We start from the raw sequence: 144179 nt of genomic DNA, 5'->3' as shown, positions 1-144179 counted from the left end.
AATACACCTGAGGGATTGTCCCAAACTCTGCTAGTCTACAGAGACTAGGAAAAATAGACTGTAACAGCACAGCCACTACGCATTCTATGACAGTCTATGTATTACCACCTTTTTTCTCCTTTCTGAATTCCCATGTTGTACTATAAGTTCCACACTAAGAGTTTCAGCAAGGATAGAGAGGATGTATGTGAATGCAACCCAAAATAGACATGATATTTTTACTACAATACACACGAAACAGGTTTGAAGCTGAAATTTAACAGCGCTCAAGCCTAGTTTTTTATACTAGGAGCACAGAAATAGGTACTTGTGAAGACTCTGATCAGGATACAGGAAAAATCATAACAATTTCTTTTAATTGGACATAGGGTTGCTAGTAACAGTATAAAATGCCGGAAAAAATTTTGAGCAGGGACCCAAGAAGCCTGAAATAAACAAATCTCTGCTACATAGTCACTAAATCCGTGAGGTATCTTTGCCAAGTTATAGTCTACTGTAAAATTTTACTGCTTTGTCCAGTTTTTAATGTCTTAAGAGTGAGAAACGTGCTACTTACCCACAAGTTTATTTATTATACAGCATACTAATTCTTAGTGTTATGGAAAATGTTTATGTGCATCTGATAAGACTTTCATTTATTGCAATACTTGATAAAACTTTTGAAGATACAATGTAACTCAGCCACTTCAATATGAATATGAGAAAAAGGTCTTTATAAAGCTTCACAGATTTGAAAGTCTTCAGAAGAAAACTTGGAGTTTGAAGAAATTCACATATAAAAGAAAAAATCAGAAGTAGCGTATATCATTAACTATGAGAATTCTACCATTTAACAAAATGACAGTGCATAAAGCTTAAAAGATTGATCCCAAATCCAACAAAACTAATATCAAAGTCATATCAATAGTTTATTATTATGAAAATGACTGACATGCTCAGTAGATTGACATTTAGCCCAGCAATAGCAGCACACTGGGTCACTTCTGTTTAGTAACAGCCTTGCTACTGTCTGCACTGGTTAATTACACAGAGAAGTCCTCAGCTTCACCAAGAAAACCCCTCCCATCTTCTGCAATGTTTCTGCAGAAGAAGCCAAGTCTTTCATATCTAAAGATAGGCATTTTGTTTGTAAAAGCACTGTTTATTTTCTGTCCCCGTTCTGGGTAAGTTTTGACCTACCACATCAAATATATAATAATTTCTATCATAGAAAGATGTATTAACTCCTTGTTTACCTCCTTAACTGTATGTACTAAAGCTTTTTCAATAACAGACTGTTTAATAAAAAAAATATGTTCATGTGATTAATTTGGCTGAAAGCATTCATATAGTACTCTTACTAAAAATACTAAAAGGTTTAGCTAATTGTAGAGCTGGCTTGAGATCCAGCACTCAAAAATTAGTCATAGATTTATGAAAATATTCCACCACCCTTAGGGAAAACACAGAAAAAGCACATGATCATCATTAAAAGATTTTCTGTCTCTGCCTTTTTCCTGCACAAAACTATACTGTTTTAAGATCCAGGACTAGTCTTCCTAGTTACTACACCTTTTATTTTTTACAGAATATCACTCCTTATTTTCCTTCCAACCATCTCTCTGAGTCTGACAGCTCCTGTTCTTGTTTAGTCCATCATTCATGTGCACATAAATCCACACAGTTCTTCAGTTTGTGACCTTCAGCTATGACCTTACAGGCAGACCACAATCAGCTTCAGTCCCCAAGATATTAACGTTTAAAAATATGTGCTCACATGTTAAATCCTTCAACCCTTTCTGGATATTTGACAGGAGAAAATTTGGAGAAGAGTGGCCACAGTAGATCTATCTGCTGCTACCAGTTACAGGGGCTGCCCCTTAGAAAAGTTGCCCCTTTCACTTGTGAATGCTACTTTTTGCTGCTGGGCAGAGAACTAGAGCCCAGCCTGGGGTCAGGAAGCCCTGCAGAGCTATTTGCACCACCTAGAGCATCAGGAGGATGTGGCTTCTCTTCATTTCCCAACAATGGCTTCCTCAATATCGTAAGGTTGAAAATGGTGGCTGTGGTGAGCCACTCCGTCACAAGGAGAGAGAGGGAGGAAAAAGATCTGCAGAACATATAGTAAACATTAATTTTAAAAAATCAAATACACACAGTATTTGTAAGTACGTAATTTTCAGAAGCACAACAAAATTGGGTGTTCTTCCACTTAGGCATCTAACAGGTTTCTGTTTATATGTATCAAATAAGGTAAGAAATTGTAGACTTACTTTCTTGAGAATAGTTGCCATAAGAAGTAATAATAAGGATCTGTTTTTACATCCTTCTCCATTCACAGCATCAGGTGAGACCAGAAGGCAATCATCTAGCCCAACCCCTTGCTCAAAACAGAGTCACATAGAGCAGGCTGCCAAGGGCCATGTCCAAGTCAGGTTTTGAGTACCTCCAAAGATGGAGACTCCACAACCTCGCTATATAACTTGTTGCAGTGTCTGACCACCTTCAGATTGAAAGAGCTGTTTTCCTGTGTTTAAATGGAATTTCCTCTATTTCAGTTAATGCCTATTGCCTCTTGTCCTTTCACAAGGCACCACCAAGGAGAGCTTGGCCATTCAGAGGTCAGTCTGAATGGAAGGATATAGATTTTATGTTATTAATTTGATTTTAACTATCACAGCTGCAGAAACTAACCATGTAAGCCCTAGGGCATCATTAGAAAATGAGTCAAAGGTTATGCCTCTCTGCCAAATACGGAAGGACAGGAGTGAGTTTGAGCGCTGGCAGTGTGATTGTCTACACTGATTAACTGATGGCTCATATGCTGGCTCTGCTCAGGGCTCCTCCAGCTGCCTCCAAAGCAGTACTTGAACATAAGCAGGGAGATGGCTGACTGCAAGGACCACTCCCAAAAGACAAGTTAACTGAAACAGTACTTGAGAGACACCAAGCAATTGTGTTAGATCTTCAGCAGAGGACTCTCAGGTTCAAGTGCCATTGGCACAATTCATAGTGCTGCTGGGATATTTGTTCACATCCAGTCTTTGCCAGTTTCAACTTGGCAGCAGAGGGGGAAACTCAAAACCAGCTAAAATGTTGTTACAAAATCTGATCTGGGCGATCAAACACACCTGACAGGGAAGGAGTAAAGTAACTCATCCTTCTGAGTTTAGCCTAGACACGATTAGCATGACTCACACCTAATTTCTTACCACCTACTCAAGGAAATTAAATTTTTGTTACTGATAACTAATTACTGTTTTATAACAGATCATGTTTGTTCTCAAAGGAAATTAGAAATGGCTGGAGCTATCATTATGCATTTTATATTCCTGTTCATTTACCCAGATGTCCAGGATAAAATGATCTAGACAGAAACTACTAGATATTTTTAGCACAATTTGTCCTAAGAATGTATGACAGGCGTGACATACAGCTTTTAAAAGATCCTGCACCCAGCTCTTTTTTTTCAAGGTGGTGTTTACTACTGAGAGGCTGGAATCAAAATAATGCTGCTGTAACTCCATCCACAAGAGACAAAATTTACAAATTCCATTTGTTAAATTTGTAGCTCAGTTCTGGTTACCAAGTCCCAAAGAAAACTATAGCTTTCTACCATTTAGAAAGGCTGGAAAAAATGTCAACAGCATCAAGACTCTGCAAAAGCAATAGGTGTGACCTAAATTAAACAGGAAACATTCTGGTGAACATGAATTTTGGTGGGGAAGGGAAAAGAGAAAGGAAGAGAAAACCTTTTCTGATCCCTGCAGGGACAGAGGTGATTTTTTTGTAACTAGAAAACACACATTCACAGAACCACCATTTCTTTTAAGCAGGCTGCTCTATGAGTCAGCAACCAAAGGCTCTAGTTTCCAACAGTACCAGCAAGCTCCTCATCCAAAGGAGTAGTGATTCTGAATCCTCAAAGAGTCATAAATACAGAGATACTTTCTGGTGGCATTTCAAAGTAAGTGTGGGATCTCACTGTGGTGTGAATGCATCTTCCATGTAGTGGAAACAGGAAGATCAGTGTGGCAGATTCGCAACATGATGGTTCTCAAAATAACACGTATGTTCTAAGCAGACATTTTCATTCACAAGCATTGTTTCTACATCTACAGAAGCAACTATTTACCACCCCAGCAGCCAGATTTAATCAATCTTTCTTTCTGTATTGTACCTCTTCCCTTTCACAGGAGACAGCAGGACACCATTCAGGGTTGCAGTATTTCTCTTTCCTTTATCCTGGTTTGCATTCCTGAACATAACTGCAAGCTCCTGTTTAAAACATGTTCAATACAAGGAGCAATCACTAAGGACACATCATTACCATGCTGTGGACTGGCTGCCAAAACAATTCACACATCAAATAACCCTCTCAGAACCATGGCAGTGTAATAATCTCCAGTCAAAGAGCCATGAAGATGGAGGCTTGGGCATCTGTCCAGCAAAGTGAAAGGTCACTCTATGGGACTGTGCCTGTTGCATCACTTGGACATCAAGGACTAAAAATGTGTGTGGGTCAGGATATCAGAAGTTCTGTTTGCATTCAGAAGGGAAATGCCCTGAATTGTTTACATTCATGAAAAACAGTATTTTAGAAATGGCCTAAAACCCAAGAAAGCTGTCAGGCCAGGATATGAAGATGAGCACTGCATGGTGTTATAAACGAACAGTTAGCTAGCTCTGGGAGCTGAGGAGATACTTACTTTTGCAGTGAGTCTTTGCACTAAATATACCCAGCCAGTAGAAAGGCTCTGATGATTTTCTGTGTCACAGGACACAGACACCCACAACCAGCACACTTGCAAAACTTAAGAAGTGGAGCCTCTGAAGAACAGCAAATGCCAAGGAAATGGAGAATTTGAGGCATATTTCTATGAACCAGCATTGCAGAAAAAGATCTATGCAACAGCAATAGGAAATGAAAAATAAAAATGAAGGGGCACAGTGAAAATGAGGAAAGTTTGCAAGAATGAGAGCTGAAAGCCTGCCTTTCCTGCAGGCCAGAGGACTTAGGTCATTGGCTTCAGCTGAGCCAAGGAGTTCACTGAAGGAGCACTGGAGCTGTTAGGAGTCCAGGCAAGATTACTTGGAGGAAGAAAAGATTTGAGGTAAAACTGAAAGGCTTAGTGTATTGAAAGCCCCAAGGAGAGCAAAGGCATTTTGAGACAGAGCAAAGTTCAGCTGTGATGAGGTTTTTAGGACTAAGAACACAAAAAACTATTACTGGCTTCATCTCTGCAATCTGCTGTCCTGCTGTCACACTAGAGTGAGCTGAGGAAGAGATCCCTGGAGCCTTTTGTTTTCCGGAGACCTAGATGCAACCAGTGTAGGCTAACACATTTCTACCTAGAATAAATACTTGTTAAAGGCTGTGATTTGAGAATATTTCTGAAGAGCAGGTTTGTGCAGTTGTGTCAGTGAAAGACAGCTTGGGAAACACCATAACTCTGGGAAATGGAGCAGTTGTGCCCAAGTGGCAGCTGGCTATGCACTGCTTTGGCACATTTGGACAAGCAGTTATGCAGAGGTGAACCAGGGTTCAGACTAAGGGGAAGGATGATGTATTGCCATTGTGAGTATCACCACTGACACTGCTGAAGCATAAGCATCATGCATACGAGTGGCTAATGCATTTGATTTCTGGGCAAAGAAGAGCACTGGCACATTTTTGAATAGTCACCAATCTTCACAGGAAGGAGAGAAATTTCAGAATAATTTTATACCAAGTTATAAATGTGTTTCATAGATTTATGGGCAACAACAAAAAAAAAATGAAACAAAATCACTGAGAAGCGTGGGTGCCTTGGCAGCCTTGAAAAGTTTCTCGTATGAGCATTTTAGACTATTTCAGCATGAAACACGATTTCAGCTGAATCTTTTCCCATTTCTTTGCTAGGCCAATTTCTCCAGAAAAGAGTAGGAGATTTCTCTCTCTTCTGCAAATCAGTCATTTTTCAGATTCTGAAAATATTTTTTAAATATTTTTTCCTTTTCTTTTTCCTCCTATTAGGGAGGAGGAAATACAAATATAACAACTATCTGCTTGGGTCTATGTGGAATGAATAGGAAAACATAAGAAGAAAGAGCTTGACCATTGATTATAATCCTACACTCCTAACAATATCAAAACAAGCAAAAAGGTCAATAACTTATAACAAGATGTCACTGACAAATGTAAGCTTGAGCTGAGCAAGAGGAAGATCTGACCAGAAAAAGATGGAAGTTCAAATCACTACACTGATGTTACAAGAACATAGTAATAGTAATAGCAATAACAATAGTAACAGCAATAGCAATAGCAATAGCAATAGTAATACTAATATTAATGGTAATAGTAATATAACTACTACAACAACAACTACAATAACAGAAAATACTCCCTGTGATAACATAAACTATTTACAAGATATGCATTAAATTTTTTGTTTGATTCACATACTATTTGTGGTACAGGCAATCTCAGTTTCTGCTTCAGAGATGTTATGACATAGTTTATGTACTAACACTTATGCTAATTATTAGACATAGATTACATTCATTCTTATTTCTTTTGTAACTCTCATGTCAGATTATTTTCCACTCTATTGATCACAATATCTCTGATGCATTATGGAAAATGAATTCATTCCACGACACGGCTGTGGTTTGGCCAAGAAAAAGAAAGTGGTTTTTATGACATCTATAAAACATTTTTCTCCTATTTAACAAGATTTACTGGAATTTGCACTGAAGGAAAAATGTGCCAACCTAAAAGATAGATGGTTGGCATAGCTCTCTATGCATTGATGTAGGAGGATTGTCTCTTATGTGAAGGGTGTAGTTCAAATAACAGGAAAAAAGAAAGGAGAAGGTAAAAGAAAAGAATCTAAGAGTCTGCTATAAACGTTTCCATGTTTGACATGACTAAAAATAGCATTTTGCTTTTGTTTTCCAAGCCTCCTCTGGACAGACCTTGTCAGAGCAACCAGTACAGTGGTACCCACAAGCTATCGCCAGACAGCAGTGGTGCAGCCCAAGAGCTCCGGCCAGGCTGGGAGTTGGGACAGACTTAGTTGGGATAGGGCTTGAAAGAAGGTTTGGGGCAGAAGGGAACTGAGTGTTGCAGCTTTACTCTTGGGGTGGGAAAGGTTGCAAAATAGGTGTCTGTAGGATCCGGGGACTAAAGGTCTGGGCCAAGTGAGAGAGTTAATCAAATGGCCTGATCAATGCACACTGGTGCTTATATAAACATCCTAGGAAATAAATCCCTTACTTAAAATGAAGGACTTAAGAGAGACATTAGACCTGTTAGGATCTTCCTGATTTTCCCTCCCTGCAGTACAAGGGTTAACAGCAATTCCTTCCCTGTAATGCCTAGAATGCAACTGCACATTTACTATTCAGTTAATGTAATTAAATATAAGTAAAAGAGGTCCTGTAAAGTCTGCATTTAGCCTGGATTTATGTACGGTGCAAAAGCCTTTCCTCATCTTTCTTGGCCATTTGAGTCTATGAGTCTGTGAGCAGCAGAGCTGATCTAGCAGGTTGCTCCTGTAAGAGAAGGACTTGCTTTGCTCTCCCTGCTCCTAGCTCAGGGCTTGGGCACAGAGCAGTGCTTTTTGGGCCAGTGAGTTTTTGGGTTGCCTTATACTGCTTCACAGTAAGCTACCATAAGCCTCCTGGTCATATGAGTGATACTGTCTCTCTACATAGACTTCAGAGGAGAGGTGAGGGTGGGTGACCAGCATGCTGTAAAAGACACTGTCAAGGTAAGTGTTGACCTGAAGTCCTCAGATCAAGTACCCTGAAGATGCTCCTTGGACAAACATATACTTAACACACAAAAATTGTGTGGTATGCAAGATGCCAAACTACGTGAGCTCAGGATCCCTTCTGGCCCTTTAAAAATGTAAGAAAAAAGGGTAAATTAGTAAATAACTTTAAAGCAGCCTATTGCTTGGATTCAGGATTTTGGTTTGGATTTAAAACTGATTTTAAAGTGTCCCTCCTCTCCCAAGTCACCAAGTCTTTAAGACGTGAAAGCACGGAAAAATTGATCCAGAAGTATGGGCTTTTCGAAGAAGAAAAAGAAGCCTTTACTCACCAACTTAGATGAGACAAACTGTCAAGTACCTTAAACTATGTTTCAGTCAGAAGTTACTGTACTAGCACTGCTTTTTTTCCCCTCCATCCTAAACAGATATTGGAAAGCTTTTGAGTCTAGATATTGCCTGAACAGTGGGTAAATAGAGCAGCTTTTTGGTCCTGGCATGGGACCAGGATGAGGTCAGATTTGCTACAATAACAAAAACTGACAGAATTTAGAAAATTATTTAACAGTGGCGACTGTCTAACCACCAATACTGTCTGAGTGCGTGTAAAGGCAGCTGTACCATAAGTCAGGGCGTTTATCTTCTTGCTGTTTGGTGTTCTCTTTCTTTGACTCTTTATGCACCACCATTTCTTTGGGAAATTATTTCAGAACAAGCACTCTGAGCTGGAACTAATCATGTGACTGGTGTTGCTCCATTCAGGACTTAACTGAAAAATACTTTGTACTGTAAAGTCTGAAGGAATCAGACTTCGTATTGTCTTCTACCCAGATACACACTGTGAAAAGGATTCTTCAGTGTTAAGCTCTTGCCTTCATTTTTCTCTGGGTGGTACTGCTGTAGCTACTTTCTAGGGCCCAGATCTATATACACTATTCACAGTTTCAATAAAAGCTCCAACTGTGGCTAGGAAAGAAGTCACTTGCATGCCTCTACCTCTGGTGGCCCAACAGGCAAGCACAGTGCTGACATTGCATTTGGCACTTCCTAGCAGCCTTGTGATTTCAGTTTTATTTTTCCTTTTTCTGTTTATTTTTCTGGGTGTTTGGGATGCTTCAATCCTTTCCATCTCCAATTTCTGTAGAAGCCAAGATGCACGTGCTGTTAGTAGGTATGTACAGGCCACCAGATGTTTTCAATCGATGTCCTAGCACAGAATCAAGCCTTGAAGCTGAAAGCAGGCAGAAGAGTGTGAGTCACTATGAAAGGACAGGAGCACGAGGGCAGTTTAAAATAGTTTCTTTCTCCCAAGAGTGGTTCTTTCCTGAGGCCAGCTGCTGCTTCAACCTGAAACAGGCTGCGAGCAGTTCTCTTTTGATTTGGGTTCTGTGTCTTAATACTCCATACTTATTTGTTGTTCCTCTCTGTCCCCCAATCTCTACACGTCACTATCCTTTTCCTGGATCTTCCCTTTTCCTATATTCTTCATTTCCTTATAGGCTTATGCTGCAGCAATGAGAGTGATTGTATGCCTGGAGGTGTGTCCCAGCTGCATCCCATGCCTGTACCTGTGTGAAAGGCAGCTGTGCTCTCCCTCTCCCCCCAGAACGGATCTATGCCATGCTCTCTCAAGTGAATCCCTGCAGACTCCAGCAAGGATGAGGACTGCGAGGTGTGCTGCATGAACCTCAGATTCTTGCTGGCCAAAATGTTTGCTGATTGCAGAAGAAAGTGTCTTCTGTTTGATTGATTGTGACTCCTTGTTCTGAAGCAATTTTTCACAGAGGCAATGGTTGGTAGCTTAGCTGTGCTTGAGTTAATGGTCAATTTACCTATTTAATTAGTTGGACATAACTGGAAAAAAGATCCACTGTAAATAATGTTGAGAAACAGCACCTTAAAGATTGTTACTGTATTTATGGAGGCCAGTCAAGCATACAGTGGCAAAATAATGACTGGGTTTGCTCAGTACACCATTTCCTTATTCTGGATTACGTCAGCTCTTGCCCACAAACAATTAACGAATCTGATACACCATGGCTAACATCCTGCCAAATGCTGAACCCACCCTGACTCAGATCTATGTGCTATACCAGGGCCATTCTCAGCATTTGTGTACATGGCACTTCATGATGGTTTAACTTCAAAACCTTCCAACTGCAGTGAGATCAGGATGAGTGCTGTCCATGCTGGCTGGGGTGAAACCAGCTTAATCTGCTGGCTAAGACACGCTTGGCTCAGACCCAGGAAGTTTCTTCAGGAATCACACCGTAAACTGTGGCATAAAGGCTAGCTTTCAGCAAAGGGGAGGGCTACAGGAAGGTGAAAGAAGGTCTTTGGAGAAGCAGAGGCTGTTAATCCACAACTAGCCCCTTGCATCTGGAGGCAGACCATGTCTGGTAATTAGCTAGAGCCTAGGCAGAGCAAAGTACTTGAGGCAGAGAGAGGATATGGTGTCTGGAGTTTTTAATCGTGGTTACACAGAGGCACTGAGTACAAAGCCATGTTCTCTCTGTGGGGCTAGTGAGGTGAAATGCCTGCCTGTATGTGTTGCTGTCTTTTGGGCAAAATGCAAAGGCTGGACATGCTCCTTTTCCACCTGCCTGCCTTGTTGCCTGGAGCATGGTCCTGCTGCGAGTAGTCATGCAGCTGGGCCTCAGACACCCCGATTTTCCTGAAAATCAACAATGCTAACAGAGGCAAATGGGAGACACATGTTTTTCACAGCACCAAGCACCCCTGCAATTGTCTGTAGATCAAGCAGCTGGTTCATTACTTCCAATGATGTGTTGCAGTGCTCTGCTCATCCTTCCCAGGGTTTGGCCTTAATATCTGACACCCTAACAAATTCTTGCTCCCCCTGTCCTGCAGGAAGGTGAATGCATGTGACCCTAGGCATTGGAGAGCCTGGGGATCCCTAGGAGAGACTGTGGTCTACGATACAGACCATGTGGGACCCAGTATGGAGAAAGAAAGAATAGGGTGTACACTGAGCCATGATGTGGGGAAAATGTGCTATGGAGGGTGTGGAGAGCATCCTGCAAGCAGGGAGAGAGGAAGCACAAGGAAAGAGCGGAACTGTACACAGTAGAGGGGAGGTACCACAGGAAGAGCAGTAGCAAGCATATACAGCTCTGCCTTAGAAGGGGCTGCAGAAGTGGGCCTGCCCATGTGGGTCAAGTGGGAATGAGATGAATTTAGAGATGCTAGGGCTGAAAGAAGCTTACCTGAAGATGTCTGGGATAGGTAAGGACAAACTTGGGCTTGCACAGCCCTCCCCTCAAACCACACCAGCAGCTCTTGCATTACAGGAGACTAGAGCAGAGCATGATGAACACCCCCAAGCCTGTCCAATGGTCTCTGGGTGAGTGGCCACAGAGCTGCAGGAGCTGAGGGGAAGTGGTCCTTGTGGACCTGTGCCCCAGCCATCTCTCAAGGCTTCTGCTTGGAAAAGTGCCACTGTGGGAGGGGAGATCCAAAGCAGCAGTAATATGTGCTGCGTTTTTTATAATTAAATCTCACATGCCGATGTGAGACTTCTCCCTGTGCAGGCTTAAGGCTGTGGTTCAGTTGCTCTGTGCTTATTCAGCCAAACATTCAAGCACGTGGTTAACTTTTGGGCACATGATTCAATCCCTGGGACTCTGGTGGGACTAAATCATGTGTTCAACTTTTAATTCATGCTGAAGCACTATGTTGAACAGGAAGGGGTAGCTGAAGTTAAGCACCGAAGGGCTTCGTTGAGACAGGGCTAACTCTGGAGTTAGTCCAGTGAAACCAGTACTTCCAGAATCACTAAAAACAGAGAGAAGAGAGAGAAGAACCAGGCCCACTCTTTTAATGGATCTTTTCCTTTTGGCTGAATCTGTTGATACCAGCAAAAGTTAGGATACTTCAAAAAACCAAAGCCACAGTTGTTTCAACATTATTTGTGGGATAACAGAAACCAGGATAGGAGACCACCATTAAGCAACTTCCTATCTTAAAAGACACTGCATAAAAAGGCAGGCTATGATATTGTCACTGTTTTAATTCTCTCAGCACTTCAAAATTGTTACACATGCTGACATTAGAGGTGCTGCTCCATGATGCCAAGAAAGGAGAATTAGGACTGACCTTTACGATCATCTACTTTGAGCAAATCACGTAGTTGATCACATGAGCATCCAAACATTTATGTTTTATTTATAAACAAGCCAAGCCTTTTCCAACTCACCTCCTGGTAAAAAGGCAGCATTCAAGACACAGAAATCTTTTGTGTCATGTGTAGTGCTCATTATTCTGGGAAACTGACTGATGCCTATTGTATACTGAATGCTTTGTTCCAAGTTTGCAGAGGTCGTTCTGGGATGCTTCCCCACAATGTTACTGTGGCTGTGTTTAACAAGCACTTAAAACTCAGAGCATGTATTTGTAGCAAAAATGAGAATATGCAGCTGAATGTCAAGTCCTATTGAAAATAGCAGCCTCCCCCGATGCTGGGGGGAGGGAATTTCTGCAATTATCAGCAGGAAACTTCTGAAAGCCTGAAATAATAAGAAGAATAACAGAAATCTAAGTATGATTTAGGAATGTACATACTTTCCAGTATTGGGTACCTGTAAAGAGTTTAATTTCAGACATTTCTTTACATGTTCCAAAATATTACCATATATATTTCAGAGCTGCTGGTAAGCGGTAGTCAAATACCTCTTGCTCTGATGTGATGCAAAATTCTTCCTGTTCATATATATTTAAAGATTATTAGCATGAAAGCCAAGCCAGCCAGCTTGAGAAAACCCCAGTTAGCAGCCCTTGTTACATTAATTTTGTGCCCTGTAAGAACAACAGGAATGCAGTGGTGTTTTCTAGAGGCCAAGTTTTATACAGACCCACTGCGTGCACCACCCACAGCAGTAAATTTGATCCGCATTCTAGCCTTCACTCAACAGCTGGCTTGGAGATCATTGAGCCTGGCTATATCCTTTCGCCGTCTTCAGAAAACATGTTCTCTGTGATGAACTCTAAGCAAAATTTCAGTATCCTTTCCTCTTTCGTGGCTATCTAGGAATCTCATCGTATAATTTGCTGGCATAGCCCCTCATCAGGTTTGGAAGAAAACACTAGATGACAGTATGTGATGATTACTGTGCCTGTTGCCTTTTACTGATTCATTTTAACAGCAGAAGTTGCACCATTTGTAGAAACAAGTCACTTCTCCCCCTCTCAGAATTCCCATTAAAATTTCAATGAGTTAGAGCTCACCACCTTCACTTTCATACTTTCTACAACTGCATTAACACTGACTTTATAATGTGTTGCACAGGGAAATTATAGGACTGTTTCTAGATTGGCAATGGAAACATTCAGTTGTCACAGAATAGCAATATTGACAATACTTTCCATATTGTCAGATACTGACAATAATTTCCAATAGCTGGAGTTGCACCCTTCCTGAGGTGAAATGGGAGGATGTTTGCAGCTATAACCCCAGAAACTTCAGCTGTAAGAGATGCAGCATTAAACTATCCTGATTCTGGACTCAATTACTTGAATAAAATTATGTCTGGTTTAAATCATTTTGGATCAAGTGGTCTTTCATATGGGACTGCAAATGTAACGTGCAATGGAGAGTGCTCTCTGCCTACTAGATAAATCCAAGCTTGTCAGTAATTGGATTCAGACTCTACCATCCCTGCTCCCATTCCTGTTGTACATACTAGACCTTGAGAAAGATAGGACCATTTGGGGCAAAACAACATGCAGGAAGAATAATCAAACAAAGCAAACTGCCGAATTCCCTCATGTAGCATATGGGTATGTGGAAAGTGAGAGTGTCTGCTTCATTAAAGTTATCCGGTTAAGAAACTTTTCAATGTAAACATGATAATATATAAAGCAGTCAGTGATAAACAAAGACAGAGATACAAACCTGAATGATGAGGGATAATGGAGATAATGCTAAATACCAAAAGTAGCCATCACTAATTTATGGGCCATTGAGAAACTATCTATCTGCACAGCGTTGGAGAGGGACAACCTGCAGTTTGTAATGGATAAGAAGGGGAAAACAGGAGCAACATGAGGATTTGGGATATTCGAGATGGTCCTATGGGACTATGCAAAATTTATTAAGGAATGTTTAGGGGAAGGGAATGGAGGAAGAAGGCAGTGGAGAGTGGACAGAAAGGAGTGCTAAGGGGTTGGTCACTTGTAAAACGAGGCTGCCGGTGTGCTTGTCTGAGCCCTGCTCCTGATCCTTGCAGTCCATCATGCCTTCTGAGTTAATCTTTTCCTAACACTCTCTCTGCATAATCTCATTCTCTACCCCAGGTGTGTAAGGTCTGCAAGGACTAGGTGCCAGCTACAGTGGCGACCAGCAGCAGTGGGTTTGGTGCCAGCCACTAGAGCCACAGCAGGGGTGCAGTTGCCCCAAGGTATCCGACACTGAGCCAGTGAGGGTCCCAGTGCCAGCTCATGAGCATACAGTGCACTTGTGAACCCAGAGAGCATCATGTGTGTCTGTGTCCATGTGTGCAGTTAAACTTTCACTGCCAATACTTGCCCCTGCATTGGAGCCCAGAGTTGGGGTGTCACTGTTAGGTGTAGGGCCTGACTGAGGTCCTTATCATTTGGGGACTGATCTGAAACATCCAGTCACATCAGCTTTGGCAAATCATCCACCTCAGCATCTTGCCAACATGCCCAAGCTCCTTGAGCCTGATTTCATCCAGTCTTGCCCTGCTTCATTGCTGTGATGTTTGCTTTTCTGGTGAGGTTCATGCACTGATGATACCATACTGCAATGCAATGACCAGATGCTCACATTTCTTCTTCTTTTGGTGGCGTGGCTATGTGAAGCAAAAAGCACTGAGTGTTTTCCAACACATTTCTTTGGGATTTAAATTCTACCATTGCAGAAACTAATAGAAGACTTTGCTAAAGAGCCTTGTGCTTTCCAAAATGCGTTCTGCAAGGATAGAGAATTGGGTAACAAGCAGCAGTAAACTCAAGTGAGGGGTGTTTATTTTCCTCCTGGATGAACTTAACAGCTGCTGTGTATTTTGGAGCATTAATAAAACATACACTATAAAGAGAGACTGATGGAATGTAGTTTGATTTATTGTATTTAGATGTATATTCTTTTTGTCTTTTACTTGTTGTCTATTGTCTGTTACTTCATAAAAACATCTTTTGCTCTGCAAGATCTACCCTCACACTTTGTACGACAGCATAGTGACCATCTTTCTACTAAAAATTTGTATTTTTACTGGCTGAATTTTTGATGGTTTAAGAATGAGGTAATGAGTTGGTTCAACTGTGTCAGCCATTATCAGAATGAAATAGTGGCTAGCAATATAATGCATAGCCAGTATTTGCATCCTAACTTTCCTTTCAATGGCATCCAAGAACATGGCTTCCAATTTGGATGCACTTCAGTTACAGACTTAATATTCTCTCTGAAGAACTACAGGCCTGTCCCTCTGAGAAAATGCTTAAGATCTCAGAGGAAAAGCTTTAAGATTATGATGGAGCTGACTGACTTCAAAAGGATTTTGTACAGAGGTAGGAAATAACTATAATCTGTCCTCTCCAAAATTCTGCGCATGTTTAGTGATTACTGTAAAATGGTTTTCCTGCAGTTTAAAGCTGAATAAAATTCCCAGTGAAGTGAGTCAATAAAGCACCACAGTGTTACATCCAAAGAAGTAAAAGTAAATATTATTTCTTCCTGCCCAGGTCCGAGTATTTTACTTTTAAGATAAGCTCTGTAGGACCTTCATTATTATTCATAAAATTCCCCAAGGAAAACCCTTCCAACCACACTTTTGGCTATTTAATTCAGAGGGAAACATCAGGCATAGCTTAGAGCTGATGCACATTTCCCTTGCTGGTTTCCTGCAAACCTCTCAGTTCCTTCAGGGATCACTCATGTTACAGCATATTCTATCCATCATTCATTAATCACACAAATAATAAGGAAGAATATTCTATTTGAATATATCTATATCTATCTGAATGTGAGTGTATCATCTGAAATATCTATCTGGAATGTGAATGTTTTATTGCAAATTCTAAGCAGTCATTGAAGTGTTTTGCTACCCAGCAAGGTGCTCAAGTGTATGCTAAGTGGAAAGGCTTTGTCAAACTGTGATTAACTGCTCAACTAAGGCCAGAAAGTCCTTCCCTGGAAAGGTGGTGGTACCAATGCATTCAAATGTCAAAACTGACACCTGTCTAAATGGGTGCCTGTCATCACTTCCAGATTTTCTGGCTTTTAAACTGAATTCTTAGAGCACTGCCAGTGCACCACAGCAAGTCGTGTTTGAAAGGAGTCAAATTTAGCTTTGAGCATAACAAAGGTGGGAAGCAGTGAACATAGGCACCATATATTCCTAAGCCTGCTGAAACATGCTTCTATAGATGTGTTGGTGAACAGTGAGGGAGTATTGCCAAAAAAATTGGTAAGTGACCTTTAAGGGGAAAGTCAGTGTTGTTTGTAACAGGTGCTAAACCCCTTCCTTTTAAAATATGAATCATTACCATGAATTTAACCAGTTACTTTTGTAGGCATGTTTTGAGGCTCCATTTGTGTTTTGCATCCCATCACTAAAATATTCTCTCTTCGCATTCCTGGTATGTAAATGGAATCTGCTTCACTGCTTTTGCTGATTAGATAACAAAACAGACTGTAATGAAAATTATGAAGCTGAAGGCTATTTGTAAGAGCTGGTTGAAATCTTTCCAATGAATATTTCAACAGGATTTCATCTAAGATCCGCTTTCATAAAATATTCACAAGCAATATAATTCTTCAAAAGGATTTATCGTGTAAAGATCCTAGAAAAAAACCCACAACATTCAAGATTAGAGAAAAAAATCTCATCTCTCCTTTTTTTTTTCTCTTTCCAACTCAATTTCCTTCCTATTTCTGCTAGAAAATGTGTTTAAAATATACAACAACAAACTGTTTATTATTAAAGGTAAAAAAAGCATACAAAGCAGTCTCAGAATTGAAACTGACAAAGAGTGAAAATTGTTCTGCCATATAGTTTGCCTTTTTTTCTCATTTCTTTGTCTCTCAGAGGCAAGAAATTATTTTAAATGAAAGTTGCTTTTTCTCCTTACAACAGTATCACTAAGATAGTGTAAAAATAATTAATTTTCTCATCAAGAATTACAATAGTCACAGGGTTTTGAAGAAAAAACTATCTTCCTGTTAAACATGAAATTCTCATGCAGAAGAAGACATTTCTGGTGTTGGCCACCTCTGCTGTTCACTGCAACTCAAAAGCTCCCTACAACACAGAGAAGGCTTTGTGTACTTTTCAAAAAAGACATGAGTTCCAAACTCCCAAACTTTCTATCATGCTGGCCATTTCACTGAACCTCTGTGCCTTCACCTCCACCCATAAACCGAAAATTGTCACACTTCCTCACCACACACTGCTATAGCATGGAAGCATTTTTGATGTTTCCTGGAACCTCAGGTATTGAAATAACATTGGAAAGGAACAACAAGAGAAAGGAAAAGATATGACTCTTCCCTTTCTATGCCAGAAATAGCAGGAGTAATTCTACTTCATTCTAAGGCAGATGAGCTTCTGAGTTTCTTGTGTTTACCAGGTTTGCTCATGTATTTTCATGGCTACTTGATTATGTCCTAGAAATAAGAAATAGCCAAAGATGCCGGTGTGCTATGTTTGCTTGGCCAAAGGCTGGTTCTATCTGAGGATATTGTTGAACCATGAGACTTGTCTGAGCATTCTGAGCATTCACAAATTCACATCCAGTGTCAGTCTTTAAATTTATGCCTAAACCTTATCTCTGAGAGCTGAAAAAGCTATGCCAATGTTTCAACCATTCTAAATATCAACATGGGGGTGGGGGGGGAGGAGGGGAGGGAAAGACGAATTACTTCTAATGCTCAGGATTGAGAACAGAATAGTTGAAACAGACTTCAAGTGCTGTGGTTGAGAATTACTAAGATATTAAGGTAAATTGGTACATTATATGTGTTATTGAAAAGATTACTTCACATCTTAAATGTAAATGCATTTTATTGAAGTTCTGTTGATTAATGGTTCTGAAACTTTCTCTGCTAATGACTCATCAGGATATACTCTGAGGGAAAGTGATGTTGTGGCTGGAAAGGTGAAGGCAAGTTACTGAGAGGGATGAAGGCAATTGGGAGGGCACATTTATCTGTTGGTGACAGGGTGATCTTTACTCAGGATGCACTCAGTGTGCAGGAAAGGATGTGGTGCCTCTGCTCCACCAGGGTATCTTAGAAATATTCTGGGCAATATTGGCAACCAACCAAACAGTGGAGTATTTTTCCTCCTGAGTGGGATGATCTTTTACGTAAGTAAATCCATAATTATTCTGACACACCTGCGGAACTATAGTTTTAGGCAGCAACTAGGTAAGACTCGTCTCTGACTGCTGAGCTGAGCTCACTCTTGTCTCCCTTGTCCTATCTGTGAGAGACTAATTGCTCCACTGGGAGATCAGGCAAGTGCCAGAACTAGGACAAGGAAAGGGACAGAAGCAGTCACCAGCCACACCAGAGAGAGACGAGGGGAGCGTGATTTCCCCTCGGACAGGGATTAGATGTTAGATCTGTACACCTCATTTTACGAAACCACACCTTCCGTCTGCTCTTCGCCATAGAATCTAAGTGTGTGCTTCAGTGTTTAAACTAAACCCATGACACCTTGAGTGTGAGGGGAGAGATTTGGTGTCCTCAGTTGCTGTTTTCAACACATTACATTTCTTTTTGTCAAAAGGCACTGACAAGGTTTTGACACTTTTTAAAAAGACTTGGCTCCCTTATAGGAACTCTGACTGGGAACATATGTTGGAGTCAAGCAGCTGGACTTAGTCGGCTTGCTTATAGGAACACTTTGACATTTAAAAGGGTTGGGTCTCATTCATTACTCAAGAGAAAGAATATCTGTATTTTAGGTGTTGTTATACATCTTAACTCTGTGCTTACCACTGGCCATACCTTCTCCACTCACCAGTGTCATCAGCATTCCCACGGACATTGCAGGACCTGACAATGAACATGTTTTTTTTAAGTCTGATGTCCCTGATCCAAAACTTAAGCTAATCTTTGTGCTGAATACAGGAATGAGAACCTGTCCCAGAATTCTGTGTAGCCTATTAGCCCTCATTGGTATTGAATCTCCTGGCTTTCCAGACATCATAGCAGAGTCTGGAAAGAACATGCTGCCTGCTGTCCTGAAACATAACCCCTGACCTCGCTATGAACAGTCCCAATCCATCAGACTGCAAAATGCTGAAAACAGAGCTGACAGTCTGTTGTGGCAAATACAGCCATATATTGAATTTAATATGTTCTTTTGTTTGTTATAACCAATAAACATGTCAAACAACATTTCAAGTTGTACAATCATAGAATCACAGACTCACAGAATGGTTTGCCTTGAAAGCCACCTTAAAGATCATCTGGTTCCAAACCCCCTGCCATGGGCAAGGACACCTTCCACCAGAACAGTTTGCTCAAAGTCCCGTCCAACCTGGCCTTGAGCACTGCCAGGGATGGGGCAGCCACAGCTTCTCTGGGCACCCTGTACCAGTGTCTCATCACCTCAGAGTGAAAAATTTTTCCTGATGTCTATTCTAAATCTTCCCTCTTTCAATTTAAAGTCATTCCCCCTTGTCCTGCCACTACATGCCATTTTAAAGTCACACATTTTCCATTTGTTTTTTATTGGATTCTGAAACTGACATCAAAACTTGCGTAATTTGAAAGACCATCAGGGAATGTTAAGTACATTTGCTTAAAAAAGAAAGAAGGAAACAACAAAAAAGTAGCAAAGGACAATATATTCTAGTCAAGTATTTTTCATATGCAGTCTTCACTGCTCCTCTCTGATCAATGGTTTATTTCTTGTGACTTCCCAGCTTTCTGCAGGGCAAACTGAGTGCATGAACACAGTGCTGCCTGGCTGACTGGGAGCTGTATGGTAGCTCATAAGTAAAGACTGACATAATACATTCAGAAGTTCTAAAGACTAGATCTAAGCAATGATCTTTAGAAATCAACACTGCACTTAATTCATCATTTGTGCAATTCTATGGGCTTCAGTGGAGTTACAGTAAAGAGGAACCCAGCCCATCATCTTCTAAAAGAGATTATATCATCTGCCTTTGTAATAGCTTTAAAGATGTTTCCATTACTTTACAGGTAGTGTTGCAACATGACTCAGGTTCTGTAATTTATCAGAATACATTGCAAGCATCGCTCAAAGCATGTTATTTATGTTATTTAATTTACAGAGTTAATGGTTAGTGATTGATGCCAGGAGTGTAAAATGCATGCTGGAGTGCCATGAGGGCTCTTGCTGACCTGGAAGCCTCTCCTTTGTGTGGTTTCTTGCTGGCCCACTTGCAAGCAAGGCTCACATATGGGTGTGGGACCTAATGATGCCAGCAGGCAGTGAAGTGGAATGTCTGATTCCACTGATTCCACTGATTCCACTGTTCCCTTTGAAGGAAATCTGATAAACACATAAACTGCTTGGAGAACACAACCAGCACACAGTAAACAGAGAAACAAAATCTCTCCCTTCACATCAAATTGCTGATACAGACACTGCCTGAAAGTATGTAAAAACTTTGGGTACTACTGCCCCTTTTTTCTGCTGAGTTTTATGAGCAAATGCTTTCCTTGGAAATTGCTACAGTTATACATTTCTAAAAGGAAAATTGTACAGCTTTCAAAACTCCAGCCAGAAATACACATCTGTCATGAACTGAATGTGTAGAAAAGTACCATACTTTAGTTAAAGACCTGCAGAAGCTTGAATGTAAGAGGTCATGGAGCATAACAGCTCCAGCCCCGCCTTTCTTGGTCACAGAAATGATACCGTGGCATTCTTGTGAACATAAAGCATAGAATAACCAACCCATTAATGTCAGAAGCTTAGGTCAGACTTAATTAAAGCCTACTTATGTCACAAGCCTATTGTACCACCTTGTAAATAGCGGCTCAGGTGGTGTAGGAGGAGATAAAGAGAGGTTCTCTGGTACAGCTCTGCTGTCATTGTGCATATTTGTGGTAACACTGAACTAACTGCTGTTACTGAAGGTGACTTCTTACAAACATATGAAAAAATACAACCCTCATCTTATGAGCAGAAACAAGCCACCATCTCTCCTGGAAGCTTTGCAGATATACCTAGCCAGGGCTGCCTCATGTATCCACAATGTGTAAGATTTCATAAAGTTTAAAATTACCCCATCACCTTGCAGACATTTTTCGAAGATGACAAGAGATCAATGCACTCAGGTACAGGTGCAAACTATTTGTAAAGAGTGGTTGCTGGTTGTTGCCAGCTGGTGAACTGCCCAGTTCGACACATCTCGTGTTTGGGAGACATCTACCTCAAGCGTGGCTCTACAGACGGTGGGCAACACCTAAATACCCAGTTGCATCATAAGACAGGAGATTTCAAAGAGCATTGGATAATATCTATTCTTCTCTCTAGGATTATCTGTGTTATTACATTATAAACATATTCTGGATGTGATTAGCATGAGCCTCTCTTGATGTGGCCCCATGTTATGACCAAGACGTTTCTCTGTGCATCATCTAACGTACAGACTATAGGCCAAGTGTTTCAGAAGCATATTCATTACTTCACACTGGGAATTGCCACCGTAAAATATTAAATAGACTGAAATAATAGCTACTTTAAGGGCTCCATTGTGTCATCAGTCAAATGCAGATGGCCCAAAACCTCCTGAGGAAAAATTATGAATGTCAATTTAAAACAGAGTGTCATAGTGATCTTGAAAAGAGTCTTCTACTAAATAACATTTGGGACTCCAGAAGAGCTTGGCAAAGGCAGGTCAGTTTGTATGAAGTGCAAAATAAAAAGGAGGTCCAACACATTCATAAAACTACACAGTTTAAAAATTGTGTAACATACAAAACAGAATTGATGCATTTTTTTCCAGGGTCTAATAAAAACAAAAAATGTGACCTCCATTATGGTATCTTCCTTGGCTGTTACCAAATTCTGTACATGTTACCTAATAAGCTTAACCAGATGTTCAAAGAAATTATAGCAAGCCTAGAAAAAAATAGTTCTTAAAATACAAAGCATTAAGTATTCAGTAATGGCTTTGCATTCTCTTTCTTTTACCTAGAAAATATTCCTTTGGTCTTTTGACCAGATTTCAGGAGGTGCTTTTTTGCTCTGCTAGCTCTGCAATGCAGAAATGGCAGCCCCTGGACAATTAGGAGAAACTTAGCAATCAAATCCAACTTTCATTGGGAACAAGAAGAACCCACGGAAACAATCCTCCTCTATTAGGGCTAACAGTACCAGTACCTTCAATACCATTCTTCAGACAACTCTTTATTTTCTAAATTTTTATAAAAAAGATATGAGTTCACATTTTCTTATGCACTTCTCTTTTTCTAAAGGCCATGAAATCAGAACTTTCACTTCATGTTGGAATAGCGTATTAATTCACAGAATCGTAGAATCACAGAATGGTTTGGGTTTGAAAGGACCTTAGAGATTATCTCATTCTGATACCCTGCCATGGGCAGGGACATCCTCCAATAGACCAGCTTGCTCAAAGCCCCATCCAACCGGGCCTTGAACACTGGCAGGGATGGGGCAGCCACAGCTTTTCTGGGCAATCAGTTCCAATGCCTCACCACCCTCACAGCAAAGAACTTCTTCCTAAAAAACTAATTAGATAATATCTAATCTAAATCTACCTTCTTTCAGTTTAAAACCATTATCCCTCGTTCTACCAGTTGCCTCATAGCAGTATATATCAATAATCTCTCCATGAAGTAAAATTAGAAATAAGCCACCTTCTTGAGTACAGCATTATAAATATGAGGCAGATCTGGTAATATCAAATAAAGAGTTAGCATATGCTGCAGTAACTATCTGGAGAAACTTGTCCCAGGGTGGGTCCTAGGCCACTTGACTTACTCATCAGTGAGTCCTCCTGGATACTCGTTAGTGGTCCCACACTTGTTTGCATGTGTTCACTCGTCCCAGTTGCTGGACCATGGACAAGCGGTCTGACTCCAGCTGCTGGCACTCAGACCCCCCAAACACGCATGTGCATTGAGTAAACTGAAATGACACCATGTGATTTTGATGGTGTCAAAAGCAATCACACGCAGCAAAATTTTACATAGACTATTCAAAACTGGACACTAAAGTGTCTACACACACTTTGTTAGTGAAACAACTGCAAGTTAAGAACAAGCAACTGAAATTACCTGTTGTATGTGTTTGATTCTCAGGCAGATGGACTGTTAGATGCATAATGAGGTGCATTACTTAAAATGAATAATTATTTGATTACCTCTTATCACAGCCTAGTGAATGTAACGCAGCTTATGATTATCTTTACAACTGGGCAATACTGTGTGCTACTCCAGCCTGCTACAAGAGATGTAAGAAATGGGGCCATGCTATCAGTCATCAGTGACACCACGGCACTGGCTAGCTGCCCATTCCCCGCCTTCACTGTAAATCCACGACTCTTCTGCTGCTCAGCATAACAATAAAGCCGATCTACTTACAGACAGTAACAACCTCTTTAGAGATTTGCATGCACAGAGGTGATAAAGAAGAGTAAGACTAGCTCAGAAATCCCCTGCTTGCCTTATTTTTTAAAGGAGAGACTATTTCTCTAATGTGCATATAGGAAATAGAAATCTTATCCCTTGTGAAAATACCTCAATAAACAGCCTATTTGTTTTCTTACGTCTCACTGCTTGCAGTATTGGAAAGGAAAAACTCATGTATGTTTAGGCCTCAGTAACTCTAACAGGCAAGTAAAGAGCCTCTCAAAATGCGCTAGTCTTGCCCTTTACTTCTCCCTTCTGCCACAAACATTCCCATAATAACTTGACACAACTGTTGTAAGATGTGCTCAGCTGCTAGACGAAGTGCCCCTCTGGTAACAACGATAGAAACACCCAACAATGCATACTGCAAAAACCAAACCCAGGAAGGTTACAGCCATAAGGTCATGCTGACGCCTGCTTATTGGGATGGGTTCTGTCTTTCCCTTGGGGATCCACCAGTTAGATTCCACAGTCCAGCAGAAGAGATTCTAATAAAACACGTTAGTCTCTTCTTCACTCAGTTTTATAAACTGCTTCTCTAAAGGATTTTGAGATTTATACACTCCTTTTGGCTACATGCCACAGTGGGTGGATTCCCAGCTAAACTCTTCAGGGCTATATAGATTCAAGCTATTCTCAATAACCATAATGCTGCTCTTGAATTTTCATCTGTTGTCACAGACTTATTTCTCTTTGTCAAGACTTATAATCCCTTAATACCATGGTCAACGTCACTCTTAATCTTTGTTCTTCTAATAAGAATAATCCTCTTCCATTGCCCCTTCTAATACTTTCTTCTGGTATTAGTAATATGCAAATACTGAGCTGAAGATTATTATACTCTATTTTTGCTGGCTGTTTTCCTGAGAAATGTATTCTATTTATGGCACATGTTGACACAGCTGGTTTCAATTTTCCTTCTCATGCATAGCAATCTGGGGAAGCCTGACATACTGCTGTATGTAAAAGCAATCATGCCAAGCTTTTGTTTCAGTGAGCATCCCGGCCTATGGGTCCTTTCTGCTGCCTGGGGAGGCCATTACCTGTGTTCACTTGCCAGATTGTCCTCAGCTTCCTCAGCAGATGTGGAGACCCAGCACTGGGGACAAGGCCAAGGATAATACTGAGAGGAAGACAATGCTTTTCCAGCCTAAGGTCCTGTTCTCCACCCACTATTCTGGAATAGGAGTGTCTGCACATGGAGTTAATCAGGGGTAAGTCCCTATGCAGGCAAGCCTTCATACTAAACACACCACTATGAAGGCTGCTGAGGTCTCTAACCACATCCTGGGTACTGGATGTTCACCACAGATTCTCTCAGCACTGTGTCTTTATGCTGCAATCTAAACCTGAGCCTTCAATGTCAGCGAAGACCAAAACCCACATACCCAAAGCTCTGCTATTAACTTGAAGACCTTTTATGATGATGATTAATGTGATAGCTGTCATACTTCACCTGCACATTTAAAAAGCCTTTGAAAATTACTAATTCATCTTCACAGTACTACTGTAAAGAAGATTATCAAATGTGTCACACTGAAAATGTTTCACACCTATGTTTAATCTTTGTATGTGTATGTCAGACAAACAATGCTTCATTTTTCTCTTTCTAGATGAGCTGACAGAACACTGACAATTTTGTGAGTTGTATTTTTTTTTTGTGGGAAGGCATGCAAAGCAATTGGGAAAATGATTCAATGCGATGACCCTCTGAATTCCTGTGTGACTTGATGTTGAAAGCGTATTTTTTTCTACTTTCACATTTTTGGACAAAATTAAAGGCAAAGTTCCAATTTCAATTCCCAGTTACCGCTGTGTAAAACTGGAGTAACTCCACCAAAACCATGGGTATTACACTAGATTTATGCTGCTCTGAGACCAGAATTTGGACGGCAGGCTTTGTGGTCAGTGCCTGACTATAAAGCTTTTCAACTTGAGGGTTTTGTAATCATCTCTCCCAGAATTCTTTTCAGATGAACTTCAGAAGATACTTCAGACAATGCTGCATTTTTCTTTTAAAAATCTGTATTTTGTTTAATAAACAAATATAAATGTAATCTCACTTACAAGTACAAAGTAGAATAAAACTAGGGAAAGGAACCAGAAAGACTCAATTGCTTTAACTTGCTCTTTTGCTAATATCCGTATTTGAATTTGCTAAACCAGTGCTAGAAATGGAATTACCCTCCAAAATATAAATGAACTGATCAAATTAAGTTCAGTTCAAAAATGGGTAAAGTGACTTTTTATGCTTACTTGGCAGGGTTTGCACTGGAGAACCTTTGGGTGGGACCCAAAATTTGAGGGCCCTTGAGTTGCATCATCCCTCATGTCTTGGTCATGTCCCACAGGCCTCTTTTACCTAGTCCTCCTCCTCCCAGCTGCTATTTCACCTTTCGTGGTACCCACAAACTGGCTTTGCAGGTGATAGCCCCACCATGCAGATCTGTTCTAGACCTTCTTTCCAGCACCAACATGGTCTCTCTCTCCAGCCCAGAGACATTCCTCCCATGGCAGGTGAAGAGCTGACTCAGTACACCTAGTGGCAATTTTTACTTCATTTATCTATTGCCTATTAACACCATCTTCTGAGTATTGATTTGGGTACTGAGAAAAAAAAATGGAGACCATAAAAAACACTCAACACTCCTCCTCACCCCTTCCTAGTCTCAGCTTCCCTTATGTTCACATATGTTGCAATCAGACAGCCTCAATTTCTTTAGTGAGGCAAAGGGTGGCACAAAAGGTTTAGTATAAGAGGGGATATAATGGCTTCTCCTGGACAGGCCAGAGGCCTTGCACCTGTTTAAAGAGACCAGAATCGAGAGCACTGTATACATTGTCATTAATTCCATTAATTCCATTAATTAAGCTCTGGTACTAACCGTAGGAAGAGCAACAATTAATGTTGTGTTAGGGATAATGAAAACATCCAGGCATAACAGTGTGCATTAACCATCTACCCACTAGCCAACATGGATCTGGAAGCAGTGTTCATGTATTCTTAGGCATTTCTACCAGTAAGAGTCGTAATCAGTAATGTCATACTCCTCTCCCAGGTGCTGGAGGAGGCAATATCATGCTGCCTAAGGACAGAAGCATCCCAAGGACTGCAGCCCAGCTGGTGATGTTCTGTGTACAGAGTCATAGAATAATAGAACAAACCAGGTTGAAAAAGACTCTTAAGATCATCAAGTCCAACCATTACTACAGCACTGCCAAGGCCACTACTAAACCATGCCACTGTGGGCCTTGTCTACATATTTTTGAATGCTTCCATGGGCAGTGATTCTACCACTTCCCTGGGCAGCCTGTTCCAATGCCTGATCACTCTCTCCGTGAAGAAATTTTTCCTAATATCCAGTATAAACCTCCCCTGGTGCAACCTCTTGTCACTTCTTACCTGGGAGAAGAGACCAACACCTACCCCTGTCCATCCTCATTCAGGCAGTTGTAGAGAGTGATAAGGTCCCCACTGAGCCTTCCCTTCTCCACACCAAGCAGCCCCAGTTCCCTCAGCTGCTCCTCATAAGACTTGTACTCCAGACCCTTCACCAGCTTCATTGCTTCAAGTCCTCACAAAGTGCTCCCTGTATCTAGTGGATCTAGAAGGATCCTGGATCCTGAATCTAAAAGGAGTATTGTAGAACAACTGGCACAGTGGGAGGAGTTGGATGTTGTTATTGTTTCACTTGTTGTGGTGTTCAGACAGGGTAGGATAACTATGAATATCGTTTATTTCTTACAATCTCACAGATAGGAAATAGCTTAATTGCCACTGCTGTAAAAAAGTCAACATTTGGTTCTTCTAAATTTTTGAGCCTTTAACAGCAGTCCAGATTTTATTTATACATTTCTCTCACTCTTGCCCTCTCTGTCATACACACTCACTCCCTGATCTTATGAGGCTATCTTTAGACTTGTAGGCAGCTTGGATAGTTACTGGAAATCACCGCCTACTTTCATTTTAATTTCAAATCTTAACAAACAGAAAACAAACCAAAACCAACACTGTAAACTGAACTTTAGCTATGAAAAATATGCAGATATCAGTGCAGCCTGGAGTCATGCAAATTTTCATAGGAGCTTGAGCTGTTTAACATCTAAGTTTTTTCTGGAAGTTTCACCACTATCCCAGTCAGTCCCCTTTAGTATCCTGCTATGCCATAACATACTGCCAACGGATATGACAGAAGTTGAATGAATCATGGGAAAGATTAGAGAATATCACTAATGGGGAAAATGGAATAGCTGAATTGGACATGCACCACCAGGAATGGAGGACTGCAGGGAAATTAAGTGTAATGCCTGCTGTGAAATGTGCTGTCTCCATTCAGCAATCACTTCTATGGTTGACAGAAGTAACAAACTTATTATCAAAGGCTCAGAGCAAAGCAGACACTGAGCTTTGCAACCAGCCAGAGTTTGACCTAACCTTTGCATGTTCATAAAATTTAAGTTAATTTGAATTAGTCTTTTATTCTTCATATATTCTAATGCAGATACTCTTGTTAAGCCCTGGCATAGGCTCTTCTATCCACACATTCAAATATTAACATAAACAGGGTGTATTTTCAGGGTGACATATGACTAAGCCATCACATTTTAGTTGGCTGTGCTGAAAATTTACTTTTTAAAGATCACAGAACATCTTACCATGTGGTGCAAGCTAATCTTCACTGGTGTCTTTTCTAACTTATGGGTGTCGATTTAGACTCTACCCACCTCACATCACCCCTGTGGAAATAGCTGGTTTCTGCATGCATTTTAATCTGAAGTATTGCCATATAGACACACAGTTTTAATTACTTTGCTGTGACCTGTTTCCTTCACCATTTCTTTTTTCTCCCTTGGGAAATCTACACTCACACCCAGCATCTGTCACCTGTCTAATTCTTGGGAATGAAGGCTGATGTCATGATAGTTTCCAGCCATGTGTCAAGCTGCCTGTCAACCTGTGCATGTCTCTTCCCCACACATTATTTTTCATTTGATGAGTGTTCTATTCTGTCCCTCACCTCAGGCAGTGGAGTAAATCCTTTGTCTACACCTAGCAAGCCTACAGCTTGTGCACTTCTCTCCCAGGCATGTGCTGTCAGCGCAGCACTGCAGGAAAGGCCCTGGCTCCAACAAATATGAAGCAGTCTGTGCCTTCAGGAAAGACAAACGTGAAGCATGCTACCTTGGCTAGTTCATGCTTATTGCTGATAGCAGACCTGGAGGAAACTGGCTGGATGGTAAAGTTTGAATTTAAAAAAAAGATAGCCAAGTCCATCAGCCACTTCAGTTTGCTTGCAAGGGGAAAGAAGCACTTCAGACTCTCATTAAGATACAGTTTTAAGTGTTTGTGCTTGTTACAGAAGCAGATTTGTGTGCTGCAAGGCATGCCTATTCAACTGAGCCAGCTCACTGCCACAAACTCCCTTTCACAAACTCTTGGATTTCCTTCATGCTTTCTTATTCCTCTCGGGGAAATACAACTGCCTCTTAGATGTCAACATTTAGTTATAATGATCATAAATGCTACATAAAAGATGAAGGCATCCAGAGATGGGATAAAAATTAGTCGCTTGGTACCTATGGTGATTAAAAGTTTCATAGTGCTTTTTGAAATCATAGGTGTGTTCATTCCTCTCCTTTCCTGGACAAATTCCAAGTTAGCATGCTGTCAGCTTTACTTTATGTAGACCTTTCTAAAGATGGCAATTTTTCCCTTCACTTTGTCTGATCCCAAGTTGAGCACTTCCAGTACTTGCTCAGTCCTATCCTGGAGGCGGTTGGATGATGGTAACAACCCACATACATAGAGGTGGAACTTGCAACTCGCAACTCGCAGCTCAGTTATTATTCCTGCAAATGGTAACACGATTTCATTACAAATCATACCTTCTGCCATACTAGACTCTTATGCACCTTCATACATCTCGTTCACCTGTTACAAAACTTTCTGCCACAGTGATTACTAGCACATTTTATTGTGGTTGTTCTTGCCGTGCCCCAAATTCAAAGTCAGGGTAGCACAGCCACACATACAGGAAATGGTGATGTTGGATAAGTCAGTAGAGTGTGAGATGAACGACTGTGAGATGCCATGGAGCTGCTTGCCAGGGCTGAGCTGGAAATGCCTCTGTCGAGGCAGAGTAAGATGGTGTGGGAGAAAAGAAGTACATTCTCCCCCACACTCCGCAGATTTGACTTTCCTGCTGCCCTTTTTTATGTGGTTTCCTCTGAATGCAGATGTTTGGATGTGAAGTTTATAGCACTGAGCGCCCATCCTATCCCTTAATTACCCCAAGGACCAAGATAGCTTAATCTTCTCACAGCACTTAATGGGGCTTAGGTTCCCAGGAATGTTGCAAGGTCTCATCAGCGAGGCTGATGAAGCTTGCAGATTTCGTGACTATTTCACGTACTCATTGAGGTGGGGACTGTGAAGTGGTTTTGTTGCTCAAATCATGTTGCAGTCTGAGAGATGCTGACCCTGTCAAAAGCTAATTATAGTTCTCTGAAGTACACAAAGGAAACAGAGCTAAAATTAAAAAATGATGGTATGTAGATGCTACTGGTGGAACAGTATTCATTTCCCTCTGCTGTCATAACAGGGAAACAAAAAAAAATCACCATTTGATAGACACCAGCCATAACATCCTTCCACCACTATCTCCAGTTTTCGTGTTTGGTGCTTTTGCTTACAGATGTCAGAAATTTCTCAGCAGTGATCTTTTTCCATTGCTTTTCAGTGTTCGCCATTTTTCCTATCATTTTTCGGCTGGTATTATTCTTCCTGTTTTCTCTTCAGGCATTCTGTTATCTAGTCGAGGCTTCATATTATTTCCTCCCTATTCACCCATGCTTATTTTAGCTGCTTTTTCCTTCCTCTTACTTTTTCTATCAACTTCCTATGTACTACTATGTCTTCCTTGCTTTCTTCCACACTTTAGCCAGTTGTCTACTCAGAAACCTCTAATATTTGGACATTCTGATATGAATGTGATTCATCAGAAACATCTAGAAAACAGAACAATTTCAGCCTCATAAACAGTGTCCTCATGCAATTATGACAACCGCAGCATTTGCTACTACTTTCCACCTTATTTTTCACTAAAATAGATAATCAGTTCCTTGACTGCTTGCAGCACACGGGAAGAAGTGGGACATGAGGAAAGAAAAGCCACCAGGAGGGGTGGCAGTGACTCTCTGACCAGCTCTGAGCCTGCAGAAATGACTTTTGCTGGTCTGAACTGATGATGAAACCAAGGCCAAGGTCAAGGTGTCCTCTTTGGGCCTTGTCATCGTCAGTATATACAAGAGGAAACTGAACTCAGGCCAAGGACACTAATTTCTCAACTAAAGCTATGAGTATTGGGTACACTGTTTCTACTTTTGTCCAAGCTCCAGACAAGACTTTCTGCTGCCTGAAGTTAGAGAAATGAGCTTGTCCTGCTCTAATAACAAACCATGTCAAACTTACAGTGACTTTGCTGTGGGCAGGCTAATAGTAGAATGCATGCATTACTCTCTCCATGATTTTTGCTTTTCTTTCTCCTCTACACCTCTGCATTATCTTCTGCTTGTTTCCTATGTTCACCTGTTTCCTGGCTGTGAAGTTCAAAAGTGTAGAGACATCAGAATGAAATAAATGGAAGGATATAGAGTGCAAATACAGCAAATCAGAACATTAGTAACTAGCAAACTCTCTTGCACTCTGTATGGTTACTGCAAGATGAATCATACCCCCATGAAGAAGGTCCCCTTGAATTTAAGATAAACTGTTCTCTTTTTGTAGTTTGATTTTACATTGCAGAACTTCAGAGTTTTAGTCCTGCTGCCTCATTTCATTGGTTCTGCAAACCTCCATTCAATCCCACACATATCACAAAAAATTTCTATATGGGCTTACTGTTTGCCTTTGAAATAGAGTGCGCAAAACTTTTTTATAGCGTATGGCTAATAATATTGCTCCTGGATACCCTGGTACTGTAACAGAGAAAACATATGTGGTTTGTTTTGCACAGCAAGCAGCAGGGTACTTTTTGTCTCAGCTGTGTCCAATAGGATTCAGCACTTGTCAGCAGTCTGTGGAGCTTCCTGTAAAATCCTATGGAATTTTGGAGAGGAATACAAGGTTTTATCAAAATTGTTAAAATAGCCTTGTCAAAGAGATATTACTGTCTATAAAAACTGATGGAAACTGCAGGTACCCCTTCTAACATGCTTTTAATCCCTTGCAGCTCTGCACCTTGCAAACATGCAGAAGCAGATGAAACCGAAGAAAAAAAAATGGGGAAGTAAGCATAAAATATATTCATATGGGCCAAAATTGTAACTTTCTCGTTCCATGGCAGATACTTATAATGCAAATCTAGGAAACTTTAAAATTTTTTATTTTCTTCTTTAATTGGTTTTACTAAAAATCCAGGGTTTGATCCAATCCTTTTCAGCTGTCAGCCAGTTTCCCATTGAGTTCAGTAGTGTTTAGAGTCCTTACTAAAGACAGATGCACAATATCCAGCCACAAGCAACTGAGGATTCGTTCAGTAGATCTGCTGGGAGTGCCTATAAGATACAACCAATCCCAAAGTGTCAGTATCCTGAAGCTTGAAAATGTTATATTATTACATCCACAGCCTCATCTCAAAGGTATCTTTGCAGCTGCTGTACAGTGTCCTGTGTGTAGATAATAATAAACCAATAAATATAAATAATAAATAATCAACAATAATACCTAAATTACAGCTGCATCTCTGTAGCTTATTGTATGACACCCAAAGGAGCTTTAGACCACCTAAGAGGCTTGAAGGACTATTAGCTCCTTTTAGAAAGGAAAGCAAAATAGTATTATGCTCATCTACCCTTAGCATTCAGCAACCAACAATCCAAAGCAAGACAAGCTAGGAAGGATGGATCATCCTTAATCCGCATATTGCTAAAGATGCAGAAGAGTTCTTTATCTTAGGAAAAAAAGACACATAATTTTCAACAGTGCATGCATGGGAGGGAATGTATGTGTACTTCTCAGGGGTCCTGAAATTATGACCAAGGTAGCAAACGCATATATGTTATGTTTCTGTTTATATATGTAGATGAAATTTCTAAGGGGTCTGTACCTGTTCATAAAAAAATAATATAGAGGTCTGTGCATTGAAACAGACTGAAATAAATGGATTGGCTGACTTCCCGTTAGGGAAAGGGTCATGAGCTAGACATGATTTCAAGTGTCATCCAATATTCATGGCTTTGCAGTGATAGAGAATTGCTGGTCTGTAATTTGGATTGCAAATGGAAAACTTCAATTCCTGGTGGTTTAACTACCCTAGGAAACTTCTGAGTGCAGGAAAGTGTCATTGAATGAAAACAGATATCTCTTTGCTTTCCTGTCTTCTGTGTCTTGAATCCAAATCCCCATTGAGAATTAATATATCCTGCTTTAACCACTATAAGACCCTTCACCTTTCGACTCAGTTCAATATTGAACAGGTACAAAGAACAGCCTGCACAGTGGTTGCACCAGATTAGGGCTCAACTATGTTGTTAAAAATATTCAAAACACCTCTCTGCTGAGGATTGTTCTTTATTTCTTTGATTTGATATGTGTAAAACTTCAAACCGCAGTGATGGCTTGTCACATGCACTGCATCTAATGGAGAAGGCATGGTTAGCGTGTGTTGTTTTAATGAATGGTTTCAAAGCAGAGTCCAAATACTTAATTTTCTGTTCTTCATTTTTTTGAAGTTGAACCTCCTGTAGTATTATAATCTATGTATGTGGCATGTGTTCATACCATGCAGTAGATTGAAAAAGCACTAGCATGTTTTCAGACACAGAACTATGAAATAACCCCTTCTCAGATGTTATCCAATGCTTTTAAAAAGTCATTCATTGCCTTTCCCCAAAGCTTTGCTCTGAAGAGACATCTATGCAATTGGATGAATCTTTAGAGATTGTGTTCGATATATATGCCAAATCTCTTCTTTACAGAAACCTTGCTTCAGAGATCGTGGGAGTGATATGAACAAGTCTGAAGCTTTTTAAATGTTGATGTGATATTTGGCTAATATTTAAGCAGTTCACAAGTAGGTCAGCATAACCAACAGAAACATATTTTTCAAAGGAAACGAAAACAGACTGTGTAGAGTATTGCAATGTGTCCACTTTCAGCTGGCACCTGCACGCAACACCAGCATTTTTTAATATATAGTGTTTCATTTCTTACAAACAAGGTTAATCCAAAATTACAGCCCTCAAATATTAAAAAAAAAAAAAAAAAATGGGAAAAAGGACTCTGTATCTTTTCCTACCATTCTGGGAAAAAAAGGGAATATGGGGGATTAAAAGAGCTATCAGATTCTAAACTCTTTTTGAGTCACCAGCCAGAAGGCATGTAGACTTTTGTAGGTCAGGATGTCTTTTTTCCACTTCAGACCTTCTGCTGGCCTACTTTACAGTGGCCAGTTATACACCCAGGGAAATCCTCCTTTCCCTATCTGACTGCTGTCTAATACATGTTTTGAGTTGCATGGGTTTTCTTTCAACTTAAGTAGTTCTAATGTTCAACATTACCATTAGAAATTTGATCTGCATTACTTTATAAGAGTGATTATTTTCATGAGTCATTGCAAGTGAATGATGCACACATGGCAAGTAATATTAACCAAAATACTAACCAAAACAACTATGCAGAAAGTTTGGATAATATTATTGCCTAAACAAATTCAAACACCAAACATTTCTGTGGCACGAAGCTGGAGGTAAAAAAATGTACATGATAAATGAGGTACCTTTTGGGGGTTTTTTTTTAGCTTTCCAGACTGTAAATGTCTAGAGGAAATTGTCTGGGATAGTGATCTAATCAAATGAAATTACGTGCCCTGACAATTTTCTGACTCAGTTTCCTCACAGTAAGACAGGAATACTTGTTGTCTGCTTCCACATCCTACAGGATCTACTAGATCTTCCTAGTTCCTGAGCGTGATGGCACACAGGCAGTCTCTGCTTTTGTGCCGAGATATGGCCATAAAGGCCAGCCACTGTTGACTTCTTTGCAGGACAGGGCCTACCATTTGCAAAGCATTCAGCCAGCCATCCTGACCCTACAAAGATTCTTGTGTGGATAACAGCCACAGACTCAGAGGTACAAGTGACCATACCACAGGAGAGGTATATTCTGGAAGAGTTCTCAAGCAGAAACCACAGGCAGGGTCCACAACTGCTCAGGTACCTGGGTGGCAGCCTGGCACAGAGCCCAGCTGCACTGCACTGCACAATGGGGTGCTGCTAGACCAAGCAATGCTGGCCTCACTACATCCCCAGCTTCACCTCATTCCCAGGCTCACTTCTTCCCATTGCCGAGTACAGCAGCATGGCCCCATAGCTGGGCAATTAACTGAGCCCTGTGTGGGAATCCCACCTGAACTGCTTGAGAGCTGCCAAGGGCTTTAGAGACAGCTTTAGGCCTCCCTTATTCCAGCAGAAGGGCTTCCAGCTGCTCAATAACAGAAATACAAATAAATGTTTATCTTAGACATTAAAAAAAAGCAGATGCTGGTTTCATTGGGTCATAAATAACCCAGGAAGGTGCATAGGTTAAAGTGTAATGTGAACCAGATTTTCTTTCAGATTATATCTTCTTTGCATGGTCTGGGCTTTTAAGGTCATCTCCATCTGGGGCACTGGATAATTCAATTAGAAGATTCACTTTGACTTGACCTCATTTATCTTTTGGAAGTAGCATAATAAATCACAGCTTTGTGAGCTACTGTACAAGACAGTTGCTCTGCCTTCCACCTTGCTCATTGATCAGACTGACAAGAGCACATCTGACTCCAAGATTTGGAGCTGGTCTTTGTTCCTCTGACAGTCTGGCTCCAGGAGTGTAAGCAAGAGCCAAGCAACTGAAGCAGAAATAACACCAAGTAGGAAACAAGTCATTTCCATGCCACTGGAAATGCATGTGCAGAAAGCAACCATGTGTAGCCTGAAATTGTGTTTGTGAATAAATATTTCAGTTACTGTTCTTAGTCTGAGTTTATTGCTGGCAGTGGTCCTTGTGCTCAACAGTGGTGCCATACAAGCTGAGCTTAGCATTCAAGCTCAGTTGAAAAATGACACCAATGCATGTTTTCTGCCAATTTTAATACAAGCTTAACAGCTGAGCATGGCATTCTCTACACACACTGCATTCTGGGGGTGGATGGATTGTTTTGCAGAGCAAGACAGGCACGTGGAATTAGCTAGCAAGGCATCTTGATCAGCAAACACGTCTTCTCTTACAGGGACAATCGCTTGAATTCAAGGCTTTGTGAATTGCTGTGTCTCCATTGTCTTGCCATGGGCAGGATTACTTGCTTTGAAGGTGGCACAGAATTCAAGATGCATTTAGACAGATAGAGTGCTATCCAATAAATAAGATCATGAATGGACTTAGATGATTGAAAATATAGAAGAACTATGTAGACAGGGACTCGAAAGAGGCAAATTAGAAGAGATGTTATAGACATTGATAAACTCATGAACACCATGAAGAGATTTGGGATTAGACTGTTTTCTTTTTCAACAAACTACTTTAAATTTATAAAGTCTCACACCATAGGAATTTATGTGTGCAAAAAAATTACATATGTTTAAAAAGCAACTAAGCAAAATCATGGCAGACAAAGCCACCATGGGCTATCAAATAAAAAACCCCACTCATTTGATTCTGAAAATCCAAAGATTGATGGATGTTAGGAGCATATGAACAAATATTATTTATGCATCGTCTCTTGATTTATGTTTTGGACAGGTATTAATACTGATTGCTGTTGGACACCGGATAATGGATAGTGCTTGCTGCCTATTTACCTTCTTAAACTGCTGCAGGAATTATCCTACTCTTCATAGGTATATATATCACATGTGCACCCAGTGTGGAAGAAGACATCTTAATAAATTGGTGCTAACATGGAAGAAATGGCAGTATTTTTATGCTACCAGTGGGATCTACACACCCAAATGTCTTGAAACTGTCACCCAAGTGAGAATTTTTTAAAACATGCAATGTCTGTGCCATATACAACACATTTTTTTCTATAAATGAGTCTGTCTACTCAGGAGGAAACAGGTCTAGACTAAGAAAGGCCTTGTGCATCTTAGAAATAATGTGACTTTAGGGAAATACTTATATTCAAATGGCACACTCTGCTTTGTCAATTTGTGTAATGCTTGAAAATCAATATGTCACTTTGTCTTGATAAAGGCTAAGTGCAGATAATGGATTAATTGGACTATTGGGCTGTAATGAAAATGGTCCCAGGAGAGCACAGATGCACAAAATTGCATACAAGATTTGAGACTACCCAGCAATAACTGAAAATACTTTTAGTTTTGACATGCAGATGATTGCTGAATTTTCAACACACTGAGTCAGCATATGGTTTACAGTTTGGAGGGATAGTCACTATTGATTGGTTATTTTCTTGAATGTCAAGGAAGATACATAACTTCTCCCAGTATCATTCAGTGTGTGAATATTTCAGCTTTCCTGGATTAGTACTTTAGCTTTACTGGTGACAGGTATGTGACAGTAAGCACTCTTTTTCTTATTTTAAGTAATTCAGACGTTGCGGATGCAAAGCAGATGGAATGAGAGAAGTAATTTAAAAGCATTTTCCACTACTCTTTTATGGTTTACTGTTTGTTTTTAATTTATGATCTGTGACTATTTCTATAGAATTCACAAGCAGCAACAAAAAAGCAAGCCAATTGTCAGCAGGCTTAAAATTCTCTCTAACTACATATTCATGAACTGCACTGGAAAAGACTGGGGAGATCTGCAAACCAGAAAATCAAATAGGATCAATTTATACCATCTCAAATAGAGCATTTTAAATACTTCATTTTCTCCAAAAGCAGCCCGTTTTATAAAAAGGACCAAGGAAGTGATTCAATACTACCGTAACTGCAAAGAAGCAGGAAAGGGTGCACTGTGCTTTTGTTAAACATTGCTCAATATAGGCAACTGCATACGGAAATTGATGCCTTCCCTATGTGTTAGTTGTTAATGCATAAAACAGCACAAACGTTCATGCCCTGACATCTGGATGAGGAACTTTAGGGCTCTCTCACTTCTTTCTTTCAGTTTGCTGGGTTTTTTTGTTCAACTACCTCAAATCGCAGTGACAGAAGAAGGAAGAAAAATAAATTTAGGCAGCCAATGTAATATAAAAGATCTTTTTTCACACTTTTTGAAGTACCAAATCATACCAAATGTATGTAGGGACAAATTCTAAGCCTTGTTAAATGTGAAGGTAGGTTGAATAATAATTTTAATTTAAAAAAAATATTTATTATTCACACACAGAGAAATTTCCACATTGGTCAGCTGAAGTACTCATAATGAATAATTCATCTATCTCCATTAAATAATTTTAAATCACTGAAACCTCTATGCCAGGCTGCCCAGCTATCTCTTCTAAGATCCTGATCATGCTAAAACTATGTGACTACCTGCAATACTAGTTCTGAATATTTAAAACATACTTTTAAAATTCTGTCCCTGTTTAAGGACAGAATAGTCCAGTATGGAATCAGAAACTGCTTGTATGTGAATCGGGATCTTTCTAGTGAAGTGAAATCATCTGAATTCCCCAGGAAGTGAAGAATTGTCTTGGGTTCTTCATTTTCAAATGTGGGTCCTCGTTTGTATCACCAGAACTGCGAGGTCATAGTATGGACGTACTTAGTCACTCAATTCAGTCGTGTGCAGCTAAAAGATCAACACCTCTGTGTTTCTTCAGAACATGACCCTATTTATTCTCTTCCACCTGAGCAAAAATCACCCTGGGAAAAGTATTTAATACTCTGCCTGGCAGGTTAGGGTGCTCCTTGCTAAGAAGCTGGATTTAGCATAGACAGCCTCAGCAGCACTGGTGATAGAAACTGCCTGGATCAGTTTGTCAGGAGATTAACTAATCCCAGTAATTACGACATTTCATTTAAAAATATATCAGAGCTAAGCCATTAGATTAGTAAAAAGTTCCTGTTTGCTGGCAAAGGAGTCTTTTCAAACTTATTCAGCAATTTGTGTCAGATGCTAAATGTCTGTGGTCATAATTTCAAATTCCCATTTATTTTCAGTGAATCAGCTGTTTTTTCTTTTCTTTGCCATAAAAACAAGTAGTTTCTCAGGACTCGGTTTCCCTAGATGTCGCACTTCTCACAAAGAGGGCATAGGTTGCTTCCTGTCTTCCCCAATGCTGAGGTTATGAAAACCGCTCTGATCACTCGTTTCTCTCCTCTTTCCTTCAAACTGAATCTCCTTTGGAGCATACCTGACTATTATTGGCTTACTTCACAAATATAAAAAGTGCAAAAGCCTCTTGTCTTACAGAAGAATTGAGTGTAAAGAAAGTCAGGAAGCCAAACAGTACATGGCAAGACATGTATTTTTGAAAGGTTGGCTAGCACAACTCAATGAAGTAACCTCTATATGCCTGTGAAGCCACTCGGATTATAAATTCTCCTATAATTCTCTATAGCTTTAAGCATTTTGTCTCTGTATTGTGCTGGTGTGAAGAGTCTTTTCTCTTTTTTTGACAATGAACAGAATCCCAGCTTGATTTTATATGAGGAAATCTCCTGGGGGACTTTGCAGACCCACAGAAGATGGGGCTATTGTTCGCTGGGAAATGACAATACCAGACCAGTGGAATACACAGCTGTGCGCCACAGGGCACTGCTGTTCCTGTGTTGTAATCTCCTCCAGCAGAGTCTTCCAGTGCACAGGGGAAAAATCCCTCTTTTCAAACAGGCTTATGATTTTGGAGCACATGTTCTTACTTAAACATAGGGTCCAAGAACTCAAAATTGACAAAAAAAGTTATGTGAAATGGTCCCACCTGATGCTGTGCCAGCTGTGTACTCAGGGCTAGCACTGCGCTGAAGTACGAGACATAGAGACCATGCTAGGTACACCACTGATAACGAATTAAATAGTGCTGTGGGATGTGCCTAGGCAGTGGCACTCAGTGCTGTTAGATCATTAGAATTGTCCCCATCAAGGTTTTGGTCCAAGACAACAAATAGACTCCCAAAGTTTCCTAGACATGGTAATTTCCTGTTGTGGCCATGTTAGGGAAGGCAAGTGGGCTTAATGGGCTATGGGCTCTCCTAAAAGTATTGGCCTCTGTGCTAGTGAAAGATCTCTGTTATGCTTCATTTACCGTCATAGGTGTAATCACTAAGTTGGGCTCTTACCTAAACGACTTTTGTAATTATGATCTTTAGGTTTTATTATTACAGTAGCTGGTATCTACAAATGGTACTATGGCCTCTAAACCTGCTCCAGAGGATGCAGAACACAGCAGGTTAGAACCCATCACTAATGCCTGGCTGTCTGCAAGTCTCCTGACTTACTAGTGGGTTAAGTCCAACTTTCCCACCTTCCTTCTGAGGTTGATGCAAATGATGTGAGACCTAGTCTCTCCACCAGCACCTTCCAGTGGAACACCAGAACTGATAGTGGCAGAGGCGGGACTTGGGAGCCCCAAAACAGGACCTTCTGGAGATTTAGCACAGGAAAATGGAACTTGCCTTTGGAAAAAAATAGAAGCGCTAACCAGTTCTTGTGCATTTGGAATGAATTTAAAACTCATTTTTCCTGGATGGGAAAAGAGAACAAATACAGTCAACAGCAGCTTGAGCCAAAGAAGGCAACAGGAGTTTTGTTATTAATGCTTCTATGAGCAGACTGCAATATGAAATGAACCACCCATACAAAAATTGGTTGGATGGTTGCTTTTCTTTCAAATCTTGCTCTTCGTATACAATTGTAGCAAACACTTTTAATAACCTGCCTTATGTCAGAACACAGAGAAGGGGTGCAAGTTTCAGAAAAAAATGAACAGCATGTAGGCAGTCATCTTTAGTCATCGTATTGTTCACCTAAATGAACAAGCACCCTATAGAAATAGCTAATTTAAAGACAAAAGAAACAGAAAAGGACTACCTGATTCATTGTGTACTTTGAGAGTGTCGTGTTATGTAAGCATTTGGGCAATGATCCTTTCCTGATGCTTTCCATTCTCATTTTTCCCTCCTCTTTCCCTTCCATTCTTTAACCTTACATCAGACCACAGAAAAATAAAACTGAAAAGGAGAGGTGCCTGTGGAACAAAAGGGAAAACAAAACACCATGGGTGTGGAGGGAATATGCAACAGTGGATTCAGTTGTAATTTAGTGCAGTTTGTAGCCTCATCTTTCCAGACTGCCCAGCAAGAGGCCACATTGCCCAACTCATCATGTTTCAGTGAAAGAAAAACCCATGACTATTGCAACCAGGAAATGTTGACATAACGGAGTTACTAAGAAAACCTGAATGCTAGTCATTCTCCACATTAGACACATTACAGACAAGGTCATGCAAGCTTTATTCACATTAATACCACTGCTTTTTTGTTTTCACGGGGTCTATGGCAATCAGGCAAAATGCTTTTTCGTTTTGTCAGTGCACAAAATGAAACAGCATTTTCCACAAACACATTGAAAAGAAACACAAGCTTGTAGCATGGCTGTATGCTGTGTATAGAGAACAGGTTTATCACAGGGAAGGGGGCACTGCAGAAAATCACCAGAAGGACAGATTCAGGTACACATGGGTATCTTTATCCTCCAGCTAGTATCATTATTAATCTTCTAATGTGCATGAAGAGACATTAATCCTGTATTCAACAATTCTCTCTTAGCACTAAAATATCTGTGCAATGAACTGTCTCTGAGACTACATCAAGAGTACACCACACTTTGAAAAAGTCATTACTGGAAGCAGCGGTAGCTGGATACATGGAAGATTGAGCCACTTAAATTCAATTAAAGCAAGTTACTACTGCAGGTGATGGCTCTGTGGCATGAACGACGGAGGAGAGTGGCAGAGCTAGCTGTATAATTTGAGCAGGATGAACAAGGCAAGGAGAGGGATGGAAACAGGCATAAGCAGGTGTGAACCTCACACAGTTGTGGTGGTACAGGTGGGTTCTTCCCCCCGTGGTGGGAAAGGAGGGGCTGGGTGCCACCGCAGGCCACAGGACCATCTGCCTGCTGCACACCAGGGTGGTTTGCATGAGAAGCGGTGAGAATGTGAGTTGCAAAGGCAGTGCAGCTGAGCCTGTACACCTGCCTTTGCACCTGAGGCTGCTGCTACGTCCTTTGCAGGGACCTTCGCTTTCAGACCAGTTTTTATTCTCACTCTTCAGTTCTCCTATTTGGAGAAATTCACATTTTATGATCTCCAACTTTCCCAAGGCTGGAACATGGCTGAATTCCATCGCTTTATTCAAAATAAAGAACTCCAAAATCCTTTAGAAAAATGAATATATAAATCTTTGTATCAGTTTGGTTCCGATGAAGATTATGGCTCAGAATCAAGAAATTTGGGGCACAGAGAAGATAAAATGTAGTTGCTTATTTAGCCATTGTTTTTTGATACCTTCTTTCCCAGGCCCTGAAGGTACATGTGAATGGCCCACTCACTAAAGCACTTCACCTGAAGACGTGGCCTAAATCAGTGCCAGTTAGGATTAGAAGGCAGGATTTCTAAACTCTTGATCTCCATACTTAGCTACCTGTTATTATCTATTTCCCCATTTTCAGAACAAGCAATCACAGAGGAACCATAGATCTACACATTTTGCAAATGACACCAAAATTGTGAAAGTATTTGGGGGTTTACTGAACTTAAATATGAGGAATGTATGGGCAAAAATTGAGCTGCTTCCTGCACGTTGCTAAGCTTCAATCCTTGAATCCTCTGCTTGTAATTGATACTAGAATACAAAATGTCCCTTTAGTTTAAAAAGTCATTAGTACATCAATGTCAACAGAAGTAAGCATGAATGAAACAGAAACTTACACTTTCTTGTGAAAGCAGGTGACCAGCAGTAATTTCTGGGTAACGAAAGGGGTAGTTTCAGGACAGAGAGATCTCAGGCAGAAATAACCGCAAGTATGTGTCATTCATTATTCACTGTGAAGTTGAAAGGGTAAGGCAGTCTGCCTTTCAAATTTGAAAGCTAAAGGTCACACTCAAAATATTTTCAAGTTTTTGGTAAAATTTAGGTTCTTACATCTGCTATAACTCCCAAATATATAAATACTCTGCTTTGAATATGTACATCAAAATACACAGTTCTTGCTATTATCATTATGTAATTCAAGTATTTCAGGGTGCTAAGAAAACAAACATTTGGAGTCACTTATCTTTTAATTGGACTGCAAACAGGTTTCTGCTGGGATGGTGTTATCACCTAATGACTCTAAAAAGCATAGAACTACTGAACTACTAAATCTAATTTAAATTCCACTCGAAGAAATGGTTGAAAATCCACTACAAAACTGTCCTTGCTTAGAAGAATTTCTTGTTAATTTGTGACTTTAGAGTTAAAATCATTTTCTCAAACCTGATTTTATTTATTTTGCTGATATAACATGCTTATCATCCTGGGAAAGGCTCACCTTTTTACTACTTAGGCTGCAATTTAGCAGTGTCCTTCCCCTGTTATTTCCCCTACTGCAATAATTTGCATTCTTTTCACCCTAGCAGTTTAACTATCACAATTGAAAATAACAGTGTTGAATGATAAGTGAACTTTTTTTAAAAGGAATAAGATTGGGTTTGTTTGTATTTTGTCTCATTTAATTTGATAAGTGCATTTATTTCCCACCTAAGTATCTCAGGACAGGCATACAGCACCCATCATGTGGGGCTTAATATTAGAAATACAACAATGCTGAAAACTTGACATTAGGGAGTCTCACAACACTTTTATCTGAAAAAAAAAAAACCAAACCCAAAAAAACAAAACCAAACAAAAACCAACAACAAACAAAGAAAAGACTCCAACCAAACAAAATAGACCGAACCAAAACAGAAACCCTCCACAGTTTAATGATCTAAAAAATTAAATTAAGTCCATTCATTATGGGAAGGTTACTTAGACCACATATCCCCCAGAGATTCTGGCCTCTTTACCAATTACTCTGGTAATTTCCAATGATATGGACACTTGTTCTTTGGATACAAAGTTCAGACTACCATCGTTATTTCACTGAGGACACTAAATAGCAGCCAGATGGCTGCTTATTATGAGCCTTTTAGGAATTTGAACCCAAAGTGAGAAATAAAGTGTACTTTTCTCTAAAGTGTGTTTTCCATGAGTGTGAGCTGCATACACACTAAAAATGCAGGACAATGTAGCTATAATATTTTCATCCAGTGTCATAGATGTTTCCTTGCCTTACTCTTTAAGGCAAAAGAAGTTCATTCAGGAATAAATGGTAGTGTTATTTCCTTTTGGAAAAGGAATATAATTTCTTGTGTTTAGAAATGGGGAAGCATGAAAAGTGCCTCCACATCAGGAAGCAGGAAAACTGCTGTGCATTCGGAGCATGGCACTGCAAGGACTGCCTTTGCTGGGCTTTGCACTGGCAATCGGCTGCAGCCAGATGGTTATTTGACTCTTCCAATAAAAGCAGTAGTTAACAAAAGCCTAAAGAAGTATAAGGCAACCCGTCCTGCTCTGCCCTTTCCTTCCAAACCTTTAACTTCGTCTCATCCCGTTTTGGAAAAAAAAAAAATTTTGCAATGAAACAGACCTAGTGCACTGGGGCCAACATTTAAAATTTAAGGGATCTTCAGTTAACCTCCAAAATGCCTAGCAGAACACTTATGCCATAGTCTAATTCAAAAAGGTAAAGTGCATACTATAGCTCTTCAGTTATTTCAGGAGAACTTTAAGTACCAGCCTGCCTGTCAGAACAAGTTGTGAGATAGGCAAAAGCCTAATGATCATCCCACCACCTCAGAAGTCCATGTATTCAGGCAGGCAGTACCCACCACCCCTGGAGCCAGAGACTAGAAATTGTTGGGATGGGAGAAAGCAGAGGTCAGGAAGGACAGACTCTATGTGCTGTGCCCAGGAGGATGTGCTTGGCATCAAGATAGGCCAGCCTGTTCATTTTGCCTTCCCCAAGGAGATGAAGTGGGTAGGATCCCTTTGCTTGGCTGCTGGCAATCCTTTTTTCCCTCATACTTTCACAAGGGCACTTCTGCTTGACAAGGCTTGGCTCAATCCTTGAGTACATAAATTTTCAGTCTTCAAGTCTGTTTAAGCCTATTAATGTCTTCGGGTTACAATACATATTTAAGAAAGACTTACAGGCTTAATTGGAAGACTTCCAAATAAACAAATGCAAAATGATGTCCCTAAGTATGTTTTTACAATCGTTAAGCTGTGCACTCAGAAATGTTTTCTGTTATTTCTAAATTCCTTCACAATCAGCATCAAAGTTCACTCTGCCTTTTTTTGTTACCTGTTAACCTTCCATAGGCCATCATCAAGTCAGATATTGGTCATTCTTTTGTAAAGCAAAATAATTGTGGCTTATTAGCCTTCTCATAAGAGGGAGAGGTTTGATTTCCTCAAATATTCCCCATTATCAAATCACTGTGGTTTAGGTTCCTTTCCTACTTCAACTACTTTTCCAAACATGGACATCAGCACTGAAAAATCTGCTCATATTTGCTCCCATAAATGCAGTATGGAGATAATACTTCTTTAAGCCACCAGAGCCACATATTATCCCCTTTGATCTAAAGTGTTGGAATGCAGATCAGGATGAACTGGTTTTCTACTGTTGTTTGCAATCATCTGTAGTTCCTGTTCAGTGTCACTGCTTTCTAGGAGGAGCCAAACTCCACTTTGGCTTACAGTCTCTCGCTCAGATACAGCTGTTTGTGGATGTGGTTGGAGGTTTTCCCACAAGGCCACTGTCCCACTACAACTGAAGCACAACAAAGAGAAAAGGGGATAAAAGGAAAAAGAAAAAGGCCCAATAATCAAGAGTACCTCAAGGAAGAGGAAAGGGAGGAGGAACAGGGTGGTAATAGCATTTATCTTTGACAATCACAGAACATGTTTTAAAACATAATTCCTCATTCTTCAGTTATCTACAATACATCATTTTAGCAGATTGCTTCCGTGTAGCTGTTTTACACATTTCAGTCTTTCAATATATGCAACACTGAAAAGTCCTTCGAACTCTGAATTATTCTTCTTCCTTTCTAGCCTGGCTTTCTAAGGGAACAAGCCCTGTACAACTATGACATCTGCCTGTCTGCCTCCCAACTCCAATTTCAGTGCAACACTCAACTTGAGCCAACTCTGAAAGAGGTGTGAAGTTCTCAAAGACGCTAAGTTCTTGCAAGTGCATTGAAAACAGGCAGCTAAAAAGAGGAAAGAAGACAAATTTTTTATCTCACGGTGAGTGAAAGACAGACCCAATTCAACATCTTCTCTATTTGAAGAGGTAGCAGCCATCTGGCCAGGGTACAGGAACATTTTGGCTGGTTTGTCAAGGCACATGTAACTCTGAATCAGCCATAGGATGCACGGAAGATTTTCTATGTTAGATGTGTGTGAAGGAGCTGAGGGTGAACCTGAGAAAGGACAGGACTAGGGCCTATAAAACACACATTTAAGGGAAGCTAGACTTCATTCATGTTGCTGCGCTTCATCCTCCAGTGATTCCTTTTAAAGAAATGGCTATCTTGTTAATGAGGACAAGGAAAGGAGAACTACTGATAACTTCCGGGCTATGTGCCAGATCATCAGTGGGTTTAGTTAGGCAACAAGAATAAGGAGTGTCAGCACAGCTGCGACACTAGGAAACTCCATGATATCCCATAGAACTCAATGAAGAGATATATAGCATTATACCAACACACCTTTTCTGCCATCTTTTCCCAGTGCATAGTCATCACCTTGCACCAACCTCATCATATGTAAAAGATGACTGTGAAGACTGCATGAAATGTTTGAGCTGATTCAGTTTTATACTAGCTTCCAATTAAATATCATTTGCATTTATAGTTAATGAGGGGACTTTCTTTGCACTTAGCAATATTGTACTTAACCTATTTGCAGCTTAAACACATGCAGCTGATTGTATCACTTTCAGATGAATAGAGAACCAGGTTTTGAAATGCCCTGACCTTAGAAACCTGATGGCAAATCACAAGGGATTTTGAAGTTGAACTCCACACCCTTATATTATTATTCCTATACTCTTAAAAACAGCATTCAGTAAAAGTTCATTCTGCAGCAAGTTCAGGAAGTGTTCTTTGAAGCCTGTTTCCTGGATTTCCTGGTCCAAAATACCTTCTTGTAAAGTGGTTCCAAAACAGCATGAGTTACAAGAAAGAGTGTGACTCTGTGTTGTACACATTTGAGAAAGAGACTCTGCCGTGATAGATTCACATCTGCTGCCAGCTAGGCTCTTTTACTGGATGTTAGAATAACAGTAGAAGCTGGAGCAGCAACAGGGAAACAACTTGTCAAGACAGAGCAGACATTGATGAATATAACTCATCAAAACTTGAAAACAAAGTAAGCATTGTTGGAGCAGCAATGAGAAAATGTGTCTGTTGGGTAGCTGCTGTGTGACAGTAAAATGTCAGAAAATTTGCTTTGCCTGAGACTGCAGAGAAAGGCATGATACGATTTCTGTGGGACTGTTTATCTGAGATCTGAAAACAAAAAATAAAATGTTGTAAAACAATAGGGAAAAAACCCTTGTCATTAACATCTAAAGGCAATTCTCTGGAGAAGAAAATTTATGCAATGCCTTTGCCCTAGAGGATTTGAATGCTTAGATAACACCACGCTGGGAGTCAGTGGCTTTATATAGAAGAATTACAAATAAAAATTGCAAGCTGCTGAGTTAGACACCAGAAGATGAGTTAGAAACTCATCCACACAGTACGAAGGAGCATTAGATACCTGAAAAAGGTTTTTGTAGTAGCTAGTGAAATGTGCCTGGTGCTGCCTGAGCCAATCAGGAAGAAGGAACAAGGTCTGGATCACGGAAGGGAGGTTAGTTCCCAGCTGCAGGCTACAGGACAGAGTCAGTCTCCACTCAGCACAGTCTCCCAGCACTCCTTGGCCAGTGACTCAGGTAATGGCTAAACCAGCTCAGCTGTTTTCCCCAGAAATCCCAGGAGGATCCTGTGTAGGGGAACATGCTTTTCCTTTGCTCTTTGCGTGCAGTAGTGGAAAGGGCAGAGCACTCACCTGGTGTACCATAGTGTTGACCCTAGCTTTCTGGAGGGCACCCTGAATGATCGTTTAGTCTCTCTACTTGTTCACCCACTATTTTTGCGAAGAGCACCTGTGGCTCACAGCTTTGGGCTCCCTCCCGGGAATGGAGGGAGACCCCTTTCTCAGTCAGAGAGGAAGAAGGTTTAAACCTGGATTTCCCCAATATTATACGAACACCCCAATCACCATCCCTACCTGCCACCACCAACTCTTACCCAGAGTATGTGGGGTTTGCAAACACAGCGGCAAGGAAACATAGTTTATTAACCCAGCCACGGTGTAGGCTAGAGCCAAGTCATTTGCCACCATGAACTGCAAGCACTGGGCTCCCTACTCCATCACTGAGGAGTGCATAAATCCAAGACAAGCCCAAAGAATAGCCAACCTGATTTCAGCATCTCCCGGTCAAACCAGGCACTGTCAGGACTCCAGATATTAGAAGCGTTCAAGGTTTCCTGAATGCTGATATATGTCATCAACTAAACAGCTGAGGTGACTGATACACAGGTCATTGTGATTTACTTTGAAGTGAAATAGCATACTAAATGTTCTTCCTTTGTATCACTGGCCAACACACCAGGTGGATTTCACCCACTGAGCAACATCCTAGTGCCAACAGTGTTTGCTCCCATTACACCCCCTTTGAGAGATTCCCCTGAGCTAGGTTTGAAGGAGTGAATTGGCACAGAGAAATTACTTCAACCAGCCAGGCTACAGATCCCCTGTGTAACAGTCTGCATTTCCATCACTTGTGTTACTTTTCAAAGGACGTAGGAGTCCGGTGTGTCTGCCCTGAAAGCAAGAGCGGCTGTGCCATTTCCTGTGCCTGGGGAATCTTCACAGGCAGATTGCAGAGCCTTTGAGTCAGGCACCTCCTTCTCTCCAAATCACATGCTTGTATGGAAGCTGTTAGTCACTTGTGTCGACCACTGTAGCATGGGACAAGAAGTTGAGCTCAGTGGAGTACTTTATAAATTTAAACATCTCCCACTAGCAAAACAACAACTTCCATTCCTCTATGAAAACTGCAAACAAGAAAATAAAATAACTTCTTGAGACCCTTGCCAGATCCACCTTTGGTATTTGTTACTATCAGTGTAAGCACTTAAGTGCTGTCAGTGTAATCAGATGGATGATTTCCCTATACAGCATCCAAAACACATGTCCAGCTACATCCAGCTCATCACTTGCTGGGCAATTGTAATCTCAGTGGACTCTGCACTGGCTGCACAACCAACCAGCCTCATAATTTTTGCTGTCTTTTGTCTTTGATATGAATAGCTAAGAAAGGAATGGGTCCATATCTCACATCATCATCAAAAAGCATGAAGAAGATGGGGTAATATATTTTGCTATTTATTTTAAACTATTCTACAGTTACCCATGTGTAGCAGGGTTGGTTTGTTTTTTCCCAAGGCAATGAAAGTTGTAGAACTTGCAAACAGCAGCCATGCTATTCATTGAAATACACTTATCAGCTCCAAGAGCTGTGGAATTACGAAGACTTTCATCCATTTGAAGTACCAGAAACTTTCTGTTCCAAAATCTATGTATGTGGAATAGCGTCTCCTTGAACTAAAGAAACATGTATTGATGACTTGTGACCAGTGAGCATTAAACTATGTCACAGTTCTGTAAGAGAAACAAGTTAACCTCCTAGGCAGTCAGACTTGTTTGAAGAAAAGGACAACATCCACAACTGGTGATGACATAAAGTGTCACTGAGGTAATGGGCAAAGCTGCATTCAGGTATGTACATCCATCCTATAGAAATTGAATGACGCACTGTTTACAACTATTATAATTGCTTCCGGCAGCAGCTCAGATTTATGTATGTGCTCATATATTGTTGTTCTGGATTTGTGTTTCTTAAAAAAGAAATATTATTTATTTATGTACTAAAAGGAAGTTCAAACTCTAAAGCAGAAGGTGGGTACTTCTAGGTTTCTTAGTGAAGCATCTCTGTTCACAGCTGCCAGACTGAGAATTTCCCAGCAGGGTGGAAGTGGGGAATTCATGAAAGCAGAGCACAGCTCCACTAGCCAACAACCCCTGAGAGCAGCTGCACTTCTCAAGATGCAAGAGAGGACCTCTTCCTAATGGCTGAAGTAGTGCAGAGTTCGGGCAGAGTGAAGGCTCTCAACCTCTGTCTGTGTCACAGCCTGGTATGACATGAAAGGCACTGCCAAATGACCCTGGTCTGCCAGGCATAGAGCGTGCTGCAGCTGAGCTGGGTGTTGGGGGAACAAGCAGCTACTTCCCAAGCTGTGGCATCACTGAGGGGCATCATAAACCCACTGTTTTAGAAACTCTCAGGCTTTCAGGGAAACCAGTGAAGTGGAAATTGATTTAATGTGTATTTAAGCGTAAATTGTGGGTTCAGATTAGAGCAGACCACAACACTTATCAGTGGAGCCCTGGTGGCTCATGAACAACATGCACAGAAGTACTGGGCTTCTGAACATGGATCCCGTACTCACAACCAAGGACCACCAAAGAGACATCTCAGAATTGCAGAAATTAACACAACAGGGAAGACTCACGAACAGAAGTACACAACCAGAAGCAAGATGTCTTTAGGGAAGGAAAATGGGCAACTTGTCTTACTGATGGTTACACTGCAACATTCCTAGGAGAGTATAGGACCTGGGATGGACAATACAGATTGACTAAGAGAAGCTATAAAGCAGGCAGCTGTTTGTTCTTCTAGGTGATTCATCCCATTTCTGCTTACTTCTACAACTGGTCTAATCTTAGTCCTTGAACTGCTCTTCAACAGTGTTTTCTGCAGCCATGGGTAAATAATAGCAGTCCTCAAGCTACTTTTATTTCTTTCAAGGACTAAGCTCAGGTCCATCTTTGTCTGCATTTACTCAGTGCTCAAAATCAACACCTCTATTGCCTTATAAATACTTCTCTGTGTCTGCACATGACTAAATTTACCATTAATCATTAATTGTGATTACTATCAGTCTAAATCTGAAGCAATTTCACTCTGTTCCTTTCTGCACTTTGACTAAGGCACTAGGAACATTGCAGCTCTATTTTTAAGGCAGTATTCATGCCAACGGGCTTTAACATCTGAGTTACACCCTCGGCAACTCGGCTCAGCCAGACTGGGCAATGGTTATATAAGGAAGCATTTTAGTGATCTGATCTGTTCCAACGAACCCCCACAACTGGACTTCTTGACAGGCAGCTTGTAAGTCAACATTCGAAAAGTTCATGCGGTAGGAGATTGACTTCTATGAGTTCTCCTGCCAGCTGCAGGGGGAAGGAGAAGAAAAAGCAAACTGAGCTTCTAAGTCTTTCTACCCTCACCCAGCACAACTGTCCCCTCTAATGGGAACAAAACTTGTCATCCTGATTCTTGCTTTTCCCTTCATCTGGCAGCAAGGCGAGCTTCCCAAGCAGCATGGTGCATCATAACCTGCTTCCCAGAGGCACAGCCCAGCACATCACCTCTGCATTTCAAACAAGCCCATGGGTCTGCTTCCAAATGACCTTCTTTTTAGAAACCCCCTCTAACCCCAAAGGACTTGTCTCTGCCCCATCCTCCTACCTTCCCCTACCTCTCTAACCAACCTCTTCCTCAGTCACCCTCTGCTAGCAAAGCAGCAGCTTGATGGCTTCATATGTTTCAAACTGACTTCCTATCTGCCTCTCCGTTAACGGATTCGATTACTTATATATGCACTTGAATATGCACTTGTAGATGAAATATGAATTTTTGACTCTTCCAATTATTCTTTTTTAATTCCCTTGAAAATTTCCTCATCAATGTACTTTCATGCACTGTACATAAAAGTTGCTATGCAAGATGAAGTTGTACAGTGTATTCGTTGGAGCACATCAGTGTGATCAGTCATATGCTATAAATTGCACGTATTTATTCTGATCTATTCCCTCTGTTCTTGCTAGAAGTTCTGACACTTGGTACCATCCCATACTAATGCTCAATCTGCTCAGTCTTCACTCTTATCCAGCAAATTTGAGACCTGATGCCCTCTCAGTATGATGTCATGCAAAGCTTCTGTGGCTGAAACCCCAATATACAAACAACTTCATGTCTAGTAGTGCTTACCAGCACATATGAGGGTCCAGAGAAGGGCCATGAAGATGACCAGAGGGCTGGAGCACCTCCCGAATGAAGACAGGCTGAGAGAGTTGGGGCTGTTCAGCCTGCAGAAGAGAAGACTGCAGAGAGACCTTAGTGTGGCCTTTCAGTACTTAAAAGGGGCCTGTAAGAAAGATGGGGAGAGGTTTTTTAACAGGGCCCATTGCGACAGGACGGGGGTGATGGTTTTAAACTAAAAGAGGGGAGAGTCAGGTGGATGTGAGAAAAAAATTCTGTACAATGAGGGTAGTAGAACACTGAATAGGTTTCCCAGAGAGGTGGTGGATGTGCCATCCCTGGAGACACTCAAGGCCAGGCTGGATGTGGTTCTGGGCAACCTGATGTAGTTGAAGATGTCCCTGCTCATTGCAGAGCGTTGGACTAGATGAGCGTTGAAGGTCCCTTCCAACCCAAACTATTCTATGATTCTGTGACTGCTGCAGAAATAACCAAGCAGCAACACTGGAAATGAGGAAATAATAATGTAAAGCAAGCATTTCACCATAGAGAGTCTCCCTACAACCAGATGTGAAATTATAGATTTCACCAGTCGCAGTAAAAGAACATTTTGTTCTGGGACTGCATTTGGGATATGCGAGCTCTGGCAGGAATTATTTAACTTGAAATGAGTGAAGATAAATTAATAGAGTTTCCATTGAATATGCCAGGACAATTATTTTCAGCCTGTTTAAAAATATTCATAGAACGTACTTCAATATAACATCACAAGGACAGTTAAAGCAGGATGGAGGTCTGTAGCTCAGGACACGTAAGTAGATTCACTGCTGAATTTGGCCTGGCAGGTAGGAACAGGCTACTGCAGCAAAAGCAGTAGCTGGCCCTTACTAGTATTTTAGTAAATGAAAAAACCATAAAAGTTTTATGACCATTTCTGTCCTATTTTCTTTTCCTCCCAACTCACTTCCAGAGTTGTAGATGGGCTGGATGAGGGGACATGATCCAATAACAAGTGCCACTACTGCTGACAGAGATTCCTGTGCTCCGATACTGAGTCACAGCGCGGAGGAAGCTGCCCCCCCGGGGCCACCACCATCACTGACATCTCAAGAAAAGGTTCCTTATCTCAAGTTATAACAACAACTACACACCAGCTAAGTTCTGATCAACAAAATATCAAGATCAGATTGAACAATGCATTTGGGGTCAGGCTGCAGTGAGTGTGTATTGCTGATCAAGATGAAAATTGAAGACAAAAGAGCCCTAAGTTACTAACATTTAAGAATTTGTATTTAAAAATCCTCCAAGCACATGCAGTTAAACAGAAAAACTTAGTGAATTAGACCCAGTGCAGTCCTGTTTGAACAAGTTGAAATCAATGCATTTATTCTGATGTTACAGTCATCACTTGCTCAAGTTGTCCAGGTAGATTCCTAATGACATGTCTCTACTTCTCCGGCTACATGCACTACATTAGAGGCACAATTCTGGTCACAGCACAACAGAAATCTCAGCACATGTGCAATTTGAAAAATAAACACAGAAAATCTGGAAGAACACTGTTACTGGCAGTGGGATGCTGTAGTGTTTCTGCACCAACCACAGTATTTTACAGATCTTTAAAGAAAGCACAAACACATAAGCGTGTGGATTATAAACACTTTATTGATTATACATATGTTTTCAAGGCACTTTCATGCTGCAGATAGAACTCCATTTGGTAAGAAAGGGAATCCTTCATAAACCCCATCTTCACTAAATTAAGATTAAGAACATAACTTCAAGGTTAAATGAAACAACCGAAAAACTTAAACCAGATCCTGACCATCAACTACGTACACTCCTGGAATCACAAATATTATCCATAAATACAAAATGTTTGAGGGGACGGAAATTTCTCAACTGATTGGTTTTTAGGAAACCCAGGATATAAGATTCATCCTAGCGAGTTTTTACCATCTCAAAGTAGGACTCCTAACTAAGCCAGTGACCTCGGCTAACCCAGAGTTGATGCCTCTCACATTTATTATCTATGTAAGAAGAAGATAAATTGTCCTCTGCCAGAGGCTATTCTGTACTGTCCACAGGGAAAGCTTGCATTAATGCAGTCAGATCTAATTTTTTTCTACTGGGAATTCAGGGTAGGATATTAAAGCAAAGTCCATATGTAGTTGTCCGTTAAAATATACTGATACAATATACTGATATGAAGTTCTCATCAAAACATTCCATAATATGGCACGGTTTTCTCACAGTAGCACCGAGGGAGAAAACTGAATGCTGGCACATTCACTGATGAATTAGGCATTTAGTCTCTTTTTATAAAAAAAACAACAACAAAAAAAAAAACAAACCAAAATCAAACAAAACCCCAAACCTCAATGCTCAAAATATAGTTCCATAATGCCCGATCCACTTGAAATGAACATCTGTTGTTAGCCAATAGCATTCTGGAAACAGAGAACAAGAGTTCAGCCCATTCAGCTGGAGCCAAAAAGCCAGCACACCATCTTTTCTGTATTTTTTGTGTATGACTTCTTGCTCAGAGCATGCGAATGCTGAAACTTAAGAATGCCCATTCTATTATGCATTTCTAATTGCATTGCTGGTTTTTTAACTCAGTCGATATTATGTCGTGGTCTCAGTTTTACCATTGCCAGCATTACAGCAGCCCTGTTTCATCCCCACTGCACAGGGAGCACCACAATTTTGGCACACCTGTCTTTACAACACTACGTTTAGCAAACTGTCAATAGTGGATTTTGTCACCACTCCAGCAGCATTCAGCATTACACTATTTTGGTACTGAATTGGAGGCATATCGCTTGGTCTCCCAGTAGGTATTGGAGTATGACCTCTTTTGCTGTTGACAGGAAGGTCTCAGAAGCAGGGTAATGTGAGACGGGCTTCTTTAAGTGTCAGGAAAGTGTAGGGATTATAATGCTTTACTCCTCCTCGGAGTGAGGCTTTGGAGGAGGTGTAAAGGGATCAGGTTCCTGCTACTGGCTAGAAGGCATCAGAGGCAGGCTGTAGCTGACAGCTGAGATCTGGAAGAAGCTGCTGTGTGCTTGGTGGTAGCAGAAGTGGTGGTCTCAGAGAACAGTAAACAGATGTACAGCTACACCTCCACAAAGGATGCTGGGTGTCCCTGCAGTGGCTGGCAGCACCACCTCTCTGGACAAGAGTTTCCAAAAACAATCCGAATGATTTTCTTTGGAAAAGCAGAAAAGGTCTGCAGTGCAGATCTGCAGCAGTGCACCTGGAAACCCCAAGCCTTTTACACCGACTGCACTGCTTGAATTCAAACCTGCTCATGCTGGCACCATGGAAATACAGTAATGACAGAGAAATAAAAACGGTGTATCAGCGTTCAAATACACTTTAGTTTGAGAATATAAAGGGTTCATATCTTTAGTCTCTAGTGTTCCACTTGACCAGCTGAAAATGTGGCTTGCGTATTTTCCACTGACATGGAATACTGTCCTTGAAGTGGGCTCTGAAAAATGCACTGCTTCAAAATGCGCTGCTTCAAAATGCACCACAATTATGGCAGAGGTGGTAAAGGTAAGAAAGACTGCCCCCACTGCTTCTGTGTTTAGCTGCCAGAACACAGCAGTAAGCAGCCCTCCTCACAGATGAAAATTTAAAATATATAAATGACATAAACACAGCTAATTGTCAACAACAACAACAAAAAAATCATTCAAAACAAAGTAGTGCGAAATGAATAGCACCAAGGATGTAGAAGCCCGTACATCTGTTCTATAAAAGCAAAAACTGCAGTACCTAGGCTCAAAATAAAAATTCCAGTGTTAACTGAGTGACTGCAGTGCTGAGACTGCATGCTGATACTGAGCACAGTGTTTTTACAGAGAAGCTAACTGGAAGCTGTAAGAATGCTAAAGTACAAAAATATATTATGTTCAGTGGCTATTGAGGAACTGGTTATGATCTCAGCAACATCCACTTGAAGTCAGTTCATTCTCTGAAGTCAACAAGCATCTTGCTGTTGTCCTCAGTGGAAAAAAGACTGGACCTTAACCAGAGACTGCACATCACTATTGAGCTTGGATTCCCAGAAACACAAAAATACTCCCTTAGCAGGGCAATTATTGCACGTTTTACCACCAGAGAAAAATTAGAGTAGGTAGTACTTGTCATAGTGTGTAAGGCACATGTGTTCTGGATGTGAAGGGAAACTTCTGAAGCTTCAGAAGGTGATACATACTTCTTTGGAGAATTGTTTCTGTAAGTAGCTCCCCAACACACAAAAGTATGCAACAGAGGACTTGATTCTACTGTCATCTGCTTGAACTCCCATTGTTTTACTGAAGGCAGAATTTAGCCTGTTGTCATGAAGAGGAAATTTTGATGTGTACTTCCAGACATAACCTAAGCCTAAAGATAATGCAGCTGACAGGCTGACAGGCAGAGACAGTTTTTGCCATGCAGATTAGGGGTCATGGATACATTTTACCAGTTTGCAGACATTAAAGGCTACAGTTCGGTGTCAAGTAAGAGGAAAAAAAAGAACAAATATCTCACAGCAAGAGTATTTTACTGGAATCCTTATATACTGTCACTGAATTGAATTCTAGATTTCCAGTTCTGTGTCCCAGATGAATACTTGTCAAAATAATAACAGCTTTGTTTCTTTAGCACTGGTGTCTGAAGAGCCTTTGGGTCAAAATGACATTATTGAGATCAGCACCTTGACAACTTGATGTTGGCAATCACTTACAGAAATAGTTGAAAGTTCTTCAAATGGAAGTGGTGGTTCAGGAAAAAATACCAGACTTTTATAGACAACTTGCTTCTTCAAAAAAAGTAATTATATTAAAAATAATATAACCCATGACAGAACATTCTATTTTACCCCTGTAACAGTAACTAAAAATATGCATACACAGGGTGCACTCAAAATCTATAGGGCCAAATTCTGCATTGAAGTACCAACTGGAAATCTTATTTTATCCCCACTATGATCAGTAAGATTTTTATTATTATTTCACATGTATGTGGATTTCATCTAACAAACAGTGCATCATTTGACCTATAATAAATAAGTTTAATAAAGAACAAATTATATGTGAACAATGTATACTCTCTTTTCCATACTACATCAAACAGCATGACCAAAGCCGGCTGTAACTACACCCAGTACTGACTGCGCTTCAGAGTTGGGTTTGTTTTTCGACAGTACTGGATCATTTCAGGATCAAGGTTTAACCAGCTGTTTTGAGAAGACTGTTCTGCAGTCAGAGAAACCACTGCAGGAAGCAGCTGTTCATGTCTTACTGCCATGAATGGTGAGGCTGTACTTCTCTCAACCCCCTTCAGGAGAGGAGTCACTGTAACACTGGGTACAGCCAAGCTCCGTTCCGGACATTGATCTGGACTACTGAGGACTGTGTCTGTTTGACTTTTGACGTGTGGTTTTGTCTTCTCTTTCTTCTGACACATTAGCAAAATGCACACAGAAATGACAGTAACAATGAGCAGCACAGACAGCAGGACCAGGGGCATAATGATGTACCAAGGGTTGCTACTTTGATCTGCCTGCTCTCTGGGACTCTGGGCACTATCCTGGGTTGTGGTCTTAGGCCCTGCAGATCCACTTGTTCCCATTGCCAGATTTAGCAATGGACCTTCCTCATGTAGATTTCTCCAGTGATTCTGACCTGGCCACATGGTTGGTTCAGTCTTCTGTGGTGCTGCTGTAGGCTCTCCATTCTGAAAGGGGGCTGCTGCCTTGCCCTTTGAGGTAGCATCAATCTTTAAAGTGGTCATGCTGGTTATGGAAGGCACTTCGGTTGTAAAACCCTGCACAAGTGGGGGGCTGTGTGGCACAATGGAATACTGAAAACAGCCAACAGCAGGCTGGACAGCATCTGCCCTAAGTATAAATGTGAATGAGTCATTTAACAGATCAATGCCTGTCATATTCGTATCGATATCTAGTAGCACAACACCGCTATCAATGTCAGACTGGGTGAATGTCTGAATGTCTTCGAAGACTACATCATACACGAACCTTTTCTTTACAATCCTTCCATGAGACGGAGGCACTATCACTTCAAATCTAGGATTGCTATTTGTCAAATTAGCTAGCTCAGAAGCATCCAGGTCACTGCTTCTGAATTTATAAGCTGCTTGATTTGAAATCTGCATGTCAGATACAACTTGTACTAAAGGCTTCACTGTGATGTTCAGCACTTGTCCTGTTAGATTGCATTCTGTAGTGAAAAGCATAAACTCTAGTACTTCTTTGGGCGCAGTGAGGTTTGTCATGTGGTAAGACAGCTTTCCTGAGTACAAATCTGCCTGCTCAAATTTAGTAACCTTTTCATTCCCAATCATCAGGTGCCCGTATTTGAGTGGCTGAGTCATTTCATACATGATATTAGTGCTTTTTCCATTTGTGACAGCTGAAAGCTGAACATTAGTAATAGTGACAGACGTCTGGCCCTGTGGAAGTGCAACATCGGTCAGGTTGACCAGGACAAGAGTGATTGGTATGACTTCAAGACTGAATAGCTTGTATAAAGGGCGATGTTTACCATCAGTCACACTGAAATAAAATACCCCAGAAGATGAACTTCCATCCTGTACAAACCAAACTTTACCACTGTCAACATCAGCTTGTGTGAAATCATTTATAGAGACACTGAGATTGCTTTTCATTGCTAAATAACCATTATTGGGGTTATTAACAATGGTGTATTTGAGCTCAACTGGGGTGTTATCTAGGTCTTCAACTTTCAGATTCTCTGACCCCAGCACTGACACATCTCCCTGCAAGACTTTCAAGTGCAGCCTTTTAGTCTTCAATTCTGGAGCTTGGTCATTCACTGGAACAACTGTGATATTAAACATCTCTTCTAAAACTTCACCATGGGGCTTTGTTGCAGACTTGCTCTTTAGGTTTAACCAAACAGCAAAAGTGAAATTGTCCTTAAGTGATTCAGAATTATCATGTATGTACACAATTCCAAATTTGTTCAGTATGTATTGGGAGAAGTTGGGTTTTTCTTTGGTAATGTTTCTTTCTCCAACAACAACCACTCCATGTTGGGGTAAAGATACAACTTGATACCAGACTTCATACATGGAGCGCTGCACCTCGGATAGCTTAACCAATAGATTTGAAGCATCTAGATTTGTTCTGTTGATTAATACTTTACCTCCCTCCTGGACTACGGCACCTAGCAGAAATGTAAAGAGAATCTTAGAAATTGACTATTTTATAGTTGCAATGTTTCAGAAATTAGATATCAAACACTGATGATGCTCAGTAAAGATTCTCCTCCATGGTAGCCTTGATTTCCATATGTCATGGCTAAAGATACATTACCACTATTTTTAAAATACAGTCACATACAAGAGACAAGATTTTCTGTTAATGCATACATTAAGATTAAAGAAATGTCTATATTCCAAAAGCTTTTCACCTACCGTACAGGAAACTGGAAAACACAGCAGTTGGAAAGACCAAATGCAGGTACTTAATCTCATTTTTAAAGATGCAGTGATGCAGGTTACCAAGCTACTGTCTTCACTACACTCTGCTAAAAAAGGGTTTTACTCATTTGTTACAGATGAGAAAGTAGCCTTTGTTTTTTCACACTTACTCATTAGAATCCTAACAGATCCAAATCAATCTGGAGCCCAAACCATACAGTGTCTTTACCTGTATTTGCCAGAAGACGACTGTTCCGATCATGCCTTGTAATTTCATATGAAATGACAATATGGAACACCTGGAGGTCCAGAGCTGATGGTGGAGAGGAGACAGTAAATGTGAAGAAATCTTCTGCACTCCAGCTAGCTGACTCGGCATGTAAGTGCTCATACATGATCACACCTTCATCCACCTGTTTCAGGTGAAGGGAAGCCACAGGTATAAGACGAGAGCGATTTAAAACACAGAAGTGTAAGGACAGAAAAAAAAGTATTCGGAACACTGTTCAAGAGAGCTCTTGTACCTTAGACCACACAGTGTATACAGAATCATGGGAAAAAAACTTCCCAGACAAGTCTAATCGTTAACCCAACACCGTCAAGCTCACCAATAAACCATGTCCCTAGATGCCACATCTACACATTTTTTAAATACCTCCAGGGATAGTGACTCCACCCCTGGCAGCCTGGTCCAATGCTTGACAACACTTCTGGTGAAAAAGCTTTTCCTCATAGCCAATCTAAACTTCCTCTGGAGCAACTTCTTATCCTATTGCCTGTTACCTGGGAGAAGAGACTGACATTCACCTCACTACAACCTCCTTTCAGATAGAGAGTGATAAAGTCCCCCCTGAGCCTCCTTTTCCCCAGACTAAACACCTCCAGGTCCCTCAGCTGCTCCTCATCACACTTGTGCTCCAGACCCTGCACCAGCTCCGTTGCCCTTCTCTGGCCCCGCTCCAGCACCTCAATGTCTCCCTTGGAGTGAGGGGCCCAGAACTGAACACAGGATTCGAGGTGCAGCCTCACCAGTGCCCAGTACAGGGGGATGATCACTGTCCTGGCCCTGCTGCCACACTATTCATGTTCATCCAGCTGCTGACCAACACCCCCAAGTCCTTTTCCACCAAGCAGCTTTCCAGCCACTCTTCCCCAAACCTGTAGCATTGCATGGGGTTGTTGTGGCCCAAGTGCAGGACCCAGCAGTTAGCCTTCTTAAATCTCCTACAATTGGCCTCAGCCCGTCAATCAAGCCTGTATGTAACCTACACTGAGATTATCTCACAATTCTCTTTCTCTTAAGATGGACTCTGTGTTGTCAGACAAGCCTACCTGAAGGTAGGTGAAACGTTACTGTGCATGAATGCTTAGTAAAGACCTCATGTGAAGAACACAGATATAAAACACTGAGAAACTTATCTCAAACTAGCAATGGCAAACAGGAGCTTAGCTGGACTGTACTTTTAATGAATTGGAGTTTCATATCTAGGGTTTTTTCTTTATAAGGATACCAGTGGGGCTGGACTCTTTGTCCTGAAAAAGCATACGAAAGACTGAAGGCTTGAAAAGGACTTTGATGCAGGTATTTCATGATGAATAGGCAAATACAATTGGTAAGAGACTACGGAAACCAGAAGGAGGTGCAATGACCATTGAAATACACTCTCACTTATAACCAAGAGCTGATGAGATTACTTAGTGAAAAATTTCTGCATCACAGCAAGAAGGGGATTCCTAAGAGTCAGGAAAGAACCTGATTTGTCCTATACCTCCCTTCACCGACCTTGCAAATCATCACATTCAAGAGAATCCTATCAATCCCAGCATGAGTGTCTAAGCTTCAAAGTACTGCAAAATGCCCCAGTAAATCTTCAAAGAAAGATATTTATACAAGATACAACCACTTACGTCTTTAGGCCCCAAATCAAAAGGCAGTATTTTCAGAGTAGGATTCTCATTCTACACCCACACTTTAAGATCAATACTATGATACATTGAAACTGCAACAGGATTCCTAATAACCGTAAGACCAGAACACTTACTAAACCTCATCCAGTAGATTCAGTGTCTGGTCTCCTTGATAATTCATTCACTGGCCTGCAGAGAAGACAGCTATACCTATTAAATCTTTGGCAACTTCCCAGGGAAGTAGTGACCCGGCTTGCACGTGCTAGTTTATAACGGCCAGAGAGATCCCTGTCTGAGATGGTGCTGGTTCTTAGTTTACTATTCATAACAGGTTGCAAACACCCTGAAGGAAATCACTAGCATGTTTTCCTATCATGTATACTTGAAAGGTGTGAAAAAAAGAACACATACACACACACAGACCCCCTGCTGCTATCATACCTGAAGCACTTCAGCAGTATAGAATCTGAGCTGTGACCACAGAGAGAGCTAATCCTGAAATTACTGCAATAGCCCCCACTGAGATAACTAGGGAAACAGGGCTTTCAGGGTCAGTCTTCTAAGCAGCCTCAAAACCATCCCATCTCATTGTCTAAAAAATTCAGACTGATGTGATAAAATCCTATATGCACATCTCCAGGTTTATGCTTTTCTTATACTGATTTAATTCTTAATGGCTACTACTGGACAAAACAAACAAAATTGATACTAAAAGGATATGTTGGTTCAAGATAACTTTCCAAAGCATGTCTCTAGGACTTCAAGTTGGAGAATGCTAGTATCTGTGACAAGAACAGGCACAATATGCATTCTTTAAATCCAACAGTGTTTAGCATCAATCTCACTAAGTTGGCGTTTTTTTTCAGTTGCAAGACCATGCTAATATCTGGGCTAAGAAGAGAATGGGATTGGTAAGGATTTCTGTTTACCTCTGTAACGACTTTAAATATAACAAAGAAACTGCGGCTTGCGGCAAGATGAAAATATTTCTAAGATACCATAGCAAGTATTGGCAGAGAAAAAAAAAAACCCAAGCATCATGTTGAAAAGTACTGTTATTCAAGTGTGTTTAATGCACAACTAATTTTCTTATATTGGCTGAAGAACAACTATCTGTGAAAGTATTTCTTGGAACGTAAGAGTGATTTCAATTCTAGTGGTTTTTTGGCAATGAAGCAATAAGCCACAGGGCAGAGGGAAAAGTTCAGAATCATAGCAAAATTGCCAACTACCTTTATAAACTAGCTGCATAGTACCTTCAGAAGTGAAATTTCAAGTTCCACAATACAGAATTAAGTCAATGAAAACCCAAAGAACTAATATCTTCAATTCAAATCAGATTTACAAGCTTCTTATTACCAAAACGAAATTTAATGTCTTATTCTCCATTACACAGAGAATATGCTTGCAAGATCAATGTCATTTTGCTTCATGTGGCTACAACACACTAAACAGTGAAAGCTTTATTTAGGATCTCTTTTCTCTCCCTCATACCTCATTCTGTACCAGAATAAATAGCATGCTGGTTAAGATATGTTAATTCTACCTGCAGTAAGTCACTTAGCTCTACTTTGTTTGAAGTACAAATGGCCAATATAAATACCTCCAACAGAGAAGAAAAGCATACACATTACTGCAGCTCAAATCCTTACACAATTTACAAAGTTCAAAGGAAATTCAGCACTACATTAGTAAGAACTAAAGCCGTAGAGAATAAGTGGTATGTTCTGACATGGCACTATCTGATAAACATATGTACAGATCATATCCATAGGCAAAAAGTGTAAAATTCCAGAACCTTAGCTGAAAGACTTCCTGTCTGACATGCTTAACCGTTTCACCTAATGCTCATAAAAATCACAGATTTTAGGAACAGAAGGGAACACTGTCATTATACAGTTCATCTCCATCAGAACATAAGACAGAACTATTGCAACTATTGCAACAAGAGCAGTATCATAATGGGATTACAACGTTTTTACAATGGGATTACAACATTCTGTGTTCATCTTGATTTATAATGTTCAAGTGGAGATTCATTCCACCACAGTCCTTGGCCAGGTTGTTTCAAAGTTTGATGATAACTAATAAGAATGTCAACCTTTTTTCCAGGTTTTCTTGGTCAAGTTTCAATTTCTGGCCAATAGATTTTCTCATTCCTTCATATATACTAATCAAATAGGCACTTCTAAAATCTGTAAATGTAAGTTAAAACCAAATTATCTCTTAATTTTTCCTTCAGTAAAGTCATAATATTGAACTCTTTTTATCTCTACCACTTAGATTTTCTGAGAATAACTTACTGCATGCAGAGCTCACAGTTATATTCAGATTTTGCACACAGACAGAAGTAATTTCAGTTGCAAAAGAATGTTTTCCATCAGGTTACGTGAGCTGCCACGTTTTAGTCGTTCAAGTATGAGACCCTATATCACAGCTAAGATTCTTTAAACACTTAATATCACAGCCAATCAAGTCAATAAAAGTCCTTTTGGAGACACCCATGAGGACTGTGCACAGCTGAAATTAATCTCTTACTTGGACTTTTCATAGAGCAGAAGGCTACTCCTTCTGCCAAAAACTAAAGGCTTCCAGCCTCGGACTGCTGGTTAATGGCACCAGAACAGCTCTTTTTGAAAAATACTGTTACAAGCAAAACAGTGGAAATTGCCAAGACCCTGCTAGTATTCAAGTAAAGGGGAAAAAGGCTCCTCCTGCATTCATTACTAGACGCCACATATTTAATGACATAGCAAATCTGGGTGATTGCACTGATGGGTCACATATGCCTGGTTATTTAACAGATATAAATGGATCAGACAAAGAACACGCAACTGAGATGCCCTTTGAAGTAACAATCTACCCCTGAACTTGGTATTGTAAAGTAAACGCTTACCATAGACTGCGTAAAACTGAGGATTTCCTGAGCAGTATTATCAGAATTTACTCTGATCAGCCTTCCAAGTTTTGGGGAAGTTACAATCACAAAAGTTATAGTTCTGTTTCCTGCATTGGTCACATCACTGGTTACAGCTTTCAGATCATGTCGTGAAATAGGCTTCCTGGAACCTAAAAAATGTCAATTATAAGTAACACAGATTTGAAAGAGCAAAGGGCCCCAAAGGGCAAGTTTTGTATGCATGACTCACCCTGTCATCTAACTAGCCTACTTAGCATTTTAGTAATGTTTTATAAGATTAGGAGGTTTACCCTTTTCATAGTTACCTTCTAGTTAGAACTCTTCTACAGCTTTTTCAATCAAAAATCCCATCATAAGATGTACCTTGGTTTTATAATACATGAAGAAACTGCAGTTCTTTTCAGCACATGTAATCGTTAAACACTAGGTTCTGCAAAAACAACCCAAAGTAAAGAATACAGCATGCATAAGAATCCCAATTCCTAAATTACATGTCTAGAACTGAATTCAAACTCCAGTCACCGTTAATGTTTCTGGTAATCCCAGTTGCCCACAGAAAGGAGAGTGATTTGCCAGGGAAAGCCTCAATACAGCAAACTTTCTAGTGAACACACAAACCAAAATCGATTATTACCAGAAGCTTGAACTACACTTTATCGACATGAAAGAAGATTTTCATGAAATGAAATTAAAACATAAATACTGATTTAAACACATTAGGAAGAACATCACATTACAGAAATAATATCCTGAGCTGAAATAATGTAATATTAAGATGGATGAAGACTGAGGGATAACAAAATCTTTCTAATACATAGCACTATACTAACCAGTACCTTCTGGTTTAAATATTATAAAGATTATAAGTTTTCTGGGATTTAGTGAAACCAAAACAAATTTTGATATAGCTGACAAAAGCAAACCTACTAATTTTCTTTAAAAAAAAAGAAAAAAAAAGAAAAAAAAGTTTATTTGTCTTCTTTTTGATGCACTGTTTCATGGTACATGTTTAATGATACTTTTGGAGGAGCAACAGATTCCCATAATCCTACTCTCCCTGCTCCTACTTCTGCCTCCATTTTTACATTTTTTTATTTTCTTGAGCTACAAGCTTTTATAGGTACCAATACATAATTTCAGATGCTAGTAGTATACATCCTGGAAGCCTGAATTATCAATCCATCTTCAATAAAGCACAATGTTTATACAGGAATAACACAAAATAACATTTTCCTCCTATGATAATCAAAAGAAAAAAATATAGTAAGCAAACCGAAGAACGGTGATGTTTTGCAAGCCATTAGTAACATGAGGATTCTGACTGTTTGCATGTACTTGTGCCCTGGTTCAAATCACATCTACTTTGAAATAGAGTTGTTACAATGAAATGAGATCTTCTGACTCTGCCTGTTTTCCCCTTTTTACCTTCCTATGCCTCTCTTTGCCCATACTGCTTTGAAGAGTAAAGCAGTCCCTCAGGTCTAGAAAAATTCCTTCACACTATATCTAATTCAAGAAGTCTCCCTCCTCTTCCTCTCTCTACCCTTTTTTGCGTGACAGGCAGAGAGGGAAGCATGACCTTGTGTTGTGTGTACAGCAGATGTGATCAGGAATGTATAACTGAGAGCAACAGTTAATCAGATCACGTGCATCTGCAAACACAGTTGTTTCTCAATAACCTCCTACTTCCACAGATCAGGCCTCATTGCCTCAACAGAGGAAGACAGAACAACTCTCAAACATGCTCACGCTTCACTGATGGAAGTTATCACTCCAATTTTTCATAACAGCACCACGTTATCACACCATCACCATCACAGTGCAGATGTCACTCACTAAACAAGATGAAATACAATCTAGGGCCATACTGTCTAGAGACAATAAAGTCTCTCATGCCTTCCTGTAAAAATGAGATCCTCTACCAAACACAACCTGCTCCTTTACCCACTTCTGCCCTGAGATTTGAGAACCTTTTCCAGCACCTGCAGTAGTTCTGCTGTGGTCCGACGCCTCAATGGGGAGAGTCAACAGACTGGGTGAAGGAAAGGGAAGTGAGAACACTGTCTCCTTGTTCCGAAACACAGAAGCAGAGAGGTTGCAAAAGCAACCCAACACAAACACAGGCGAAATGAACAGAGATGGGCAGGAAGACACACAACAAGGATGGGTGATGCAGAGTAGGGCCAAACTAATTCAGACAAGTGGAACACATCAGCACAAGGCCATCATTGGTACCTAATAATTTTGGTACCCATTTTTAATTGCCTACATTTAAGATTTGGAAAGTGCTTTGTAATGACCATTCTGCCTATTACTCCTAAACAGTTATGAATAATCTCATCTATGGACTGCTCAGACAGCTTTGCTTACAAATACCTACAAGAAAGGCTGCCTTTCCTCCTCAAAGAGCAACCCAGTTCATTCCTTCCTTGAGCAATTGCTTCCCTGAGGAAAGTAAACCCTCACATTGTAGATATCTAGCACACGTAAGAAAAAAATCATCTATCTAGCAGTTAGTTTTCTGAGCACACCAAATAAAACAAGCTTCTGTTAAATAGAAAAAAATCCATTAATCATATAAACAAATCTGGTATATCCAACACAAAAGAAGACAGCAGTACATGCTCTCAAAAAATTGCAGAAGAATATACTTGAGAGAACACCCAGTCATGAAGACATGGCAATTTCTTCACAATATTTTCAATTTTTACTTCCCTACAGAGACAATTCTTCAAGCTGTCTCAAAATTAACTTTTCCTGCAGTGCTATAAAATATAACAGGACACTGGCTATTGTTTTTATGTGTATTAGCCACTTTGCAGCATCACTGCTGTAACAGTCATTTCATGATCAGCAAGTACAGCTGAAGCCCATACACCTCCAGAATGTCTTTTAAAAGTATCATAAAGCAAGCATATGAAAAAACTACTAATATTTTTTAACACCAAAAAAGAGTTTTGCTAACTCAAAGTAAGCAAGAATTGAGGAAAAACTGTACGCTTAGATGAACACAGCTTGCAGTGCTGAAAGAAATATTGTACTTTGCAAACTGGAGAACAGATGTATAGTCTAGAGTCTATGCTTTCTATCGAAGTATCAGGCATAATTTTCTTACAATTATTTTTGGCTTAAGATAGGATTCCTGTAAACCCCTGTGCCTGAGGCAACCTTACACACCAAATCACAGGTTAATAAGCTTTTTAAGTGGATTTATGTGAATCCCATTTATATTGACTGAATTAGAAGATCATGCTGCTACAATCTCATTTTTTGTTGCCTGTGTTTGAATAGATTTTGTTGCAAGCCTGTGTTTATGCAGCTTATACCCGGGAAGTTTAAGAAATCAAAGTGCTCCTCTTCTGTATCACATTAATAAACCACGGTGTAGTTTAACACCTATAGAGGTTTACCAATTCTCAGTCTGTCTCTGGCCGTACAGATGATGTTCAGAGCAAAAAAGAAGGTAGCACACATGAAAGTGTGATACAAGACATTGCTGAGAGAAGACTAACCTTCATTTTTCCTTTAGTCCTGCAATTAATGTTAGATTACTAACTCAGTGAGGGATTACTCCTGCCAATGCAAAGCAGCAAATAGCTCTGGTGAGACTCTCATAACACATAACTGCTGCATGAGCAGGATTTCACAAAAAAAATACTCAGCTGTTGATCCAACTAGCTCCAAATGCACAAATACACATCAAAGACTTCAGTCCTTCTGATTCATCAGTGTCTCTATGCTGCTCTCCATAACTCAGCTCAAACAACAAGAAAGCGAATTAGCAATCTGGTGAGTTTATGTTTGCTCCTATGGACACAAGCTTCACCCTGCTTTTACCAAGCAAAATACAACCAGTTAAGACATCTCTAAATATATAATACGGAGCTTTTAAACAAATCTGAATGGGAAATGTTGAGAGCTTAGGAGGACTTATATATTTCACTTATATATTTCACTGCCAATTTCCATGACTCCAAGCACATGTTTAAAGATTATAAAACAATAAAGCAATACATTGTTTGAGAAAACATAAATGTTCTTTTAAAAATCAGACAAATAGATGTTCCCAGGTACAGTTTTCTATAGTTTACCCAGCTAGCTATCTGACAAATGTATACATATTTGTACACATGCAACTTTTTCAAGTGTACGAAATCACAATAATCTTTAAAAACAGACCTGGGAAGACTCCGAGTCCTTTGTTCACTTCAAGGCTAATGACTAGTGTCTGAGCTGTTATGCTAAAAATCTGGCGAGGTGCAAAGTTCAAACCATCTGTCACCTGAAAGTTGAAGCCTCCAGACATCGCTCCTGTAGAAAAAAAAATGCAAATTTATTCTTGTATTATTCTGCCTGTCATCCAAAACATGCAAACATACACTGGATATCTTTTGCGCTTGGCTACAGTGAAATATATCCAAAGTAATCCTGAAGCAATTTTTTATCGGTACCTTTTCATCTTAATTAGAATAAATTTATAATGCAGAAAACACCTTTCCAAGGAAGAACTACTGGCTGTTTTTTACACTGAAGGCCAGACAGCCCTTAGATGTCAATCAGCAGAGTGCCCCTTTCTTTCTTTCTTCACTGACCGCAGTGGAGCTGAAACCAAGTTAAACTTGGGGAGACAGTGACTCCCAGAGTGCCTACTCCTTTGTACCTTAGGAGGGACCAAAGCACTTAATAAGTCACGTTTTGGCAAAGAACAAATCTGGGGACAAAAACAACTAGAAAGTTCTTTCATTTAGATTTACATTTTAAGGACTGAATCAACTACCAGGTTGTTTCCTTTGTCTCTTCGCTCTGCTTCAGCTTTGATGAAGAGCCTATGTTGTCACAGCTTAAACTATTTCAAAGGTTATGTGTACTCATAATAAATGCACATCTTTTTCTTTAATCTTAGGACCTGTATGTACTTTGGCACAAGCAATAGCAAAATACCTCCAGGAGTCTGAGTGGATTCCTGTAAAAATACACATCTCAGAACTGACTTATTGCTTTAAGTAGAGGCTCCCCAGACTGTTTAATCAGGTAGAAAGAGAGAATGAAAAATTAAAACATTAACTGCTGCAGTTATCATTGCTCATCTACTTGGTTTGCCCAACTTAGCCATGAGATACTGCTACATGCATATATATCCTGAAAGCAGGAGAGTGTCATATACTTTCACATAAAGATCAGTACTCCTTGCTGAACTACAAATTAGCATTCCAGAAGAATCAAATATGGGTTCTGAGATTATAGTTAAAAACTCCCCTAGGCAATGCTCTTATACCCAGCCAGGCGCTAAAGCAGTTCTGCAAGATCAGATCATATTGTTTTTATTTTAAAAGTTTTTATTCTCTGATGTTCTCTCTTGATAAAAATGCACAAGTAGTAGCACATTTAAAAAAAGGCATTGAGAAGTCTATTATTTGCATCAGGTTGCAAAAAAAAAGGCTTACCTAGCCTCACTTGTATTTTTGGCTAATATAGATCAACTGCCCAACTCACACAGACATTTTGCCACTGGCAGTCAGGAACAGAACTAAATTCTGAAGTGCTGCTTGGGTGGAGCATGTATTATTTTATCAAAATTGATTTTTAAAGGCATATCTGATCAGATGTGATAAAAAGGACACCAGAAAGAGGAGTGTACTGCACTGAAAGACACTGAGAATTCAGAACCAGCAAGAGTTCAGTACTGCCCTAAGGGAAAAAAAACCAGACAGGGTTTAAGGGCAGACCTCATACTGTGAAAGCAGGATAGGAGCACCCTGGAGTACAGCGAGGGTGGAAAAGGGAAGGAATTCTCACACTAAAAGAGGAATACAGGATCGGAAAGCTATGTTCTGGTTCTGCATTTATGCTGGTGACAGAAAAATCAGGATTATAGAGGAAACAAACACAAAATTTAAGGGGAAAACATGAGAACAAAGAGGGAGATCTGCATGTCACAGCACAGAATAAGGAGCATAATGTAACTCGCAAGACTGAGCAAAGATGAAGGGAAAATTTTATGAGGTCTAACGTTAGAGGCATAAAAGCAAAGTACAGTAGTACTTTCTCTGGTAGTACAAAAGACCCTGAGTCACGGCCACGTACAGATGTAAAAGATGCATGGTGCCATAAGGAGCAGCCAGGGGATGGAAGAGCTGCCTCAGCCAAGAAGATGCTGCTCTTCCCCTTGAGAAGGGCTAAAGTGAGTAAGAAAAGTAGACACCAGGCTGTGCAGAACATGAAGTGGGGTACTTCCCAGGAGAAGCCAAAGAATCTAGCACACACCAGAAGAATGAAGACGAGTGACAGAGCAGCTGATGAGAAAAGGGACAAGAGAAAAGGGGTAAAAAGCTGAATGACTGCAACCACATAAGGAAAGCCCCTTGGACAAGGCTGGGAGCAATAACAGTGGAGTAATAAGTACACTTCTACCAACAGTCCAACATGAAGGAGAAAAGAATATCACAGACTGAGAAAGTAAAAGAAGCAAAATGTCCAAAGCACTTTCTGGAACACTGGAGGCCATGAGGCTAGGCAGATGGCAGGCCAGAGCAGCTGTAAGAGGTGACAGGTCACCTGGGCAATTTTACATTTCAAATTTACAATACAACCCACACTCCCACCCACTGGAAAATTAAAACTGCTATTCGTTTTGCTTTTATTAATCAAGATTCACTTTTTAAGACTGCAGATGTGCACTCTCCTTTTCTGGAACACAGAGTGGATTCATTTCCTCACACTGAGACTACCATCATCCTAACTCCATAGATGTTTTTACATGTCAAAGTCTCCCTCAAAACAATTTAAACAGCTTGGTTCACTTTTGCCATGCTCTTAACCTTTTATTTCCTGACCAAATTATTTGAGCAGTATACTTACAGCTCACCAGCAGCTGCTTGTAAAACAATTTCAGCAACACATATGCACTCTGCAAGACAGAGCATTGGAAGTCAAGAGTATTTCAACCTGCAACCCAGCCTCATGAAGACACAGCACAGACCTAGAGTGACTGCTGCACCCAAGGGAGCCTTCCTCAGGGCTGGCAAGAGAGTACCTCATGCATCTTCTTCCCCAAAACTGGTTTATTCCTTCATTAGCACCTCCTTTCTTCTTTCAGCTGAGGTAAGATGATAATAGAGCTGGAACAGGAGAAAAGTAGCTATCGTCCTGCAAAAGCCGCACCTCTTCTTCTCGCTGGAACCCTGCTGGGATGTTCATTCCTGTGGCTTCCCAGCACTGCCACTTTACTTTTATTCCCCTCATATTCTCTCTGTAGCAGCAGCACAAACAACCTGATCTCTAGCTCTGCCACTGGCAGAAAGGACACAATGGTTAAAGCTGAATTCCTTCACAGCCTGAAAGGCAGGTTGACATCACCTAGATGAACCATAACTTCACTGCCCAGAGCTGTTCAGGAACACAACTACACTGTGACAGCTATCTGAAAGGCTGTTGGTACATGAGTAGCTCTGCACTGTAGCAAGCCAACAAAGGTTCCAGGAGATTCTCAATGACAAAGGTCAAAAAAGCAGATTTCCTATCTCTGAAAGCTGCATGACAACGTTCCTCTCCGTAAACCTACATTCAGAAAGAAGGCTACTACCAACAGAACCACTAATGCACCAAGGTTTCTTGGTAAGCATACATTAAAGTAGTCATCAGACCCTTTCCTGTTTAGTTTGTGAGACCATGTATCACATAACCGGTGCTTTGAGATTTTTGTGACATTACAAGTTGATCTTCAAAGGATTACAAATCTACTGAATAGGAGCAGTATTTTGGTAACAGAGGTGGTACTTTTGAAACCACATACCATTGTGTACAAATACGAGCTGCCCTTCAATTATATGAGCCTGGGTAAAACTAAGGATGCTCTCGTTCGGAGAAGACTTCAGAACCAAGTGCCCATTGCTAGGTGGAGTAATGGAATATATGAGTTCTGATGGTGAGGAGTCCTTGTCTTCTGCGCAGAGGTCATCAATAGTTATTTCTGTGACTGAACCCACCCAGACCTAGAAAAGCAAAAAAATAATAGTAATAAACAAAATGCATACAAAAGAAACTCAGAGGGGAAAAAAGCCTTCAAAGAAAACAAAGAAGTAAATATTTCTGCTGCACAACATTAGCAGCTATGACAGGTTTCTCATGACCCTCTCCTCATGGACTGGAACAGTTAATGTTGGCAAATGGTTTTCAAAATACAAGACCATGAAATAACACAAGCAAACACACCCTACGCCAGTTTGAGTTTTAGATAGCTTCTATGAGTGCTATCATGCAAATATGAGTGCTCTATTTGTCAGGCACTATCCAAACTCCTACAAACATAACAAAATTCTATTATGACAACTGAGTCAAAGGAGCAACTTTCCAACACATACACATGAATATTAGTGTTATGTACTTCACAGCAGGCAATGCATTCAATATGCTCTATTTTCACCAGCAGAAAAGAAAAAACAGCCTGGGGACAGCACAATCTCTGGTGCAAATGGAAAACTTTTTGTAGGTGCATTATTTTCTTCTAACAACATGTGCTAAAGGTCCTTTTTTAGTGCACCAAACAACCTGCAGAGGTGCTTAGTCCAGTGGGAGATGACAGAATCAACACCTCCAACAGCTGCTTAGCACTTTGCAAGGTCACACTTCTTAATATTTTTTGTTAGTTTAAGATATGCACAAACTGCAAAAACCCTTCTTTCAAGCAGAGAGGACTGCTGTCTGAGCTTCATCCATATCTTTCTGGATATTTCTTGTTTGGAAAGGATAAGCAACAGCCCCTTTTACTCTTCATCTTTGCTGTATTTAGTTGGAATCACAGACAAAAGTACTAAGACTAACAAAGAACAATACATGTTTATCTCAACACGAAATGAAACTCGTAAACATTCACTCCATCAATACCAATGTTTTCTATGCTGAGTTTATATCATAGTGTACAATCTCAAGAGCCTGATCTTTTAAAAATCTCAGCTGGAGCTTCAAAACACATACTACATCGTCCCTCTCTGTCTTCCTAGGATCTTAGTACATTTAACAAATATCTGGTAGTAACATCACACCAAATGGTTGAAGACGAAGTGTGATCCTTGACAAAGGGCATTTTACCTCTCCTAAAACCAAAAATGAGCAATCACAGATTTTCCCTTAAGTATTAACTTTACTTTTTAATAAAAACCATGGAAGAAAACCTTTTTAAGCCACAGGGATTTTTGCCACGACACTTCCATAGAGGAAAGATTTCAGACTACACCATGTCACAAAATATGTGCCATGGAAAAAGAGACACTAAAATGAAATTATATGTGTTTTCTAGTTAGAAAAAAGCTTAGAAAAGAACTTGTGTTACGATTTATAATAGAAAAAATCTTGCAACCAGGAAATAGCTATTTCCTCCCTTTAATATGTATTTCTCTGTAATCTAATTACTACTACTGAAGTTTGATAAAAGATGCTATCTATGAGCGCAAAGGATGGTAACTAATAGCAAAGGCTGACTTACTGAGTGGCACCAAATAAGCACATCAGTGTCACTGGTTGTGTACTGAGACCCTTTAACTCATCCCTATAGAACTTGATTTAGATTACTCTGAACAGAAAATAAAAGGTCAGCTACAGAATATGCAAAAACATAAGAAAGGACTATGCAAACATGTTATTACAAGTGACTCACTGAGTTTTGAAATATTTTCTCATCCTAAAGGAAAAAAATATCTTTTTTCCATAAGGCCAGTGTTTATTTCTATTGTTCCAGCACAGTAACACACAATGCTTTTTGAAGTGCAGTACATGACTTGCAACATGATCCTTGAGGAATGAAAGTCGATCCAAGAGCTGAAAAGGGCTGTAGGGAAATGGACACCCAGAATACTGCAAATGCTGTACAAGCGTCTTATTTTCCACATCTGGGATCAAGTCCTCCTCGAAAAGCACCATGAAAACTGCATCCAAACTTCCAGGACGTACCATTACACTAATTATGAATGTTCCACAGCATGGTCAAAAAAAAAATAAAATTCATGACCCTGCCCAATGGCAAATAATTCATTCTGTTCCACTCAAAGCATTCAGCTTATCAGTATCTCCTTGCATGCTATGTATCCTACCAGACACACTATCTTCACGGCCATTTTCATACTCTGGTAAGTGACTGATATAAAGAAAACAACAACAAAAAATCAGTGTCTCAATTTGTTGGGTTTTTTTAAAATCTATTCTAGGAAAATACAGCCCTCTTGTGGCAAAAGGAGGATACAGTCATTTCACAGCATCGCTACCCATATATTTAAATGTATCATAGAATCATAGAAAGGTTTGGGTTGGAAAGGACCTTAAGATCATCTAGTTCCAATCCCCTCGCCATGGGCAGGGACACCTCACACTAAACCATGTCGCCCAAGGCTCTGTCCAACCTGGCCTTGAACACTGCCAGGGATGGAGCATTCACAACTTCCTTGGGCAACCTGTGCTAGTGCCTCACCACCCTCACAGTAAAGAACTTCTTCCTTATATCTAACCTGAGCTTCCCCTGTTTAAGCTTGAATCCACATAAATGCAGCAAATAATGCCAGGATAGTGATTTTCTTAAAAATATCCTATCTCCCTTCCCCATTTCCACCCCAGGGGAAAAAAAAAAAAAACCACCACCACAGAACCTGTGGTAATTTTAGGAAATTATACTTAAAATGCTTTATAGGTTCTAAATAAACATATCCCTCATGCACTTACTGTTCTAACAGAAAGGCTAAAAACTTCCCTTTTATTTCCTAGAGAAAATTAAGAAAAAACTCCCAAAATGTTTTGTTGTTTGTCCTCCTGCATCTCATCCTATGGTGTTCATATCTTTGATGGTGTTCATAACCTTGGTAACAACAGACAAAGTTGTCTGAAGGGATGTTATGGATGCCTCAGAAATGAGATTTTTCAACAGCAGATGCCATACACTAACCTGTATTTCAATTGTTCAGCAGTTCTTTCTAACTCTTTCTATTGAGACCTGCAAAATTTCTGAGGTGCTAAATTTCAGTCAACTCAAATGGTCCTACTGGACCTCATGTAAACCTTTGTACATTTCCAACCTTTAAAAAGATATAAAAGAGCTACTGCCTTTTTAAAAGCAACACACCAACATTTGCCACTAGCAATGTCCTGGAAGAGCAGAGGCTGCTTGGGGGCCACCTAGTACTACCCTGCTCAGGAATGCCCAGCTCATCTAAATACTTAGCAGGACCAAGAAAAATCCATTTTGTCCCACCTACTTCAGATGTGCAAGTTTGCTTTGAAGAAAGATCATCTCAGTGTAGTCCCACCAGTACACAACTCAACTGGCAGCTTTGTTTTAATCTGCACATGAATCTAACATTTATGTGCATATTAGTATGCGCTCCTGCCAAAAATAAAGGTTATTTCTCAGCAATAGCTTATGCATGACCAGCAAAACCACACACACAAATGCAGCATCCCGATTCTGGGTATGCAAACAGCGTCCTCAGCAGAGGATCAACTTTGGCTAGGTTAAGCTCTGCTACTACTGTTCTTGGGAAGCCCAGACTTACAGATATTTTTAGAAAAATCCATATGCTGCACTGCAGTGCACTGCACGGCCTCAGTTCTGGCAACAGACTGCAGTTCAATGCCAGCAATGCGCCAGAAGGCAGACAAAGAAAAATTTCTGACTGGACGTATATCCCTCTTGTCTGTTACTAGACAAACATTACTGCATGCTGTGCTGATGTCTGTAGAGTACCACTGTAAATACTTTACATAAAGTTTTTACTCAGTACCACCCAAATCCTTGTCAAGTGAGTCTGCCCTTCTGCCAGCACTCTCTGCACAGGGCAGGTTATCTTGCGCCATAGAAACCTGCAGATCATCACAGACCACCTACCTTCACTGTGAAGCTACACAATGCTATCACTACCACCATTCAAAAACTATGTCTTTTCTCATGTGAAAAGCCTAAATACACAACACAAGGTTATAATTACCTTTGCAGTAATCCATTCTCCCTTTGCAACACACAACTAACTACGCAAAACTAAATGCATGTTATTGATGCCACCACTGTGTAAAGTGTATCATGCAGCATTGTGGATGATACATGTGGATGTGGCCTCAACATACCCTGCTTAGCTTCTTTTAAACTTATTCCTAAATATCTTTGTCTTGATGCCTCTCAGCTGGTTTACTGTGAGCACAGGTTTATTATATATCCATTTAAATTTACTTTTCAGTCACCTAATTTGTTTTTACTCATCAGATCTCAGATTGGAAGCCTTTACACACAGGGGCTTTTTAGTTTACATGGGCAGTAAGTCCATAATAGATAGGTTCTGATTACTCAGTGCTGTTGTAACACAAACAAATAAGAGCCCTATAAATACATCAATAAAGAAATCCAGCAAAGCACAGAAACTGAAGTGACAGAAGTGACTTTTTTTTGAAGATTGAATCATTAAAAAGCCAGCTAAATTTATTAGGAGGAAAAGGTAGCATCAGGCAACAATTATAAAATTTTCTTCAGGAATTTGGGTGGAGCAGAGTTAGAAACAAGTTAGCATGTTCTTTTTTTAGCTCACAGTATTACACAGTAATAGCTTCAGTGTCTGCACTAATATTCTGATGACCTCTAACACCCCAGATTTTCACAGATTGCATGTATTATCCTTACCAGGATTTTTTCAAGAAGGAAACGTTCCTGTTCTGTAACACAAATACCCCACATGTAGTCAATTCTCTAATGAAGCGCCAGTGAGACTGCTGCTCTCATCTGTCGTCCTGCCCCACTGGGATCCGGAGAGGAGCAGGCAGCAGAACACATCTCAACAGGTCTGACCTTTCAGTACACTTACTGTCAAGAGGCACAGGGTCTGAAGGCTGTGCAAAGACAACAGTGAGACGCTTGCACCCTCACCATCGCTACTCTAGGCACTTTTCTAAGCTACCCTGTGCATCAACAGCCCTCAAGGCACCCTAGCAAACACCACCAAAACACAACAGTGATCCAGGTGCAAGCCACCCCACCCCACGAGCCCTAAGTCAGTCTAAGACACTTCATGTATCTTTTAGATTAAAAGAAAGCTCAGTCAGCCTCCTAGATAAACTTGACTTGCTCTTCATGATGACCAGAATCTCCATAAATACACACTATCCATTGTACTGCCCTCCTTCATTAACACTAATTTATTTAAATTCCAGGACCACTATTTATTATATTGACTATTCCACCAGATACAAACCTAACAGTCTGCTAATGAATGCGCATTAAATGGTATCAGGTTAGAAATAATTTTAACATTTCAAAATGTTGACAAACATACCCGAAGAATTCTGTTAACTTTTATAACAGGAGCTTCATCATTTACTGCAGTAACTGTTACAAATACAGTTTTGGGCAAGCTTTGTTTCCATAATTCTGTGTTGTTCACTATCACAGTAAAATTGTCCATCAGTTCTTCACTGTCATCATGAACATAGTAGATTAATTCTTGTTCCACCTGAAAAATATAACAACCTGAAAAATTAAAGAGGCTAAAAGATCATCTGTCCATTCCTCTAGACAGCATATCTCAACTTGCCAGTCCTGGCATTCCCCCTTCCTTCTGAATGGAAAGTGGAAAATCCAATCCCACCATATTTACCACAATGTTTCCTGGAATCTATAAACTGAACATAGTATTAAAAGATGACTTATGATACAGTTTTGCTTCTTAGAGCCAAAAGACTGAAAATTAGCTTATCAGAGCCATGACCTGAACTTTTTTTTTTCCCACTTTCCTCCTTGTTCAATCTACACACCATTTTCTCTTTTCAAAACGTACCCACAGTCTGTCTATCTTAGGTTTCCAGAGTAGCAACACTGCCTGAGTATGAGTGGCCCATAAGTCTACTGTGATTATAGCATACCAGTCTGTGTGACTAGTGGCACACAAGGAAGTGATGTGGTTTACTGTAACAATGCATCCTTCCTCCCCACCCCAAATGACCAGGTAGCAACTGCAGAAAGATCTTTGATACAAGGCCAGAATAAAGCTCAAACTCATGCATCTCACCACCTCCCACCAAATCATCCCACAGCTTCTAGCAATACAAGAATTCATTGTGACTACAGCAGATCTAAACACATTACCTGCTTTCTGGTAAATGTGGCTAACTTTATTCCAGGAACACGAGAGTTTTCAACATATCCATGTTTTGGCTGCTCAAGTAAAACAAATTCACAGCTGAGTCCAGCAAAGTGTCTACTTGAAATTTTTAGATAGTCTTCCACCAGGGCTTTCGAGCCCCCTTCAATCACGGTGAAGTTCTGTACTTCCAGTGGAATCGTTCTGGGGATGATGTCTACAGAGATCTCTATTTCACTCACTGTTCGGACACCATTAGTCACATCCAGAGAGAAACGGTCATCTAGTTGGTCAGGAACTGTCTGCACATACTGAACTTTGCCCTCATCAACATCTTGCTGTGTGAAGCTCAAAACCGGCCTTTGGTCAGCATCAGCTCTGAGATAACTTTCTTCTGAGGAAAACTTCCGAATGTATCCATGCACTGGAAGCTGTCTTACTGTGAACACAATCTCAGATGGAGAACTGTTTTCATGAGCAACCTTAAATTTAAAAACACACCCCAAAATTACTTGAACAGAAACAGGAGAAATTCTTTAATTCTCTTCTGAATTTTTCACTCTCAAACCTGGCATTGTCCTTCTAATTAACTGGTATTCCTTATTTGGGTTACACGGTTCTTAATACAATACTTCAAGTAGACGTGTTAAATAAACATGGCATGGGAGTGTTTTGAAAAGGAACTGTTAACCAGCAGCCTCAGAACCCCTGCCTGAAACAGGGATTTCAGCAGCACAGCAGTGTGCTGCCAGAGCCCCCTTGCGGTGGTTACTGAAAGGCTACAGACAAACAACGGGCACGAAGGTATCAACCAAAAGGAAATGACCTCAGGTTTGTGATTTGATGTTTTCAAAATTTTGGATGCAATCCTCAGACAGTATTATTTGGGCTAGTTCCAAACTGAATGAAACAAAATCCCAGAGGAGGTTTATATTGGATATTAGGAAAAATTTCTTCACTGACAGGGTGACCAGGCATTGGAACAGGCTGTCCAGGGTAGTGGTGGAGTCACCGTCTCTGGGGGTATTCAAAAATGAGGTAGTTGAGACCCTTAGTGACATGGTTTAGTGGTGGACTTGGCAGTCCTGGGGTAACAGTTGGACTTGATGATCTTAAAGGTCTTTTCCAACCTGGTTGATTCTATGATTCCGTGGCATTTCACACCAGCTCAACTAAGAATGATACATGAAGTACCAACAATTTTAACAACAAAAATAAATATACAAGTGCAGTATCTTCAAATCTTAATCTTCTCAAGCACCAATATGTAATGGAGTCAAAGACCATGGGCAGCCTTTTTCTTTAACATAACCCATTTTCCTTTCTAGAAACAGAAGCTTGCTAGTGTCAGTCCCTCCAGAATAAAGCATCCAGAATGCAGTCATGTTAGTACAAACTAAAAGGAGTTGAAGAAGACAAAGAGACTGCAACAGCTGAGAAAGCAGTGAAGAAAACTTGCTATAAGATTGGAGAAACGAACACCACAGTTAACTTACCTGCAGTTTTCCTTTACTGATTTTAACTGGTTTTCCTTCTTCAACCAAGAGATTGTTTTTGTTCACAATCCTTGGTGGCCAGTGTTGACTTTCCAAATATATGCGAACACGTACTCCAGCATCCAGATGGACATCTCTAGCATGGACCGTAAAGTTAAATGTGTCAATAAAATTGTTGCTGTCATCATGCCGGTAGGTCACATACCCCTTTATCAGATCACGTTGAGAAAAGGTATCCATCAACAGATTATTTACATATATTCTTCCATATTTTGGGAAAGAGAATATCTCATATGTAAGCTCATGATCATTTCTTATATCTTGGTTTGTAACAGCACTTAGATTAGCTGTTGTAACAGTTTCCTCTTTCCCTTTTTGAACCAACAAGCCTGTATTATTTGCCAACCTAACATAAGGATCAGTGGCACTAACTTCTAGAAGCAAAGAGGTGTAGTGCTTGCCATCTGTCACAAAGAGCACAAAACGCCCAAAATCTGCACCACGGTGTATAAACAGGACCTGCTTTTGCTCCAGGTCCACTTGTTTGAATTGGTAGAGTCTGTGTGAAGTATTATTTGTTAGCACCAAGTCTCCATTGGAAATGCCACGTCTAGTATATAGCAACTGTCCATCATCAAAATCAGAATCAGGATCATGATAGCAAAGATCTGCCAAAGTTAATAATCGCTGCCCATTTCTCACTATGTTAAATATCTTATCAACTACACGTACTGGTTTTTCATCATTCTTCAGCTGGACAGAAATGTTGAATCTAATTTCTACTGACAAAGGTTCTACTTCTGGATCAAAGTTTGCCCACTTTCGTGACTCTTCACTGGAACTGGAAGCTCTGACAAGAAATTCATCAAACACTGTCTCTGAATCATCATGCATGTACATAAGGCGCTTATTAGTTATATCTTTGTTAGTGAAAGTGGTAAGATTGTGATTACTTTCGAATGAGCCTGAAAAATTAATGAGTTTTAATTTCCCGTGTTTAGGAAACTGTATAACTTTATATTGGAAAGTTTTATTATCCGGTGTTTGCACAAACAACTCTGCGCTTGTTATTAACTCTCCTTCACCTTCGGTAACTCTAAGACCACTGTTAGTCAAAATAATGTTTCTGAGATCTGATTTGATGTAGACTTCAAACTTGTACATATCTGATTCCAGATACTTTGTGGAAATGAGGAACTGAAACGAATCAATGTTATCTTCATGATATCTGCAGTTTAATTCATATGCCACTTTTTGATCAGTAATATCTTTCTGGCTAAAGACTGAATCTTTTTTCAAAGGCTGGTCATTAAGTAGTATCTGTCCATTCTTTGGTAGGGACAGCAATTTAAAATGAAGCTCATCTTCAGGTATTTCTAGATCCACAATCACAGCAAAAAGATTATCTGAATTCAAGTACCTTTTTTTTGATTTTTCAATTTCTAGAGGAGCATGTTTCAATACAATGTATCTTAACCATTTCACTTTGATTGGAAACATGTGCTCTTCACTCATTCTGTTTCCTATGCTAACTTTGAATTTAAATTGGTCAGTAACATTTTCCAGCTGTATTTCTTTAAAAGTGCTATAGTATCTCACACGGCTGCGCTCAAGAGAGCGCTGAGAAAAAGAGTTGACTCGCTTCCATTCTCCCCTTGAATGCTGCCTTTGGACTTCCCCAAACTGGGGTGGCTCTGTGATCTCATAACGGATCTCCAGCTCCTGGAGGTTGGCATTTGTTTCGACCGCCAGATGCCTAGGTGTTATCAGAGCTGTAACACCTTGGAGTAGTTTTATTCCCGAGTTGTTAACAACTCTGTAATCCAATGGAACTGCCATGACACGTAACACAATGGTGTTGCTCACCTTCTCACCATCACTCGCCCTCAGAACAATCCTTGAGTTCTTGACGCCTGTGTGGACAAAGAAAACAGTGCCTTCTCTTAAGTCCTCGTTAGAAAAAGTAGTAATAGCTTTTCCAGGATGCTTTGAATCTTCTAAATACCCTGCATCTGCATTCAGATTTCCAAGCACTGAAAGACTCAGATCCACAGGATCTGTATCCGTATCTAGAACTTTTATCAGATCACTAGTCAAACGTTTCTTTGAGTTCTCCAAGAGAAGAAGCAAGTTTCCCTCGGGAAGTGTAATTTCAGGTGCATCATTTACTGGAGTGACAGTAATGCTAAACACATACTGTTCATTTCCTTGCAAACATGGAGGCACAATCTTCTCACTGCTGGTAGAAATGGAGAAATTAAAATAATCATAAGTGTCCTCAGAGCCATCATGGACATAAAGAATCTTCCCTTGCCATATGTCCTGCAGAGTAAATGTATTTACCTCCTGCACTGGTTCAACATCTAGTTTCAAATCTCCATGAGAGGGTGGGGTTTTTATTTCAAAAAGAATTTGTGATTGATGAATGTCTAATTTCTGAAAATCTAAGTTGACTTCAATATGTTTAGATTCGAGTGAAGCTTGTCCGCCCTCTAGCACGATCAAGTTACTTAGAACTAAAAGGCGGCTTTTGTCTTCCTTGCCCGGAGAGACAGAGCTTTCAGGGGAAATGGCAAACGTTGGGGCTGCTTTCACAGTAGGGTTCTTCACAGCCATCTCTAAAGAAAGGTTTGCATTAAAAGCACTCTCTGTTTCACATCCAGCTGAAATGTCCTTTGTTACCAGAACATTCTTAAGCGATTTCTTTTCTGAATTGGTTTTCAGGTCTCTTATGCAACCTTTGAAGGACCCTCCTCTGGCGTACTTCCCAGACACTGAGACTAGCTCTAACTTAATCAGTTCTGATCGTGCGCTGTCATCTACACCACCTACAAAGAGAGACCCCTTCAGAAGTGGCAGCTTACTGTAGGGAGGCAAAGATTTTTTCACAGTTTCTTCATCCAGTGTCAGCTGCAAATATTCTGCAGTAAATTTCAGTTTGATGTAGTGCCAGTGACTATCGTTGACTGACTTACGAGAGGAAAGCTGGGTTCTACTTTTAAATTTTCCAACATAAGCTTTAATTAGTCCATTTTCCATTTCCATTGCAATGAAATCTCCCATTTTCCCAGGATGGTAAAGCAGCAAGCCACGTGTGGCTGAGGTTTGCAATGTATACTCCAAGATTCCCTCATCAGCAACATTCCACAATGGGAAAGAAACATAGGATCTGGAACTGAAGAAACTAATGGGTTCATCTTCACCTGCAAAGAATTCATCACTGCACCCCACTGAAACTTCATGGACATTTTTAAAGCCAGGAGAAGGTCTCAGAGGCATCAGAATGTCTAGCTGATTGAATGATACATCATCAATACATCCTCGGAAACTAGGTAGTGATCCAACAATGTAGGGAACATCAAGTTTACTAGTACCACCTATGTAAAATCCATAATCAATATTTAATTCATAGAAAATTCCAGGCATTTTTGCACTACTTGTATCATGTTTATCAATAACCAATGTGACATTGTCATGTTCATGATGTAGTTCAACCAGGTGCCAAGCTAAATCATTCAGCTGAGATCTTTGCTGAGAATGCAGTACTCGTTCCCCCACTCCAAAGTTAATCCTCAACTGCAAGAGACAGAATTTTAACCATCAAAATCCAAAGCAGTATTTTTCATAATAATATATCAATATGTAGTTAATACATTAATTTTCCTATTGAAAAAAAATTAATTGAAAAAAATTGAAAAATTGAAAAAACTGAAAAAAATGAAAAAATTGAAAAAAAAGAAATTCCACTAAAATTTTCTGTAGGTTTACCTGCCATGACAAATATGGCTTGAATAACTGCAGAAAAGGGAATGGACTCCTCTGCAGTTCTGCTAAGACCAACACTCCCGAGAAATCAAAGGACAGTAACATTTCAAGAATTTACCTTACATAAAAAACATTATTTGGAACCATTTTCTATGACGCTAACATCATCAAATCTGAAATTTTGACTCTACTGACCTCATGCTTTGAACACAATGATCTTCATTTTAAGATCTAGAGATCTCAAAAGGCATTTAGAGTCCAATTTTAATAACTATAATTGTAAGAAATAAATACCACATTTTGAAATTATCGATTATATTTTGTGATCTTTCCATTTTTAAAAACATAACCTATTAGAATTGTTATAGGTAACACCTTAAAACACTAAACAACACAAGCCACATGTGTCCTTTTAGCTATAGTTATGGAGCATACCTCTAAGTATCCTGAAAGTAGCTCCATTAAACAATAATCCTTCTTCCCAGCTGCAAGAAAAAGCAGTCCATGTGGCTTGCTTGTTCGAAACCTCAACTGTAAGGATGTCTGAGAGGATGCTTCTACCATGTTCAACTCCACAAAGCTATCACCATAAAATGATACTGAAAGAAAAAAAGGAAAACAGAGGATTTAGTCACACACACACAAAAAAGTATTTTTCTCATCTACAGCTAAATATATGTTTAAAACTTATATTAACTCCCTATATACTTAAATATGAATGAATGAAACTAGATCTCAGACATCAAATTCACCAGTCCAATCTACTGGATAAGAGCCCAAAGGCCAAACCAGTATGGACAAAGAAAGAATATGGCCCAGTATTCTACCCCCAACAGTGATGACAGGGAACATCATAAGAACAGTGCAATCACATTTAATAATTTCCTTCAAATACTCTTCCCATTATTTTTTTGGTTTGGGTGTTTTCCTGAGCTTGCCATAGTCGCTCTATTTCATAACTGCCAAAGAATTTCTCTCTGAAGTACTCCTCCAGTTTTTCTTTGGAAACATATTCATCTAGAACACACTCTTACATCTCCATCAGAGACATCCTCTGCCATCTCTGATGAAAGACCTACAGGTCTCCAGATAATCTGCATCATTCTTTCATATGTTCTCATCCATCTCTTTTCCAGGCTGAAGTTCCCTCTTGTTTCCTGTACGCAGCCTCCAACCACCCCTGCTGCCCTGTTGGCCAGTCACTCAGTTCTGTACAGACCTCCTTCACTCTCCTCCCCTCTTTTCTGCCTTGAAAAACAGTAACCATAACAAACTTTCTCATTCAACTACTCACTGTCTTTACTATCCTCATTATTACTATACTGAACAGCACAAGATCAAAGATTTCAAGACCAAATCATCAGAAACTCTGCTGATAATTTCCCTCCTATGCAAAAAATATCAATTATTTACCCCTTTCTCCCACCTTTTAATGCATTACTTAATATGCAAAGCCCTGCATTTCTATCCAGTGGCTTCTCAAAAGCTTTTGATGTCAAACTTTACCAAAAGCCTTTTGGGAATCTAAATCTTAGTCAGCTTTCCCATGCCCATCAAGAAAACTCCAAGAGGTTTGTAAAGCAGAACTTATACCATAGAATCACAGAATGGTTTGGGTTGGAAGGCACCTTAAAGATCATCTAGTTCCAAACCCCTGCCACAGACCAGGTTGCTCAAAGCCCCATCCAGCGTGGTTTTATCTTTAAAATAATCCTACTGACTCTTCCCAAGTTGATCATACTTACTCCTGCATATTTTATCCTTTGTTACAGTATCTATAAATATGAATGGTATGGATGTCATGCTTACAATCCCATGGTCGTTCTTGTTTTAAACACCGGCATAAAATTTGCCACCCTCCAGGCTTCAAGTACCCAGGTAGTTTAAAGCATGAGATCAGATGCTACCCCTAGCGAGCAAGCAATTTCATCCCTAAGGTCTTTTAAGTCAGCGCCTCTTGTTTCCTCCACAAAAAAGGGGGAATTACAGCTTGGGAATCTTCCCAATTAGCAGTAAAGACCATTTCATTTAGCTTCTCTGCAGTGGCCATGCCCTTTCTGAGTGTTTCTTTTATACTGATAACTTAATCAACTGGCTGCACAGACCCTCTGCAGGGGTTTTGTTCTTGATATATTTAAGAAGGATTTATTAAAAGCTTTGATTCATTCAGCTAGCTGATCTTTGACCTTTTTTTTTTTTCCCAGGCCTGTCTATTTTCACATTACATCTGCCAGGGTTTATGCTGCTTTCAGCTGTGTTTGGACACAACTCTTTCAGGATGCCATCAGCTAAATATTTATTTTGCAGCTTTTAGCTTCATTCTGAGACAACTTTCTTATTTTAACACAGTTCTTTTTAAAAGTAACCATAATCCCAAAGAACTTTCAAGGTTTCGTTGTTCCTGTCTCTACACTAGCTGTCCCTTTCCTGCATCCAACAAGCTCTGACGACACTTACAAAGTGTGGCTTTAACTCAGACCCTGAACTCGATTTTGCACATTACAGAGTATCAAATCAAAGGTCTCATTAAACAGCAGTTTCATGACACAATCATTAGCAGTCTCTAAAAATTTTCTGCAGTATACTTAAAAATTCAAGGTGGCTCTCCAAAGAATCAGATTTCGGCAAACCCCACAGCCAACAGCTATGTAACAGTGTGTTATATTAAGTACCCAGAGAAACACAGGAGAGATTTTTAGATTACTTAAGTACATCTATTTCTTGCAAAGAAAGAGTCACCACTGTGCATGGAAAAATTGATTCCAAGTTGAACAAAAAGGAATTCTTCTCCATCAGTTTACTTCTAGTATAAAAGAAGTTTTCATCAAATAGCTCTCTTATACCTCACAGGCCTTCCATTAAATCTATATAGCAAGAGAACCAATGCTGGTTGTGGGTAACAGAAATGTTTATACTATGGGGTTAACAAAGAAAGACCTCCCTTTTAAAGTGTGTATTCGGAACTAGAGACAACCCACACACACAGGTAAAGGAGGATTAATTTTTACTAATAAGACAGGAAACAGGTTAAATGCTCGTAATTTTTATATTGTGGTAAGTTCATATTACAGAAGTGGCTAGAACTGTCACTGTTCTCTATCTTGTCTCTATCCTATAAAGCTTTGGACCCAGTAATACATGTAAGGGAGAGGAGTCCCCTGACCTTCATCTCAGCAAATGAGGCAGAGATACTGTCTTTCTGAAGATCAAAGGAAGCATAACCTAGCTATCTGAAATAAGCTGTCTTAATCAAAAGATTACCCCACTTCCTTCAGCCGCTGTAGTAACATCAAAGCATCAATATAATGTTATGGGTACAAGAAGGTTTCTCGTTGAGAAGAGAAACCATTCTCACCCTACTGAGACTCTGAGAAGCAGTTACTTTTGCTTTGCTACATTACATCCTAGCACCCCTACAGAACTGGCCAGTAAGAGATGTCACTATAATTTTCTCAGTGAATTTCCTCAGAAATTAACAAATGAAATTCAAAGCGTTCACAGATGTTAATGCCCTGAAAGTTTCATTACCATCATCGTAACACAGCCCAGAATTTCTGAATTGAAACTAATGGCTGCTGATAGAACTTGAAAATAACTTTTTAAAGACATGATAATCTCATTAGACTCAAGTATGCAGAGGAAAAAATGGATTTTGGAGGAAGCAATTAAGCAGAAAGACAAACTTATTCATGGATTATTAAGTGCAATTGAGAATAACTAGAATTTAAGTTGCAGAGTCAATATTTTGCAGCATGACACTGGGAATTGGCTTGGTGTTTACACTATATATGAATTTCCTGGAAAAGAAAAATTAAACATAAGTTAAAGCTTTTGCCTTCCATAAAACACTTTAGAGTCAGAATCCACCACTGAATGTGCAGCAGGAAACTCAACATCAGCCTAGGCACTGATCCAGCACTAAATGAGATCTTGGGCCAAGACCACCTACAGTGCCTTGGTGTGATTTCAGCTTCACTACCCACCAAACTAAGCAGCATGTTATTATAGTATAGGAATCAAGTTTCTCTGGAGCAGACACTTTTAGACTGATTTCTGGCTGAAACTGTGTTATGAGTGACCTCGAATGTGGTGCCACAGCTTATTAAAAGAGGTCATTTTATTGTGGATCATTACAGCAAATAAGTGGAATTCAATCAACAACACCAGCCTTGAATCTCTCTTACTACTGGACACGTGAATTCAGCAGATCATATAGGGAACGATTCCTCTGGAGTGCCTGGGCAGACAACCTACTCTCTAACAGCTCTATGCCCTAAAATGAAAAAATGGGTGAAAGCAGCTGAGCCAGATCTATGTCAGCTGTAATGTCACTTCATGGACATGAAGGCTTAAAAAAAAATATGGCATAATCACTTGGGATGTCAATTTAAGGATCTGTTCATCCTGAGTTGAACCAAAAGGTTCTTCATTCACTCATCACCTAGTGATGGCACTGGACTGCCATTTTACCCTTTTGTTCAGCTTTCATTCTCTAGTGTTAAAAACATCAAATTCAACAAATAGCTATACCGTGAATAATTTTCCTTTTGGCTTCTGTACTCAAAGTGCAAAGCAATAAAAGTTCTCTTCTCCACTGCCAAAACTAACAACCCCAGAATTGTATCCACAAGAACTCGACTCACATAGCTATGCACATCGATATCATAAGCTATGCACGCCCATCCAACAACAAAATGAAGACTAAAGAGCTAACTGAAAGAATGGACTTCTTTTTTCTTTTTTTCCCACTTCTTTCTGTCAGCATTTCTCATTTCAGACTAATTACATATCTTCTCAGCAATGCATAAAGATCATAATGAAGAATAGTGATCTTAGAATCACAATTCCACAGTCACATCTTAATTGGAAGTAATTTAATGCAGCTTCAAGTCTGTTCAGCTCCTTTTGGTCTTTACTATGGACAGGAAGCAGCCAGAGCTCTACATATCTCAAGACTTCTTTGGATCCCTTTTCTTCCCAAAGCAAGCCATATGGAGAGGCTTTCTCTACTGTGCCTGAACCAGTAATCCAGAAAGACTTTTAAGCTCATAAAGCTTTTTACATTCATACCAAATGAAAAAGAGGGGCATTTTACCAGATCCCTTCCCTGCCCTTAACAGCCATCCTTCTATGAAAAAATTGAAATAATTTGCTCTTCAAACAGAAAAGAAAAATTACATAGTTCCTATACAAGAGAGTATTTGGACAATGTTCTTGTCTTCAGAATGTTCACGAGGTATAAGTGCCAGGGCCCTTTAAAGATAATGCTTTTGACAGAAGTCTACAGTGTAAAGAAAAACAATGTAGGTAACAGTTGAAAGTATTTTCAGACATCCTAAATCCTTCTGATGCAGACAAAAGCATTTGTTTACTTTTAATACCTAATATATTGATCTTCTATTTTCAACTCTATAATAAATGTCATAATTAGGCCACAGAACTACGGCTGCTCATAGAAACTGTTCCCTGTTAATTTGCTGTGAAAACAACTATATATAACTTGTTTTACGGGAAGGGGACGTGTAGTCATGCAATCTATTACACCGCTTAGTCATTAAAGATGAAATCATAAAAGTAAAGGATTAAGTCTAACATAGCCCATGTATTTTCAGTCAAGATCCTGTCCAAGTTCCGGAACCAGGAGGTTTTGTTGCGATGGGCAGCAAAAAAGCCAAAGACAATCATCACTTATGTGCCACAGTAACTCCTCAGCAGAGAACATGGTTCAGGCAGTGGCCTCACTATAACCTGCATCAGTGTGTTCTACAGGCTGACCGTATAAGAAGGAACTAAAAAGAAGAAAGCAGGAGGGGGAAGGTCACTTTTGAAATTGCTGTGTTGCCATCTGCGTTGGCCTGTGGTACACTGGTATCTAGGAGGCCCAGCCACAGAGCGTCCGTATCTGCTAGATCATAGAATCACAGAATGGTTTGTGCTGGAAGAGACTTAAAGCTCACCCAGTTCCAACCCCCCTGCCATGGGCAGGGACATCTTACACTAGAGCAGGTTGCTCCAAGCCCCATCCAACCTGGCCTTGAACACTGCCAGGGATGGGGCAGCCACAGCTTCTCTGGGCAACCTGTGCCAGTGCCTCAGCACCCTCACAGGAAATAATTTCTTCCTAACACCTAATCTGAACCTAACCTCTTTCAGCTTAAATCCACTACCACTTGCCTATCCCTACATGTCCTTGTAAAAAGGCCCTCTCCAGCTCTCATGTAGGCCCCCTTCAGGCACTGGAACCTGCTCTAAGGCCTCCCCTGAGCCTTCTCTTCTCCAGGCTGAACAAGCCCAACTCTCTCAGCCTGTCTTCACAGCAGAGGTGCTCCAGCCCTCTGAGCATTATCGTGGCCCTCCCCTGGACTCACTCCAACAGGTCCACATCCCTCTTGTGCTGGGAACCCCAGAGCTGGACACAGACTCCAGGTGGGGTCTCCCTTGACTTGCTGGTCACGCTGCTTTTGATGCAGCCCAGGACAAGGTTGGAATACTAGATGCACATTTCTCCCAAGACACTCCAACTGTACAATGTACCTTTAAGAAAATAAAGGTACTTTATCTTTTTATGTGCAAAAAACGCAAAGTCAAAATAAAGGTTAATTCACCCATCCTACCACCACGCTCAGATAAAGTGCAAGAAACACATACAACATCAGCTGTGACTGGTGAGGTGCTGGCTTCATCACCTTTAGCATATCTAGAGGCAACACCTGTTTTAGGCATTTGAACGAATAAGCTTCCCATTGTCCCACTAAGGTTTGCACCTTGAAGCTTTGTCCCCTGCAGCTCACTGATGGAAGTGTAACAGGAACAGAAATCAACTGGCACAGGTAGCTCAGGCACTAAATCTTCCAGACCGTGGGTTTCCATGTGTTGACAAGTTCTGGTACGTTTTTGACTCTCTACTATTTTGGACGTTCAAATAGAACCTCTCGCTAAGAGTGTGGCCTGTTTCTCCCTGTGGTTGGTAAAAAAGGTGTGACATCTCCTTTTGAGGAGCAGACCTTTTCACACTAATATTAAACAACTAGGCACGTTCTGTGATAGCTCACTTCAGGGCTGTAGAGAAACCAAGGTGGTATAACGTGGTGCCCCCCCCATTCCGCCTTTGTCCCTTCATTCTCAAAACAGAGCAGCTGATTTTCGGTACTGATACATTTATTTTGTACCATCAAGTCTTTTAGGGTGATCCAGTGAGAGGCGGAGGGGTTGTGCAACCTAGGGAAGAAAGCAGGTTTCCACACAGTAAAAATACTTCCAAGCTTCATAGAAGTACAGCTTGAAGACTCATTAAGGGTCCTTATGCACTAAATGCTAAGCAAAACAATGAGAGACACCTTGAGTTCCAAATAGCTTCTGCTGTAACCAAGATGAAATATGCAGTTCCAAACTCTGTTGTCCTAAACCACAGGAAAACCAGTACACAACCTCCAAAATAAATATAACAGGAAGACTCTCTCTTGGGATAGGATTTGAGTGATGGAAACAAGTGTTCAGAGCCTATTAATACCAAATATAAATAAGATGTTGTGATATTAATAACTTTTAAAAGCCTTGTTTACTGTCATTCTACAGGACAAGTGGACACACATTAAAAAGGGAGAGAACATAGTGAAAGAGTACCAAGTTCCACTTACCCAACGTAACAAGCTTTTAACAGCCCTTCGCCAGAAAAAAAAAAAAAATGCAGAATGAGAGATTAAAGAACACACTTGCAGTTATTGTATGGACACACATTCCACAGTATAAACATGCCTAGAGGTGTCCCACAGAACCAAAACATTTCTCTATCTCTTTCCACCTAACAAAGCTTTGCACCCATGTCCAAGACTCCTACCACTGCTCCCCCAGAAGAGCTGTCAGTCCTCTCCAAAGTGAATTCCCTGATGTACAAATACTGACTCTACTCCTACAAAAGTCTGCTAGTTTAGCGTGCTTCAGTTTTGTACTGCGGAACTTAGCTGGAACCATTTATCAGCACAACTGAGCCAAACTGGTTTTTTAACATACCATGAGTATCTGTTCTGAATTTTGTGATTAATACATTTATTTCCCCATCTAGTTGTATTCCCTTCTTTCACCTTGAATATCCCAATAACGTGTTTGAAACCATTGTGACTATAGAGAATCCTAACTTCAGACTATATAAAAATATCTTGGAGAAACAGATATTGTGTTCTAGCACTCGCACACAATTACTTTAAAAGTGATTAATTTATACTAAAGCTTCTGGGAAAAAAAAAAAAACAAAAACCCAAACTTCTCCAAGTGGTATGAAAAAGATGAAAAAGATAGGATAAAAAGAAGAATCCACTATATGAAGCTGTCCTAACTGAAAAGTAATTATTTCAGGCAAACTACCTTATATGGCTAACATTTTGTTGGAACTTTGGAAGGGTCTGCATGTACTTTACTACACATCAGTAATAAAAATCACTATTTTTTAAAATGCACTGCAAATAGTAAAAGAAATTGCCATATGTTTCATATGGTTGTCAGGAGCTGCATGTTCTAGAAATAAAGATGACCAGTTCTGATGAGTCAAAGCTCCAATAAACTAGCAGTTAGAAAAATAAAATTTGACAGCAATTGCTTTCTTCAAGTACTTTCACATCTGGCTTTTTGCTTCTTAACAGCAGTAAGGAATCAGATTGGTAGCTGCTTTTTCACAAGTTTCTGATTGAAACCTGTCCTCATGTTAGAAAATCCTACAGTTTGTGTGACTGTCCATTAAAACTAGACTGAACGGGCTTTAAAGTACTAACTAGAACTTCATAAGCATGACTACCCTTCCACAGGTGTAATCTGATGCTGAGGACAGTCCTGTCTTTTACAACGAATCTCAATGCCTCCCGCTTTTGCAGGAGGAGAAGAAAGTGAACCTCCTTTATCTGATTCAGCAGCAATTACTAATAAACACGGGGGGGGGGGGAGAGAACCTAAAACAAACTTCAAAAAATATAACTTCAAATAAAAATGCACTCATGGCTTCTTCATCTTCTCTTACAGCTAGATGGAACCATGTTTTGAATGTTTCTTTTTTTAACTCAGTACTTGCTATGCCACAGATATGATCCAATTCAGCTGGTGAGACTGAAGAGACCAAAGAATACCTTAGGTAATATGGTTTCCTTACAAATCTTACACTCTCAAAACACAGTGCTGATTATTTCCCAAAATAGGAGTTCAGTAACGAAGCTTTGCTATGAGGACAAAGAGCAGAAACAATGCAGCAGAATGACAGAAAGAAATTGAAGAACCAAAATAGGACACTTCATCATGGCAAAATACTAATTTCATCTTTGTCCTTTTATCTAAGCTGTTAGCAGATGACATCAACAGCACAGAAAGACCACGGGGAAAATGGAAATGGAAAAGCGAGCTGCTAGATTCACTGCGAATGCCCTTTACAGCTGGTGTAACCAGTATTCAAAAGTGAATTCCCAGGGCTGATTCATACTTTCTCAGTGTAAGGTTACAGTGAGATTTTGTGGGTAAATCAAACACTACAAGTCTTCAAACCTCTTACACTCACCTAAAATGTACACTCTAAGATTCTGGGAGCCAGAACTCTTTACCTCTGCATATAGCTATAGCAGCAGCTGGAGTAAGAGAGGAGAGCTGGAGTTTAACAAGCTGATGTGATAGTGATGCCAGTACACATGGGCTGGCAGAGCTCATCTTGAAGATAGCTCAGCCACAGCATCCTGCACTGCTGCACCCAGGTTAGCGCAAGCAGCAGCAACCTGCGTTGCTTATGACCCTACCTTGCAGTGTGGAAATGTACCCTCTGCCTCTGGCTTTGCCTTGCACAGCCTGTAATGCCAGGAATGGAGGGACTACTGCAACAATGAGGCACAAAGTTGTTTGACAGCTTCATATTTTCAAAGCAGTACTGGCTGGCTGAACATTATTGCCAGCAAAATCAATGACAAAGCCGTTTGTTATACCACTTAAGACAACACTACTATTACTAGAGAAATTTCAGTGGCAATCAGATCTCCCTGACATCCTCGATAGCTCTAAGACATCTCCAGGAGCAATAAGCCCACCATCACCACCTTGCATGCAGGCTTTTTGTTCACAAAACTGGTGGGAATATCACTTGGAGCTCTGAAATTCTCTTGTGGAAAGATGAGAGAGGCATATTTCATTTGTAGTATCTGAAATGAGTCCTGTAAGAAAAACTACTGATGCAGCCTTCACTAATCTGTGAAGCACCAAGAACTAATTTTTAAAGTTACAATTAAGTAACTTTAAAAGGAGCTTCTTTCTAACTAGTCTTCTCTTCTAGTGAAAACAGACACCACAAAATCACAGGAACTGGCAAGACACTTGACATTTTTAAAGAAAGGGAGTTATGGCAACCGATTCGTGTCACATGGGAATGCAGAGTACGAAAAACCACCCTTATGCAACTGCCTGATGATCCATTACTTTAAAGAGGTATTTAGATAATAAACTTGATTACCAAACTTTGATGCCATAATGTACTTGAAGACATATCACAAGAAGAAAAATGAAACTTCCAGCTGAAATTTTTGGCTGATCCAGTGGTTTGGGTGACAGCCCAAGACCTGCACCTTAACAGTCACCACCACCAGCCAGAGCTGCAGGCCCTTGGCACGTCTGAAATCACAGATAAGACAGCTGAATTTGGGTGCCAAACACCAGATCCCCGCAGTGGCTGTGCTGGCCAGCCTCCCGTGAGGCCGCTCCCCGCAGCGCCAGGCGGCAGCGGCAGAGCACCGGCGCCCGAGCACCGCGCCGGACACCCGGCCACGCGCACACGCCGAGCCGATGTGGCCGGGCCCCACCCGCGAAGGCTGCCAGCGCAGGGACTGGGCCCACGGCCGGCTGGGGCTCCTGGGCCGGGGCACCCTGCGGGCGGGCTGCTGCCTTTCGCGGGGCCATCGCGAAGAGCCTGCTTCAGTGCTCAGGCGTCTTCCAGCGGGGTCCCGGCCCAGCCCGGCCGCCTGTCCCCACCGCGCCGAGGGCTGCCGGTCATCGGCGCTGGGCCGCCCCTTCCCCCGCCCGGCGCAGGTGTCTTCCGGCCGGCCGGGCCGCTGGCCAGCGCGCCCCCCGCCATGGCGGCGCCCCGCGGGCAGCCCTACCTGCGAGAGCCGGCCGGCTGCCGGCCAGCAGCAGCACCGCCAGCAGCAGGGTGCCGGGCACGCTGGCCCCCTGCCCGCCCGCCATCCCGCTGCCACGGCGGGGCCGGAGCCGCGGCCCGACCGGGCACCACCACGGCCGGCAGCGGGGCCGGGGCGGGCACAAGCCCTGGGGAGCGGCGAGAGGGTTTCACCGCCCCGACCCCGCTGGCAGGTCCCGCGGGGCCCCGGCCCGGCGCTCCCCGCCCGCTGCCCCGGGGCGGCCTTCTCCTTCCCTTTCTCCCTCCCTCTCTCCCTCCCTCCGCACGGCGCAGCTGCTCCCGCGGCCCGCCCCTTGCTCCAGAAGCACCGGCCTGGGGCTGGAGAGGGGGCCGCTCCTCGCCGGGGGCCGAGGGGGGTGAGGTAGTCGTGGTGACCTTGGGTCGTGCTATGTGGCCAGGCGGGGCCGCTCATAGCTTTGTTGCTCCCGTGTTAGAAACCTCCGAGGAGGGAGGCTCCAGAGCATTCCCGGGCCACCTGAGATGATTCTAACCAGTATAGGACCTAAATTAGACAAAGTTCTGCATTTCCTCGTTTTGGATGAGGCTTTGAGCAGCATGGTCTGGTGGAAGGTGTCTCTGCCTGTGGCAGGGGGTTTGAAACTAGGTAATCTTTAACGTCCTTTCTGCCCCAAGCCATTCTATAAGTCTCTGATTTCACACCTCATCATTGGTGTCCTGTGCTTGAAAGCACAAGGTGTCGTTCAGAAACTGTTTTAAAGAGGACATTTGAACTACTCGTATATAAGCCACTTACTGAACTGATCAAATATGCAGACATTCCTTCAGTTACATACATGATCCGTGCCAGGAACAGCCTTGCAGTCATGAAATTTTCTCTGATGTTATCAGCTGGCAGGGTGCATTGCAATGTGTCTCAACAGGTCGGTTGTTTTTTTAACTTGTTACTTGCTTGCACATAGGACTGGAATTTGTGACCTGAAATCTGACACTAAGCAAGCAGAGTAACTGAGATAATATTCCAAAACTGCAGAAAGAAGAAAAAATGGTGATGGCATGAATCTCTTTTCTGGGTCAGCCGTCTGGTTCTTTCTTTTCCTTTGAGGTTTGCAGTCATCATTTAGTCTAGATTTCCCTTAGGAATTTTTGGCAGGCTTTGCTATCTTTACGTTTTTAGAACAATGTACATTATGGGAGGAGTGATCCATGACCAGAGGGAAATCACAGGGAGTGGTCTTCACCCAGATAGCACTTAACAGCTTTCTTAAAGATCTCGAAGGCAGAGGCCTAATAAACTTCATTCTCTTCAAACTGGCACTCGAAGATTTGTGAAAACTGGAGAAGGAATTGTAAAAAAAGCTTCAGTCTAAGACGTAAACAAGAAGGGCAAAAAAAAAAAGGATTTAACATGGAATAACATGGAATAACAACACTGAGGCTGTAAAAGCAGACCTCCAAAACTCTACGGCTGGGGAAAGCCTCGGGAAAAAATTTGTCTTTTCACCATCCATGTGTTGCACAGGTCTGACTTGACATACTGGGCATCCCTTACCCCCTGCGGAGAAGTTTGCCATGACATGCCTTGGATGTACCTCAGAAGGGACAGCATCGCTGGCACTGTAGCCCTTGGGAAGTAATACTCAAAACCATATTAGGAAACAAATACTGCAGCAAGAAGGTTAGATGAGAGGCGGGGGGAGGCAAATGGGAGTATCCTGTACATGCTAAGTGTTTTGGGGCTACCTGTAGAGACAGTGGGGCAGGAGTGTAAGAGCCCTGGTATCACACGCAGGTGAGACCTCATGCAAGATGCCATGCAAGCAGTGTGTGCTTCCGTGCTGGACCTGGTCACCAGATGGAAGCCTGAGGTCAGAGAAAGGGAAAACACGTGAGTAATATGGTTTGAGGTATCACATGGATACTGAGCTACCAAACTTGTGAAAAAGAATGAGACCCTTTTATTTTTTTTTACCTCATGATTCATGGTGTAGTATGAAATTTGGAAATATGATGCATTTATTTTAGGGTACATGAAACTTAAAATCTATTCCACATTGTAGCTACTCCAATACTGTCACAAAAATGTAATCAGTCAATATGTTATATGTAACTCTAGTGAGTAACTCAGCAGTCACTGAACTAATATTTTCCTTAAAAAAAAGTAATTTTATTTTTTTTTTAATATGCTCATTTCAAAATTACCTGTCATCCAAAGAAAGGCAATCCACTCTTGACACAGGAGAAGGCACTGACTGAGCTAGGATTGTTCAGCCTGGAGAAGAGAAGGCTCGGAGGGTCTCATCAGTGTCTGTGAACAGGTGATGGCACCATGTGAAGAAGAAGGAGCAGGACTTCTTAGAGGTATCCAGTGAAAGGGGAAGAGCTAATTGGCACAAACTGAAATAAAGGAAATTTCATTTAAACTCAAAAGATCTTGTTCACATTGGCGCTGGTCAGGTTGCCCAGACAGGCTGTGGGGTCTCCATCCTTGTTGATATTCAGAACTTGACAGGACACAGCCCTGAGCAACCTGCTGAAGGTGACCCTACTTTCAGCAGAGGGATTGGACTGGGCGATCTTCAGAAGTGCTTTCCCACCTCAACTGTTCTGTGATGCTGTGACTCAGACAGAAAACTCCATGGTTACTTAAAAATTAAGAGACTTCTGAGAAGACAAAAGCCCCATCTTGAGAAAGGCCTAAATGGCCAATGGCTTTAAACCTCATTTTCTTAAGTCACGCAGGGGTTTCCAACCCTGTGTCCTACTTGCTTTCAGCAGGACTTAGCTTTCTTAAGAAATGTAAATCTAAATTTCTTTGTTTCTGCAGTTCTGTAGGGTTTTTTTTGTTATCTTTGGCTTTTGTTACTCAAGGATTTCTTATGTTTTGAAAGCATAACAGGACTTGTTTCGTAAACAAAAAACCTTGGTCATGCAGTCAGGCAGGCAGAAATCCAGTACGTAAAATGTGATGGTGTGTGTTCTTTCTTCCTTCTACGTAGGGTGGTTCCTGTATGCCAGCTGCATATCCACGAGTTGACCTCAGTGCTGAGTACTTCAGTGCAAATGTGGAAAATCTTTCAACCAGTTGACAAATTCTTTCCTACTAATGACAGAAATCTGCTTGTTTGCATCTGACAGCCTGACAGTCTATTAGTTAAAGCAGAACATGTGACATTACTGACCACTATAATACACTACACATCAGTTTCTTTTTATTGGATTTGGTTGGAGAAGAAAGGATTTTTGTGTGCTACTAGAAGATCAGTTTCTATTCAATTTTCAACCAACAATACCCTTTTCAAGTTGCTGGTGCAGCCAAGACTTCCTTAGGGCTCCTATAAGCTTTCAACCAATTCAAAACAAAACAGAAAAACCACACACACAGAGGGAAAAAACCAACCAAACAAACAAAAGAAAAAACAAAACAAAACCAACCAGACAAACAAAAAAACCCAAAACAAAACAAAAAACCACCCACATATTTTGGGGGAAAAAAAAAAAAAATCTATCAGATTTTCTTTTTTATGGTTAAATTATCAGTTTTGTTGTGGCTGAAATTACTGTTATGGATAAGTAACAAACACTCAGAATACATGCCTAGATAATTCTGATGGGAAAGATTGAGCACTGGCTGCAAGCAGTCAGGCAAGGTCCTATGTTAATGATGTAAAGATCTGCAGCTAAATAGAAGAAATAGTCTTTAGGTAAAGGAGTAGTAACCCAACATTTATTGCATTAAAATGACATTTTAATTTGCCTTCTGAATTTTAACACTGTATCAGATGGCAAATATTCAACTTGGATTTCCTGAGTGGAGGGGCAGTGTAGCGGACCAAATCTTCTTAACATCTTGGGTATAAATAAGAAGTTATGAATGTGTGCTTTGTAGTCTTCAGCAAAAAAAAATACAAACCTGCAGTGGTCCATACAGGTCCCTGAAGAGCCTGGCTGTAATGACACTAGAGGGAGCCCTGATGCTGCAAGAAAATCTTTTTCCTGTAACAATTTCTGAAGTAAATAGTGCCTTATAAATGAAAACGTTGTTGAAATAGAGCTTCTGGGGAAAACGAAGAAGCCATTACATTCAGATGGGATCAAACTGTATCCAAGTTCTAAATTCCAAGTTTTCCAGGGATTTGTTAAGTAAGACAAGTGAATTTTAAAAACGGCATTGTTAATAAGGACTTTATTTTTTTTCAGTAAAGAGAATATTTAAAGTCAGCATTCAAAATGGAGTAAAAGAATCACTTACATTATTGTTCTTGCAATTTAAATTACAAGGGCCCTGCTCTACAAAATCTGTGCTCTTCTTATTATCTCGTATTGAACACTTAAAAAGTGGACCATGTAGTCCTGAGTTTTCGAGTTAGACAACTGAATTTTTGCTGAAGCCAATGGCTGCCGTTAGGACTCAGCACTTTGAAGTTCAGGCTGCACGTTTGCAGTAAAAGTTGGTTTCGCAAAAGTGCATGAGTCCATCCCACAAGTTACTGTGGAATGCTGCTCATGCATGTCCCTAAACCACTCTAAGAATTTTGAAAATTATAGGTATCTGAAAGAGAAATTTGCAGGCACCTAGGACTGACAGTCCTCAGTAGCTCAGAGTGATAGTTTAGCCTGTGCCGCTGGGATTGGGAATACACATTGTGCTCTGGGAGATCATAACATAGCCTAAGGCAAGGCAAGGCTCTGTGCTCTAAATGAAGGAGAAGGATGGCATTGGCATTCACTAAGGTTCCAAATACTTCCTTTCTTCCCCTTGGTGGCCCATGCCTCAATTCAAGACCTCTTAGCATGCTTCAGGTATTCACCATACAAACTGTGTCCCTTCCAAAATACCACAAAATGTGTGCATCACTCTTGCTACTCTCTGGATGTTGTGTGAGCTCTGTTGGAGAGCTCTGAGGTTACATTCAGGAACAGGTCATTCAGGAAACTGAAATCTTCCTCTTTTTGAGCCAGAGTGGCACAGCCTAAGAGACTTGGCACAGGGGGCTGCAGCTACTGGAAGGAAGAGGTTTAACTAACTGTTGGACGGCCCAGAGAAGAAATTGGTGGGATGACACTAGTGGGTAGTGCTGTCTTTACCTGCATGGCAACCGCGTGCCTTTGATCACTGAGGCACCTTTGAGACACTGCTAAATAGTAAACTGGGCTGCTCACGTGGCCAGCCCAATGGACATACCCAGTGTAGTAATGTTACCAGGGCAAGAGGAAATCCACAGCCATGTAGGCAGGCCAGATACTGCATTTTCTCTCTGGAGCTATCTATGGGGTGAAGGCTTAGGCATGCTTCTCCTCATGTTTTTTAACCTGTGGGTGGTAAGGCCATTATATCACTTTGCAGCTGTACACATGTACAGGCTGTGCAGTACCTGCTGTCCGCATGTTCATGCCTGAATTGTTATTGCTGCTCAATGATACTGATAAAGGCTACTCCTTCTGCTAAAGTAGAACAGCTTTAAAAAAGACATGCCATAAAGAAGCATGAGTATGTATAATAATGCTGCCATGGTGTAGACTTTGCCTTATTCCTTATAGGATACATGCTAGCAAACACAGGATGTGCTCCATGTGGTCCCTTCTAGTCACAGATCAGCCTTTCGTCATTTCTTAGCAACACAAATCTTTAATTTACAGAATATAATAAAGAGTATATTAACTTGCATATTAAGTGTTATTGAAATCAAACTATGATTATTAAAACAAATGCAAAAAGTCCACTGAACAATCCATTAGCCTTAGATTATGTTATTGTGTCTTGTTTGTTCAGCTTCAGTGTGTGGAGATGTGTTTCTTTATCACAGGTATTTATTGATACACATATGTGCAAGAGTCTGAAGTGTAACACTGTCCTTAAAAGAAATATTCATTTGCCTCAAGTCCAGTGTTAAGTGTTGCAGTTCAGTGTCCTCTCTTCTGCAAATCCATGTGCAAGTATCAGGTAATTTCTTTCAAGGAAACCTAGTTAAAACTTCCAATTCCAGAAGCTTCTTCAGAGGAAGTCTGAGAGAACTGAGTTTTGAACCAGATCTTCACCCTTGTCTGCTAAAGCAAAACAACTGTCAGTCAGCCAAAAGTCCAGCAAAGAAAAAAACAGAAACACAACTACAGCAAAACTATGCAAGTTATCTGAACGCGGGGAGAAGTGTAGAATGCAGCTTTTGTACAGGTCAAAGAAGGCAGAGGAACTCAAAGGGATGTTAAAGAAAATGCTTTCATGTTGTCCCTGGCTTCAGCACACTGAAAGAGAAAAGCAGCTCCCCAGAGAGGGCTTCGCTTCCAGGGCAGTGGCAGGTGGTCTGCCTCAAGATATTTGCAGCATTGAAGTTCTTAGGTTTTGACGAAATTTACCATTTCATTCCATGACATGGCTGATTTAGGGACTGTATAGGGATCAGACAGTGCTGATGCGCATTTAGAAGCAATTTATGTCAGAATGCTGAATAAAAGTAGTGAAATAGGGGGAAAAAAACAAACTTTCATACAGTTTTGATTTTGGTTTTGGTTTTTTTGGTTTTGGTTTGGGGTTTTTTTTATTTAGTTTGCTTCACTGATTTATGCAGTTTTACTAAACCCTTTTGGCTTCAGCAGGTTTTTTATGCCACTCCTGCTGATCAGGAACTTCACAGTTGTTGTTTGTAACTTGGTGCCCTTGGTTAGACCATTATTCTTCAGGAAAATCGTTTATATCCATCCACACTGATGTGATTTTCTCATTTGCCTGTGCAAACAGTTCAGATTCTTCCAATAACGTTAACAGATCTTTCTTTCACTAAGTGAACCCTGTGTTTGTGAGAACTGTCCTCAGCATCATTGTTAATATTTTGCTTGAGCATCTGGTGCTTTTTCATGTGCTCCCTTTAACATCACTAGAAATTACTGATGTCTTTACAGTCCTCATGCTCTCATACTCACATGGCTCTGATTCCTGCTGCCTATATTAAAAGCTGCATTTGCAAAAGCATTTTGTATGGCTTTGCCTTAGAGATACTTATCAAATTGCAGCTTTAGTAAGTTCACACCATTGATATGCAGAAAGCTGCCACTTCCTATAAATAAATATATTCTGTTGATAGTTGCTTTTGCATCAGGGTTGAATTCCTGTCTTGCATCAATCTTATGCAGGTGCTGTTGTGCTTGCTCAATTGTCTCTGGCTCATGCTAGCTATTTTCACAGCCTTCATGATTTTGACTGGTTTGCTGTTACTTTTAGAAGCTCTCTTTTTCCTGTTGGCCATGGGTACAGAATAATGTTGGCTAAGGATACATAATAATATTGGATGGAAGGGACCACCTGAATCACTAAATTCCCCCCTTCTAGCTACTGCAGACATTACCTTGTATAATAATCATTGTTTTTCATTTATTGAACTCTGTGTTAAAAACACTAGATGGCTTTGTCTTATCCCTGTCCTGTACCTGATTGCCCCTTTGCAAAACTGCCCCTGAATGTGATTATTCTAATAGTTTGGAGACTTCTGATTTTCAGCTGAAGTTCTTCATGGGCAGCTGATATGTTACTTGTGCCAACATTGCTTTTTAATCTAAACAGTTACTAAACGCTTTGTGCTGAGCTTTTTCCTCAATGTATTATAAATGGCATTCCTTTTTCCTTCAGCCCTGAACAAGCCTAGCTCATCTGTATAGCCTCCTCTCACAAATATGGTTCTCGGTACCCTCACTGTTCTTTTCAGCCTTCTCTTGCTCCCTTTCTAGCTTGAAAACATCTTTCAGAAACACAGATGACCAAAGTAATATAGATCCATCCAGACGTGGTCACAGGAAGGCCCTTCCTTATGCCTTCCCCTTTTTCCTTGAGAAGGTCCGTCTCTGCCCTAGTCCATGGACCAGATTGTCAAATCCAGGGGATACCCATTTACCTCAAACCTGCAAAGGAGGGGACAACTACAAGAGCTGGCACACAAGCTGTCTGTCATCGTGCTGCTCTCCAGAGGCCCCAGCTTTCTCTCTTTGTGCTGTCTGGTAGCAACCTCTCAACAATGGCTTAGACTGATAGGAAGCGCTGGACTAGCGCCTATACTTCCTCACACCAGATGTGTCTAGTACAGCTGGGACTGCTGTGGGCCTTGTACCACAGCAGGATTTAGCACACCTCTCATGGCATCCTGGAGCCTGTATAGTATACACTATATTATGTTCACTGTGGTGGTTCTTTATTCCTTAGAATTTGGACATTATTGATTCCACACACATTTATGAAGTTGTGTTGGTTTGTTTTTCTCATATCTAAACAAGTTGAGACATTGCAGCTTTTTCTTGAGGACTCTCTGGCAGTTCTCTGTTGCTTCATCATTATCATTCATTTGTCTGGGGTAACAGAAGTGCTGCATTGCTCACTGCATAGGCAGTTAACAAACAAGCACAGCCCAATGGGGTAGGAAATGGGTCTGATGAATGATGAGGTGTCATGGTTTAAAGAGTGAAATTGTACACAGAGATGACGTAGGCTGCAAAAGGGACATTATGTAGAACTGTCTCTATGTTTTGATTACTTTCGTGAGTGATATGCTTCTGTAAAGGCTAATAGGATTAGTATTTTGTATACTATGTAGGTTTTGCCACAGAGTTTGGAAGAACAGGATTTGAAGGCTGGGCTGTTGGCTTGGTGCTCATGTGCATGGGAGCATTGCATTGGGTCAGAGGACCTGGGGAAGTACAGGAGGGATTTTGAGTGAAGAGAGCATCAAAAAGACCATCAAAGCAGTGCCCTTGATGGAGCGGATGCCACAAACTCGGTCATGTATGACCTTGAATGGAAAGGCCAATAATAGTCCTAACCTAAAAGCCTACTAGTACCAGTAAATGCATTTTCATTGAGCTTGAGAAGGCTCGGATTTAATCAAAAAAAGTCTAAATCTAATACACACAGAAACTTGGAGACATCTCAGGTCTCAAGGTGACTTGGTCACTGGTAAAAGCTTATTCCTAATGGCTACAGTTTTTGCAGGCTGGGGGGACAAGGCCGTATATGGGCTCAAGTTTTGCTTGCTGTAATTAACTTGTCATCCAGCCAGGATTCCCAGTGTTTCCCAGCCAGGACAATTCCTTATACAAAGAAGAGCAAGATTTATTTAATTTTTAATCCATTAATTTCCTTAAGAAGGAGGGTGTCGGTTTGAAAAGCTACCTCTTAACACTTCAGGCATGTTTGACTCATCCTGTCTGGCCAGTCCCTCAGTGCCCTGATAAACCCGGTGTGAACACTTTGTTCTGGTGTGTGGTATTTCAACCCTGAGATTACATTTTGGAAGCAGCCTGGTTATTGTATCTCACTCCACTGTCCAGACCAACTGAACTGGAGCCAGTTCACTCTGCACTGTTACCACCGAGGAATGTTTCAGTGGTTTGGGTGGCCTATGGGAGCTGGGAGAGGGAAAGACATACTCTGAAACCAACATGAGATACAGCCTTCACCATCTGTAAATGGTGTCGATGATACCTACTCCATTTTGTGGAGTGTCTACACTACTCCAGGCAGTATTCCTGTAGATTGCTGTATGGGAGGTACTGGACTCTTACCTTCTTCCCTACATTGTGTATAGGCAGCCCATAAATCGAACCGTTGCCCACTCACTGGCAGTGCACATAGTCCCACAGTCAGGTAGGGGCTCCAATGTCAGTAATGCTGTTGCTCCATTTATTTTATTTTTTTTTTCCAGCTGTCTGATCACGTGCTATTCCTGTGTATCTTTTTTTAGACTGATCACTGATGAAAGCTTGTTTCCTTGCTGTTATTTAGCTAGAAGAATTCAGTGCAGAAGCCACAGATGGCAACTGGGTCATCTGAGAGACCTCAAGCTTCTCCCTTGACAGCTCATATTCAAGAGAACTGCTTGTAAGACAAGAATGCACATTCAGGCCCTGACCGATCACAGGTGATGATAGGGCTCATCTGCGATGTCCTTCAGTGTAAAATCTCTACCAAATGCTGTGAGGGCTTGTTTCTCCGAGCTTTTACCAGTTGTCTCAGATCTACATAGTGCTGTTGTTCTTCAGGGTCCTGCTGGGATGGGAATTGCTGTTCTCTTCAGCAGTTTAAGAATGCAGCCCTCATCTTTGCAGGACTTTCCCGTTGTCCCCTATGTGGCAGTAACACTATCAGTGCTAATAAAACTTGTGCCCTAAACTTGCAGTGACACTGTAAGCACTAGGTATGGTCCTCCCAGACAGGGACATCTAGTGATAAGGTGGTTGAAAACAGCATCTGTGCCTGAAGGCCCACCTTCACTGAACCGTAGCATCATACGAGTGGACTTGGGTTAGTCAGCACTGAGACCAGAAATAGGGCCAGGGGTGTGGAGTGCCAGTATTACTTCCCAAACTATATCCAGGTTGTCCCAGGCTGCTTTAAAGATATGTACACTGCCTGGGGCAATTCCAAAGTAGAAAATCTTCACAGCAGCATCGCTGGAGTGAAAAGCAAGCAGAGATGAGTTGCTTCAAAACAGAGGGAGCCTGGAGCCTGGATGCAACTTCTATCAGAAATCAAGAACACCTACAAAGAATTGTGGAGGATGGATAAAGAATAGAGAGAAAGAAATACTGACAGACAAGGAAAAGAAAAAAAAGAAATGTGTAAAGGAAAAAAGACCAGAAGGGAAAGTTTCTTCCTTCCTTCTACCTGCCTTGCTGTCTGCCTTGCAGGCACTGGGTAGCTACCTATATATCTGTAGCTGAGATGTAGATACCAGAAAGAAAAGTAAGTATTCTAATGAATTAGGGAAGAGGTTTCACCCATCATTTATTTTTACAGTCTGTCACGACTTTTCCTAAAGCCAAAGTAAACCAGAGAGGTTATAATTTTTTCATAGGCAAACCCCCAAGCTTCCAGTCACAAGCATTCCCCTTCAAAAGAGAGGAGCTTCTCTCCCCTGTTTTTCTCTCCCCTCTTTTTTATGCTTACAAAGAAGTGTGATATTCCAAAGCTCTAGATCTGTATTCTTTGCACAGAAGAACAGTACTTTTTATTGTTACGTACTCCGACCATGCTTCTTCTGCAAACACTTTAGCTTTTAGGCACAGCATGTCTGGTTTATTTTGGCTTCCTTACACTTTATACCCAGCATATAAGGAAAATAGACATGCATCTCCACTCACGGTGCTCAGCTCTGTATTAACAGCACACTGATCTGTTACCATTTTCTGGAGACACTCTTGCATCTCCTGGCAGGGTTGATCTTCTGCTGCCAGTGAGAACCCTTTGAGGTAGCCATTGACCAAAACACCCTAAAGCTAGAAGAAGCTTTGCTTCCCCAATATTGTCCCAGTTTTCTCATTAACAGTGGCAGAGGTCAGCCAAATCTAATACAATTCTTGTGATGAGATCTCAGGCCTAACTACTTGTGTGGGTGTTTCCTGAGGAGCAGCCTGCCCGCAGAGAGCCCAAACTCCCTCCTCACGCCTACTGATGTGGCACCACCGAATCCAGTGGAGCTCCAGCAACTGAAAACTGCTGCCAATGAGAGCAGCATTGGGCCCGCCCATGGCGTGCGTTTTACAGGCTCTGTAATTTTTTCCAACCCACTCCTGACTCCGCTTCAGGGCTCATAAAATATAATGCTTGATAGATCAAGGGAGGGGGTTTGTAGTTCTTAAATAGTGTGGAGTTTTGAAAGAAAGCTATTGGTTGCTTTCATTTGTGTGAGTGTGGTTTTTCACATGGAAAAAGCAGAATTAGTCATTTGATAGCTGGCACTTGAACAGTGTTATGTTGCAAATAGTCATTTTTCCCTTAAATACGGTGCAGAGGCTTTTTTTTTTAGTAAGTAAACCACAGTTTTCAGCCATGTGATCCAATGAAAATAATTAGAGGTAGGAAAGGGACTCCCTGTGCATCTTAGTGATCCAAGTCTCTTTGATTACACAAGTACCTGCTGCTTTGACCATCAGAATCCATCTATTGTAAAAGTGTCCGTTACATTTGGGTTTGCTTACAGAGGTAGTTTTAATCCCCCACCTGACAGTCAAACAGGGATTTTACCAGTATCGGCAGCCTCAGAGCTGTATTTTGCAACTGTTCAGAATTCTCTGAATGCAGCATGACTTCAGAAATAGACCCATTGAGAGCATTACTTTCCCTGACATATAGTCTTCTTTATAGGATATTGCCCAATCTGCGTACCAGTCCTCAAGAGGGAACTAATAGCAAAGGGAGAAATTTATTTGTTCTGTTATTCTCCTCCTTTGACACTCTTGCCATACAGGGTGTGCATGCCTGAGCTCTCCATCTTCCAGCAGAAAGAAGGATTTCCTTTGTGCTTCCAGTCTTTTTCCCCAAGTGTTGATCATCCAGCATCTCCTTCCAGTTCCAAGACAAACTGCTGTATGGCCAGTTGCTTACAAAACAATAATCCCCAGTTGCTGCTGTTTTGGATGGTCAGACTAAGCAATTGTGTTAGTTTGACTGTTTAACACTTCCCTCATTATGTTAATTTTCAGTGGAAAGGCTTGCAGTAAAGTCAACATTTGCCAAAGAAACCACAAAGTCACCAGTTATTTTTGTTTGTGAAATCAGACAATAACTGTGGAATCTCACACACGCTGGCTAGTGAGGATAGGCACATGCCAGCACCAATGTGACAGACACCAGAGCAGTATCAGGCAAAGAAGCTTTTGAAGTGTGAAAGGAGGTGCTTTGGAGACCAGTGAGACTTATGAATAGATGTCCATTAAGTAGTCACCGGAATATGAACACAACAGTTTGCTTTTCCATTGAGAAAAAAAAAGAGAGCTACTCACTTTCTCTTTGTCTCATTGATGTTATAAACAACAGCAAGAGTAATGTGAGAAAGATACAGAAATAGGGATATAATTTTTATGAGTAGCTTTTAACAAACTTGTGCTTGTTAAGATGAGAACACAACAAGTTGGTATGTTTATTTGTCTGCAAATATTTCAGTTAGTTCCAAGGAGTATTACCCACTGTTCTTGTCAAAAGATCAAAATTTTAGAGTATTGTATACCATTCATTTTCCAGTGTGAATGTCATTAATTCCTGATTTTTCTGTTGACTCATTCCCTTTTCTCGTCTTGGCTTCTCCAGATACAAATTGCAAAATATGTGCAGTCCTTGTCTAATTCTCAAGGCTGTTTTGGTACCTAGGTAAAGTTCACTAGGTGTTTTAAGTAATTCCTAGGAAGCATTCAAGGCAGTTACATTGTTCTTGCAACAATGGAGAATAATGCTTAGATTAAAATTATCTGTCATCTTTCTTTGTTAACAATTTTCTGAAAACACTGAGAACACTTAAAGAAGCAGTTAACTCTAAAGTATTAGTTTCTTAGTCATATGCTTGTGAATGATTTGACTTTTCAATTAGGGGGCTAAACTGAAAGAAATCAGGAAGAAATATTTTAGGTCTACCTTGGAAAAAAAAGTGTGGTAAAAAATGTGGTGAAAGGAAATATTTTATTTGATCCATAAACCAAACATTTATTTCATTTTCAGCAGTGCTGGGAACCAAGCAAAGTGAAAGAGAGTTTGCCTGCTTGTAGGCATGTGGATGTTGAAGTATTTGTCTCTCAAACAAACAGATGAGTTTGCCCACTTTATCACAACAGCACTGATTTCTTCTTTGTCAGGGGCAGCATGGAGAAGAGGTGTATTTAAAACTTTTCTGATTTCATTTAGCTGAGCTTCATTTTAAGCATCTTTTAGCTTTGGTTTTTAATCATAACAAATAGTCAATTGAAAGAATACTTTTAAGAACTCGTAACCAAAAATAACAACTCTCTTGCTGACACCACTTCCCCTTCCATCCAGCTCTGCAAGTATTTTTCTTCCTCTCTTTCTCCTCTTATTCAGCCATGTCCTCCTACAGGACCAGAGGCTGGGGTCTGAAAGCATACAGGTAAGGAGCTAGCTGGGGAGAGAGGAGATAAAAGCATTTTAGGTGTGGGGAGAACAGAGATGTTTTCTTTTGTTCTTTATATAATTTCTAGTCATCCTGCCTGCCTTAGAGAGAAAGTACACCTTATCTGCCAACCAGTTTTCATGTCACTTAAGCTGATATCCTTTTCCTAATCCAGTGTTTGGAAAACTGGATTGCCAATTGGCAGTCCTAAAATGTCATTTCAAAAGAACATTTGAAATGGTTTATTTGGAAACTTTAAATTTACACATCTTGAATTTTCTAGAAAATAAATAAATTCTCTCTTTTTTACTCTGAAACTTCACAGAATTGATCTGAACTGTGTGGATAGCTCCATCCAGCCCCAGCAGTGCCATTTTTTAACAAACTGAATGCCTGCTCTAGCACTTTGTCAGATCCTGGGTGTCATCTGCAACCTGCCAGTCACTGACTTACATCTTGAATAACAGTGTTTCTCATTCCATGTGAACTGGGTTTTGTTCTTGTTTATACCCAGTGGTATAGAACAGCTCCTATTGTCCATTGTTCCTTTATGTACTTTCAGAGAACTTGTTTGTTTCTGGCAGCCTTCTCTTCGAGGAATGTGATGCAGAGCACAGATAAAAGCACAAGCATCTGTTAAGATGATTGGCATTATCCAGAAAACAGTGTAGAAATCGTCTGCTTGGGATGGCAGGCAGGGACAGCCAAAGAAAGTTAACAGTAGCTTCAATTTGGGTATGATAAAGCATATGCTTTAATTCAAGGAGCCTGTGCAAAGCTTGCTGCTTATTTCTTATGCTTCCTATGCATGGCAGTCGTGTACATGCTGATTCAATCAGCAGGAGCTGACATTTACATAGGTGCTAAGCTCCAAAATACTTTTAAGGATAATAGTATGGCTAAAGGCAAAAAAAAGAGTTCTTCAAATATTGTGCATTCTTGAGAGCGTTAGGGAATGTTTGCAGTCCTAAAAGCTGGTCCTTGACAGACTTCAAGTGTTGATGCTTTATTCCAGTCCTGAGTGATGGAGGAAGGCATCCCCAGTCACCAATGCTATTTCACGCAACACCAAGTAAATTCTTGATGTTTTCTCATTTGAGCTTTGACCTGGCCTGACCCTGCTTAACTTCAAAATCGGACAAGCATGGTCTGGAAATATTTTTGCGTAGCTAAGGGTTGAACACATATTTAAATGCTTTAGGCCTTCTACTATCAATGTTAGTTGTCTGTTCCAATATATATTCTTCTATTAGGCTTTTACATAGCTGGTTTTGCCTTGCCATCCCTAAAAAATATTTCTGTCGGGAAAAATTGCTGAAAACTGACATCCTATGTGTTTTTTATATTTCTCACTGAAATGTATTTGTAAAAAGGAACTGAGAAATTTCACTGGTGTCTGCTGAAATTCACCACTGTGTTCCTGCAATGATATTTTTTTAATATTGTTCCTAATTTTCTTGCTAGATTCAATCATATAAACTTCCTGAAAGAGACCAGCTGTTACTATTCCTTCCATTCTCTCCTTCCCCAGTGTTTTATCTTCAGTTTTGTAATGCAAAATCCTTTTAGATGCCTTCAATGAATACAAGTGTCAAATTCCCAAATCATCAGCAAGCAAATATAGCTGTGGAGAGTCTTCTGCAAGACTCCAGTCCCCAGCACATTCATAAAATGATCAAAGTGAGATACTGGCATGCAAACCAGGGAAAGACTCTCCTATCACTGATGTTTCCCTGTGGGTTGCACAGAGATACCAGGTTGATACTTTGATAGATTGCAATCTGTTTTCAGCAGCTGACCCAGACATAACATCATCATTTCCTGATTATATTGATATGTGTTTCTATTATTTGCTTATTTTGCGCCTTGAGAAACAATTCCTTTTTGTTGTTAAACTGTAAACAGCATTGCAAGGCCTCATATTAAATCATAATTATTTACCGTGCTGTTCACGCACCTTTGTCCCCGGGGAATGTGGTGACGTGAATTTACAGGAAGATCAGGGTATTTCTCACCAACAGTTTCCTGTTATTGATATGCTTTTGTTTAGTTGTGATCTTTTTTTTACCCTTTCAGGTTCTCAGGGGAAAAATAAACAGGCACATGACATTAATCACAGTCCTCGGGTATCGTATTGGAAGCCTCACAAATACTTTCAATGTGGAATTGAGAACAAGGTTTGGATCTTTCAAAAACACCAATGACAGGTTGTTGTTTATTAGTACTTACACTCCTATTCTGATAAATGATTCCAATAATTCTTAAAAATTCCTTTGTGATTGCGTTCGTTTTTAGAAGCCAGAAGGGTTCAAAAGTTTAGGAAGGCAACCTTGAACAATTTGTATCTGTGTGTGTAGGTTTGCAGAAGTGGGATAAGCTTCTGTTTGAGAGAAAACAGGGATCACACGGAGATACAGGAATTCAAAGTCCTTTCAGCAAATACTAACAAACATGGATAGAAATGTTTTCTTCAAGACGGTTTGCCAACTTTTCTTTATAAATAAATGAAGCCCATTTTCTTTTTGTAAAAAAAGGTAATACATAAATTGCATGCGCCAGTGCATCAAGAGCCACCAGCATATCTACGAGGGTAGTTATCCAACACATGTAACACATAGATCTCCAATCTTTTTCAGCGGTTTTGGCTATCCTACTTTTATTTTTGTCTCTGTGGACGTGTGGTACACTCCTAGCCAGTGACCTTTGCATAATATCTTGATTTTGCAATAATGAGCTGCAGCAGAACCACCAAGAAATTTAATGTCAAACCAGATTTTAGGAGGGTGAGATGATTATTTTTTTCTTCCAAGGCATTTTAGAAATATTGTGGTGAAAGGCAAAATGACAGTGTGTCCCGGAAAACCCACACCAGGAAGACCACTGAGAGATAGATCTGTTGGCTAAAATAAATCATTAAAGTAAGCTCACAAGTAATGTAGTAGCTATTCAGATTCATTAACAAATTCTCAGGGTTCAATATTTTTGTTTCATGTATTGTTGAGTAGCTTAGAAACTGTGTTGTAAAGTTTAGGGCAAAATCTCAGAGTCAAACCTACATATCCACATCCTAGTAGTGGCTGCAGATTTACTGTATTTGGTACTTAGTGTTCTGCTTTGAGTGTGTGACACTATTGTTTTCCTTCATTACTACTGCTAGCATGAAGGACTACTAAGAACAGACCAACAAAAGTTGTATGTCATATAATACCAATAAAAATCTGTTATATAACTTCATACAGCGGTTTTTAATTACCTCCTCTCTTCCTTTTGGAGCATTTAACTTCTGGATAACATGTCGATTTTATTTGAATTCTTGAAACACTCAATTGTTCTCTTTCTAGTAGGCTATGTAATCCAAAATACACTGTGCAATTTTCTCTATGGCCACGCACAGTCCTGTTCCCACTGGATTTCTGTAAATTTGCCCTCATCTGTAAGATCAGTCAAGTGGGATCTGGCTTTTTTTTTGGATGAGGAAATTCTAAGAAATGTCAGGTTATTAGGTTCTAGTTGTGACATGTCATCCTCTGGACTTCCAGGCCCTGAAAGCAATTTGTCATTTCCATTACTGGATCAGATATATTTCCTCCCAGCAGCATCAGTTTAAGATTTCACAACACAAACAAAATATTTTTTCTTTATGGAAATCTCACTAGAAAAAAATAGAAGTGGAAAAAAGCCACGGATATTTATTGAGCAGACCATTCTGATTTTTTTCTCAGCAGACAAGGCATCCATTCTGATTTTGTTGTCTAAGCACATTTATCCCCCCGATTATAAGTGCATTCATTCCCCACAGTCAAGTTCTTTCCATTCCGAGTGAAGTTCAAAATGAAGTTACAGCACAGCAGCAAGCTCACCTCCCACTCTCTGATATCACCCTTGAAGACCTTGGGTGCTGAGTTCTCTCCCAGCACATAGGTATTGCTAGATTAGGGTTGCCTTTTACTCTTTTTCCAACACACCACCTTTTTAGCTGCACCTGTGAGGATGTCAGCTTCAAGTTGTGTACCTGTGCACTGTGCCCTGGCTATGCTTGAGCAAAACTGTGGCTTAGTGTTCCATTCATATAACTGATGTATCCTTCCACCTGCTGCCAGAGCCAATTGACCTGGTGAAGATGAACTTGGTTAAAGTGTTTTAGAAATGAATGAAATGCTTTATTCCCTTGTCATATCCGCAGTTACTCACCCTCTGAACACACAGAGCTTTAACACAGTTCTTCCTTCCTCTGTAAGGGTTTTAGATAGGGATCTGGATCTTCTATTTAAGTACCAGACAGGATGGAAGGAAGTCAGAATTACATGTCATCCAAGACATTCCAGACTCTTCATTCCTCCTGGTTTGGTGTTTGGAATCAGTCCTTAGCAGAGAGGAAAAGAAAGAGTCCATCATTTCTCTGAGCCCTGAAGCATTTTGTTGCTATCATTCCTCTATAGTACTTGCTCTCTGCTAACAACCTCAGGAGCCATTTCCACCAAGATGTTGAGACCATCTTGTACTTTGTTATATCCTTCTGAAACCTCAGTTAGTGATTTTGATACTTTTGATATCTCTCTGGATAATTTTTATTATTATTCCTTCATGCCACAGTAGAAAGTTATTCCTATTGTTGCTAAGTGCCTTTGGAAAACAGAGATGTCAGTCATGATCATTACAGAATCATGGCACCAAATCAGGATGCCTTTACATCTGCATGTATGCTTGTGGCAACTTTGGTTGGTTTTATATACGACTAACTGATTACTTTCCTATTTGTCACACTTAGGAGGACAACTGTTCAAGATAACAGATGAAGGCTAAGTTTTTGAAGGTCAGTATTAGATAAAAATGCTTATTCACAAACTCTGTCCTGTTTTCAGAAATACCCAAGTTCTGGAAAACTAAACTTTCTTAAAAGTTCACAAGTCTCTCCTGTTTCCATGGTTCAATATCTTGCTGAAAAATACTAATTTCACCCAGCATGTGCCCATACTTATTAAATCAGCAGATATTTTACATAGAATAGAATCATAGAATCATAGAGTCAACTAGGTTGGAAAAGACCTTTAAGATCATAAAGTCCAACCATTACCCCAAGAATTAGTCAACCACTAAACCATGTCGGTAAAGGCCTCATCTACACTTCTTTTGAACGCTTCCAGGGATGGTGATTCCACCACTTCCCTGAGCAGCCCGTTCCAATGCCTGACCACCCTTTTGGTGAAGAAATTTTTCCTCATATCTGTATTTCTCTTCTTCCCTAACAACAGATTTATAATGTTCTTTTTAGTTCCTACTGGTCAAATAACACTAAAAAGGCCTTGATTTTCTTGCCACTGCTTTCAATGTTAGCTTTCAATGATATTTAACTAGTCAGGCAGTTGGACTAGATGACTGTTGTAAGTCCTTTCCAACTGAAATATTCTAGTCTAGTCTAGTCTGGCCTGGTCTGGTGTGTTCTATTTTGTTCTGTTCTAGTCTAGTCTAATCTCTACTCTTCTGTACTATACTATTCTACATTATATGATACAATACGATATCATGCTATACTACACTACACGACACTATACTACCTTGTTGTAACTTCCATTCATCAGCTTCAAGGTAATGTACTTCCTTAATGAGTTCGGGCACTGTGTTATCCTCATGATACTGGTTTACTGTTTCCAATGTCTATACAGCTGTAAGTGCTATTTTAACACAGGGGCCAGAAGAATACTGCGGTATTTAGCTGAAAGCATGGGTTAGTATTCACCTGACCTAACTCTAACGACTGCAGTGCAGACACCTACTGCCTACTGCTGATCTATTCTCCCTAGTTCCCTGATAGAACAGGTGGAACAGATATAATAGAACAGATCAAACAGGGAAAGTTTCTTTAAGTGAATCTCTTTTACCTTATAGAGAACACCAAGTGTAGGTCAGATGAGCATGTACAGTTGCGACTAATCTGGGTTTAGGAGCGTAGAGGTTTAGCAGCATATCTCCATTTAGTGCAGTAAACCCCACTCAGAACCCTAGCACTACATGTGCATCCCTTCTCACCTTGGCGGTTTTTCATCACTGCTGGGGTTTTAGCATTGTTCATTGCTGAAGTGTGATTTATCTGTGAACTCAAACACGAAGAGGTACCCAGCACATGGTACCCAGGCAGTGCAAATGGAGCACTCTCTCTGCAAATTGTCACGAGTTGTGAAACGGATGCTGTGCAGGCTCATCCACAGTTACAGGGAACAGCAGATATATTCTATCTTTGAGATGCAGGGTGCAAAAAGCAGGGCAGCCTTAGGTGGATCTGTGCGATGTCTTGGATTCCTAAATGAGATCTCAGTTTTGCAATTAAAAAGTGTATTGTCTACTTGAGAAGTCAATTACACAGTGGGATTGTAGATATGCAAATGCCCATGGGTGAAATGTGCAGCCCTCTTATCTGCTGTTTTGTTTGCAGACAGCAAGCAGTGTCACTTAGTAAGTAAATCTGACTGATTTGAAGGTAAATGTAGGTTGAAGTTGGACCTCAAAGACAAGTGTAAATCCCAGAGTTACAGTCTTGCTGGCAGGGCTCTCAAAGCTATTGGCAAATGTTGCCCTGGAGACAGCTTGGTCTCGTTGAGACACTGCTCAAACCCAGCAAAGAAAGAGGGACAGTGAATATAAAATCATTCCACTCTGTTTAAGAATTCCAATGGCAGGATCACAGGTCCCAGAAAAAGTCTTCATGAAAACCCAGCCATTTTGAATGTTTGAATACAACATTTCCAAACAGCTTTAGTTTTAGCCGAGGAAGGGTAACACAGGTCTATTTGACTCCAGGTCCTGGAAGCATTTCAGCTCTAGTGGTGATGTTCTCTGCTGACTTATTTACCTAATGAGAGCTGAGTCACAGTAACCAGGAGACTGTTTGAGTGCAGACACCTTCTTCTTTTGTACCAGAGGTATTTACAGTCTCCCATGCCAGTGAGATGCAGAGCACTCTCATCTCTTGCAGGAAAATTTCCAAGCACTTTTAAAGTTGCACAGTGGAGTAGAGCTTACAATATTACTTACGTGCTTGAATCTAAACACGCCCTTCAGATCCCACTGGTGAGCTGAGCTCCCAGACATTGAGGTCTACTACAGAGAGTACATTTATAAAACATAAAAGCCCACTATCTTTTCCACTGCAAAATATTTATTTTTGCTTTTCCTAAGCTTTGTTTTTCTCTGACATTTTTCAGATATTGGTGCCAATGTCATTTTACAATTATTTGGCTCAGAGTATGATATATTAAACTCTTCCTCTCCACACAAAACAAACAAATGAAAAGAGAAACAGAAAATCCTTTATCTGTTGTCTTTCTTTTTTTTTTCCCCTCATAAGTAAATAGTTACCCATTGTTGTGATAACCGCAAATCACTCATGAATGTTACCAACAACATTCTGGGGAAAATGAAGAACAATATAGGTGTCACTAAATAGTCTTAGTCCAAACACCTTAATATGTTATCATAGCAATAGGCACTGATTTTATTTATAGAACTACATTTTAAAGGACAAAATGCCTTACAGTGAATTATGGCATGGTACTAAGATGTATATTTTTCATTACTTTTTCTCTGGATTTCACGTAAAATTCTGCAAGTTGCAATTGAAAAAAATCTTCAGCACGATCCAAACCTGCAATGTTGCCAGAGCAGTTTGCTGCAGTGCTTAAGAAAAAATAGTACAATAATTCTTCAAAATGTCCAGGTTGCATTGCTTGTCGATTCTTTATTTGATTGCTCCTGCTTTCTTCCATTGCACTTCCAACTCCACAGATTCCATCCAGTAAAGACTCATTTTAAAAAGAGATTTAAATCAACATGACCTAAGCAACATATTTTCAGTCAAGGTGGTGGAATACAAGTACAATCCCAGGGAAGTTTGCATAGGTAGAGAATTCATGGTATTCAAGAATGCATAGGTATTTCATTCTTAATGACAAGAAGGGAGCAAAGCACTTGGCTCTTTCCTTTGGAAACAGGGTTTTTCGGTATCATGATTTGAACAAGTCGCTGCCCCACAGTGGTGTAGCGCATCACACTAACGTTGGCTGTGAGCCTCAAGAAAATTTCCAACAAAAGCCTTAGTGGGTATGCAGTTATTCCAGAAAAAGACTCTCCTATCAGCAGAGCTTAGTCCACTCTCAACTGGTTTGAGCAACATCGACATAAGTGCTCCCTTGCTTAGTTGATGCAGAGGTGGTGGGTGGGCCATGGGGGATGTACACGGCCCAGCTGGTCCCCAGTGCCTCTTTTGTATAAAGGGATTGGCACCAAGAAAGGGAGGCTTCAGAAGGACCCACTCATCAGCTCCCTATCAGGCTGCTTCCATGGGCCCTCGGTCACTTAACCCACACACCAGCATATTACTGGTTGTGCTCATGTCACCCCACAGAGGTGGCATTTCCACACCAGATAGGGCCATGACTGCAGGTTCATGTTGCCGGGTCTGGAAGGTAACCTCCATGCAGCCCACAAGGCTCTATGTGGATGAGATGCAAGGAGAGAACCTGGACAGGGTTTGGAAAGTATGTGGTGCTCAGCAAGCAGCAAGGGAGGAGGGAGGCACAGCTGGGGAGAGGACCAAAACACTAGCAAAGCAGGTACACCTTGGGGAATGAAAACAGGAAAACAAGGTGGAGGGAAATAATGTGACAGCCAGGGCACAACCTGGTAGGCAGAGATGAGCCACTTCTCCCCAGTAAGCTTTGCTATGTGCAGGTTTATGGTTTTCTTTTTCTTTTTGATGTATATGTTTGCTTGGTTTTATTTCTCCCCTGAAGTTCAAGCGTGTGTGTGAATTCAAAGGCAATGCCTTTTCTCCCAAACTCAGAAATACTCTAAGGGATTTGGGATTTATAATTCCAACTTGCAAGACACAAAGAAAGTTCTTTTCCCAAAATGATGCCTCATTTTAACAAACCACGTAGTAAATAGAAATCTCGAGCATAAGGACATTCGTTGTTCAGCTGGTAATGTCTAAGTTTAAATGAGGTTTCTGGCTTTTTTTCAAACGTGTTTTATTAGTAATAGACTATTTCTCAAATATGACATTTGATCGAATTATTTATTTCAAGCAAGAGGACAGCATCCTGTGGCTGATAAAAACATTTCATCAGTGTGTACAGATCACATTTCATCATAAGTGTACAGATCAGAAAGAAAAATATTTAGCTTTCATTCAGGCATGATGGCAAGGAAGAGATCCTGGAGGCATTTTCAGATGCTGCTTAGGAAACTTGGCAATGTGGCCAAGGGACTTGTCCTTGCAGTCTTTACATCCCTCATGCAAAACCCCGCTGGCCCTTCTGTAAGCCCTTACTGGGGAAGCACTGCAGAAACAGACCAATTTGTCCTCAAGGAGAAAAATACTAAGGCATAGGCTTACGTTTTAAAAAGTGACAAATGATTTTCAACATCTCAAGGATCAGCAGGAGACCTGAGTCTGCTTCCAGCTGCCCCCCATCTTGTCGGTAAACCTGGCAATGTTACATCAGTACTTTGGGTCTCACTTTCTTCCTCTTTAAACAGGAAAGGGAAATACACTTTAGAGATAAGGATGCAATCATTATACGAGAGGCAAATATGGCTATTATTTTTTATCACAAGTGTAAGAAAGACATAGTCATTGCACTGGTGTTAAGAGCTTCAGAGCTTCAAACACTGGCTCAATGTTTCTTCTATTTTCTTCTGTTTTCTTTATTGCATGTTCCAGATCATGGAAATAAACTTTCCCTTACCAGGAAGAACTGGACAGAAATAGTACAAAGAAGTAAACATTTTAAATTTAATTAAATAAAATAGTTTAAACCTGTGGTGTGGGAGAGGGAATAGATAATCAGTTTTAGAATGAGATGTCATTCTGCGTTACAGAATTGGAGGAGAATGAGACGTGGTTTGTCTGCTGAAATAACTTTTGCTGCACCCTGGAAAAACATCTGTGGTGATAAAAATATATAAAAGAACTTTTTATAATAAGAATTAGAAAAAACACAGACAGGAAGAAACAAATTAACATAGTAGAGAGGCTGAATTTACTTTAGCCCAGCAAGAGGCAAGAAGAGGACTCTATATAGCTCAATGAGCTACTCCAGTACAGACAGCATGTTGTCCATATATGAGGATATACTGCTAGTCCAGTCCTCCTTGTGTGTAACTCATCCTTTAGAGTCATAGAGGGAATATCAGGGCAATTGGACCATGATTGTGAGCTACACGTGTGATACATCACTATGCACGTTAATTAAAACCAACACTTCAAGTATATGTGTTTGCATAGATGCATGCTTAGCTGATGGGGTTTATATGCATGTGTTTTTCTCAGAGCAGCATGGGTTTGCTCAGCCCTGCATGGGACTGGGACTTCTTTGTGCTTGACTCTGTATAAGTTCACAGGAAGACATGGTCTTTGTCCCAAAGCATTTTAATGTCTACCTAGAAACAATGGCATGAAACAAAAGGAGGGAAGCAGAGAGGGAAAGGGACAATGAGGTCTCACAGTTACGTGAGTCAACTCCATGTACAATAGAATTGACCTGAATCATCTGAAAGGCTCCTCGAGTAAATAGCTTTGCTGTCCTGGTACGTGTCCGGGCAGCTGGTGCTTTTACATGGCTTTGATGGTGTGTCTATTCAGGTTTTGTTCTGATGTGGAGGATGTTGTTCGCATTGTAGGAGAAGCAGGCCTGGTTTTGAGGAGGGAAGCAGGACTTCCAGGTTTCCATGCCATTGCAATGAGTTTGCAAAATAAAATAAAACCTAGGACATACAATGTTTTTACAGCGTGTCTGAGGAATACAACAGGAACTGATACTGGTTTTATTATCTGTCCTTCTGGACTTTTCTACTTCTATGGCCCCAGCAGGGGCAGAGGCTGTGGAGAGGATCCTCCTGTGATTTAGTTTATGTTCCCTGAAAAAATCAATAAAATTTAATTGCAGATGACAGTCAGTCAGCATAACTTTCACATGAGTCTTCAGGAGAAACAGTTGTGAAGATGCACAAGCATGCTAGAAGCAAACATCTGTCCAGAGATGGAGGAATGACTGTTGTGCAAACTTGCTGAGCTGTGATAAATCAAACTGCAGCAGTAGCCATCTCTTGCTCAGAGATTCTTCATTAAAACGATAAGGCTTTAGGATACAGAGAAAGTGTACACTCTGCACCAAAATCAAGTCCTCCCCTGTACATAGCTGTACAAATCATAGCTACCAGAAGTCAAACTACAGACATCAGTCTTCCTATTAAGCCACTGGATGCCTGGAGGTTTACCTTGGAAACATTTTGAAAGCACTTCATTAAATCAGGACACTTATTTAAAAATCAGTGACTTCATTTTGAAAGCGCTGCAGAAAGCCAACCGTATCCTGGGCTGCATCAAAGCAAGCTTTACCAGCAGGTCGAAGGAGGTGATCCTGCCACTCTGCTCTCATGAGACCCCACTTGGAGCACTGTGTACAGTTCTGGTGTCCTCAACTTAAGGACATGGAGCTGTTGGAGCGAGTCCAGAGAAGGGCCACGAGGATGGTAAGGGAACTGGAGCACCTTCTGTGTGAAGACAGGCTGAGAGAGTTGGGGCTGTTCAGCCTGGAGAAGCGAAAGCTGTGTGGAGACCTCATAGCAGCCTTCCAGTATCTGAAGGGGGCCTACAAGGATGCTGGAGAGGGACTTTTGATCATAGACTGTAGTGATAGGACAAGGGGTAATGGGTTCAAACTTAAACAAGGGAAGTTCAGGTTAGATATAAGGAAGAAGTTCTTCCCTGTGAGGGTGGGGAGGCACTGGAATGGGTTGCCCAAAGAAGTTGTGGCTGCCCCATCCCTGGCAGTGTTCAAAGGCCAGGTTGGACAGAGCCTTGGGCAACATGGTCCAGTGGAAGGTGTCCCTGCCCATGGCAGTGGATTGGAACTGGATGATCTTAAATTCTTTTCCAACCCAAGCCATTCTATGATTCTATGATTAAATGATCCATTATGTAGGCCATTAGTCTGGTACCTGCAACAGCTGGCTGGAGCCCTTGCTTTGGCATGAGTACCAGTGGGGTGCTGGGTAGGACACTTGGCCTCCTCTTTCTTCAGTTTGCTGTCTGTAAGCTGTAGTTCCTTTCTGCCTATGAGTGCACTGACAGGGAAAGCACTAACGACTGCGAGGTGCTCATGAAATGGTGGAGGAAGCACCACACCACAAGGTGGTGAAAATGTTTTGTAATACACAGGGGTCCCCATTGTTGTTTTCAGAAGAAAACAACAACCTGCTCAGCACAGGTTCAGCTGAGCTGCTGTTTAAATTGCATCTGAGTTTTTTAGAGCACGAGAGCTACAGGTAGCTCATTTTGCATTTTTCCATATGTGAGCACTGCCAGATGAACTCCAAATGCTTCTGTCTCCTTTCCTATTAAAGGTGCTATTTATATCCTCTCTGGCTGCATTCCACCTGAAGGTCAAATTGTTTACATGGAATGAGGATATATTGTGTTTTTCTAAATAGAGAGCACATTTTTTGATTCATAAAAAAGCCTGTTTTCCCTGCACAACATAATGGACAGACCTTACTTCTCACCCACAACAGAGACCTGGCTGCAAATCCAGGGTGTTCCAGAGAGCAGAGAAGGCTGAAACATTGGGAGAATACAATAAGAGTATTCACATACATGCAGAAAAGTAAAGAACATCCATGTAATGAACACAAATAAATACAGATTAGTGCAAGGGTATTTATCTCTACTGAACATTTAACCCAGGTTTATGTTTGCATTTCTTGCAGCAACTCCTGCTCTGATAATAAACAGCATATGAAGTCCTGCACAAATTCATACTCCACAGACAAATTCATACTCCTCAGACAGAAATACTGTTCCCATTATTTATTTTTCAGTCACATAGATTTTCCTATTTCCTTTATTGGAAGCAGGATTTGGTCAAAAGTTTTGGGGATCTACAATCCCAAACAGAAAACAAAAATGGCAGATGCTGTTAAAAGTGAAATGTCTGTTTTTGCAGATATAGTATGTATTCTATCTATTTTTTTCCACCAAATTCCCCATGTAATACAGAAGTACTTTGTGTGCTGGTGGAACAAAACCATGCCTGAATATGACACAATGTGATTCTCTTTCTAATTTGTAGTTCTTCAGCATCTTCTCATCTTCATGTCACATGGGGATAAAAATATATCACAAAGATAAGAACTGTTCTCTCCATTCCAACGTTTAAAGACATAAGCAAAGAAAATGAGCCATTTTATAACTTTGGTGATGCAGTAGTTTTCAGGATAGAAGCACATGGATCAGGCAGAAACTCTTACACATGGAACCAGGCACTTCATGTTGATCAGCCATGATACCTATTTTTGGCATTTTATTTTGATCCTAGGAAAACAAGTGTCCTCAGAAAGAATTCTTACTCAGTGTGCAGTAAGAGAGGCCAGTGCATGGCCAGTGAGCTGATTATAGGCTCAGACTTAATTGGAGAATTAAGGTCGTTGGCTTCTCCTCCCTGTTAATTCCAGCCACTGCCAGGACAGTTGCAGCTGTACAGCCTGCCCCTGAAATGCAGCCTGTCAACAGCCTTTAAGCCTGGCCTTTCCTTTCCATTACTGAGACTATGGCAAAGTTAAGAGCTAAGGAAAAGAAAGAAAAATAAATAAAACAAAAATAAAAATTAAATGTTTAAAATGAAGTGACTGGAAAGGACTGTTGAGTACCCACCACCCTGCAAAGGCACCCAAGGAGCCTCATCTGCCCAGATGAGCTCTGCCCGGACATACAGCAAAGGGGAACTGTTGAATTTGCTAATGTGCTGTGAGCATCTGAGAGGCTTACATGGCTCACACTGGAGAATGAGCACTGTGAAGCCAGGGGTTAAGGCTGGATGGTGTTTCTTCAAGAATCACTGGAGCTAATAGAAAACCAAAGGTTTCAAAGTTATCCTGTCTCCAACTAAAAGATGTGAGAAGCTACAGGTGGACTATCAGTTCATGAAGTGAGACATTAGACTGTTGTCTGCCCAACGGTTCTGTTCACAGCCGAGTCTTTCAGGGCTATTCTGCAGCACAGCACAAGAGTCCCTGCCACCTGCACTCGTAGGCACTTCCCAGAACAATCCCCTGCCTTGCTGTTGTGATAGACCTGGTCATTGGGAAGAGCTGCCAGATCTCAAGGAGGTCCTGAAAAAAAGACTGGCAGATTGGATGGCTGTTAGGCAGCTAGGGGTCATTATGAAGAGCAGGTTCGGCTAGAAGGATCTTCAAGTCTGACCTACTATGACTGTTCTTACTTCTCCTTATGTTATGCCTTTCTCTGAGGTGAGCAGCAGCACTGCTCTACCTTACCAAGTGTTTAGATAAGGATTACCAAGGGTTGAGATCAGCTACTGTGTGCTTCCTATGTGTCCCTAGTGTGTCAGTGTTTGCCCCTATTGAGTCAGCTGAGACTGATCCTACCTTCTACTTTTTGTGTGTCCACCCTGGGATTAAGAGTCCCATGCTCTACTGACTGAGCTAGCTACCCTGGGGATCAATGGAAAACAGACCCCACACTACAGAACCAAGCTAGCTATAGCTTGAGCACCATAAGAACCTGGGAAAAGGTTATTTTGGACACAGGTATAGCCTATGCTGCCTTGGTAACTATTTAATTTTTGTGCCCAGGGCATTTGTGCATAGTTTCTATCGCCATCGTTTTATCGCTGTTAAGCCGGGTGTGCTGGTGGAAAACGGCTGGCAGTGCCGGGTTGCCTGCACTCAAGCTGGCCAGAGGGAGTCAGACATTGTGGCTTGCCATGGTAGCAGCCAAATTTCAGCATCTCGAGGAGGCTTTTCAAAGTAGGGAGATGAGAATGAGGGGAGGGAAACAGATGCTTTCACTGTTCACTGTCCTTTCTTGTGTGCTCTGTACTTACTGTTGGTCAGTGTCAATATTGCCAGCCCCAAGGTGTCAGTCTCAGTTGGGAGCCAAGTCCCAAAAAATCATGGCATCAGTTTCAAAATTTTAAAGGGTTTGGTTTGGTGTTTTTTTAACAACATCTTTTGAACCGTGCATGTGGCTGCTGTGTCTCTGGGTGCGCACCTGCAAGGTAGTGCATTGCCTGCAGTGAGGTTTATTGTGTGGGAAATAAAGGTTTCCCCAGACAAACTTTCTATTCTTTTAAATATCAGCTGAGGTTCCTAACTAATGCTGTGCAGACAGGTCCTAGGCTACTAGCAAAGTAATCAGTAATGTAAGGTTTGTGGTATGGCTGTAAGAGGGGATAACATTTCTTGTTCTGTAAATCAGCTGTATGGCTGTACAAGATTACAAATACTTAAATGTATAAGCAAGGTGGGGCTGAGGGAGTGCAAGGGGTGACTTCTTTACAATACAGTGTTTCACCAGAGCCCATTTTGTTCTTTTTATTTATTAAACGCCATCCTGGAACTTTAACATGGGACTGGATACTGGTGGATCCCCAGGTGCAAAGACCAGCATATACTGAAGAGCAGACCTGGGCTCTCCTTGTGTGCTGCTCTTTTCTTATGCTTACAGAGCCTGAGTATGTTCAAAGCTGAAAACTAGCGATGTAAATTTCCTAAATGCCTTTAGAAAACCAAGCACTCAGCCACTGCCAAGACCAAGTGGTTGAAAGTTCCTGAAACTGGACAGCATTGCTTGGGTTTTCTTTGAAGACAGAAAAAAAGAGAAGAAAAAAAAAAAGAAAAGCCAAATGCCTGAAATATGTAAGATGGAGCTATGCAGGAGTTAAAGGGAAGCTGCATAGGAAGCAAAGTAAAGCCCAAAATAAAGAGCAGGAATGGAAAACTAAAAATAACAAACAGGAAAGTGTGACACAGCTGCAAGGGCTCTGGTGCATTCTCCCCCAGCATTGTACCTTTTTTTTTTCAGGAACATACTAATATTGTGTTTGGATTTCAATGGCATTCCAATCCATTATTTGTTCTTCAAAAATAGATGTTTCTTTTGTGAGGAAGAAAGATATTTTCAAGTAATATTCATATGATTTGACTTGTCTCAGTTTATCGAATATAAATTTTTTAGGCTCAGCATTTGCAGAGCAGAAAGACTGCATCAATTATGTAATTTCAAGAAGAACTTAATCTGTGTCTCGTTAGAATGGTGAACATCAGCTCATGCATTATCAACCGTTGCCCTTGATTCCAGTTGAATATTTACTTGACAGCTTCCAAAAGTAGGAAGAGGTAGCACACAAATCTGAGTTGCAGCTCCTTTGGCAGCACCATGGATGGGAGGGGATCAGGAAGGACCAGGAGCATCATGTACTAATAAGGTTAAGGAAATCTCTTGCCTTTTTCTTCATCCAAACACAGGTTTGTTTGTTTACACAGAGCATCTGCGTGCCCTGAGAATCCTGCAGGAAGCAGTGTGGGGGATACAGGGCTGCCTCGGCAGCAGCCGGATTCCAGCCGGTGCCTGCAGAAGAGCCGGGCTTTCCAGGCATGGGTGCAGCAACCACCCCAGCCACGGCTGAGGCACCCAGCACAGGCACAGTGGTCACTGGCAGCTGCTGCATGAGGAGATGGGAAGCAGCGCTTGGAGGTCTGGCTGTTTTTAACACCTGTTTACTCACTATATTCACCCATTCTGCAAAAATGAGCCACGTGGCTGCATTGTGCGTGGCCTGTGTCCACCCAGAAGGCAGATGGACAATTGACTACACTTGAATAGCGCTGGTGCCTATTTCAGGAGAGCAAGAAAGCCAGAGCACTTCAGTTTGTCATCCCAAGTTTCCCTGGACAGTCACAAACCCCAGTGGAAACCACATCAAGACGTGCCAAACTGAACATTGTGATGCCTGTCAAGTTATCAGTCCTACTTATAAAATTCCTATTTTCAGCAGACACAACAAAACCAGGAAATATTTACCAACTTTGCAGGTGTCAGGAAATACTTTCAAAGCACTACTATGACCTGACAGTCCATTTAAATAGATAACAAGCATGTACAGAGGTGATAACAAATATATTTTAATTTAAAATATATACCTTGGTGGTTTTGGTCTAATACGTATATCCTGGCAGGTCAGAGTGGCAAATTCATATTGCTAATCACAGCCTGGTGATTAGGCCATGATGCATCTCACAATACTGGCGTGAATGTATTTATATAATGAAATTTTACATTAAAGTAGTTAAACGTGTTTTATGTTTTAAACATGTTCAGTTTAAGCTGGTAAAGCTGTTTTCGTTCAAAGTTCATCTACACTGGAAGGATATTTATTACATGTTATTTTAATAATGAAATACACATATTTCAGACTTTTATGTGTATTTCAGACATCACTCTGAAACATATGGTTGTATATTGTCTGAAATGTAATGGGGACTGCAACATCCTATAACACAGGCTAGAACAGAAGCTATAATATTGCATTACCACATACTTCTTATTAGTGTCATTTCATATTAAATATAAAATAAGAGACAGTTCATATATTACTAGTTTACTGTTTAGCAGTTGAGAAAATAAAGTCTAACTACTAGAAACAAGGCCTGTTTGCCAAACACATTCATACTGGAATGACCCCCCCCCAAAAAAAAAATCTAGAAACTAGATGATAGGAGAACGTTGTGTGACGAACCATCTCATGACTTTTTCCCTAGGAGAGAAGAGCATCTTTAGCTACCTCTATGCTTGTGTGGGCAGGAAAGGTTAGGTGAGAAGAGGATGCCTGGAACACAGAGTTGAGTAAAGAAAGGAAAAAAGTCTAAAACAAAATCCACATTTGTAAAACAGGGGAAATGAGTTGGAGCGTGCAGTGGGAGCCAGGAGAGATGTGAAAGAAAAGGTAGAAAGATGAAAGGGTGGAAAATAAAGAAGAGGCTGGTGAAGAACCATTAGTTCCATGAGCATCACTTTATGTCCCTTGGGAGGCGGTTCTGAAGGGCCAGTTCTGTTTAGTATCTGTATCAATGACCTGGATGAGGGGCTCGAGTGCACCCTCAGTAAATTTGTGAATGACACCAAGTCGGCTGGGAGTGTTGATCTGCTGGAGGGTAGGAAGGCTCTGCAGAGGGATCTGGACAGGCTGGATCAATTGGCCAAGGCCAATTGCATGAGGTTCAACAAGGCAAAGTGCCAGGTCCTGCACTTGGGTCACAACAACCCCATGCAGCGCTACAGGCTTGCGGCAGAGCAGCTGGAAAGCTGCTCATGGAAAAGGACCTGTGGGTGCTGACTGATGGAGCTGAACATGATCCAGCTTGTGCCCAGGCAGCCAAGAAGGCCAACAGCACCCTGGCCTGTATCAGCAATAGTGTGGCAGCAGGGCCAGGGCAGTGATCATCCCCCTGTACCAGGCACTGGTGAGGCTGCACCTCGAATCCTGTGTTCAGTTCTGGGCCCCTCACTACAGGAGAGACATTGAGGTGCTGGGCGGGGCCAGAGAAGGGCGACGGAGCTGGTGAAGTGTCTGGAGCACAAGTGTGATGGGGAACAGCTGAGGGACCTGGGGGTGTTCAGTCTGGAGAAGAAAAGGCTCAGGGGGGACCTTATCGCTCTCTCCAACTACCTGAAAGGAGCTTGTAGTGCGGTGGGGGGTTGGTCTCTTCTCCCACATAGCACATGATAGGACAAGAGGAAATGGCCTCAAGCTGTGCCAGGGGAGGTTTAGACTGGATATTAGGAAAAATTTCTTCACTGAAGTGCTTGTCAAGCATTGGACCAGGCTGCCCAGGGAAGTGGTTGAGTTACCATCCCTGGAGATATTTAAAAGATGTGTAGATGTGGCACTTACGGACATGGTTTATGGTGGGCTTGGCAATGTTAGGTTAATGGTTGGACTCAGTGGTCTTAAAGGATTTTTCCAACCAAAATTATTCTATGATTCCATGATCATTTGCATTATTTCTTCTATCAGTGTAGTCCCATTTCCACTAGTAGCAAGAGGTAGACATTCTAAGGATAAAATTTGATTATATTACAAGTTCATCCTGGAACCTCCATCCAAAAAAATTTTGCAGGCTTCCGTGTCCTCCTTCTCCTTTCTCCTGACTTGCCAGGTATGGATCCACAGGTTATATGGTAAATCAAGCAGTACCAAGGAGCTGCAGTCACTGCTCCAGGGCTAAATGGTCCCTGGCATGGTGGTGGCTGGGCCAGCAAGAGGACTCCCAAACTCTTCCTATACTGGGGTTGGCCAGGAAGGGGCTGTCCCAGGTAGGCAACCTGGATCTGGCCACCTTGTTTTGGAGATGATGTTTGGTGTGGACACAAACCATTCTGAACATGGGCCACCACTCAGCTTCAGCAATGGAGAACGGTGCCCAGCAAATTCCCTGAAATAAATGCAGCCATTGTGAAAAGGTTTCTGTGGATTTAAGAGCAAAAGTATGTCTACTCTGGATGCACCATGTCTATGCCATCAGCAGCAGTCTTACTCTGTCATTCATTAATGGATAGGAAAAATAGACAGCGATGCTTTCAGGTTTTTTTATTGAACAATAATAGTCATACAATTTTTTAAACCAACCAGCTTATTACATGTACATTCAAGAACTTGTAATGCCATTTATGACACTACTGCAAAATAATAATAATAATGTATGCAAATATTTACTACATTCTTTAAATAATTCTCTTCAGTCTGCAGAAGGACCATGGGTTTGATCCTGCTCTCACTGAAATCAAGAAAAATTACTTTTGATATCAGTAGATGAGAATCAATATGCTTGCTTGTAAATAGCCCAAGATAATATTGCTCCCTCTCAGACCTAACCATTCAGTACACGTTAAAATGTGGTATGTGCTAGTTTAAGATTTCTGCATGTCCATTTGTCACGGAAAGAGAGCTTGCACTAACATGCTGACATTTGGATGTCTACTACTGTCATCGTTCTCTTATAGAGCACGGTTCAGAACTGCCTTCCCAGGTGAAAGCAGCCTGCTTCCACTAACACTGGCTTTGAATCAGGATTTGGACTCTGTAAAGGCATTGGAGTTTCTGTTGTTCGTAGTTTTAAAAGTATGATGTTTTCAGATCCTGCACCAAACTGTGGCTGAGGTACTGCATGCTCTTCTTTCGCTAAAGTCACTGTCAAAGCTCACGTTCATTTCAAAGGAAATACTCCATTCAAAACACATTTCCAATGAGAGTGCTCTGCATTCCTGAACTCAGGCAAGCCAGGTTCCCTCTGACACAGCTACATCAGTTTCCATTATCTGAGAACCTGTTGTTTCCAAACATACTAGCAAACCCATTTCAGTGTGGATTTTTGTGTAACAAACATATCGCCCAGTCTGGACTGAATGAGGGACTGCAAGTTCCTATAACACTCTAATGTGTGTAAATTACTCTCCTGGCTGAAATGGGACCGCTTGCTCATGCAGGTAAGAAACAAAGTGCTATAGGCTGTGGTGGCACTACCACTCAGTGAGGGTCCAAGCCTTCCCTACACTGAACCAGATGAACTCCCTGTGAGTGGCAGATGGGCTGCAGCCAGTGATGAAGATGAAAAGTACAAAGGTCCATTTGCTGGGCTCTGGCATTGGACTCATTGTTCCCTATGAAATGCAGACATCACCTTAATACACCAAAGTAGCTACTTTACAGAAACATATATATTTAAATAATGCTAAACAGCTTGTTTCTTTTCAGATCCCCGTCTACAAATCGTAGAATTTACCAAGCTGCTATTTCTCTGTACAGAATTTAACTTTAGAAATCCACCTAAATACAATATATGTCTGCAGCGTCTTGTCTAAATTATTCACAATGTACAAACTAAAATGCTGGGTGTTTTCCCACTGAAGAAAGATGTATTTGTCTCTGAGGAATTGTCACCAAACTTCCAAAACCAGAAAATGACTAATGACTTACACTGTTTTATTTAGTTCACACTGTTGTGCTCCTATGCTATTATTATTCTTGTGATTCAGGGGTGTTGTTTGCTATCCTGGGATTTGTTTATGTGAGTTTCTTTCACACTGGCTCCACACCAATAGTTTCACTCACTCAAACTGTCCACTGAATTCAGTGAGAGCTCTCGCAGCCTCAGGGTGCAAGAGTTAGCCTCTGGCATTATTTAAATGAGGAGGGTTGAATGGTGTTGGGTTTTTTAACATTACTATACATTCAGGAATCCACAATACATTTCTCTGTTCAAATACTTATCAAAACAAATATTAAAAATCATATACACTGTACAGTCTATTTTTAAGTAAACATTTTTCTCATGGAAAACAGAATAACAATTGGCCTTCAGAGGTTACATTTTCATATGCTATAGATCTACTTTGTTCTTAAAGTGTGTTGTTGCATATTCAATAATCTGTGAGAAATGCATTCACTTTAAAGTCTTATGAGTGTGAGTAAATATCAGCGAGGATTTAGCCATTTCATTACCGGAGAGCGAATAGTTTTCTCCTTAACGAATTCCTCTTTTACAGAATTGCCATCCCCTGATGCCATGTCGTTGTCTGAAAATACACAAATAAAAAGGTGGATTTCATGAAAATGAGAGAATTAAAATATTGTCCTACAGCAATGTGCCTGGTTTTGGGAACACTTCAGAAAAACCTTAGTTGACAAATCTTGCAGGAATCTCCCTGAATGCCTCCAATTACCCAGCTGAAAAATTTCTGCCAAATTATGGCATAAGCCAGATGTGTTTTCCTGTAGTTTAAGCATAAGGCAGGTGATTTGAGTTCAGTTTCCAGTTCTCACTATAACAGTCTAGTGTGACAAGTGACCAAGCATCACATCCTCAATAGCTACAGTAGTAAATTGAACATGCCTGAAGCTATTCTCTGACTGGGGCCAGCTGGCATGGAATAGCTTGGTCCATGCCACTAAACTCTCCCAGTGTCCAAAAAAGGGTAAAAGATACCCAGTTTGTTCACTGGAAATGATCCCTGGCTAACACTGATTCCTGAGCTGTGGCGGAGGTTGTCTGGCACAGCTAGATAGACTGGGACAAAGCATGCGAGCCACTGCCCTACTGTTCAACCATGAAGGTGATCAAATTGCAATACACAGGAACACGCTCTGGCACTGTTAAGTTTAGTAGGGTATACATAGTTGTAATGTCTTTATAAAACATAGGGGCCAGAAACTTGTCTGTTTAAAATGCAGAGACATTCACAGCTGTTTTAATTTGCTGAGAATCTGTCCTAAGAGCAATAGCTACCTCTAACCACTATTAAATGAAACTGCGTGTGACCATCCCATGCAGTACTACACGCAGTGTCCCTGGTCTACTTCCAGTGATGGACCTCTAGGGACAGAAATGAGTGTGAAACCTTTTCACTGGTAAAAAAATGGGGACAGTATCTCATTCTGGCTGGGATCACACAAGTTGCTAAACATTCGGGCAGCAGAAGGTTTGTGACCAAAGGCAAGGGGAGGACAGGAGAGAAGGAACTGATGAAAACAAGCTACTTAGGAAGATTTGGAATACAGACTGGATACAGAAAACAAAAAGCAAGACAGGAATATTTTCTCTTCTTATTTCATCACCCTTGGTAACAAAAGCTGGAAAGGCAAAAGAGCACAATCATATACAAACACAAAAGGTTCATAACTGATCCATCTCATGAAGTTTTTTCAAGATCATTTTAAATGTTGTATGACTGTAAGCTGGAGAAGTTTGCTTCTGTCTAACTTTTTCTAAATGGAGAGTGGGGGAAAGATAAATCATGTATTAAGGCAGCATTGTACTAATTCTAGATAGCTTACTGTAACAGGAGAAAATCAAAATAAGTCAAACAAATTGCAGTTGGAAGAGAAACAAAATTTGAAGACTTTGGGGTGAAATACTAGTAAAGCTCCCAGTAGGTCTATGATTGAATCTTTGATATTTGTTTAAGATCTTTATAATTAGATTTATTTTGTCTGGTATTTTAAATTTAGAGTAAACATTGTTCAGTTAAATTTACCTCAGTATCATCAGGTGGAGAATAAAAGGGAAAGAAATTTTAATCCCAGCTTTAAAAAAAATTCTTTCCTGCTTCAAAAACACTTCAGTTTTAATTCTGAAAAGTTCTGTTGCAGGCTTCAGACATAAACTTAAAGGTAAGAACTTATTCCAGAAATAATGGGATAAATTACTTCAATAAAACGTTTCATAAAACAGTTTACTGACATCTGAAAATGTATAAAGCTCTGGGATGTTATTTTTGTCATATATTAGCTAACAGTAGTAAAACCTAGTGAAATCCTATCCTACACAAAGCAGATACAGGCACCACATCTCAAGCGACTAATGCAAACCCTGGTATAGCCTCCCATTGCACACGAGATGCCATACTCCTAGCGCATGCAACAGCTGTGAAGTATTTTGCTCATGTTAGGATTTCAGAATGTTTTTACCATGTGTCACAGGCTCACCTAATTCCTTGCCTTATGTTAAGGGAGCTGCCAATAAGAAACATAAATGTGCCTTGGGCTGTTAGCTGTTTGCACAGCTCCAGCAAAGTACACATCACTCACACGCAGTGCACACAGCATGGTAATAAATCACATACAAAGTGATTTCAGCTAAAATTAACTGCCTAATGAAGTCTTACCTGTGTGTGAAACGATTTTTCGTCGATTTGGAGGCTTTGAAGCAGACAGTTGAAAAAATGGGAACTTCAGACACTTCCCAGTTACTCTGTCACAGATGCCAGAGGGACAGTTGCAGGTTTTCCTGCATTCCATTCCATAGGTACCGTAGGGACACTCTGAAAAAAGTAATATAGCAAAGCAGCCCTCAGCGATCCAAGTTAGCTGCTGTCTTAATAGCTTGTCTGCTTATATCCTTAAAAGTGGAAAACCTTTGAGTGGAGGTCAGCTAAACATTAATTGCAGGATTTCAGCATGCCATCTGCTTGTTACGAGTATTTTCCAGTTTTAACAAACCTTGACACACATTATATACACAATTTCTCTTCCTGTAACTTATTTACAACGTGTTTGTTATTAGTAATCCTTCTCTGAAATACTTGTAATATTAAAATGTAAATTAAAGGCAATATGATTATGTAAGTATGTAATCATAGAGGATTTAGTTAAAGGGTTAGCATTGGATTTAGAAAAGAAAACTTCAGAAAGTTCCTGAATTCACTGTTTGGGCATGATATTGTCTGACTTATATGACTGTCATGATTTAAAGCAGCATTCTACTGCTGGCATAAGCAGCTTGTGGCTGTGGCCACTGCATATCGGCTCCATGGAATCTGCTGCCCGAACCCGAGGAGCTATCCAGCAAATATACCCTCTGCCTAGAGACACTTCTGGCTCCTGGGGAAGAGCTTTCCCCTATCCGACAGCTTGTCATATAGCAGAAGTCTGACTTCCCACAGCAGACAGCAAAGAGGGACATCTACATCTCCAGCTTAAAGAGTGAGTATGCTGTAAAGGGATCACTGGCACTAAGGCAGCTGCTGGTTATACTGCATCTGGTCATACTCTGCCCCAATTCAAATCTCCTGCCCCTGAGCAAGCTCGTAGAGGAGCACCAAAGGGCAGCTGTCAGGATGGGACTAAATGCTTTTTAAAAGAAATCAAGTCAGGTGCAGAGGATTTGTCCCATCCCCTAGCTGACACATATCGTGCTGGACTACATAACTTCCGAGAGGGTTTAAACCTGGGGTCACAGCCCTTGACTCCCTCTGCCTTGCTGTTGAAGAAGGTACCTTCCCAGGACCATAGTTGAAGAGAGGGAAACAAGGAAAATCCAGCTGCAATGTCCTCTTTCCAAACCCCCAAGCAAGGTTGGGGGTCACAAGAGAAGTTTGGGATGTCCCAGGAGAAAGGTCCTTATGCTCAGGCTGTTCTTGCCAACCCAGGGTGCATGGTCACCTTAAATGGCAAGTCCAGGAGAGTTTCAAATTCAACTCCTAAGGGCAGATGAATGACCGTTCAGGGCTGGTCCAGGTTCCCACAAGAAAATTAAGAAACAAGATGACCATGATAAGTAGAAGTTATACCTCCCTTATCATATTATCCCCCATTTTCAGCTCTGGGACCTCCTAAGCCAGGCATAGATTCTGAGCATATAACTCCACAACAGGGTTATCCTTCTCAGTTTGCCCAGTCTCCTTTTGAATCAGTGCAAATACTTAGTTTTGCCATACAGCTATCTGAAAACCAAGTTAATGCCCCAAAATTAAATCAATAATTTACAATTCTCTGCATGTCCAGTGGTTATGCTTTTATAAATGAAAACACTGGAAAACTGACCGACTCCCTCCTAGCAACTGCACAGTGAATCCCTTCAACCTGGAGCATCTCACTGAGCTTCACCAGACTCCCCTTCCCAAGCAAGGACACTCTTTGATCTGCTGTTTGCCCATATAAAACAAAAACAAAATCTTGCCAAAGTGAAACAGGTTTTATGTGCACAATTCTCCCTGAGGGACAAACTGAGAGCACACACCACATTCAACATCAATCTGCTGCTGCAGGTGCTCAACTGCTCAGCCCAGAGAGGTGGGACACAAAGCTGTGCACAGCAACATGGAAAACAGTCTGAGACAAAGCACTTGGCTCCATGTGGAATAATCATGTGGAATTGATGCTGCTCTTCATATTTGATAAAACTGAGATCTGAGTCAATTTTGCTGTTAGAAGGTTTTGTTCAGCAGAAGAAGCTCCCGGTGATCTAAGGGAAGCAAGAGCAGGTTCTTTGCTGTGACAGTTATAGCTCAGGTTTAGAGGATATTCAGTAACACAAGTGCAGAGCACCAGTATTCCTTAGTCTGTTCTGGACAATAACGGCATTGCTATTGATAATATTATTATTATATTATCATTCTTATAACACTAAAAGTACTCAAAAAATTGCTCTGAAACTTATTCTGTCCATGTCTTACACATTTTAAAAATAAGAAATTGAAGAACAGACAGTGAAGATCATATTTCCATAACTTCAAAGTAAAGGAGTCGCAGGCAACTAGAGACAATATTGCCATCCTGACTGTGAATTATTACAAACATGGAAGTTATCAAAATGAGTGAGTGATCTGGTATCATAGCTATAAATGGATATAAAAAAATAATACTTGGCTTCATAATTTGCCTGATAAAATTCACACACATACAGAAAGACATTGTACTATCTCAGAGCTGACATGAAAAAAGAAAAAGAATTGGAAATTACATCAATGATATTTAGTGGGGAATATAAGCCTCAAATACCAACTTACAACTCTAAGTCAAGATATGGCTTGGGAAAATAATGGGAGTTTTTCCTCTGACTCACTGGGAATAAAAAAGGAAAACATTTTCTACAGAGCTTCCAAGATTCAGCTACAGGGATTCAAATCTCATGTCCCTCAATGTTTCTTTTTTCCCATTTGAAGTGTGCTATTGGAAAGAAATTCCTATGAGGACATTGAAAACTATATAATCACCCAAAAGTTCTCTGAGAAGAATTATAGGCATATCTTGCACTGCAGTAATTTTTAATAAACTGAAGATCAGATAACTATCTCAGTCAAATACTTTTCTGGTGTGTGCACCAAAGATATGACATTTATGCATAGATTCTAGTCCTTAGAAATAAAAGTAGTATTTTGGGTCTCACTCTCAAACATGAACATGAATTTGTTTTTAAATACCAATGTAAATAAGTGTGTGCTGTATGTGAGTCAGCCTGAATGACTTTTGCAGCATCTGGTTCTAAGTCATTACTTTAACTGAGGCTATTAATACCCCTGATATTTAACTGCCAAGACATCTTCACTTTTAAGGAAGTTATTCAAAGTCATATCTGTATCTACTTACTGAAGTGGTACATGAACACAGGAAAACTCACTGCATTTACATTTTGCAAAACCTTTTTTTAAAATGATTTATTTTAAAAAACTTTTATCCTACTTTCCTCTCCTTTTACAGATTCTCCTTTTTGCATGGAGTCTGGATCGCTCTTAAATGAAAAATGCTATTATAGTCTATGACTAAAGAAATCAGCATGCAGCATACCTGGAATAAGCTGAGAGCAGTGGCTGGCTGCTCATCTCTCAGTCAGCTCCTGTTCTGTTATTCCCATCTTTCAGGCAGGAAGGTCTCTGCCTCCCCTGACGGCATCCCTAGGGTAGCTGAGCACCTCAAAGGCAGGACTGAATTAAACAAAACAATGTCCCCAGGCGCTCAGGGGGTGCTTTATCTCCATCTCTCAGACCCCAGAAAGAGTACCCGGTCCCCAGGAAGGCAGCTGGCAGTGCCTGAGGGAACCTTACCCCAGGGAGAGTGCATGAGGAGCAGGGACCCCGTGACAAGGTTGGACTTGCAGGATTAAAGTCTTAGCAACTTATAGAAAGCCACACACCAAATCAGTGGAAGGATCAGGACTAGCGCCTGGCTCTCCCAAGTCCCAGTCAAAAATCTCATCCAAGCACACCCCATCCGTATTTCCTCACACATGTCCCCAAATCTAAACAATATTCTCACACTAATAACCCTGTCCTCCTACATGTAACACCTGTATTTTCACTTTCTTCTTGGATAAGGGCTGAGCTGGAAAAATCCCATTTCAGACCTTTCAAGCCGGAGGCAAGCTCTATACGTAGGTTGCTGTCAAATTGCCAAGGTGGGTGCATGCAAAGTGAATATTGTTACCTTTGCAGATACCAAATTCATCACCAAAGTCATCCTCCTCAGTGTAAAACTGGCACTTCAGCCCAGGACCACACTTGACACCATCCATACCCGAGACCGTACGATAGCAAGTCTCCCCCAGAGCAGCTGCACACACTCTGCAACAGCCACAGTCATCCAGCACCGTTCGCTTACAGCGCAAGGTACTTTTGCATGCGTTACTGTCACAGGGCTCGGGACAATCTACAGCGTATTTCGCACTCCAAGCAGTTCCAGCGTGCACGGGCATCAGGAGGAGTGTGAGAAACAGGAAGCCCTTCATGTCTTGCAGGGGTAAATGCTCCGTTCCAAAGAGCAGGCTTTAATGCTCAGCCTGCTGGTGCCTTGTGCCGAGGGAAGCAGCAGTACAGAATCCAAAGTGGTAGCTGCACACATCAGCCTACAAGTTTATGAGCTTTATACAGTGTGTTGCCCACATGCTGCACCGTCGTCAGCTTCCTCAATCCGGCAGCGCTGCTCCTGCCAGCCTCCCTTGTTTCAGTTTATGAAATCCAGGATGAAGGTTGGATTAGCACTCTGCTGCCATCCAGGAATTGAAAAGCCTGAGCTGATGTAATCTGTTATGTTTAGTTGGTTGTTTTGCATGAGGACTAAAAACTCTCTCACATCCGTCTCAAATGCTCAAGGACGTCTGCCAAAAGAAAAGAAAAAAAAAAAAACCCACAACACACAACCGAAGAAAAAAGAAACTGAGGAGGGTGCATTACCTTCCTGCAGGAGAGGGATTGCTCTGACACAGGGCACACTGCTGACAGGACAGCTCTGCCCCGCTAGCACAGCTCACACGGCCATTAGAAAATGAGACTGAATCATCTCACTGCTGAAAGAATAATCTTTGAAAGAATAAATCTTTGCTATTCCCTTCGAGGACATGAGGACAGTTACATTAAGGAAAAAAATGAGATCATGTCATTTAACAACCAAGCTCAGATGCTTCAGTTGTGTTTTTCCTGCCTGCACTGAAATGGTAGTTTTTAATCAGTATTTAGGAGGAGCTGAATTAAACATTTCACTCAACAATTACTGCTGCAACTTAAAACAGGTCAGACAGAAACCAGCATTTTGTGGGGTCTTCCGCAGGAAGTTCAGGAGAATGATCAATGAGCTGCCCCGACCTCACAACCAAAGGGGAAATCCACATCCATCACCAGCACTGCCTGCACAGCCTTAACATAGATCCGGGAGGGCTCATTCTCCTCCCCTTTACACCACTTCTATCTGATCAAACTCTATGGGATGTCCTGATGTTGCTCTTCAATGACACCAGTGTAAATAAACAGAAAATAAGTCTCAATTTCCTCCATCCTCCTTTAGATTTATTCATGCTGCCAGAGCCTTGACAAGAAACAGCAAACAACCAAAGAGTTCAGTGTAACAGATGAGCCACCGGAGAGATGGAATTTTGTGCTCTAAAGAAAGATCTACAGGAAAGGAAAAAAGAAAGAAAGCTAGCCATAAATAAATCTCTGAATACCAAAAGTTGCTGCCACTGAAGTTAGTGGGAATCAAATCAATCTAAACTTGTATGCTGTGACCAGCTTGCTATTCGGGAACCCTGTGTCTTGAGTGGGCTGAGTACACTGCCCGCTCCAGCTATGTACATACTCTGAATGCAAATGTGAATTGATAGATCCAAAACAAAAAGCTGAACTCTTCTCTCTTGTGAAGAAGATGAGAAAACCAACATACAGTATATTGAATTTGGGTAGGTTGTTCATATAATTCTAGTGTACATGAGTACAAGAACCTATACAGAATAAGAGAAGAGAGGAGAGGAGAGGAGAGGAGAGGAGAGGAGAGAGGAGAGGAGAGGAGAGGAGAGGAGAGGAGAGGAGAGGAGAGGAGAGGAGAGGAGAGGAGAGGAGAGGAGAGGAGAGGAGAGGAGAGGAGAGGAGAGGAGAGGAGAGGAGAGGAGAGGAGAGGAGAGGAGAGGAGAGGAGAGGAGAGGAGAGGAGAGGAGAGGAGAGGAGAGGAGAGGACAAGGCAGGGCAGGGCAGGGCAGGGCAGAAGAGGACAGAAGAGAAGAGAAAACCTAATATGTTTAACACAAGTCAAAGGTAGACTATACCTGGGCAAACATTTGCAGGCATCCATCTTATACAGGATATAATTACTCAAAATACAGTTCTTCTAATCACAGTTGCCAGCTGGCAGATGTTTACATGCACTACCTCATGCCTGTGTTCACATGTAATCTTGGACTAATCGGTGAATTTAAAGTGTAAAATTAAAGCATTAGCTTGAAGTCTTATGTAAACCGACATAGTACTATTGGTAGCTATGAGATGACAGCAATTAGTAGTAGTAAACAATTTCATCTTCAAAATCCAATGCAACTGTCCTCTGGGAGGTGAAAGGAATACTTCAAACATGAAGAGAAGATTGCACCTAAAAACCAAAGAGGAACAAAAGTGCAAGGTTACAAAGAGCAGATAAATTAGAAATGGATGTGCTTACCAATGACCCCATCACAACTACAACATGGCAAAAGCTTGTTCAAAAAAAAAAAAAAATGCAACCCAACATCACCCCACAGTTCACAGCTCAGCAAAGTAATGTAAATCACTGCCCATTTCTGCTGTCATCAACTAAAACTGACATTGCTTTGTATTAATAGGACATGCTGTGGGCCTGAGGAGCCCACGTAATCCCACTGAGTAGTCCCTCAGTGGGAGAGAAAGACTAAGTTCAGTCAGAGGGCCAGGGAGCACAGCTAAGGGTAGGAATCCTTGTCAAATCTGCTTACAAGTGTGAAATAGCCCAAAGAAACAGGTTGCATATTTAGTGCATGAGACTTCACAGGGCAGCAGTAAGGAGCAGAAAGGCTCTCCCTTGAGTCCCTCCCTTAGGAGGGGACTAAGTTAGTTCACACCTGCCTAAGTTAGTTCACACCTGCCTTTAAATTCATATCTGCTTGCTCCCTCAGAGGAGATAACAGGGGCGTGTGCAGACCCATCCACACATGCACTTAGGTGTTTATGCCTGGTAGTAGCCACCAGCTGGTAAAATCCTGTTCTGTAAATATATTTAGGAAACGTTCGTTGTATAAAACACCAAACAAAATCTGAAAAGTCTGCATTTCATGTTTGGGTTTCTAACAGGAAAAATGTCCTAGGGAGATGATAAATAAAAAAATTACAGACAGATGTGGTGAGGAAAAGAGATCGTAAAAGAAATCAGCACACTCCCCTAGCAACTATCCAATATTATTTGGACTAAGATGGAAACTGTATTCTGTGCTTGGAGCTAGAAGCCAAAGTAAATTATTACAATGGATAAAAAAATACTTGTAATGGAAGAAAACAATATGAACAGATAGAAGTCTGTCTTCTACATGAGTGGCATGGAGGAAATAATAGTATTATGATCTTCCACACTGTCCATTGATTAGGTTGTGAAATAAATCCTATGTCGCTCCCTCTAATTTTAAGGTTTCTTTGTTGGTTTACCTGTTGAATCCATTAAGCTTTTCTTTCCAATGAACAGCATGATCCTGTAAGGCCCTGAACTAAGCTCTCTCTTGAAATTGGTGCAACGGGAATTAATGAAGCTTCGCCAGCTATCAACAGCAGAAAAGTTGGCACCATTATTTAACTTGTGATATAAATATACTTTAAATGTGGAATATTTTCTGGATCAGATCAGAGCTAATTTTTCTTTCCCAAATTTACAGTGTAAATTGTCTTGGTGCCAGTTTACATCATAATTACATCACCATATATAATGTTTGGCATTTCTTATGGAAGCAGAAAAGGTTTCAACCCTTAGGTTCAACACTACAGGGAACTGAGCAATCGCTGCTTCAGTATCAGTGAGCTGTGAAGTGTGTTTCCAGCTGAATACTTCAGAGCACAATTTTTCTAGTTCTTTGGCAAATAATCAATTTCTCAATCAAAAGCAGCTTGGGAGGGGGGAGTCTTGAGGTTGTATTTATGCCCTCTGAGAAGTTTGATCCCACTTGTTTGACTCCATAAGGTCCCCATGAAGTGACATACCTCATGATACATGATTAACCTCCGCTGATAAACAAGTCTACTCATTAGGCCAATACTATAAGGCTTTGTTTGTTTTACTCTTAAAAACAGAGAGTAACATTCACTTCAATTCTTCTGAACTTACACATTCTGGCCACTGTTGTTATCCAGTCTTTTGAACACATAAAGGCGGATCAGCAGGAAGCATTAATATCTCTTTAAACATAGGAAAAGGATTAATACATGACCCTTGTTGCTTATTTCCAAAAGGCAGTCCCTAAACTAAAAATATGTTACCGTACATTCCTGAACGATCCAACCTTTTCCCAGGCTTCCTTTACAAAAAGCCATAAGCACAATGCTACACAAGAAGCAAAGATTCAAAGGGAAACACCGAAAGGAAGCTGAGCTGCAAAGTCCAAAATGAAAAGCCAGAAATAGGAAGTAAAAGATAAGAATCAGGAAAGTGAGATAGCGGCAAGGACTCCCCTTTGTATAATTTCTTTTCTTGTATCTTTTCAATGAATTGCTAATTACTCTTTGTTTCGACTGTAACATGGCAACTCAGCCTCACTCTGGTAAAAATAGATGTTTTGGGACATTTCCTCCTTGCTGAAGGCAAAGAGGTGTTTATATGCTTTCTCCAGGCAGACCAGGTGCTGTGCAGAGAACTGGGTAAGCTGGTTACCTACGCAGACTGCATGAGCTACTATAGAAATTACTGGATATGGTGGGGTTATATGCACAGAGCTTCAGGAGCTACAACCATAGCTTATTCGGAGCTTATTAAAAATACACTTGCTCATAACTCCACATACAAATACGTGGCATGTGCAGCCTGGGAGCTGGAAGCCAGACTTGCTGCACATGACTTCTGCTCTGTTTCCTTCCTTAGACCTGTGGCCATACAAATGGAGCTGGGCACCTTTCAGTTTTATGCTGCTGAGTCCATGTGCCACAGTCCTGTTCCTTGTCAGGTTACAGTCAAGGCGTGGCTCTGACTAAAGGATGCTTACACAGTGTGCCTATTCCCAGTGATTTTACAACCACTGCGATGATCTGTGGAGCAGAAATCACTGGCTTTCCCTCAATTAATTCACGAATTGAGTTAAATATTTCCACTGTGCTTGAAGAACATGTTAAAGAGACAAAAAATATCACAAGACTGGTGGAAAAGCTCTACTACATGGCCACAGGATTCAATTTTCTCCAAGGCATGGAAGTTTGGGTTTGTCAGACACAATAAATAGGTAGTTGAAATAAGTGACGAAAAATGAAAAAAAAATCAGTTGTGATTCTATCTTTTTCTACTACGTTGAAGTCACCGGCTTTTCCAGAGGAAGAAAGGAGTTTCAGTGTCCAAGACCTCTAGTACCTGTATTAGAGAATTTGATAAATGTACAAGAAAAACACTTGTTTTCTACTTCAAAAAATTTACTTCTCTGAATACAATGTTAAACTTGATTGACCACTCACAGCCCAAACCAATGCTCTGCCTTCACAAAACCCCACCTTATCAACAGTTTTGTCAGTAGCTGTTTCTTTTTTGAGATCTCTTGGTCCTAGGAACCCAAATCACCCTGATTAAACTGTATATCCACCTAGGGAGAAAAAAAGCCTTTCCACATAGAAAAACATCTCCACTGTTTTTCACAGTTACTGATTTTCAACCACTTGCAAAAAAAAAAATAAAAAAGACTCTTCCAGGAATGATCTTCAAACATTCAGGGGTTTTATCAGTAAAAGTAGATGTGAATGATGATTATTTGCATGTTCTACTTTGGTCCCTAGGTGCATATATCATGCCCATATGCTATGCATCTTTAATGCTGAGATAATGTCAAAGATTTTTTCTTCCTCGCTATTTGACATAATAAACTGATGTAGCAATACACACTCACTTCTCTATTGCCATGAAACCTATGATATTGGTAGTTCTCTGCAGAACTAGAATGACATTTATTACACATTATATAGGCATTTCATTGGTGTTTTGGAGACATAAACCACAACATAACAGTAAATAAAATTACAAATATTGTGACTTTTATCCTTTCCCTACCCAATGTGAATGGTAACTGTACTCTGACTCTATCAGTCCCTGATAATTAAGCAAAATTTCCATTTGAGAAGTTTTCCTTGGTTCCTGTGCAGCATCTCAAAGTACACTGTTTGGTTTTCAAATCCTAGATGTAAATTCTAGAATCAAATATTTCAGGATTGTTTGGGACTATCCTCTTACTTGCAACTCAAACTGATTTTGATCTTTGCTCTATAAGAAAAAAAGTGGCATCTCTATAGACACTCTCTACTGAAATATGTTTTTGAAAACCCTGGTGTAATTAATCAGTGCTATTGTCTTACAACATTTCTGCAAAAGTTTTAGCTATGTTTTATATATAGTTTAGACTTGACTAAGTAGCTATTTCCTGTAATGAATGACAAAGCTATTAAAAGCTCAGCTCTGGTACTCCATGGGTTGCTAACAAGAAAATCTGTGGTCATATGTGTGAAATGTTGAGGTTTTTGAGCTAGGGCTAGGTGCCCTCATAGGCTAGTATTTCCACGTATTCTTTGTGATATTGCCAGGATAATAACCTTTCTATTAACTAATTCATTTAGATAAGCAAAATTATCAAATCTAAGTCAATCATCATTTTTCTTTAACAAGAAATGTCTCTTCCATATCTCTCTGTTCCAAATGGCTCTTCTTTTACCCATCTTTGAAACACAAACACTTTCCAGAATAACTAGATGATCCGGAAAGGCCATAAGAGCACTTCAGCATCTCCTAGGTAATAAAACTTAGGGGAAGAGCCAGCCAAAGGCTGAAAGCTGTAAGGACACCAATGGGACTATTAAAGAATTTTCCGCAGTGTTACACACTTTCTTTCCTTAGGATGAGTGGCTGGTTTATCCTGGCTTCTCTCTGCACACAATATCTCCAGCTCACCTTTAGCCCTCATTATGCTGTTTTTCTCCATTGCTGACATTTTAATCTCTTTATTTAAAAGTGTTCTCTTTCTGATTTATATGCAGCTTTATTCTTCACAAGTCTATGCCATACACAAAACACACACTAAAAGTAACAGTGGAACAAGAGTGCATCCCTTCAGCCCACCTGCATTGCTTTCTCTTGTTCACAGTCCTTACATTCTGTCCATCCTGTCCATCCAGACTGATGTTTGTTTGAGACTTTGGGCTAACTGGTGCTGAGTCTTCATAGAATCCTGGAAACACAGAATGGTTTGGGTTGGAAGGGACCTTAAAGACCATCTAGTTCCAACCCCCCTGCCATAGGTAGGGACACCTTCCACTACACCAGGTTGCTCAAAGCCCTGTCCAACCTGGCCTTGAACACTGCCAGGGATGAGGCAGCCACAGCTTCTCTGGGCACCCTGTGCCAGGGCCTCACCACCCTCACAGGAATGAATTTCTTCCTAGTACCTAATCTAAATCTACCCTCTTTCAGTTTAAAGCCATTCCCCCTCTGTGTTGTCACTACAGGCCTTTGTAAAAAGTCCCTCTCCAGATTTCTTGTAGGGCCCCTTTAGGTACCAGAAGCTGCTCTAAGGTCTCCCCAGAGCTTTCTCTTCTCCAGGCTAAACAAGCCCAACTCCCTCAGCCTGCTCTCAGAAGAGAGGTGCTCCAGCCCTCTGATCATCTTTGTGGCCTCCTCTGGACTTGCTCCAAAAATGTCCACGTCCCTTTTGTGTTGGGGGCCCCAGAGTTGGACACAGGACTGCAGGTGGGGTCTTGAAAGCAGAGTAGAGGGGCAGAATTACCTCCCTCAACCTGCTGGTCACGCTTCCTTTGATGAAGTCCAGGACAAATCTGGCTTTCTGGGTTGTAAGCGCACACTGCCAAGTCATGTTGAGCTTCTCCATAATCAACAACCCCAAGTCCTTCTCCTCAGGGCTGATATCAATCCATTCTCTGCCCAACCTGTATTTGTGCTTGGGGTTGCCCCAACCCAGGTGCAGGACCTTGCACGTGGCCTTGTTGAACTTCATGAGGTTTGCACTGAACCTGTTGAGGTCCCTCTGTATGGCATCCCTTCCCTTCAGCATGCTGACCACACCACACAGCTTTGTGTTGTCAGCAGTATGGGTTATGTTTCCCCTTTTCCCACCTCTTCTTCAAGAAGTCTTCTGACATTTTGTCTTCAGGCATTTTCATGCTATATGCAATCAATATCTACTTCAGTTCAGTGAACAGGTTTGGACAGGATTTGAATTAATATCTTGGCTTCCATGAAAAAAAGATACCAGTCAAGGTCTCTGAGGGATCTAGCACAGGTCCATTTGTGTCACCAGTGTGTCAATAGGATTTTCATGCACGCACATGCTTCCTACATCCTTTGTCCTTTGCCCTATCAGTCATATGGTTGTATTTTCAAATATTTGAATGATTT

At 40.8% G+C, this 144179-nt stretch overlaps 2 protein-coding genes across 3 annotated transcripts; both read right to left on the bottom strand.

Annotated features, from left to right (window-relative positions):
* Positions 1-53204: 53204 nt before the first annotated feature.
* LOC115600920 (chondroitin sulfate proteoglycan 4-like) lies at positions 53205-94508 on the bottom strand. The gene is made up of 10 exons (XM_030470380.1): positions 94326-94508; positions 83647-83810; positions 79447-83022; positions 77956-78432; positions 77147-77323; positions 71641-71839; positions 68028-68159; positions 63825-63997; positions 59250-59433; positions 53205-58764 (listed from the first exon to the last, which is right to left on the bottom strand). The coding sequence occupies exons 1-10, from the start codon at positions 94408-94410 to the stop codon at positions 56711-56713; spliced, it is 7221 nt and encodes a 2406-aa protein (XP_030326240.1). The 5' UTR covers positions 94411-94508; the 3' UTR covers positions 53205-56710.
* A 33157-nt stretch (positions 94509-127665) lies between these two features.
* ESM1 (endothelial cell specific molecule 1) lies at positions 127666-136205 on the bottom strand. Of its 2 annotated transcripts, XM_030512684.1 has the most exons (3): positions 135753-136205; positions 131717-131872; positions 127666-129628 (listed from the first exon to the last, which is right to left on the bottom strand). In XM_030512684.1, exons 1-3 carry the CDS (start codon positions 136051-136053, stop codon positions 129528-129530), a joined length of 558 nt encoding a protein of 185 aa, XP_030368544.1. In that variant the 5' UTR covers positions 136054-136205; the 3' UTR covers positions 127666-129527. The 2 variants fall into 2 exon arrangements, with proteins under 2 accessions (XP_030368544.1, XP_030368546.1); XM_030512686.1 differs by lacking the exon at positions 131717-131872.
* Between the last annotated feature and the right edge of the window lie 7974 nt (positions 136206-144179).

This window comes from Strigops habroptila, chromosome Z, assembly GCF_004027225.2.
Source record: "Strigops habroptila isolate Jane chromosome Z, bStrHab1.2.pri, whole genome shotgun sequence".
Classification (NCBI taxonomy): Eukaryota; Metazoa; Chordata; class Aves; order Psittaciformes; family Psittacidae; genus Strigops; species Strigops habroptila.
The sequence above is the reverse complement of the archived record's forward strand: the minus strand, read 5'-3'. Positions and strand labels throughout refer to the sequence as shown.

Excerpts from the sequence above, each read along its gene's own strand:
- ESM1 (XM_030512684.1), bottom strand. The coding sequence starts at position 136,053 with ATGAAGGGCTTCCTGTTTCTCACACTCCTCCTGATGCCCGTGCACGCT. Across the intron at positions 131,873-135,752 it reads TGAATTTGGTATCTGCAAAG|AGTGTCCCTACGGTACCTAT; the intron begins GTAACAATATTC and ends TACTTTTTTCAG. Across the intron at positions 129,629-131,716 it reads AAAAATCGTTTCACACACAG|ACAACGACATGGCATCAGGG; the intron begins GTAAGACTTCAT and ends GTGTATTTTCAG.
- LOC115600920 (XM_030470380.1), bottom strand. The coding sequence starts at position 94,410 with ATGGCGGGCGGGCAGGGGGCCAGCGTGCCCGGCACCCTGCTGCTGGCG. Across the intron at positions 83,023-83,646 it reads TACTTTCAGGATACTTAGAG|TTGAGGATTAACTTTGGAGT; the intron begins GTATGCTCCATA and ends TGTCTCTTGCAG. Across the intron at positions 77,324-77,955 it reads CCACATTTACCAGAAAGCAG|GTGGAACAAGAATTAATCTA; the intron begins GTAATGTGTTTA and ends TATATTTTTCAG.